This window comes from Lytechinus variegatus, chromosome 15 (assembly GCF_018143015.1).
Source record: "Lytechinus variegatus isolate NC3 chromosome 15, Lvar_3.0, whole genome shotgun sequence".
NCBI classification, from domain to species: Eukaryota; Metazoa; Echinodermata; class Echinoidea; order Temnopleuroida; family Toxopneustidae; genus Lytechinus; species Lytechinus variegatus.
The window spans coordinates 14,942,205-15,048,562 of record NC_054754.1 but is presented as its reverse complement, the minus strand read 5'-3'; the positions used below and the strand labels follow the sequence as shown (position 1 = coordinate 15,048,562).

At 37.5% G+C, this 106,358-nt stretch overlaps 5 protein-coding genes and 3 long non-coding RNA genes across 12 annotated transcripts; 2 read left to right on the top strand and 6 right to left on the bottom strand.

Annotated features, from left to right (window-relative positions):
* Positions 1–5,693: 5,693 nt before the first annotated feature.
* On the bottom strand, positions 5,694–46,944 carry LOC121428824. 5 transcript variants are annotated; one of them, XM_041625676.1, is made up of 23 exons: positions 46,547–46,944; positions 36,487–36,667; positions 35,956–36,086; positions 34,563–34,663; positions 33,771–33,865; positions 32,200–32,396; positions 30,614–30,692; positions 29,823–30,012; positions 28,254–28,403; positions 27,494–27,690; positions 26,706–26,772; positions 26,163–26,359; positions 25,525–25,594; positions 24,588–24,659; positions 23,917–23,981; positions 20,612–20,669; positions 19,901–19,992; positions 17,196–18,316; positions 16,109–16,207; positions 13,499–13,728; positions 11,875–11,928; positions 8,246–8,384; positions 5,694–7,239 (listed from the first exon to the last, which is right to left on the bottom strand). In XM_041625676.1, exons 1-23 carry the CDS (start codon positions 46,747–46,749, stop codon positions 7,170–7,172), a joined length of 3,858 nt encoding a protein of 1,285 aa, XP_041481610.1. In that variant the 5' UTR covers positions 46,750–46,944; the 3' UTR covers positions 5,694–7,169. The 5 variants fall into 5 exon arrangements, with proteins under 5 accessions (XP_041481610.1, XP_041481611.1, XP_041481612.1 ...); XM_041625677.1 differs by having other exon boundaries at positions 16,109–16,204; XM_041625679.1 differs by lacking the exon at positions 5,694–7,239 and adding an exon at positions 11,082–11,153 and having other exon boundaries at positions 8,297–8,384.
* A 6,094-nt stretch (positions 46,945–53,038) lies between these two features.
* LOC121428904 (queuine tRNA-ribosyltransferase catalytic subunit 1-like) lies at positions 53,039–64,302 on the top strand. The gene is made up of 8 exons (XM_041625785.1): positions 53,039–53,273; positions 57,506–57,574; positions 57,956–58,173; positions 58,629–58,744; positions 59,584–59,722; positions 60,856–60,931; positions 62,272–62,466; positions 63,474–64,302. The coding sequence occupies exons 1-8, from the start codon at positions 53,049–53,051 to the stop codon at positions 63,624–63,626; spliced, it is 1,191 nt and encodes a 396-aa protein (XP_041481719.1). The 5' UTR covers positions 53,039–53,048; the 3' UTR covers positions 63,627–64,302.
* Positions 64,303–73,041: 8,739 nt separating this feature from the next.
* On the bottom strand, positions 73,042–76,926 carry LOC121428850. The gene is made up of 2 exons (XR_005971842.1): positions 73,380–76,926; positions 73,042–73,197 (listed from the first exon to the last, which is right to left on the bottom strand). It is a non-coding gene; the product is annotated as an uncharacterized LOC121428850 (long non-coding RNA).
* Positions 76,927–78,000: 1,074 nt separating this feature from the next.
* Positions 78,001–80,414, bottom strand: LOC121429049 (the record flags this gene model as incomplete). The annotated part of the gene is made up of 2 exons (XM_041625953.1): positions 78,001–79,734; positions 80,055–80,414. Coding segments are annotated over 2 exons (471 nt in total), but the record flags the coding sequence as incomplete, so codon positions are not given.
* Positions 78,597–84,412, bottom strand: LOC121429048 (the record flags this gene model as incomplete). Its single annotated transcript, XM_041625952.1, has 5 exons — positions 78,597–81,206; positions 81,584–82,464; positions 82,856–83,113; positions 83,609–83,795; positions 84,089–84,412. Coding segments are annotated over 4 exons (945 nt in total), but the record flags the coding sequence as incomplete, so codon positions are not given.
* On the bottom strand, positions 84,413–85,908 carry LOC121428851. The gene is made up of 3 exons (XR_005971843.1): positions 85,410–85,908; positions 84,870–85,134; positions 84,413–84,650 (listed from the first exon to the last, which is right to left on the bottom strand). It is a non-coding gene; the product is annotated as an uncharacterized LOC121428851 (long non-coding RNA).
* A 9-nt stretch (positions 85,909–85,917) lies between these two features.
* LOC121429047 (THAP domain-containing protein 10-like) lies at positions 85,918–88,837 on the bottom strand. Its single transcript, XM_041625951.1, has 2 exons — positions 88,505–88,837; positions 85,918–86,091 (listed from the first exon to the last, which is right to left on the bottom strand). The coding sequence occupies exons 1-2, from the start codon at positions 88,835–88,837 to the stop codon at positions 85,918–85,920; spliced, it is 507 nt and encodes a 168-aa protein (XP_041481885.1).
* Positions 88,835–97,928, top strand: LOC121428852. The gene is made up of 2 exons (XR_005971844.1): positions 88,835–92,833; positions 94,558–97,928. It is a non-coding gene; the product is annotated as an uncharacterized LOC121428852 (long non-coding RNA).
* Positions 97,929–106,358: the final 8,430 nt, after the last annotated feature.

Below are 106,358 nucleotides of genomic sequence, written 5' to 3'. Positions count from 1 at the left end.
TATATGTATATATCTATTTAAATACATCTAGATAGTCTGTTGATAGAAAATGATGTGGTTATAAGTGTTTTATGTGATCATGGGAACAATGATTGTGATTATTGTCTGATCATTTATAGTGTTTACTGGTTGTCAGGGAATGGCGGGGAGGGGGGGGGATACTTCATATAAATGTATGTGCCGCGGTGGAGACCCCCATTTTCAGCCTAAATTTCCATTCCTGAGCATCACCAATATATAGAAAATAACAGAAATTCCTATTTTTCCCCATTCCAGACCCCTCAAATTTGAGATTTCTAGTTCCAGTGCCCGTTCATACTCAGCGCAGCACAGCACAGTTGCAAATTGCCATTGACTCTGCACTGACTGCATTCATGGACAGCCGGCCAAAGCTAGCTCTGCACACCGATTCGGAGACTGCTGATTGGTTATCGTACAGAAGCGTCACGTCCAATTTCATGCATATTCATGCAACGCTCTGAAACACAGAATTTGTGTGCCGTTCCAGAGCATTGCATTTTCAGCAATCAATGATCCTAGAGCAGTTCAGGAGATCCCAATTTTAAGACCAAAGTTTTTGGTGTGGCACATAGGGGGAATGTCCTCTGATACTGCAGGCCATTTAGTCGACTGTAACCAGTGCCAGGGCGTTTTGTTGTGGAGTATAATTACTTGGCCATATTTCTTTTCCCATGATCTTTCTTCTTTTCCTTTTTGGTCTTGCTCTTCTTATCTATTTCATGAAAAAAATGGGAGGGGGCAGTTGCCCCTCCCCTGTAGTAAGCCCCTGATTGGTCAAAGTATTGTTGTGGATGCTGTTTTTATTTAATAGCTAATTCAATCATATTTACATTGCAAAATGCTGTTTGAAATACATTTTGTGTGTTTTCTTTTTGTAATTTTATCAAGTCCGTGTAGTGGTAGACACACAAGAAATTCTTATGGTGGCGCATGTTTTTTTTATTGCTGTTATGCAAAATAAGGGTCAAATGAGTGAATGATAGTAATTACAATATTCCCATACAAAGCACGAGTAGTACAAAAAGAAAAAATATCAAATATTTTGAGCCATTTCTTCTTTCTCCTTTTACATAGTGGCTTGCAACTGCCACTTCACAAGGGCTAATGCACCACAAGTGGCACTTGGTCCACTGAGTTTTACGTTATTTTCTTCAAGTTAATGAGTATTGTATATCATGTACATGAATATAATTGTATATACACTGTAGTACATTTATTTGTGAGTGTATATTGAAGTAAATCACAGGAAATGAATATTGGGAGTATGACATTGATATTTTATCAGCTTTTTTTGTACTGTCATAAAGAGAGAGAGAAAGGGAAGGGAGAGAAGGGAAAGAAGTTAAAATTTAAGATTGCCTAACTCTTTGGAGAAGTTTACTGAAAAAAAATGTACCAAGTTTCATATGTGGGTTGTTTTACAATTAGGGTATTCTTGGCTGCCTCTTCTGACAAGGAGGGGGATTTTTATGTGTGTGTGTTTTAAGCAAGTGAAATTATATTTATTTCAAAATTATGAGGCGTGAGGTCACCAAATTTTCATAGGGGTTCAATCTTTTGATTATGTGTTCTGTCAATCACTTAAAGGGGAATGAAACCCATGGAACAAGTGGGTTTGTGTGGAAAGAATAAGATCAAAGAAAGTGAGAAAGATCGGACAAATAATGAGAAAGTTATGAGCATTTGAATATTGCGATCACTATAAATGCTATGGAGATCCACAGTTTGGCAATACGACAGATACGTGTGATGTCGCATGTGAACAACTTCCCCTTTGATGGACTATAAAATACCCCAAAATGTCTCTTTTTGCTTGCTCTTATGGTGATACAAACTCTTTATCGATAATATATTCTTTGAAAATCTGTATTACAGGCCCTCCTATAGAAAGAATTAATGATATAGGTGATAAAATAGGCATTTTTAGTGACCTAACCCTACTTCTTCGACGAAATTGAGCCCGGAGCAATACACACCGGAGCCCGGAGAAATACACACCGGAGAAATACACACCGGTCCTTCAGTGTTTGACCCTAGTATGGTAATTTCTCATCAATCTTCTAAAGGCGACCGCACACCTTACGATTGGTCTGCGACCCGATTTCAGAATAAAATGTAGTAAAATCTGATGCTAATATTGAGACTTGGAATATCTTACTGTGTTATGTTCTAAATCATCGTACATATTCCTATGTCAAATCTGTGACCATTCTGTCATCCTTCTTAGAATAAAAGCGAATTTAATATCTACACTCGAATGACGTCATATCAGTCGTACTATTGGGTACAATTTAAAACTAATATGGCCTTTACTCCAAAGTACAGGCTTGCAATCTTTCAAAATGGTTACATAAGTATTCTTTCAGTTAATTTCAACCTCGAATAAAATGATATGTTCCATTCACATTTTCAGAAAATGAGCAAAATGAGATTTGTTCCAAAATCGGATCGCGAACAGTCGTAAGGTGTGCGATGGCCTTAACACTCTCCTCATGCAGTCTCCTTCCTCCTATATTACTTCATCTTCTTCCCCTCCTTATATCTACTTTTCTTACGTTAATTTTTTGGGCTGCTCACACAAAACTTCTGGAAGCAGAAACAAAAAACAACTTCCATGCAATGAATGTAATACATATACTGTAATTCGACAGAATATTTGATGTAAAAAAATGCAACACATTGCTTTCTTAATGGAAAAAAAATCAATATCTTCACATACATGTAGATAGTGTACAAATCTACAAATAATGATACCACTCAAGGCTGAAGTCATTTGCATAAAATTTTACGATTGTAAATACTTCACAGTAAATCATAATTTTATGTGGCAACAAAACCTTGATTGGCTGTAAGAATTGTTGTCATAGTGCTTGTCATTAATGGTATAGGGTTATAGTGATGATCAATGTTTACATTTTGTGCAACCAACCCCTGTGAGATATTTTTTGAATACAGACAATAAGGAACAATTATATGATCACTTTATGAAAGGAATGTTGAAGACTTGCTGGGGAAGTTTTAATAATGTTGATACAGCTTCTGTCTTCTGTCTTGCACCCAGTAAACAAGATCATATGGATCTGACGATAAGTCAGAAAAATGATTACATTCCCTGTCTTAGAAAGAGTTGTGATTGATCCAATCAATCACAACTATGGAAAGCCACCAAAGTCAATATATCTAATGCAATTTTTTTTTATTCTAGATATGAATGTATAACCATAAATCAATTGATTTCTTGACAATTTGGTGTGATCTCCTTTTTTATAAAGTACATTTTGCAAATTTCCTGTAGAAAAAATTATGACACCGATGGATTTCCATAGAGTTATGATTGATTGGATCAGTCGTAACTCTTTGTAACACATGGCCCAGGAATCCATAACACAAATCCGTAACACAAACACTTTGTGTTACGGAGCCCAGGAATAGAAAAAGGAAGACTTTATACTAGCTCATACAAAACATACTGCAATGTAAAAACACATTACTTCAAAATAAAATGGCACTGTAAGAAACACTTGCAATCATTTGCGAGACAATCATATGCCCTAAAATCAATCATAAGTCTTGCAATTAATTCTAATTGCCAATTGCTTATCTGGGTTCTTGCAACAGGAAATATGAGTTCTCATACTAAGTTGAAATTGATCTATCAATTTGATATCTACTAGAAATCAATATAGATCTACATAAACATGGGAATGAGCACTGTATTTAATTAAATTCAATTTACACACTGCAATTACTATACAATTAACATTAAGTATGCCTCTAAATGAAAACAAGCCATCATTTCTGAATTTACAATTAGCTGCGAGACTTATGACTGATTTGGGGACCTATATTATAAACCCATCACACACTTCTGATAGTGAATGTTTGATATGCATGTACAATATAACCGGGGGATAAAGAAATGGCATTCATCCAAACACTAGCTTAACGCACAAACTGTAAATTGTCTGAATCTGAAATTGTGGATAGTTACTTTTCTTTTCATGCTGCTCTTGTTGTAAGTCACTTATACACTCAATTTGTGTAAAAAAAAATCTCCATTCCTCAGTTTTCCATGAACATAAAAAATGTCTTTACGATTGTAAGGGCTGCTTCATGAAGAAATTAATCTGTTTATTTTCATTGACAATTTCGCCCTCAACCAATCAGAAGAGAGGATTTCAGTAGCTTTGTAACAAAAATGGTATAATCAATATGCTTCATGAAATATTCCACTGAGGTAACATGATAAATCTGAAATTTAGGAAAGTGCATGCTTCCTTTAGAAAAGGATAAAAGCCAGTTGAAATTTTGATGTGTCGAAGTCTCTTTCATACCGTCTCAAATATTGGATTGTACATTACGGATCAAAGAATGTGTGATGGGCTCAGGCTTCAAGCCAGTTGCTAGACAGAATATCATCATTAATTGTAATAATTATAAAAATGACAAAAAATTATTTCACCCAAAAAAAATAGCCTTTCATCAAACCCAAAATTATGCACTTCAATAATTGCACCACAAATCAATGGACGGAACTGCTTAATTCTACATGAACATGCACCTGGTTTGACATTGAAAACAGATTATCAAGTTTTAGACAAACTAAATACTAAGTTTGGCATATATTACAAAACTTTATTGAAAGTAATAGGAACGTACAAAGAACAGAAGTGATCTCGTGAATTTCCTTTTTTTTTGTATTTTTATGAAGAACCTCCACACACCTAATTGGACATGAATGGGTTCATTATGGCCAAAGGTAGGGCTAAAAGGAAAACCGAATAGGCCCCCATTGAAATAATACGTGTAAATTGGCCTGGATCATAACTGTTTGGAACCCGGCAAATTGACATTGATTTCAATTGGGATTAGAAGGTACATAGACGGCCACATCTTGGGGGCCCCATGGACCGGTTCCCACCAAGTTTGGGCTGTGGATGTATTGTTTTTCCATGTTCCAACAAACTGTGCTCTCGGGCATGCAAAAAAAGAATACATCACAGGTATCTTTACATATGACAAATCGCATGTTATAGATAGGGGAGACCAGGGTTAGTTGGAACATGGGGCAAGTAGAAACATTGTAATTTTCTTTAAAGCCTGTAAAATAAATTTATGCAATACTGCCCTCAATTTATTGCTATTGATAATACAACAGTGTTGAATAATTATTGCAATAAATTGAGGGTAGTATTGCATAAATTTATTTTACAGGCATTAAAGAAAATTACAATGTTTCAACTTACCCCATGTTCCAACTAACCCCGGTCTCCCCTAAAGTTTAAGAGTAGAAAAATCTATTTTCTAAACCTTTTAGCCTTCAGTTTACCTTCATATAAAATATCAAATATGTACATGGATATGTATATCTGATACATTTATATATTTCATCTCTAATATGCTATGTGCACACCAGCTGCTTATAATGCACTTTCTAATCATATTACAAATAATGCATAAATGGCTGTAAGGATGATATATTGAATAACTTATTTATACACTGTACATAATTTACAAGAGGAGGTAAAAACTGGCCATATAAATAATATTTCATACTAATAATGATCGCGAGTGGTACTAAACCTATCAAATTTACATTAATAATATGTAGATGTACATATATTCTCTTGTGTGCTCTCTCTCCATCTCTCTCTTTTCTCCCACCCCCCCCCCCCCCTCCCCCTCCCCTTTATATACCCCCTACAAACACACACATTCACACTCTCTTGCCCTAAACCCCCTTCTCCCTTCTTGCTTCCCTCTGCTAGCTTCTTTCTCTATTTGTCACTTCTAACAGTGGCTATTACATGTAACTCTCGAAACCTAATTCTCAGAAGTGATGGGCAACAGGTAATAAAGATTTCATGATCAAATTGTTTTGCAAAATTTGCAAAGATTATGAAGCTTAAAGCAGCCATTTCCAATGTTTGGTGCATTTTGCTGCAAAAAAAAAATGTCTTTGCCATTTTTGGCACTGCGTTCTTGCAAAACCTTTTCAAAACGATTGAAGATCCTGTGAAAACCAGGATTAACTTGGAGCTACCGAAATGCCTCTACAACCGGAACGTTCTTATGTTAATAATACTTGGCTTTCCTGAGGTTTTAAGTTATGAGGATACCATATAATTCGAGCCTAATTCATGATAAAATAACGGTACAAAGTTTCTAACTCTATATAACACTAGCTGACAGGTGAAATTGACTTACAATAGGATTTGAAATGCATGATGGTATTTTTGAGAGACAAGTTATAACTTTCTCCAAATGAGTAGCTATACTACATATACCTTATTCTTATAGAACCTAACTGATAACAAATCCATGATAATAACAAAATATATGCTTAAATATCATTGATATGCAACTATAATAGTCACTATTCTATATGAATTATAGAAAATCAACAAAGAATTTGTCTCAAAATAACTGAAATCATTAAACACTTACTCAAGAATGAAAGCAACTGATTGGTTAAGCACAAAAACAGTTTGTGGATTCATATTTTACTACATGTATTTGATAATGTAAATTGACAACATAATCTAGAAATATACTTAAGTCTCAAACTTGTATTTTAAGGCCATCCAAGGGATCCACAAATGGTGACCACTGGAGACATATGGCTGCTACAATGGGTTTGATAGTATACAAATATATAATGTCTTTCAAGGATCTAGTATACAAATATATTTCTTTTGAGGATCTAGCAGAAATATGGGTAATGAAGTATAAAATAATAACTTTTTCCCACGGGGCAACTTTCTATTACTTTACTATACCCTGATAAGTATTTCAGAGTCCAATTTCATAAAGACTTGTTGCAATAAAAAAATTACAAATTTACAATCAGCTGATCAGAATGAAGAACTTCAGCAGCTTTTAACAGTTAAGGCAAATTCGTTACTAAAACCAATTTTATGAAACAGGCCCCAGATATCATTTCTTAAAATTCGTTCAATACTGCAAATTTACAACAAAAGTTTATGACAACAAAATTTCCACAGACAAACTAATGGAATTACTCCTTTTTTAATGGGAGGCAGGCAGAATAATTTTTGCTGATTGCATAATGTTAACAGTGGTCACCTGGATGGTGGTGCTCCTATGTAATGGGGCGTGGTCTGTGGATGGGGTGGGTGGATATAGTGTCACCTAGCAACAGGAGGGGACATCATCTCGGAGTGACCACTTCTTAATCTGGGACCGTGGAGGGCGTGTCTGAAAGTCAAAAAGGAAAATGAAAAGTGGGATAGGTGAAGAAGAACATTTGATATAATATTAAACAAAATAAAAAAAATGTCATTAAACGGAACACTTCCTCAATAGATTATATGTTGCTTTTAAACAAATTTAGTAATTGTGTCATTTGCTGAGATTTCCCAATGGAAAAGGAAAATTCAGGGGAATGTTTCATCAACATTTTTGTCAAACAAGTTGCCTGGGGAGTGTTTCATGAAAGTTGTCAGCACTGACTAAATTGTCGGTGCTGACAATTTCAGTGAAATCCTTGGTTTTAAGTGGCTGTGAGTGTGAGGGACTTGCCTCGGACTGTTACTATGGTAACTGTCGGAGAAAGCCAACTTGTCAAAGCTGACAACTTTCTTGAAACACTTCCCAGATCTGACATTTTTCCTTGATTTTGAGGGCTGAGAAGCACTGTCAATATGGTAACTGTAAGATAAAAATGGGTCTTGTCGGTTGTTTTATTTTTTTATCCATTCATGAAACGCTCATCCAGAATTTGCAGGGTCCCAAGCTTTTCAAGATAACAGAATTCCCTGATTTTCCCTAATGAAGTTTCAAAATTCCCTGATAATTATTCAAACCCATTCCCAGTTTCACATGTTTTTTTGCAGTGAATTACACGTATTTTCAGTATAAAATTTTGCAGTGCAGTCAAAGAGGCTACTCTAAAAAACTAAAGTTTGACTGAAAACCGTGCTTTCAACTTTTGGGCCAATCAAAATTTCCTGCCTTTTCCCTGATTTAAGGCATTATTTATCATATTTCCTGATTTTTCCCGGACTTGAAAAAAGTAAAATAATTTCCCCTGATTTCCCTGATGGGCTGGGAGCCCTGATTTGATTGAGCATAAGAAAAAAAAATCATTCATAACGTTGTGTGTAACATACAAGAAGGAAATGGTGGTGTCAATCGTCAACGCAAGGTTCTACGACACATCCAAGGTATCACTAAACTTGTGAAAGTGTGAAAGGATGCTTACGATTCCTGTTTGTGCGAATAGCGGAGGGATACCGGTCTGGGGTCTGGTTCTCTTCCACAATCATTGCAAAACGATACTGATTTGGCACCTTGAGATGAAGACATATGTGAAAGGGTCTGAAGTTTCCGTACAAAGGCACCTGGTAGAGAGAATAAAGGGTTAGTTCACATCTGTTGTACTGCATCATACTTAGTGTATGAAGAAGACATTAAATGACCTTGAGGTCGTTTTTAATTTAATATGAACAGCTTTATGAAACACCAACATGGAGAGATGAAAGTCAAATTATTACATCTTCCAATCTTTCCCTAACATGTACACAATACTATCACCTCCCCCTCCCCTAGCTCAAAAAAAAACACTCTCTATCTTTCTTGTGCTTTCATGTGTTTGTCTCTCACTCACATACACACACACATGCACACATTCTTCTCTCTATCTCTGTCTCCCTTGATTTCTCTTTAACTGTCTATCTCTTTTCTTGTCAAGACAATTTCATTGGTACTCTTCCAAAATAAATGTTATAAGGTCTCTAAACAATACTACAGTCGACTGTCTATGGAATTCAACATTTTGAATATTGTAATAGACAATAATAAATACTGATCATTGTATATTTCATATTCATAATCATTGGCCCTAGTTACATAAAAAATGTACAATTGTGTGATTAAGTGTTGCTCCCAGTCTATGGCAAACCATGTAAAAAAAAGTTACAATCAATTGTTACTATCAAGCCTATCTCTTGTTATATTTTCCAGGTAGGAACAATAAATGGTGAATCTTCCAACTGCAAAAGGCATATATGGCTGTGATTTTCATGGAATTGCTTGAACTCTTCATAAACTTCAAACTTGTGCATTTCAAATCTCAACACGATTTTGCGATATGGTGACCTTTACATATGATGTAACACATTTGCAAAGACCATATATACATGATCCACACACAAAGGTCATACTCATATCCTACAGTGAACATAACCAAAGTTTCTTCATGGGGGAAGAGGGGCAGACTTGTCATGCGATCGCCACAGTCACACTGACTAGACCACTCCAGGGGACCGTTTCATGAAAGTTGTCAGCACTGAGGCCAGTGTCAGCCAATCAAAACCAAGGAGATCACTCAAATTGTCAGCACTGACAATTTTAGTCAGTGCTGATAACTTTCATGAAACACCTCCAGGCTGACCAAAGCTATTACCTTATTTTTAATGATATACAATTAGTCAGTTTGGGATCAGTTTTATTGGTATGGCTGTAGAATGACTGATAAACAAAAGTGTTTGAAAACAAAGGTTCTTGGAATCTAACATAAAAGGCACAAAAAATGTGGCATACGAGTGTTGTGAAGTTCTATACAATGTGCACATTTGTGTAGGGGTGGACAGGCGGCCTACCCAAAGCTACGGCATCTAACACACAGTGCAGATCAATCCTGTCATTAAACCTAATGGCCCGTATTTTGAACTCGGGTTTGAATCAAACCCTGGCTTAAAGTTGTGGTAGAACTATGGAGAGCTAATTGGAACACAAAAATCTTTTCAATTTATTAACTCTTATGACACTTGAATCATTTATAACTGTTTCAAAATGACTACTGGAATATTTTCTTCATTATGAAAGCAAAGGGAAACAAAATAGTAAATATAAGAAGTATACAATATAAGCAGAATTTTTTAGTTTTTAGCTCCTCATAATTTTAGCACAGAGTTAGACCATGTTCTAAGTTAAACCTGACTTCAGAAAATGGGCTAATGAGTGTAAATTGCTTTCAGTATGATACACTAAGATAATGATATACAACATCTAACTTTATTCAACATTCTATTTAATATAACGTTGCTATATGCTGGATACTACTACCCCAAGGGGGTGTTTCACAAAGATTTAAGTATGACTTAGAGTCGCACTTAAATACCGAGTTGCATAAGGTATGAAAGGCTTGACCGCATTGGTCAGATAGTGTCATGAGGACGCGCACTAATGCGTATCTATTAATAAGATCGCGCATTGCATATCATGTACGTGTCGGCATTTAAGTGCGATTTAAGTCATACTTAAATCTTTGTGAAACACCCCCCAGGTTTAGCATGGCTACCATAATCATGTGCTCAAGCATCCAAATAACTCTTTCCTACCACAAAAATATTTACTATACCTGGGTGGAGAGAGGTAACTTAATAAAAACTTTGCCAAAGGATGTGAGTGCTGCAGGGGTATATGAACCCTAGACCTCATAGTTCAAAATCTAGGGACTTTATACCCACAGAACCTCAACATCTCCACGGAGCCGAGGTCATTCTTTTTTTTTCTGGGCATACATGTACATGTAGGATTCATGAGTATGTGTGTTAAGAATTTGTGACTTCAAAACAGGATGAAAGTGCAAATACAAAACTCAAGTAAATTGCAATTAAGTTGTTACAGGACATTACATGATTTTTTCCCACTGAGTTTATAAAAACACACATCTGTGAAACAGGGAGAAGGGGTGGGAGTCAATTAGAAAAGGGTTCTGATGGAGGGAGAGGGGCAGGGAAGGTGGAAAAGGTGGATTTTGCGATCAATAAAACCACATCAAACCCTAAAATGGCAAAAAGGAAGCATGTGACATCATATTTCCTGTTTTAATGAGCAAAACATAATGCATTTTTAATGCAATCCCTGGAAAGCGTTTCATGAAAGGACTTATCAGAAATTTCATCTGACAAAATGTGTTCTGACTGTTATGATAGTAACAATGCTTCTCAGAAAATCAAAGTCAAGGAAAGGTGTCACTTGCGTCCTTTTGTCCTTTTGGTGGGGAAATAACCATTCATACAATCATAACATACTTCCTACTACAAATGGAGCTGTGAGAGAAGAGCATTACTTGCTCATTGTACTGGTCCTTTTCATTTTCAAATCTGAGGACCAAATAGAACAAGTCAAATCATGATAAATGAATATATACTTATAAAATCTACGGATTGTTCAGGTAAAATTAGATCTATCTTCTCTTCTAGAAGTAGTTTGGCCATGACTGTCAAGTCAGTGGCATGTTTCGTGGAAGACTTTGATTCATAGCAAGAACCATGGAAACAGAACTTGGCATCCAATCACGAACAAGGTTTGAATGGTAGTTACCATCAAGGTAGAGTTATCTTGATAATTGTAAATCATTTTGCACAGGGCCCTAGGTTATAGCAATCTACTTAGTCATAGCAGTCTACTTTAAATCATTTGTTGTTAGGTCACTGTGTATAATGCAGCTTTTAAGCGAATATGATTTTTAAAAGAAATATTTCAATTCATCACTATGAATTCTTTGTTAGATTTCTTTAAAAAAATGGAAAAAAATATTTATGAATGAAAATTAGCCATCATTGTTATTGAACATTGTTATGTTCAAGGTAAAAAAAAAAGCTTTAGTGTTGTTGGTTAAATTAATAAAAAATTAGAACATCATAGCTTCTTTGTTAGCTCCAAACAAAGGAATGAATAACTGTTACAATTAGAAATAACTAGCACTTGTAACTGTTATCAAACTATTATCTTACTCTCTAAGTTTGTCAGAAAATTATTATTTAAAATTTGGGTGTTATAGCATTGAAAGGGAGTGGTAGTATTCATAGCAAACAGCCTTACGATCAATTTCTGGACTAGTGTAACAGCGAGCAAGCCTAAGATTGGCCGGTAGGACTAGGAAAATGGAACATGAAGAAAGAAAGAAGTACATATAATAATGATGTGATGAGAATAAATCTTATTACATGATAAAAGAGACAAATACAATGTAAACCCTGGAATACGTTCTGTATGAATTATTGTGTAAATGACATGAAAGTAGAGATATATACATGTACGTCATGTCCATGACAACAGGGCATTTTTGCAATCACTACACGGATACTTTCTATAATGCACAATATCTATTGTCAAAAGCCCTTCAATAACAAATCAGCCTTTGTCGAATAATGGTGAATCAAAACAGCAGTGTCATCCGGAACTCTGGACAAACTACATTCGCAATTTTTCATCCGGTTCAAATCTGTCAGCTGTCAATTGTGATTTGACTCGCATTTTGAAAGGAAGTGGTGCAATGAAGAAAACGTCTGTAAAGTGATTGCGAAACTATGCTAATCACATTGTAAAGTGCATCCCAAAAAAGGGAAAATGGAATTCCAATTTACTTTTTTCCCATATTGACAAAGATTTATGGTATATTTCATTTACATGATCGTAAAATCTAGATTTTTTTTCTGTATTTGACACTTACATGTAATATGAAAGCTAAGATGAGAAAAAGAAATATTGACGGCAAAACCAAGTTGTATGGAAAAATATGGGTCAAGATTTGTTGAGAATATCAAGGACAAGGAGCAAGAAAGGGACGCCTCGTGAGCAGTTCTTTTTTATTCTTTATTTTAAGTTTCTTCAGCTTCTGCCGTAATGAGAGTGGATTCGGATTCAAATGTTTCTGCACGAATCATTTCTTACATGCCTCATTACGTGTATTCTTTGTAATAAGCCACGCATGAACAACTCTCAAAGAATATAGTCTAAAACCAAAGAATCTCTCAACAAGGATTTCCTTCCTTTTTCATTGGATGCATTGTATTATGAAATGGCAATATTGAAATATTCCATATTCCCAATTGGAGGAAAGAGAAAATGACAAATGTAAACATGATTATAAATGTAAACAAATAAAAGGAGACTTAAAAATGCAGATAATATTAAGTGATAATGGGCAGTAAATATGAAGTGAATGACTACAAACAAATAAAATACAAATGATATGAGCGAGAGATAAAAAGAATAAAGGCAATTTGGCTTGACAACATGCAATATAACATTTTAAGCTCGGTATAAAGGTGTTAATAGTCCATTTATATACCAGGGAATAATATCAATTAATCAATGTATTGTAAATAACTTGAGAGTAAGAAATTTATTAATAGCACCTCTTTACCACATGAATAAGAATAACTATTCAACACATTTGCAAAATACATTGAGAGGAAGAAAGGTGTTAATAGTACTTACATACATGTACCGGGGAATAACTATAAAACATTCAATGAGTTAAAAAATACCTTGATAGTATAAAGAAGTGTATTAATAGTACTTTTATACCAGGGGAATAAGAATAACTAGTCAATGGATAATTTGCAAAATACATTGTAATACAGGGGTTAAGAGTGCAATGAAACCAGCGAATAATATCAACTATTCAATGCATTTGCAAAATAATACAAGGATTACTTACTTTTGTCTTGTAGGCTGGCAAGCGTGTTACCCCTGGGGAGGAGAGGGGTGGGGAGATTGACGGGCTGGGTGCGGAACTGGGTGGGGATGAACTGGTAGTTATTGGCCCCGCCCCCAGATTTCTTGCTGCTAGGGAAGTCAGGATCAAGAGTTGTCTGAGCGGTGGAGGGGGGCGGCATGTTGTAGGCACCGGGGGCTACTAGTCTTGCTAGATTCTTCTTCAGGGTAGGCCTATATTATGATATGATAAAAATATTTGGGTAAAGTTCAAAATAAAACAGTAAAAACTGTGTTAATGTCCGCCTGTCTATAGCAGCCATTTGTCTATAATGACCACGAGAACTTATTCTAATGGATTATGTGTGTAAGAACCTGTCTATGGTAGCCACCTGCCCATAGTGACCACTAAAACTAATTCACATGGAAGCAGATTAATATATAACTGGTGTGTTGGCTCAGTTGGTAGAGCATCTGTGTAACAACCAGGAGGTTGGGTTTTCAAAACCTGGCCACGTCAGACTAAAAAGAGGTTAAAAGATGGGAGTTGCTGTTCAAGAATTAAAGGGATAGAGCCTCATCGATCTGGCGCTGCATAGCGGCTGCTGGGCCCACAATCGATTGGGCAAAGCAAGTATTTCACTTCATGTCTATTTCCAACAATAAAATATGGATTTTTTTTTATCGTCTGTATAAGAATCTGTCTACATGTACATGTATAAAGGCCACGTTTTTTTTGTTTTCTTTGGGTGGTCACTATTGACAGGTTTCACTGTACTTGCGATCTATCACATTTTATATACGATACTTATGAAGAATATCATGAAAATATATTCCACTGCAAAGAACTGCCCTAAAGTAGAAGCCTTGTATTGGAAATTAAATAACAAGTGGAATGCCTCTGGCCGTCTCACATGCATCACGCGGTTCAATATAGCAGCAGTGCTGACTTTGAAAACTACTCTAACTCGCACAAGATGTTCAGTGATACATGGTTACTCTTATGTCCACTTTTTATGAACTAGACCAATAAACTTACAGAGATATGATGGTTATTCAACAAAAAAAACCAACATGGCCAAAGTTCATTGGCCTTACATGACCTTTGACCTTGATCATGTGACTTGAAACTCGCACAGGATGTTCAGTGATACTTGATTACTCTTATGTCCAAGATTCATGAATCAGATCCATAAACTTTCAAAGTTATGATGGTAATTCAACAGATACACCCAATTCGGCCAAAGTTCATTGACCTTTGACCTTGGTCATGTGACCTGAAATGCGCACAGGATTTTCAGTGATACTTGATTACTCTAATGTCCAAATTGAACGAACTAGACCAATAAACTTTCAAAGTTATGATGGTAATTCAACAGATACCCCCAAATCGGCCAAAGTTCATTGACCCTAAATGACCTTTGACCTTAATCATGAGACCTGAAACTTGCACAAAATGTCCAGTGATGCTTGATTACTATTATGTCCATGTTTCATGAATCAGATCCATAAACTTTCAAAGTTATGATGGGAATTCAACAGATACCCCCAATTCGGCCAAAGTTCATTGACCCTAAATGACCTTTGACCTTGGTCATGTGACATAAAACTCACGCAGGATGTTCAGTGATAATTGATTAATCTTATGTCCAAGTTTCATGAACTAGGTCCATATATTTTCTAAGTTATGATGACATTTCAAAAACTTAACCTCAGGTTAAGATTTCGATGTTGATTCCTCCAACATGGTCTAAGTTCATTGACCCTAAATGACCTTTGACCTTGGTCATGTGACATGAAACTCTAATAGGATGTTCAGTAATACTTGATTAACCTTATGGCCAAGTTTCATGAACTAGGTCCATATACTTTCTAAGTTATGATGTCATTTCAAAAACTTAACCTCAGGTTAAGATTTGATGTTGACGCCGCCGCCGCCGTCGGAAAAGCGGCGCCTATAGTCTCACTCTGCTATGCAGGTGAGACAAAAAGCAGCTGAAACATTGGCAGACAATATACGCATAGCCCTAAACATGTTTATTTGAGTGTGGTGAATGTGACCTTTGGGAGAATCGAGTCAATTTTCTTTTTTACCACTTTGGTGATTCCATTGCTTTTTCATTGAACACCCGTTCTTGGGTGCATAATAAACATCCTTTCGCAATCATTTTTGGAAGGTTTTCTCCAATATTTCAATTCACAACTTAAAGGTAATGTTTAACTTTGTGAGCAGCCGATTTTAAAAATTCTCAAACCAAGATGAAACATGTGAACAAGTGCATGTATTAGAACTAATAAATAAGCTATAACTACAAGGCAAACCCCGATTTTGTAAATAGGCGTCTTATAGACACCTAAGTAGTACACATAAGTGTATGGGATGAAATTAAGATGGTGTTTCCGGTCACTTTATATTTCAATTTTTGAAGCACTAAATAATTATTTTCGAACACAATTTTTTTCTGGGCTTTATTTTTGTAACATATCACAGACACAGGTGACAAATGTGACCTTCCAGCTCAGATTTTTTTAAAGTCGAACCGATGTTAACCAATCACTTTAATGTCATCTGTCTTGTTTGACATTTTTTCTCATGAATTCTTCTGTTTCTTACCGATGACTTGATATGAATGTATTGGTCCGCTGGTAGAATGATCCATGGTCAGCTAAGATGCTACGGGATGGCAAGGCATGTTCCTTCAGAGGGTTTCTACTAGGGTTGCAAACAAAATGACAATTTTTATCACGAAAAAGAAGAGTTACATGTACTTTATCGTTCTGAAATGTTTTGATCAACTTTCTAATACATTTTAAAACACATTTTTGAAACATTTTTATTGTGCCAACCCAACCTCTTGTACTAAGAATATTTCATCACTAATCTTTAATCAAACATTTTAGCATTATTTCATGAAGGATATTCAACCCCAGTGTAGCGCTTCTTCAGACCAGCCTAAATCTGGTTTACATTTATTGCGACATTATTTCATATAATGACATGCAACAAAACCTGTTAACTTTAAAACCAAATGAACTCTTTCATTTAACTGTGGGTAAGATTTTTTCATTCCATTGTATCTTTTCATGTTCTAAATAGTTCAACATCTTGTAGCAATGATTCTGCACAGATTTGCAACTTTTACAGCCAATTATTTAATTTCGAGTGGCAAATTAAAGTAACAAACTAACACAATGCATGGAGCAACCCTTTTTATGCCTTTCATACAGACTCTTATTGGTCTACACCCACTTCACCTACATTCAGTCTAGTCTCATCCAACATAGTCTAATCCTTATTCATCTACTAAACATTTTGTTTAATAGTAATTTAGCCTATTCATCATTTGGTGTACATTGTATGTTCCAATTAGGCTTCACCCGATTTGTCTAATAACCACTTGGTCCAAAACCAATTACACTATATCTTGAGATGAAGTGTTTATTAATCAATTATTCATGAGACAAAGTGATAATAATTGGTAGATGAAGTAGAAATTAAAATGACTTGGTATTTGACTAATGATAGACCAGACAGACTAACTGGGTATTAGACCATGTGTAGTGTAGACCAAATGGCAATTACACCAATTGATAACAGGTCAAACTGGTAGTAGATGAATTAGGTGTAGCCCATGTGGCATCAGACTAACTGAGAAGTAGACCAACTGCTAAGAGACTAAGTGAATCTGAAATACTCTAACCTGGTGAAGATATCCCGTTTGATACCCTTGTTGATTGCTGACAGGGATTTATCTCCTCTAGTGCTGCTATTGCTGTTGTTGTTATCATCAATAAAACTTGGTGCTCCACTGGCCATTCTACCAGCATCATCAAAGTCATCATTATCACTGTCACTGACTCCGAACCTGTCAACATCGTTCCATGAACCTCTGAGCGACCCCACTTCTCTAGGAGACCTCTCGGGGAGATGGTCAGGAAGTTTTTCCACATCATTGATGTCCTCTTGGACAGAAGACCTGTGACTTGGAAGTTCTTGTTGTTGCTCCCTTTTCTCTGCAGAGTTCGGTTTCTCTTGGTAGACGACATAGCCATTGGCCATCAAGGTGAAGTCTTTGCTCTCCCCTGCAACAGACAGGGAATTGTTTGGGGCATTGGAGTTCTCCTGCAATCTCAGGTCTTGCATGGCAAGAGAAGGGTTGAATGACAAGCGGCTGCTGTGGGCCAGAGACTCCAGCTGGCGCTTCTTAGAGTTCGACTCCTGCGTGGCAGCATGGTGCATCCTACCAGGCCGCGGAGGGACGTATGACATGACATCTCCTGGATACTTCAAACCTGCTTCCCGCTCCACTCCTAGAGCAGTTTGTTGTCTCTTCATGGACAGTGAGAGACGCATCAAGGCCCTCCTGTCTACGCTGTCCGCAGGGAAGTGCTCTAGAATTCCTTCACCGGGCAAACCTTCTCCATGTGCACCAACAGCATGCTGCTGCTGCTTCCTCCTGTCCCTAGAATGCACCGTCTCATCAAACGTAACGTCCTTCCGTGACATCTTATGTCGTCTCCTTGTCTCGTTTGATTCTGCCGAAGTAGATTTCTCATTACCGCCCTCCACTCTCTGAAGCACATCATCATCAGTGAAATCCTTGTATGATACGGTGACACTCAAGAATTCTGGGTCATCTTTTGTGTCTCTGTGCCTGCTTGGATTGACCGTGGTGTGGTTTGAACCGCTGACCTGCTGGCCTGTTTGCGCCTTCCATCTGTCGTCCTCAGACCACTCTGAGGAATCTTCTCCTGTAGATGACTTCTGACCTCTCTCCAGTTGCTTCAGGGCAGCAATGTGACGGTTCTTGCGGGCATCCTCCTGAGGATAGAGAAGCAAATTTTTAATTACTTTTTGAAAGAGAAACACTATGATGTATACATGGTGTTGAGTACATTGTTCTCGACCAAACTCACAGGATAAATGCGAAGGAGTGACTTCACAAAATGCACAAATTCCCAGTATGTACAATCAATAGTATTGACTGGGCCTACCATATTTTACAGCTTTTACATACCTCGTACTAAGATTTTTATCACTGATAGGTAAAACTACATCATGTGACGTGGTGCTATTCCGTCTATCATCTTCTCAGGGGTTGGACCTCCTGTCAATTTCTTCTATCAAACCCTCTAATAGTATAACACCTGAGCACTGGGCAACAAGTTGTGTTGCTAAGCGCGCATCTAACAGGCTCAAGCTTGGTGGCTGCTTTGGTACGCTGCTGCTTGGTCAAGTACGCCAACCAAACGGTGCGCTGGCCAGCTGGATGTATTGATCGCCCAGCAGCAATGCAGTGCAGCTCATTTGATTACACTGGGTATACTAAAATTGAAACCATTGGCCCGTATTCTGAAGTCGGGTTTAACTTAAACTCAGGTTTAAAGTTGTGGTTTAAGTATGGACAGCCAATTATTACATTATCACTTACAGTAGAGATATCATACTTTCAGCTCATTTGGCTCTCAAATCATTCATAATTGTGTAGGAAGTATAAATAGATGATTGTCTTCACCATAGATGAATCAGGAAAGAGCACAGTAAACATAAGAAACATACAACTTAATAAATTTGTTTTATACTTTTGGCTTCCCATACTTAAACCACAACTTTAAACCTGAGTTTAAGTTAAACCCGACTTCAGAATACAGGCCATTGAGTCTAAGGTTGTGTTATACGATGAGGTATACAAAACAAATATAGACTGCTTTAAATTCGGATGACAGTGGAAATCATCACTCCCTCTAGTCAGTGCTTTTCTTACCAGCCCTTCTATCACCCCGAAGCCTTGCTCGGGAACAATAATTTACACAGTCATCCTCATGCGAAGTCAAATTTTGTATAATAATACAGCAGGAATGCCACTTAGGTTGGATAAAAAAAGTTTGAAAATCATCTAGAATGACCCGTTCTGACATGAAAAGGCAAATTTCTATGGCAGAAGATACGTTGAAAAGGTCTGAATTTTGACTTTAGCCTGAAAAATGTCATCCTTGGTACAGGTGACAATGGCCCGTATTCTGAAGTCAGTTATAACTTAGACAATGGTCTAATTTTGTGCTAAATTATGGGAAGCCAAAAGTGTCAAAATTTTCATTCAGTTGTATGTTTCTTATATTTACTTGTGCTCTTTTCTGATTCTTCAATGGTGAAGACAATCATGTATTTATACTTCCAAGATAATTATGAATGATTTGAGAGCCAAATGAGCTGAAATATGATATATGAAATATGTGTATATATATATATCTCTACTGCTACTGATTTATGTAACAATTGGCTATCCATAAATAAACCACAACTTTAAACCCGAGTTTAAGTTAAACCCGAATTCAGAATACTGGCCAATAAATCTGAAAAATGGCATCCTTGGTACAGGTGACAATAATCCACTGGTCTCCTTACCGTGCTCGACTGCTGTGATTCCCTCTGTTTGCGTGCACTTCGAGCTCTAGATGACCTCTTTTTATGGTTCCCACTCCATGAGCTGGATGCAGCTATATGGAATGAACAATGAAAATTCAATGCATCTTGAGAAAATGATTGGTTTTCATGAATTCAGTGCAGAGAGACAATATAAACTTACTTCCATGACAGTATTCATAATTTCATTATAACTTCATGGAGCTTACAAAGACCAATTCGATCTATGGATGCTTAACTTTCAATTTCATTTTACACAAATAAATCATTTTAAGACAAATTTTATTGAAATTCGATGAAATTTTTAAAGAAAACTTTTCTTGTTATAAGGAAAAGTTTAATGACGGGCTTTCAGGACTAATACTACCAATACTACACAAAAAGAGTTCCAATGAACCTATTTTCTGAATATAAAAAATCATTAACTCTTCAATATCAGAAAAACAGATCCCTTTGAAAGGAGATAATTTGATTACAGCTATGTATTCATACTTTCTATATTTATTGAGAATAAGGGATAAACCAACTAAATCCCGAGGAGTAGTGTTTGTAATATTAACCTTTCGAAATCTTGAATTCTGAAAAATCTAAACAAAATTTTTTAAATTCTTCGGTTGCAAGTGACAAGGTACAGATACTGTTATCTTTGGATACAGTAATAGACATTATTTGAACAATTTGCTTCATTCTCACCTGACATAGGCCTGGAGACTGATGTATCAAAACTTGCTGGGGAACTCCCTGGTTTGGACTATTGTAAACAAAATTTTAATGTAAAAAGGAAGTATTGATAACAAATAAAAATATAGCATTTTAATGGAATATTTGTGAATCCCAAACAGATTAATAGTTCAAATAATAATAATATACGTATACTCATTTATATAGCGCAGAAACTATGTGCATATATTCTACTGCGCTGCAATTAAGAGCTAGTGAAATGCTTGAGAACAAATTTAGAAAAGGGGGTAAAGAAATGTATGGGAATTATTTGAACAGATAGGTTTTTAGATCTCATAATTTTATTCATCCATCCATCTATTCAACCAATCATTCATCCATCCACTCATTCATTCACTCAGCCATCCACCAATCCATCCAGTCATCTATCCAACTATCCATCAATCCATCCATCCATCCAACCAACCATTCATCCATTCACCTGTTCATTCGATCCGGCATTCAGTTGTTCATCCTTCCATCCACCTGTCCATCCATCCATTCAACCAATCATTCATTCATCCATCCATCCAGTCATTCATTCGGCCATCCACCAATCCATCCAGTCATTTATCCAACTATCCAACCATCCAACCAACCATTCATCCTTCTATTCACCCATTCATACGATCCATCATTCAGTTGTTCATCCTTCCATCCATCCATCCATCTACCTGTCCATTCATCCATAACTCAATCCATGATGTTACTGGTGCATAAGACCTTGTCAGCAGCACAAGACAAAAGGGTCAACAATTATTCAATACAACAATAAATCTCAATTTAACTAATCCATAATTTAACACAAACCCAAACTCAAATATCAACAAACCCTATAGATTGTCTATGAGGCACTGCAAAAAGAAATTCATCCATCACTGCCTCATCTAACATTTATCCTACATTATATGACACCTAGATAGATCCTTGTGATTTCATTGGTTGTTTGATATCATTAATTTCACCAATTTTGCAATGACGTCATTAACCGTGCAATTTTGGATCCATTCATCGTGCAATTTTGGATCCATACGATTATGTCCATTGCACGCGCACGCCAAGACTGCAGCTGCAATCACCAGCAGTGCACATGTTGTAATGATGTAACAATCAACAGACCAAACTCGCACTGCATGAGCATGTTTTGTATGGAAATTCATAAATTTCATATGAAAAAAAAATCAATTGTTAGGTGTCATATAAACCAAATAATGAATGTTTCTTCATTCGTGCAATGGACAGAATACTTCATACTATGCCTCACTGAATCAGAGATGCCAACCTCTTGACACAAAAAATCAGACTGAATATCCTCAAAAATCATATTTTTTAGTGAAAAATCAGATTTTCACGAAAACTCAATATGACCAGTGCAAGCCTTGAATTAAGCAGCTGCAGGCCGGGGGCAATTTTTTTTAAAAAAATTGCCCCCAGCTCGCGAGCTTTCTACAGGAACCGGGGGGGGCGATTTTCTGGAACAAGGGGCAATTAAAAAAAAAAGAATATAACTGTGAACCACACTCCAAATTTGTTCAATTAGTACAGAAATAGCATGCTAAGTAATATGCTTATTCAAACAACTAAGAAATCAGATTTAAATGTTTAAGTGTGTTTTGACACCCTCACTCCACATCCCCTTTACATGGGCTTATTTACTTTTCATCTTTAATGAACCACAAACAATGAACCCCCCCCCAAAAAAAAAAAAAATCTAAATAAATGAATAAAATAAACATATAAAAAAGAGAGAATTCAGATCAAATAATAAATTTACAAAAAAAAATTTTAAGGTTTTTTTTTCATGGTTAGAATCACGGGTGTGGGTGAGTGTTTGTGTATGATTGTGACTGTGAGGTGCACTTGGATTGCATATAAATTATGTTAAAGAAATGAAGAAATTAAATCAATATCTAACTCAGTCTATTCAAATTCCAGCACATAGCCACAGGCTACATGTAAATTTTTAAATGTACATGTATTGTAGGTTCATGTACCTTAAGTTTTTCACAAGTTATTTGAAAACGCAGATCTTCACAGAAAATGCCTTTCATTCTGGGAGAGTCTAAATTCTGTAAAAATGTATTCATTAATAACTTAAATATTCATCACAATGAAGAAATCATGAAGTTTTTTTTACAGTTTTCAAAAATTAACATGAAATCTAAACTCTATCTGAAACAGAAAATCACCATCACTTAGGCCATTACTGATAGAATTCTCACCCAGAGCTCTGGCAGAGAATATGAGCTCAAACTGGCTAGCTAACAGCATCCAAGTACCACACTCACGTGCACGGCGTCCTCCTATTTTTTTTTAGATGAAGCCTTGTTTGATGATTTATTGTCTGATATTTACCCCTCACCAAGAAAGAAATTAAAAAGCTATAATTCACAACTATTGACTTTGGATTAATAAGGCTCCGTTTTGACAAGCAAAGTCGGCGACTGTGAGGATACAAGACTCGCATATCCTGTGTTGTGAACGGGGATTTATCTCCTGTGCAATTCAAATTACTATATCACAGAATTGTGATATCCTGACTGGAAATGTGTGCATTAGAAATTGCACATGGTGAAGTAGGGAAAAACTGTTACCGCTATTGGAAGCACGCGCGTACATGTATTACAGGAAAAAAAAGACGGACGTAGCTCACTTTTTATGGTACTGAAAAAAACACGCACTTGGCAATTTGAAACTGTGCTTATTGTAAATTGAAAGTTACTTGATTTTGGCTTTTCAGATATTTAAATTACATGTATGATATGGCTTCACTGCTCACTCACGGGCGGGCGCATACATACACAACACACATATATGGGACAAAAACAGGACTATGACAGAAAGTCGGGAAATCGTATTTTTGATGGCCAAAATCGTACTGTCGTATTTTACTTGTTTTATCGTACTAAATACGATAAAATCGTACTGGTTGGCATCTCTGTTGAATGGATCATTTCATCTTTCACCTCATGAAGTATTCTGTCCATTGCACTTATAAGCATTCATTATTTGTATACTTAACTATTTTCACACACTTCAAATAGCAATTACGCATAAATTTTTATGGTAACTTAGCCATAAGTGTAACTTTTATGAGTAATTGTAACTATCATGGTAGCATTACTCAACAGCAAATCAAAATGAATTATATTTTGCAAGTCACTCTGGGGAGACAGTCACCACTATGGTAACTTTCATGCAACTGGGCCCTGATAATAGTCATGTCAATGTACATAGAGAAGCCAAAAAGTTTTCACAAATTTATTTTCTGCACTCACATGATGGTCTCTCTTCTTGCTGTGCCTGGAAGGAGAACGAGGATTGGATCTTTCTCTTGGTTTACCTGGAAAGAAGAAGGAAATCGCTCTAAAAATAAGCCCTAAGTAACAACACTAAAGATAATCACAGTGAAATGTAAATGTACAGGGTCCCCTCCCCCCGACTTGGATGGTTTATCTTAAAACATACTGAAAATAGCAGCTGAAAGGCAGAAGTATATTCAAATTACAATATACATACAGACATATTAACGAATACAACATACAAGAACAAAGGCAATTATTAAAAACAAAATGGTTAAATATGAGTGTACTGTTCAGAGATAAATAGGAGTAATTGTATAAAGAGGGATGGTGCTCTAAATTAGTTGTTTATGTCATATTACTGATCGGTATGGAGTTATTTTTTTGGGGGGGAGGAGCATGATGAAGAACGTTCAAAGTCCAAATCTGATAGTAATTGGTTAAATGGGGCCAAAGATATATAAATATCTAGAGTATTTAGCCCCATAATCTACTTCAATGGGGGCAACTAGGATTATCTCCAACCAATTGAACCGATTCCTCTCAAATTTTGGCTGCGAACATTTTTTATTTTGCTCCTGCAAAATATGAAATAAAGAAAGAATGAAATGAAAAAAAAAAATTTTAATTGTGATGTCATCACTTACTGCTCGGCTTTGTTTCCAAGTTTGTTTTCGTTGGATGAGAGAAGAAAACTGGTGCTGTAGACTGGACATTATCTAAAAATATAAACAAACAAAGAATATATCAATTTGTGCATTTCATAACACACAAGCCACCAACGTTCATTATTATGCAAGGCCCGTAGGTCAACCTCTCTCACCTAAGACATACAAAATAGCATAGGCTGGGAGGGAGAACAAAAAAATGAAAGAAACATGTAAAGAGTGATGAATCCCAAGTAAAGAGAAGAATATGGATCAATCAGTAGATCTACAAGTGAGATCTAGGAAATTGCACTGTTTAAATGGTGTTTTTTTATTTCTCTCTTTGGAGGAGAAACGTGGTGATTAATACATGGCGTTGAGAACTATTTTGTTGATCAATCTCTTAGGATAAACATGAAGGAGTGATGTCACAAATATAGCGCCAATTTGAGAGCATGTATTATGAAACATTTAGGCCAGAATTCACAAAGGTGGTTTTGAAAACCCACGGTTGAGTCCATGGTTTATGCAGATTTCCTATATAAATTATGCTTAATTTACCGCGTATCGGGCGCGTGTATGAAAAATGTCCAATCCTGATGCACGTTTTTGTCACAGTGCGTTAAATTGACGCCTGTTGCCATGGTTATCCACGCTATTTTATTAATGAGTCCAATCTTCAAACAGTGGACTCATGAATAAAATAGCATGGATAACCATGGTAACAGGCGTCAATTTAACGCACTGTGACAAAAACGTGCATCAGCATTGGACATTTTTATACACGCGCCCAATACGCGCTAAATTAGGCGTAATTTATATAGGAAATATGCATAAACCATGGACTCAACCGTGGGTTTTCAAAACCACATTTGGGAATTCGGGCCTTAAACACCAAGTAAATATACACCAGCAGAAAGAATAGATAACCACTTACATTCATCTTTTCCTGTTTTCTTCTTCACTGGATCACTCTCACATTTGCCTTCACTGGTCACAGCAATCACCTGCATGAAGTGAATGCAATATTATTAATTATAAAATAGGTGTATTATTTCAAGCATCGCGATTGGCCAATACACGTCACATGACATCCAACTTTTTTTAGTGCACTGCACGGCAGTGCAAAAGGTGTGAAATGAAAATTGATTAAGATCCACATCACCAATTTATCATAACAGTTCTTACATGAATAACACTGAATCAAAACAACAATGAAAGCAATGATATATATAGGGATCACATAGTCTCTTCAGGCATTTTATTTCACATTTAATCAGAGGCTTGTAAACCTAATTTTGATACTGTTTCCCTATCAAATAGTTCAGTTTATAGAATGAAAATTGATCAAATTCTAAGGGGAAGGAAACCTCTGTGAAAATAATGGATCTTTGAAAAATTATATCACTCATTAATAGAGTGTAATGGTTCTCACAATTGGCATTCATGTTTAATTGACAGCTACAATATATCATATTTTTAACTAATCTTCATTGATAAGTTTCTCTTCCTTGTCTGTTTTTTTTATCCATCTTGAACTTTCCCTTTAAACATAATACCAATAGTATGACTCACCGTGAAGGTATACTCTGTATTTGGGGTGAGTTGTTTAACGGTGAAGCTCAGATCCCGTCCAGAATAGACCACCTTACCATTCATGGTGACTTCAAATCGGTATATCCTCCCCAAAGGAAAATCAGGCGGGGCCCAAGTCACGTGAATTTGGCTCCGCCCACGCGCCGTCAGCGTTGGTTTGCTAGGCGCATGCTTGCCTGCATAAGATACGGTTAATAGGTAATCAAAATGTTACCAGCAATATATATGATAATAATAATAGTAACATATAATATTTATGAGGCTGAGATCTAGTTCGCTTCTGAATGGCTCACTTTGTACTCGGCTGTATCTCATATGATTCTGATCTATGTTTCTTAGTTATGTTATATTTAAGGACAATAAACATTTACACTTTTTTCTGGTCATTTCATAACCCGATGCCTTTCTGATAAGTATTCAAAATAAGAAAGCAATGTATACACCAATAAAAAAAATGTGCAAAATTGCTTTTACCCAAAAAGAATGTAAGAGGGATATTTCAAGCAAAAGCAAATTTCTTACCAAGTTCTTCTGTTGTTGCTGAAATTGAAGATTTTGGTCCTTTTCCTTTATGATTATATGCACATACCTGCAAATATGAATGAATAATATAATTATGATTAATCATGTGTAACATTATAGAAGATTTCAATAGATTTAAAGTGGCCCAAATAATAATTTCATGAATAACTTTGTACGCAGTGTTTGATTGTACAGTGGTGTATCAAGCAAAAGCTCTGAATTTGTGCCCCCTTTCAATTCCGTATGTTGAAATCACACCCATTTCAACTTTAATGCCAACAGATTCTTTGGTTGTTCCTCAAATTAATTCTTCATGGTCCTTTCACTTATAGTTTTTGTCTTTTTTTGCACACCATGACAGTAGTATAGCATCACAATGGGCTGGAACAATTCAATGCCACATGCTCAGGGAGGAATAAAAGTTTGTTTCACATCATACTGAGAAAAAAAAAAACATTGCATATATTTCACAAAAACAAACACAAGAAATAGTGAGTTGAAGATGTCATTGATTCCCTTATTTGCAACCAACCAAGACGTTTTTATGACTATTATGTAGAAATTAAGCAAAACTCGAAAATGACATAACCTTCCTATCGTAGTTTAAATCTATTTTCATAAAAAATTTTCGCTGTCTTGCCTTTATTTGATTTTTCTCCTTTTACTCAAATCAACTTTTTACTCAGGTGGACTTGACTGATAAATACCACTTATGAAACTGTCTAAAGAGGAAAGATTTTATGAGTGCAAATTTGAACATTTATAGGAAACAGATACATCAAACTCACATAGATCTCATAGGTAGTCTTTGGTGCAAGACCACTGATGATGGAGTTGAGTTCCGAGGTGGTTTCAACCTGGTGCTTGCCATTGTAAACCACATATCCCTTGAGACCACCATTGCTGTACTGAGGCGGGGCCCATCCTAGCCTGATCTGTGAGGTGGTGATTCCTAAGACACGCAATGCTTCCGGAGCATCGGGGGCTGATGGAACGAAGAGAGGAGATTGGAAGATGATATCAATAACAACAATGACATTCATATATATATATATATATATATATATACTGAACTGCCAAACCTAGATGAGAAAAATCATTTTTTAATTTTTTTTTATCCCAAAATTTGAGTATAAAATCCTATTATTGTTTCAAATTTTAAGAAACGTATATAGGAAAAACATTTCATAAAAAGATTCAAAAATCCTATTTCAAAGGGAAAAAAATCCCATTCAACATGACTACACCGCTTCTAAAAACTATATAGGAGGATAAAATCCTACTAATTGACATGTCTATACAATATATCATAGTAGCTATGAGATATTATTACCCTGCTTATATATAGCCCACAAGTATTCTACAGTGCATAGGCATTCCACGTAATTCATTCCTGCAAGGTGAACATTCAACTCAACAGGGTTGAGTGCAGCTCAGTTGCTTGCTGACGTTATGCAATGACCAGGATTCAAACAAATGAGCCTCTGTGTCAAAGTCCAGAGACTAATCCACCTGGCCACAACACTCAAATATACGATAAAAACTCACCTGCATCTTGCGTCTTGGCCGTAGAGTCGTTGCTATGTGGACTGTCATCACCCTCAGTATGTAACTGTAGCTTGAAGGTGTACTTGGTGAATGGTCTCAGACCAGAGATAAGCTGCACAGTCTCCGGACCGTGGTACACCTGCTTACCTTCTGTAAATTTAATCAAAATTTTATCTAAATGTAATCAAATTCTTCATGAAAAGCTTCAATCATTGGTATGGAAATGGCATTTATTATTTGGTGCCAGCCTTGACAAGCATGTTGCTATTATGTTAGCTCTAATTACCAGAATTGGCCTTTTTTATATGCAATGAAATGTTTGTTGTAAATACACCTGACTGTATACAGTATTAGGTAATAAATTCAACTTCAAAATGATCAGTTATTAACTCCGGAGAGCCATTTCACAAAGTGTGGCTTCAATTTCTGGTTGTGTGCAAGAAAGCCATTTGTAACCACAATAGTTATTTGTAACCACAATCACAGTGGTATCTACATTTATGCATGAAAGACGTATTTAACTCTTTGTGAAAAGTCTAGTTGTGATGGGGATTAGAAAATGAGTTCAAACAAAATTCAACAAAATAACAGTCAAATGAGATATGTCACTGCGATTGGATTGAATTATAATAATAATATAGAGTATTTATATTACACACATATCCACCTTGTTAGGTGCTCCTATATTACCCGGCTAAGCTAGGCGTTCATAGCGCACACAGCTTTTTGAGGAATTACTTCCTATAGGTACCCATTTACCTCACCTGGGTTGAGTGCAGCACATTGTGGATCAGTTTCTTGCTGAAGGAAATTAAGCCATTGCTGTACGAGTTGAATTTTGCCTTATTTAATCTTATTGTTTATTTCACACTTTGCTTTCCATACTTTTCTTTACTTCCCATTTCTATACCATTGTCACACACCTGTTTCTCTCATTCCTTAGTTTCTACATCACATCATTCCATTGCCATTCCAACTCCATGCATCTTCACATGTTTCTATTGTCATTTTCTCATTTACATTCAGAACATTCTTCTTCATTCATATCATCCTATCTCATCCTCATTGGTTCACCTTTCACCCTTGGTTCTTCCACTTTTCTGGGTTCTTCCATTCTCTGTTTCTCTATTGGTTGAATTTATCATGTGACATTATTTTTTAATATATTTGAATGTATAATTTGTAAAGGCAATGCCTTGTGAGGTCTAGATTGCAGACCAATAAATCAGAGCATCACTTGACTTCATTTAGTCGACATCTTTATTTTGAGTTTAGTTCAGCTTCAATTATATTTTAGGTTCTTCTTATTTGGTGCTTCTGGCTGTTTGATATGATTTGAGTTTGCTTGTTTTACGACTGATTTTGTGAGGTGTATCTTTGAACATTCGGCCACTCTACACTGGGATTTGAACCCACGACCCTCTGTTTCAAGTCCGAAGACTAATCCACTGGGCCACAACGCTCCACAATCCACAGATTACCTGTGAAAACTTCACCACTGTTTCTGACCATATGGCATAAATATCTGTGCATGAGATAAACAGCTTGTCAGCATGAACAGGAACTCACCGCAGAAGAGGGTGTATGTCACAGGTAATCCACTCTTCAGCTCGACGACTGGCCAGGTGACCTCTATCTCGTGGGGACCTTTGACCTCTAACCCTGGAGCTTCGGGTCTGGCAAGGTGCTTCAGGAGTTCAAGGGTCAGGTCGACTTCTTCCAAGAGGTCAGGGTTCAGACTAGGCTTCAAGGATATTTGCTGTGAGATAGTACATTAATAATACACATTAGAGAAGGCCAGGACGAGGGCAATAGTAAGAATTACACACACAAGGTAATAACAGGGCCCATCTTACAAAGACTTACGATTGATCAACTGTATGGAAATCCATCTATACCATAATTTTTTCTACAGGAAATTTGCACAACAATCTCCAAAGTAAATAAAGAGAATGATGAGTGTATGAGTAAACATCATATGTACAAAATATTTTGAACAAATTTGCATTTTATATGCTGCATTGCTGGCCGTCCATAGTTGTGAATGATCGGATCAATTGCAACTCTTTGTAAGACGGGGGTCAGTTCTGTCTTATAAAAGTGTGGGTTATTATTCTAATTCCCAAGCACTAGGATGTGCATTATATGTTTTTTTTTGTAAGATAGTGATATGGATCCTTGTTATTTGATAACTCATCCTCAATTCAAAACCATCATAGGTCATTAGAACTAGTCATTTAACCTGTTGGCTAAAATACAGTCTGGTCACATGACAGATTTCAGCCAATCAATTGATAAGGATCATTATCACCATTTTGTACACAATATTACTATCCTAATGATATTATCTTGGAACAAACCTTCAGGAGTGGTACAACATCAGTATGGTCTCTAAGCCTGAGGACGCCCTGTCTCTTTCCAGCTAATGTTCGAAGAGTCCTGCAGAATAAACAGAAACCAAAATGTTCTTCAAAAATATAGCCTTATCTTGATGGAACCACAATCCTATGTTTTTCCACCTCCTCTCCTGTTTTAAGTTTCATTTGTTAAAAGAAAGAGAACATTAGCATATTAATTACTTCCTCTGACAAAAAAAATGAAATATCTATAATAACAGTCCTGTTGATTCCATCTAATGCAGTGGCACCAGGGTCCAGTAACACAAAGGTTAGTGATTGATTGTACGCTTGATTTTTACTATTGAATATACATTGTATTCAATGTAATCAATCATAGAAAAATGCTCTATAATCATTGCTAAGTTTTGTGTTACGGGCCCCAGAACATCCTAAAATGACAAAAATTTGGAGGAGTCAACTAGTGGTGTACCCCTCCAAATTTTGTCTAGTCAAACTGTTCTGGCATTACAGGTCAGATCTGGGTCAAGGTCTTGACTAACAAACAAATATGCAAGCGTCGTGGTGTAGCGGTTCTGACTCTCGCCTTGTAATCAGAGGGTCGTGTGTTCGAATCCCACCATGGCCTAGTGTCCTTTGGCAAGGCATTAATCCACACTTTGCCACTCTCCACCCAGGGGTTAAATGGGAACCCGGTAGGATATATGTAGTATGCCTTATTGAGTCTTAGAACTCTTGTTGGAATGCTCCCCAAGGAGTGGAGAAGGTGCATACATTGTATGCGGGCATGCAAGGATCTGATGACCGGGGTAATAATATGTCCGTAAAGTACTAAGAGACATTGTTCCGATGTATTAAGCGCTATATAAATGCGGAATATTATTATCATTAAACAGCAATAACAAGTAATTGAGTTCCTGATAAAGAATGCGACTTAAATGTAGACTTCTGGGCCCCATCTTACAAAGAGTCATGATTGATCCGATCAATCGCGACTCTATGGAAATCCATCACTGTCATAATTTTTTTTTCTGGAAATTTGCTCAATGTCCTTTCTAAATAAAGAGAAGCACACTGAATTTTCAAGAAAAGGATGAGTGCATGGATATACAGCACATATCTGGAAAATATTTTGAACAAACATGCCCTTTACATGTTGATGTTGCTGGCTTTCCATAATTGCGATAGATTGGATTAATCTTTGTAAGATGCGGCCCAGATCATATTTCTTACAAAGATTATTGTTTCAAATATATTGGAAATATTACACAGGTTAAAAGTAATACTGGATTCTAGTTTACGATGTTTGGGAAATGTTAGATAAATGTAAATTTTTCTCTCTTTACTTAAAAGGTAATTATGTGGTTGAAATAAAAAAATATTTGTACAAGGGACAAAGCAAATGTCACACGAAATATTGCCAAAATCCTGTTGGTCAATAATGTTTTGAACCCACTTTACAGTCAATTACATATTTTTCAAGTATCGCAAAAAGAATGGTATAGTTGCCGTATTATCTATCATTTTTCCCACAACTCAACTCAAATTCCCCTTCTCGCAAGATGTGACTTTGTGAGAGGATTACTTACATAGCAGCAAACCATGCTGTCTCTCCATCCTCATTGCTGAGCTGCTGGGCCAGGAGGTGTAGCATCAGGTCAGAGTTCTTGTGCAGCAACAGTCGCTTGTGTCCTTGGTCGCTGCTTGCCAGGCAGCTTAGAGCGTAACAAGCGTTCTTGCCGCATCCAGAGTCTTTACTGGTCAGCATGCAACACAAGCTCTCCAGCTAGAGTGGTGGTAAAAGAGAGGATGAGGATGGTGGATTTACTAACTGATCTACTTCCATTTTACCTTATGATTTATTGAGACTCTTTCCAAATGACATAAGTCCGTGCCATAGTCCCATGCAATCAAATAACCACAAATGAATGTAGCTGGAAATGTCGCAGTGTACAGGTTCTGACTTTCATCTTTTAATCTGAGGGTCATGGGTTTGAATCCAACTCACATCCTTGTGCAAGGTAGCAATCCGCACTTTGCCACTATCCACCAAGGGAATTGAACACACACTCCATAGGATGGAAATATCAATGTGGTATGCCATATAATTGAGTTTGAACACTCTTGCTAGAATACTCCCTAGGGAGTTAGGAAAACTGCATGCATTTTGTGCGAGCAAGCCAGGATCAGATGACCGGGCTAAACCACTTGGATATGTTGTTCCAATGTTATCCCTATATAAAGCAGAATATAATAGTTCTGTTTTGCCTATTTTTTTAAAATTTCATGTCTGTGATTAGAGCTAGCCAGAAAGATCAATGCATAGCAAGCATTTTCCCACATCCTGCTGTAAGAAAGTTTTACTCAGAAACCATTTAATGTAACTTTCATGTGGCCTATATACCATTTTTTGTGATTATAGTAATACTACCTGTAAGTCCCACTGGGTCAACCAATACTTTCACTATTAAAGATACGCTCATTTGTAAACAAATTTTCGGCATTACTCCTATGTGTTTAAGATCGCATGCTCGATCTGTAATGAAAATCATAAGTCAGAAAAAATTAGAACCAGTGGGATTTGAACCTGCCATCTACTGCTTTCCGGGCAGCGACTTAACCACCTGGCTATTCTGGTTCATGGCTATTGAATCACGATGAACTGGAATTCAAATACCCTTGAAACTCTTCTTTCTGACTCAATAATATGCAAATGCAGTCTGCCGTGGACGATAGTAAATGAAAATGCTTTAATAGCCTCTTTAATATAAAAAGAGGCTTTAATTTTTTTTGCTGACTTATGATTTTCATTACCGATCGAGCATGCGATCTTTAACTCATAGGAGTAATGCCATAAATTTGTTTACAAATGATAATTTCCCCCTATTAAAGCCTCTTTATTTACTAAAGATACGCTGTTCGTAAATTTCCTGAACACGATCTGACCAATGTGATGATTTGTCTAAAACCACATGCAACTGGGAATTAAGTGTGACTTTCATTCAGTCTAATGTTTATTTCTGTGCAACAACTCCAGAACAAACGGAGTGTTTGTTGCACCATATATCAGAGGCAACTGAGAATTTAATTTTGACTTTTAGTCAGACTTAAATGTTTGTGAATCATCCACCCCCTCCCCCGATATTTACAATGAACTTACCATTTTTTCAGAATCTCTGTGATTAAGTAATCTCAGCCTTCCATCGTCAATGTCGCACAGACGGCCGATAGCAAACGCTGCATTCATCCCCCTCCCTATACAAAAACAATGCAAAATCCTAAGAATTAAGAGTATCAGTGGTTAATGGGTTAATATACAATTACAAATACGAGTCCATCTTGATAGCATGATAGTTTATATTTTCAGGCCTGTGGTAATGCAAAGAGATTCTTATTCGCACTACCCACTATGGTAAATCTGATCAATACTTTTTATATTATGGCAAGATCTGATGGATCTAATTTCAAAACAGTGGGTGTATCATTTCCTATGTGCACAATATGCGAGCATGAGCTAATTACCATGTATTTGCTCTCATCCCACAAGGTTTAATCCTAGTTCGTCTGCAACCACTTGATCTATGAAGCATGTGGTCTAATCATCTTTTCGTCCATTTAACATTTTGTCTAATTTCCAGTTAGGTTCTACCCATTTCTTCTAATACCCACTTGATCTAACACAAATTATGCATACATTACTTAAGACTATAAATGAACAAAACTTTGATTTGACACAGTGAAAAGCAATACATGTAAGTATATGAAAATGAAGTTAGACAATCTGGGCAGTGGGCTATATGATAATTAGGTTGGATGGAAATCTGTTCAAAATATTGTTGACCAAATGGTAATTAGACCAAAATGATAGTAGACCAAATGCATGTAGGCTTAACCCAAGGTGCCTCTGTGATATAGACCAACTGCTTGTAGACCAAGCGCTCTTTGGACCTACCGGCTTCATCCATTCCAAGCGATTCTACAAGCTTGGTCAGGATTTGAAGAGAGCTGTAGTGATTCAAGATTCGCTGACATCCCTCCTCCGATATCGAGAACCTGGTAAAAGAAAGGAAAATGAAAACAATACAATATAACCTAAACTGCCAATTGAAGCTCAGGGATGAGTGTACACTGTGGTAAAAGCAATGAATCATTGAAAAATTTTATAATCATTGGTTAACTTTCTCTTACGGGACCAAGATTGCATATGGAACATTGACTTCAACATGTAAATGAAAGTGAAGTATTTGGGGTTACAATGAAAGCTTATATGATGATTTGAAAATGTAAACTCTCAAGAACCCAATCGCAAATAGATTGAGATCAACCCTACTTACTTCCCTCATCATCAATAATTATTATCATCACCATCATCATCATTCTGACTTCCTACATCTGCTGCATTTTATTTTCATTTCTTTTATATTTCTACAATTTTTTTTTATTGCTTATACTGTGATTTGAATTCTTTTATTCCTTTGTTGTTGTATACTTGTATGTTTTTAAAGGATGTCAAATAAATGAATTGAAACAAAAACACCATCATCATCATAATCATCATCACCAACATCATCATCAATAATCATCATCATCATCATCACCATCATCATCATCCTCATCATCATCCTCATCATCATCATCACTATTATCATCATCATCATCAATAATCATCATCTTCATCATCACTATTATCACCATCATCATCATCATCAATAATCATCATCTTCATCATCATCATCATCACCATCATCAACATCATCATCATCATCATCAACATCATCATTGTCGTCATCCTCATCATCATCTTCATCATCATCACCATCATCATCATCCTCATCATCATCATCACCATCATCACCAACATCATCATAGCCATCACAACCACCATCAACATCATCACAATTATCACCATCTTCATCATAGTCACCACCACCATCATTGTCATCATCATCATCACCATCACTATCATCATCATCATCAATAATCATCATCATCATCATCTTCATCATCATCAGCATGACAACATCATCATCTTCACCAACATCATCATAGCCATCACCACTACCACCATCATCATCACTGCTCTTTATCATCCATACCATTCTCAACAAACACTGCCTAAAGAATTTTAAAACACTGATACAAAAACAAACAAAGTATAAAAATATTTGAATCCAAATGGAAAAAAAATAAAATGGAACATTTCATGAAGATTTTCCATTGATTTTCACCAACAAGTATGTTATAAGCTACTGAATATCCTAGCATCCCATTGGCTGAGAGCAAATTAGTAGGTGAATATTAACAAAACTCTTCATGAAATGCTCTTTCCAGATCCTGATATATACCTGGCTAGAACAAGTGCAGCATTGCTAGCAGTCCACATATTAGAAGAGGAGAGAAGACCGGTAACTTTTCTCAGTAGATCATCTAAGCATGATTCACCCAGCATCCAATCTCTACCAGACTTACTCTCAGCCTGTAAAAAGGATATCATGCAAGTGTAGGATATTATGTCAGGACACACGTTGAACATAACAAATACCTTGATGTACTGAAGGAATTCAAGCAAATGCTGAAAAAAGATCTATTTCTACATTTTCTTTTAAGAAATCAGTACGACTGACTATAATTCCTAGATTGATCTCTATATTGGCAAAACAGTGAAAATCACTTAACAATATAGGCCTATGTAATATAATATCATTTCATCAATTCTTTAGAAAAGATTATTCATTTTTAAACTATTCTATCTTTATCTTTTTTCTCAAACTATGCATGAGAGAAAAGGGTACTAACAGTTGTTGCCAATTCACAAAGCAGATTAATTAAATATCTTAGGAAAGTTCTGAAATTCAGGATACATGTAAATATCTTACCAATGTGCCCATGGTTCCCGCAGCATTCATAACACATTCTGTATCATCGTATGAGAGCATATCGGTAAGATCGGTCAGTATGTTATGAGGGGAGGAGCCATTGATGAGTGACATCACACGAACTTGACCTACATCATGCTCCGCCAAGGTTCCGAAGATATAGGCAGCATTCCCGGCAACTCTGTAAACAAGCAGTTGAATTGTCAAAGTTATTTCATTTCATTCACAGTAATTATTTATCATTTTTAAACAAGTTTTTTTTAGTAGTAAGTTTTTTTTTTACACACTCTGTAAAATTGGGAAAAGAAAGTATGACTATTTAATTAGTTAGAACATGTTAGGGAAGAAGCCATTGATAAGGCAACATCACATTAACTAGACCTACCTATTTTAGGGGAGTAAGGGTACTGAAGATTCAAACAGTATTCCTGACAAATTACTGATAAATTTCAAAGTGAGTTTCATTCCCTGTTTAGCTACATTATTTTATGACTCACTCTGTACAATAGGCAACTCTGTACATACATTGTACATGTACACAACCTACATGTATCTGTCGATTTTCAAAGTTAATACAACTGATTCACGATAAACAAATATTACACAATTTGATGGCATACTCTGTAAGATAGGGAAATCTGTAATCAATCACTGGATTGTCGGATTTCAATTTATTCTAATCCTGACAATTTAAAACAAAACAGAGGCCTTGAATTTGTCACATTCTCAGGCAAACCAAAATTAAATTTATGGACTTTACCTTATTTGTCAGTGACTTCAATTTTTGTTTTTAATTTGTTCAAGATGGGCTTCAAACATTCAAACATGAATGCTATACACTTTTTGGGGTATGGATGTAAAAAATGGTGTAGGCCTACACACAATATTATATAAGAGAGATTGTATGGGTGCACCAGGATCTTTTCATAGGTGGTGAGGGTGATTTTAAAATAACAGCACAATATTTTTTTCTTCAAAATAACTTTTTTATTATTGGTTCTTTTTTCACTACTTGAATAATTGTGGGGAGCAGTCACCCTCCCGACTTTGCCCCTCCCCCACCCCTTGTTTTTACCACTCCTGGCTGTAGCCATACATAATGCACTGTTTCTTTTTTTGTATGGACTACAGTGTACTGTACATGAAAATATTCCAAGATGGCAAGCTATTCCACTACCCCTACAGATGTTAAATAAATTATGTATTTTTAGCAACAATGTAACCCTTATGAAAAAAAGTACTACCTAATTGATGATTGCAATCTCTACATTCATCATGATAACAGTATAGGCCTACACAAAAACAACCAGATGACTTGTTCTAGTTATTAGAGTTATACTAAGAATACAAGTCTTTCCCACACCCTGACTGAATGGCAGATCATTGTTAATACATGTAGTTCCTCCTACATGTTTTGTTCTAATAATCAATACAGACTATAAAAACCCTCCTTTGTAAATGTTCACTTCTTGTAATCAGAAGAGTAAAAGACCCAGAAATCCGCCCCAATTCACAGGAGATGGATCAATAATTAGGTCAAATAGTGCAAGAGCAGAACAATGACTTAATAAGAGGTATTTTGCAGATTCCAGTTGGGAATGATATATGTTCAGTAGTATACCGGTACTCAAATCCTTTTGTGTTATACCACTTGAGATAAGATATTAATAAGAATCATAATAATAATGAAATCAAATATGTTTGCCTCAATGCAGTATCACAATATCATTTTATTGTTTTGAATTAAAGGTTAAGTCTACCTCAGCAAAAATTCATTAGAATGATTTTTAAAAAAGTATAAAATGGACATTAAATCCCAAGGGATGGGAAAAGACGACTACAGCCAGGTAAGGTGAAGTGGAAGCGAATTTTAATTCCTAGTTAATAGTTTCATAGCCACTTGTATTCCAATACTGACTTCATGTTGTTGTTTTTTCCTTTCTCCCTTGTTTACTTTTGTAAGATACTGTACAATGAAAGTATAAAAACAACAAGTTGACTTTTTGTCATTCAACTTTCATTCCAGTATTGTTTACGAATACAAAGTATCTTTACTTTTCAATCATGCACAAGTGTACATGCATTCATCCCCGCCAAACATTCATGCAGGATCTTACATTAATTCCCATATAGTCACAATGGGTGATTTCAAGTTCGGTGTTGACCTTTTGGTGTTGGTGTTAAGGCAATTTTCGCATGATTATATTATAACACAAAACATAGAATGAAGTTGGTCCCGAAAAGACACTCACTACATTGGCGGATCCAGGGGGGAGCCCGAGGGGCCCGGGCCCCCCCTATTGGCGGAGCAAAAAAAGAAAAAAAGGGGAAAAGAAAGGAAAAAAGAAAGGGAAAAGAGAGGAGAAAAGAAGGTATACAAGCATAAGAGGAGGAAGATGAGTGAATAAAATACAATGAGGGGAAGACTTTGAAAAAAAATTTAAACAAAATCTTTCATGTTGGGTGATATCTTGCTCAATATGGACCTTAAAATATCAAATTTTGAAGTCAATATACAAAACATATTTCAGCTGGGAAATTGAACTTTCATTATTCTGTTTTATTTACAAATTGATTTTTTAAAAGTGTAAAAATTCTGTTTTATGGTCTGAATATGAACAATTTCTGCTTGGGCTGCGCGCTCGCAAAATTTGATTTGTCAGGTACCTATTATTTTCCTGTATTTCATAAAGTTCTCAAAATATCCCTATTTAGGTCAGATTTTCAAAACGTATCAGCTAGCGCTGCACGCTCGCATTTTGATTAGTGAGTTATGTATATCTCAATATTAATTCTAAAACAAACTACTTAAAATCACCATTTGATGACAATTAATCATAAATTTCTGCTCGCGATTTGCGCTCGCATTGATAGATATTAAACTCATGCATCTTATGCATATTACAAAAGTGCTTTAAATGTCCAGTTTTCAGGCCATAATACTGATAGATTTCGCGCTGTCATGCTTAGGAAGATATTCATCATTTTCTTATGATGACATAATGTCCTTATAGAATATCCCGGTCCTATGTCATAAACTCGAAGTAACAATAATGAAAAATATCAGCTCTGTTTTAACTGTGATCCTTTTTCACCTCACAATTTTTCCACAAAGTGCTTGCAATACAGAGCTTAAAGTGACCCCTTTTCAGATCGGAATATCATATATTTTTAGCTCTCGCTTTGCACTCGCTTTATTGATTTTCATGAAAAGGGTATTTAAAATACCCAAATTCTAGGTCGAAATCTGAAGCACACGTTTATTCAGATACGCAGCTTGTTCTCCATTTCAATAATTATCAAGTTTTAGATCACAATATAAAAAAATTGTCTGCTCGCGCTTTTTGCTCGCATTATTAATGTATGAAAATTTCCAATAACTTAACCTTTTCATGATTTACAAAACATGAATAGAGTGTCCAGAATTTTTCCGCTCGCGCTTCGTTCTTGCATCAGTAATGTTAAGTTTTTGTCTTATCCTTTCCACGATTACAAAAAGTGCTTAAAATTTCCATTATTCAGGTTGAAATGTCAAAAATTTTCAGCTCGCGCTTCGCGCTCGCAATATTTGAATGTTGAAATATGTAACGTCTTTCATGGCTAAGTTCAAGCAGTCCATAACAGGTACGTTTTCGATCAGCTCAAAACGTATATAAAAATTTTCCGCTCGCGCTCTGCGCTCGCATTAATAATGTAAGGAAGATCCCCACTTCCTCATCCTTTTCATGATTTACAAAACTTGAATAGAGTGTCTCGTTCAGTAGGTCTAAATCTCGAAATTTTTTGCTCACGCTTCGCGCTCGCACCAATCGTTTAATTATATACCTATTCTGTTAAGTTACAAAAAAGTGCTTAGAATTTCCATTCCTTAGGTAAAAATGTCAAAAAATTTCAGCTCGCGCTTCGCGCTCGCATTATATGAATTTTTAAAATATGTAGCGTCTTCATCATGGCTAACTGCAAGCAAGTCCTTTAACAATAACTTTTCCATCAGTCAATTTCTGCTCGTGCTTCACGTTCGTAATAATTATTCACTTGCATACACATCTTTTTTCAGGATAACAAACATTGCCCAGAATGTTCAAAACTTTAGGAAAAAGTACATAAGATTCCCCCCAAAAAAAAAAAAAAATGGCTCGCGCTTCGCGCTCGCATTATATAAATAAGGATTATGGTATTATATATGTTTATTCATAAGATTAAAGCTAAGAAGTGACTATTAGGACTACCCATTTAAAACCAAAAATCCCGGCAAATATCATATTCGAGTGGCCGATCAGGGAAAATATGGCTGAAAAAAAAATTCCGGGCCCCCCCTATTGGCGAAGGCTGGATCCGCCCCTGCACTAGTTGTTGAGATGTCAATAATATGATCTGGATCAGTTTTACATACTCTGAGTAAGTTTTGGAGCAAGGGGAAGCAATCAAAATTTCAACAACACCAAGGCCAACACCGGACTTGAAAGCATGAGGGATTTTAAAAAAAAACGCTATTTGCATTCTTTATTCAAGACTCTCTTCATCATGACACAAATAAAACCCGAACAAATAGCTCTGCTTTATATTATTCTTTCTTCTGCACCATCCCCCCCCCCCCCCCCGTTTTTTTTTTCATAAAGTTTCTGAGGGATATGCTATATACTTCTTTTGTTCACCACATTAAAACTTTTGAGGGGGGTAAAGCTATCTTCATTTTTATCATTTTCATTGTATCATGTAATAATATTGAAAAGGGGCAAATGACCCGGAGGGGCCACTTCCATTGACGAGTGGATACCATGCGCGACCAGGGGATCTTGAATAGCACCCTAAACACATATTTTCCATAACCCTACCCTTAACAAATATTGGAAACAAATACTATTGGCAGGTTTTCCCAGAATTGAGGCCCTAAACAAGAACAGTGATGTATTTTCCATATTATGAAAATGCACCCCTTAACAATTGGAAACAAAACAATACTCTCGGCAAGTATTCCCTGAAATGAACCCCTAAACAAATACAGCGATATTTTATTGTTATGTCACGGGTCTGTTGGTCGTCGGTTTTTACCTTTACACACCATTATTTTGGTTTAGTACGGCCCGACCTTCCACACCTCGCGCAAATCGAACTCTAAACACGTAGTGTTGGGGCAAAAAGGACATCCTTTATAAAACGTTTTGATTTTGTTTTATCATCCCCGCGTATAATTTGACCGTAAACACATATATTTTTCTGCACGAAATCATTTTTTCAATATTTTTGAGTCTTTGACACCCTTATTATCTTACATACATAACGTGCCTTATCTTGAAAATGACGTCTTTTACATTTGTTTGTTTTGGTCGTTTATGGTATCCACTCGCCAATGTAAGTCCCCCCCCCCCCTTCCTGGGCCAAATGAATGAGTGGTGTGCAGTGCTTGTTATTGTACATATTGATGGTGTCTTTGAGGCTTCTGACTTTCTGCTACACATCACACACACACAAAAAGGGTTTAATAATGAGGCACTCCAGTGATGGAAACTCAAATCCCGAAACCCTAGCAAAATCTATTTAGATCTAAAAAATCATAAATAATAAAATTATTTTGGATTCAATTTTGACAACACTTGAAATTTCCATTTTCAGGTCAATAGATTTCTAATGGATTTGTTTTTTTTTCTGTCTACATCTCTGGAATGTTAATGAGATATTTTTTCTTAAAGTAGAGGTGCTCCACATTTCCATTCTATTTCATGGGGTTTCTCTGACAGAACAGACAAATAGCTTGCACACTGCCACTGTTTGTAGAAAGGCTTTGACATGCCTATGATACCATCAACAATACAATGTTTACAGAGCTATGACTCTCAGCTCTACACAATAAGTCACTTTCATCCTTCAACAATTTCATTGTACAGATTTTTGTCAGTTTCTGTGGATACATTTTTCCTCAGACAGAGAATAAGAAAGCAATTGTGTCTACAAATTATACAGTTTGAATAAAAGAATACAATGCAATTTGGAATAGGGTAAACTGTGTGATCTCTGAAATTACACTGTCTGAATTACATGTAGCTTAGATTCCAAAACACAGCTTGGCATTCTAGAGATTCTACAACAGATCATTCATGAATGAACATGAATGAAAAGTGTACTATTCAGAGAAAATATTTGAAAATTGGGATAAAACAAACTTTGCTAAATTTCCTTTTAAATTAAGTCTTCATCAAAATGTTCACACTCACAAAATTTTTTGTCATCCACTTCATTTAATCGAACCCCATTTCTTATGTGATATTGTGAAATTTTATTCACATGAAAAATAAGATTTAATAATGAAGTTTTGATAACAACAACATAATAATCAGTGGCGGATCCAGGGGACACATCTGGCCTGTGCCCCCCCCCCCCTTGAGAGCCATATTAATTTTTTTTAAATGTAAATATGCCATTTTGACACAAGTGTGCGCTCTCCCTTTTTAAAAGCAAGTTACATCATATATTTTTACTAGCAAGATGTAGTTCAGACACAAGTGATTACCTTTTTTATTTTTTTTGCTTGTCAAATTTCTTCATGACAAAATAATCCTCAATTTAGTGAAGACCTTTTTTTCTTTTTTTCAATTTATTTCTTAAAACACTATTCTTTATACCAAAAAATTCAACTTCAAGTAAAACTCTATAATGGTAAGTTTATATGCATTGGTTTATCATGTCTCCAAAGTTTAGTAGAATATTAATTGGTTATTGGACATTTATTTTAAAAATATTTGTTTACTTTCTCTGTTGTTGTGGTTATGAATTACATCAAATATTTCACTGCTTACACATGTATGTTTATGTTTTTACTTTGTAAATCTTTCTCAATTCAGTCACTGGCTGCAATGAAATGATAATAAAACCTTCAATTCAATTCTTTTCTATTTTGCTTCTCAAATTTTCCTTAGGAAAATGTGCCCTCCTTTGGAAAATCCTGGATCTGCCCCTGATAATAATTGATAAAGAAGAGAATGGCAATCATAAACTTGATAAAGAGAGTATACATGTAATCATGTAGACAATGATGATGATGAGGATGGCGAAGGATTTCAATCACAGATTTTGTGATTTGATATAAGTTGTTCTTAAAGGAAATAATAACTCTCTGGGCTTTGACATGTCCTTTTTGTGTAAGGCAATTGACAGATTTTTTGGATGTCATGGCATCCACAATGTAGAGCCGGCAGTGATTCTCAATGGAGAGCTTTATGATCTACATTGTAAGTTAATTCTTAAAGGATAAGTCCACCCCAACAAAAACTTGATTAAAAAAAATAGAAAAATCCATCAAGCATAACGGTGAAAATTTCATCGAAATCGGATGTAAAATAACAAATTTCTTTTGTATTTTATTATATTAAATACAAAATATTCTAATTTTCTCCCCATTGTCCTGTGAAACAAAGTTTTATTTTCCCTGAACATGTGGAATTACCATTGTTTAACATTTTATGATTCAGTCAAGTTTGTCCTTATTGTAAAATCTGTAGAAAATCAAAATATTGCATATACCGGTAATTCAAACAATAAACAAAGAAATAACGAGTAAGTGACATTATCAACTCATGTAACTGACTCGTTCATCTAACTATTTTGTGAAAAATAAGCAAAACTTTAAAATTTCCTAACATTCTTATTTTACATCCGATTTTGATGAAATTTTCAGCATTATGCTTGTCTGATTTTTCTCTATTGATTCAAATCAACATTTTTCTGAGATGGACTTGACCTTCAACTTGACAAGAAATCTCATCCTTGTAAAACTTACAGCACAAAAAAAATAGAAAAGACATCATGCATACATCATGTAATAGTGAAAATACAAAAACAAAATTTCAATGATTAAATACTGTATAAGTACATGTAATTGCCCTGAGACCATGTCTCGGGTAATTCAACATCGGTAGAAATTTGACAAGTTTAAAAAGAGAATATAGGTTTGAGTTAATGAAAATAGGATGTGATCAATTAAGTGTAAATAATGAATGACATCTAATTTGTAGGATCTGACCAAGGAGATAAAATATCTCCTTGATCTGACCACCCAAGGGCTCATTACCTTCCTGCCTGTAGGGAAACTACAGGTAGGACTATGGTATGCCAATACTGTACACAGCACACAATTTAAAAAATCATTAAAATATCACTTTTGTGACTAAAAATACTTATTTCCTTACAGTTGCAATTTATTTTTCATTAGTATCTTGGGGGTAATTTTTGTATTCATCAGAGCGCTTGAAAACTTGGATTTTGGGCATACATGTATTTTTGTGTATGCCCTCTATTGGTGGCAAAACAATTGTAGTATTTCAATCTCTATTTTTAATTAAGAAAAATTAATTCAAAGAATCAAATTTACTTAAGAGGCAAGTTATATGATGAATAGCTGTAATAGAACATGACAGTGTCAAAAAATAAAGCATTTGTCCAAAAGAAAAAGAAAAAATTAGCCAAACATTGCCAACCTTATTTCACCACACAGGGAGGAGTAACAGAGAACAAGGTTATCACAACGTTGTTCATAGAATGAGTGGGATCTGACATACTTTACAAGCACAAAATCAATCTAGGTCATTGAATGAATTTCTTGTCTCGATCTTATCTCTTGACATATTAATTGTAATATAATTGCTACAGTAGGCCTACCTACTGTAGAGTAACTGTATTACTCAGTGGCAGTCGGCAATCTTTGAGCATAGTTTACACTGAATTAGAGTGACCAAGCCAGAATAGGAGAACAATAGATTCACTGGACCATTTCCTTTGTTCTTGCTCGAGTGTAAAATCAAGTGTAAACTTAGACCAAAAGCTTCGGTCTCTGTTTTGTTGGTTGTTCAGCTGAACTTCGTTGGCTTCACTCACCAAATACAGAGACCGAAGTTCTAGCGCGATATGTACAGGGGACTCAATGGCCATATATTTATGTACTTAAGATCGGATAAAACGGGGAAGTGAATTTGCGCGACAGCCGAGGTAAGTCACTGTTTTTGTTCCTTTTAACTTCATTTTCTCCGTTTTTTGGCAACTGATGCCAAGAGGGAATATAAGTTTGCACTCTGGTCACTATAATTTTCGAAATTTTTATTCATTAAAGACAAAAATTGAAAAGCCCCGACGGGGGGATTTTGCATTGCAAGTCCCCTAATGGTGGCTGCACGATAGCGAGCTGTCTGTGTACGAGGAGGAGAATAAAAAAAAATGTTAAAAAACTCCTCGAAACAGGCGGCTGCCAGCTGTCTAGTGTAAACTATGCTCAAAGATTGCTGACTGGGTCACACTTTATGTGTCACACTTTCAGTCTGAGTCAAACTCAAAATATAATTTCAGCTGCTTTGAAGTTTTCAACATACTTTGTTACAAAGACAATTTAAATAAAAGGGAAGTACACCCTGACCAAAATTGGCAAACAAAAAAGATGAAACAAATATTGGTTAAGGTTTGAGGAAAGTCCATTAAAGACAAAAAAAAATTATCAAAATTTAATTTTTCTTATTTGTCATATGTGAGCAACTTCCCCCCCCCCAAAAAAAAAGCAATGAAATATATAATGTAATTTCTCAAAAATTACAATTAAACAAAGCAACTTTTAATATTCATGGTATATTTAAAGAATTATTTACCTTAATATGCAGCTCAAAAGTTTCCGCTCATGCTCGCGGCTCGGCGCTCTCGCATTTCATAATTTTTGTTCCTAATTTTCATAGAGGGCATGAACATAATTGATGTCAAATCCCTGGCCTTGGCTTGCCTTGGAGTCTAAGACCAAATTTAAGCTCAATGTATTATTTCCCAATCTTCGTTAAAATCAAACTTATACATTTCAGGAAATGCCTATGAATTTCGGGAAATTTGGGATTCAGTTTTCAGGAAATTTGTTTTGGATCTGTGGAAACACTGCATAATTGCCAGTGCCACTGCCACTGCAGTGGCACTGCGCCACTGCAGTGGCACTGCGCCAGCTGCCCCCTTTCTTTTTAAATTTTCAATATGGCATTAGCCTTAGGCTTAAGTTAAAATACCAAGTTGATTAACAGATTAATGACTCAATATTTACCTTGCATTCTTTTCAGCAAGTAGCCGGACAATACCCCAGAGAAAGTCTTCAGATCCATAATGAGAGATGAAGGCATTGATAGTTTTCTCCTTGTCTTTGTGGATGTCATCCACCAGCAGTTCCAGCGCCCTGTGCGCCTCCGGGTCCTCCGGCTGCGCGAGCAGCGACTCGAAGTATTCATCCTGCCGCCAATTCAGGGTCATTTCCAATTGATTTTGTTCTGCAGTTTACTTCATTGTGGTTGAATCTCATGCAGAAATCGAGTCGATGTGAAATTAAAAGTAGGAAAATAGAATATTCATGGTGTTTAAAGATGTTGCTAAGACCTTTCGCTTCCGTACACAACCACCGTCGTTACGCGGCTGGTTGCATGTTTTACAATTTACGAAATACGTTTATGGCGCTATAGGTGCTAGCGCAGCGTACATGTATAAAATTCGGCAAACCAGCTGACGAACGTAGAGGGCGGCGGACTCGATCTAGATCACGTAATAAGGATTGGGGATTTTACCGTTAAACTTTGACTGATATAATGGCTCAGGGCCTACGTCGGTTTTACCTTATAAAAGTCAAGTCCACCCAGAAAAATGTTCATTTGAATAAATAAAGAAAAATAGAACTAGCGTAAAGCTTAAATTTTCATCAAAATCGGATGTTAAATGAGAAAGTTATTACATTTTAAAGTTTCGCTTATTTTTCACAAAACAGCTGTTATAAGGACAACTTATAACAGTGACATGCAAATGAGCCAGTCGATGATGTCCTTTACTCTCTATTTCTTTTGTTTTTTTTTAATTATTTCAATTATAAAATGTTTCACATTTTACAGAATTAACAATAAAGATCAGCCTGACTGAACCATATAGTATTGAAAAGGGATTAAAACAATCCTAATTCCACAATGTGCAGGAAGAAATTCGATTATTTCATATGAAATAAAAAAGAAATAGTGAGTGGATGACACCATCAGTCTCCTCATTTGCATACCGACAAGGATGTGCATATAACTGTTTTGTGAAATTAAGCGAAAATGACATAGCTTTCTTATTTTATCCGATCTTTTTTTTTCAGTTAGTTGCTTGTTATTTTTTTCTCTTTTTATAGGCCTATATTCGAATCAACTTAGTTGGGGTGGACTTGTCCTTCAAAGGTATTTCCTAAATCATTAACTCCATAATTTACAAACGATGGTTTTTCGAACTCATGCCACAATCAGAATATGGCAGTCAGTAAGCTGATCATCAAAATCCTATATAAAATCAAAAGTAATTTGTATGTCATAAAATATAATTTGGATTTTACTAGGTCAATCATCTTATCCAAAATGTACATAGAAAAAAAATCGAACTATAGATCATATCAATTTGTTGTGTACAAAAAACGCTCCTCTTATAAGGCATAGAAATGGGACGTTTGACGCACAGTCACTAATACGCGCCGCTGTCTTCGCGTCGTGCAGGCAGTCTACGTGTATAGTGGCGGGCTGCTACATTGCGGTGCAGGGGTGTTACATATCGCGAGCACACTCAGCAGCGTGTTTTCACTTCTTCTCCTTTCTCTCCTTTTCTTGTCATTTTTCCTCGCATTACTTATTTTCATAAATTTCCCTCTCACTTTCCTTGTTTTCTCACTCCCTTCAGTTTTGTAACTCTTCTTGATCACTTGCATTCATTGGCACACCCCCGGTCAAAAATAGTACGGTCTATTCTATTCTATTCTGTTTTGATAGATCACCTTGTTGACGCGTTTGGGAGATATCTTAGCAAATCCCTCAAAAACGGCGTATTTTCCATATTTTCTCCATAGGGAAATAATTTAACACGCTACGCACTGCAAAAAAGGAGCGCAAACAAATTGATATGAGTTGTCATCGATGTACAACTAAAAATAACATTGAATTATGGCATCACAATGATTTAGTTGGGTTTTTTTTTCAATCTTCTTTCAACAAGCTTTAAGTCCCCCCTGACGAAAATTGTTTTAATAAAAGAAGAAAACACAGAAAACACATCGGTAGATTAAGTTTTGATGAAAATCCATCACAAAATAAGAAAGCCCAGGATCTGATTTTAATTCCGTAATACAAGCAGCTTCCCCATCCAGACATAAGCGGATCCAGGGGGGGGGGGGGCCTAGGCCTCCCCCCAAAAAAAAGAAAAAAAAATCAAAATTAATCATGACAAAATGTCCTTAGAATATCCCAGTCCTAGGTCAAAATATCAGCTCGCGTTCGCACCACCTATATTAAAGGGGAATGAAACCTTTGGAACAAATAGGCTTGTGTAGAAACAGAAAAATCAAAGGATAAGAATAAAGAAAGTTTGAGAAAAATCGGACAACTAATGAGAAATTTATGAGCATTTAAATATTGCAATCACTAATGCTATGGAGATTCTCCCATTGGCAATGCGACAAGGATGAGTGATGTCACTGATGAACAACTTTCCCTTTCGTGGACTATAAAATACCCTCAAAATGTCTCTTTTTGCTTTTTCTTATGATGATACAATTTTTTTATCCATGATGTATTCTTAAAAAATATGTATTACATGCCCTCATGTAGAAAGAACACATGATCTATGGATAGATGTGATAAAAGAGGCAATTCAAGTGAAATATATACTAAAGTAATGGGGAGAGTTGTTCACAAGTGACATCACATATCTTTGTCGCATTGCCAATTTGCTATCTCCATAGCATTAGTGATCTCAATATTCAAATGCTCATAACTTTCTCATTATTTGTCCGATTTTTCTCAAACTTTTTTGATCTGTTTCTTTGATTTTTCTGTTTTCACACAAGCTATCTTGGTCCAATGGATTCATTCTCCTTTAAGTGCCATCCATATCCACTATACAATTTTCTTACACATAAAAATTGACCCTTTTTTCAGATCGGAATATTAAATATTTTCAGCTAACGCTTCACGCTCCAATTATTGATTTTCATGATAAGAATGTATTTAGAATGCCTAGATTTTATGTCTAAATCTCAAACACACGCACACATGTTTATTGAGATACGTAGCTTGTTCTTTTGCAGCTTCAGGTCAGAATACCAAACATTTTCTGCTCGCGATTCGCACTAGCATGATACTCATCCTAATCATGATTTACACAACATGAATAGTGTCCCATTTTTAGGTCCAAATCTCCTTTTTTCCGCTCGCACTTAGCGCTCGCATTGTTTAGTTATTTACCTATCCTGTTCATGATCACAAAAGTGCTTAGAATGTCAATTTGTTAAGGTCGGAATGTCAAACAATTTCAGCTTGCGCTTCGTGCTCGCATTATTTTTTTGATTGTTGAAAAATATTTATGGCTTTTTTATTATGCTTAAAGGCTTTTCAGTCTATTTATTTAAGCCTAACTGCAAACAGTTCCTTTCCGATCAGACCAGAAAGTTTATTAAAAATTTCTGCTCGCGCTCGCCGTAGTTACATATACGCATTTTCTTCAGGATCACAAATATATTACCCAGAACGCTCAATATTCTATACCAATCTCTCATTTTTCTGCTGTTCTTATCGGACAGGCTGAACTTCCGCGGCTTCCCCTTTCGATGTATCTGACTGATCTCTGAATATTCAGATCATGTTGACTATCAGTGATGTATCAAGAGTACAATAATTGCTTATAGGCATGCAAATTTCTTATTTGGCTGAGATTGCGGTTATTACTTTACACAGTGCACATTAATTGCTTTTACCTGCACCCTTCTGAAAAGGTGCGTGTGTGTGTGTGTGGGGGGGGGGGTCCCTATAGGACTTAATAGCCAGTGATAATCATAACCATAGGGTCCATGTCATAACCATCCTATCATGGTGGTGATGATGATCAGGCATTTACTGGCAATTGTTATCTTATCTTAACACTACAGCAGCCAAAAGCGGAAAATTGTTGATTATTTCCTCATCTATAATCCCCCGCCCCCATTCGCGGGCCCCCATCTGCCACCTCCGATTTATACTTTTGCCGTATGCATAAGGCCTTCCAACTTTTCCGATTCTGCACAACGGCTGTACTTCTGATTGATGATTAGCAGATTTGATTCGCATTTATTGTATTTGTTGAGAGGTTTTTATTTTCGAGCTAGGAACATTGTAAACAAAGAACAGAATTTGATAAAATCATCTAATGGTCAGAAGTTCATTAAGTATTTAAACCAAATAAATACCATTATGGCGAGCGCATGGTATATCTGAATCCACCAAAGAACAATAATTTTCCATGATTTAGAAATTATAAATTGAATTGCTTTATGGAAAATTCATATCACTTGCAAGATGATTGCCTGAACAATGGGTATGTATTTTGTTTTGTTTTATTTTGCATTTTATGTTATCATATCTTGTAATATTTATGATAATAATTTTTCTTTATCTCGATAATCTCAACATGATGATTTTAGCGACCGTCAGAGGAACTTCACTGCATATTATGGTTAAATTAACACAAAGCAAAATGCTGAGAATTCCATCAAAATCGGATAACAAATAACGAAGTTATTGAATTTTAAAGTTTATCAATATTTTGTGGAAACAGTTATATTATACACATCGTCAATATTCATTTGGTGTGCTCATATATAATGTCACATCGCCACTTTTCTTATTCTTGTATTATTACATGAAATCATGTTTCATTTTTTCATACATGTGTAAATGATGTGTGTCCATTTAGTGAAATAAGTTGCGGCAGTATATAACTAATGCACTTAATCAGTTGTCAATCCAGTTGTTTTAGTTCTTGGTAGAAATTTTAATTAAACCTAATATCATACAATAAAATGCAAAATAACAAGTTGGGATATGACATCATCAGCCTATGAATATTCCTAAAAACATGCCTAGAACTGTTTCACAGGAATAATGCAAATCTTTAAAGATTCAATAACTGTTATTTGTTATCCGATTTGAATGAAATTCTCAGCATTTTGTAAACGTTACTCTCCATTTGAGATATAATTATCTCCAGCCTGTATACTATATAAGTGCGGGGAATTAACTTTTGTTAATATATATAAATATATATATATTAACAAAAGTTATAAATATATATATATTAACAAAAGTTATCACCCAAAATCGAACTCTATGTCTTGTAAATCAGGAAAATGTAGGTAACTGCATGGGTATCTTCCTACGGAGCGCGAAGTGCGAGCCGGAAAACTTGTTGATATTCTGATCAGAAACTTTATACGCATTATAAACAAACTTCAATAGCTTCAATAGCTTCAATAGAGCACTTAAAAAAATCTAACCAATAACTATAACACTCACATCATTCATCATACTTAGGATATCTTAAGGATCTTCTGTTCCCCCCCCCCACCTCCTGCCTTTATTTCGTTTCTTTTCCTGTCTCCTTTCATTCGCTCTACCTGTGCAGATCTGTTTTTTTTTTGTTTTTCTTTTACTCGTTCTTGTCCTTTGTTGTTGCTGTCTTTTTTTTATTTTTGTCTGTTCTTGTGATATTTCGTCTGTCTTGTTTTGGTATAACTTTTTGTCATGTCTTGTTCTTTTACCGTTCTGTCACGTCCTGTTTTCGCAACGTTTTTGTCTTGTGTGTCCTTTTCACTTTTCTTCATATCTTGTAATATAATCCAGCCTTGTTTATCTTCTACTTGAAAGAATATGTAAAAAATATACATATTTAACAAGGATTTACATATAATTTTTACAAGAAAGATATGATGACTTGTATATTATATATATTTTGAACTTCAACAAGAACGATATGATTTGTATATTATATATAGACATATATTGTTTTTTTCATTAATATGTCTTATTTATTGAAGGAAACCTTCGATAACAAGCTTTGCTTTTCAGAAGGTTCTTACTTCATTTCAAAATGTTATATTATATTTTGCTTTACTTTGTAACTTTGTTAAAATTTTGGAATGAATAAATTTGTTATCAATCAATCAATCAATCAAACAAAAACTTAACAAGCTGCGTTTCTGAATAACCATGCTCTATACCTAGGATATCTGATCGAGCATTTCAAATACATTTTTTTATTATGAAAATCAATAATGCGAGCGCGAAGCGTGAAATGAAAATATTTGATATTCTGAATGGATATGAAACGGGTGAATTTATATAAGCAGTGTTATAAGCACTGAGCAGGAAAATTCTGCAGGGGGGGGGGGGGCTAGCTCCTTCAAAACGTCGTTCATTAATTTTTTTCTACATTTCTGTCATTCATCATAGATTTCCAGGGGTGCGGCCTATGACAAATAACACATGCAGTGTGCTCACCCACAAGAAAAACGTAGGCTACTAGCCTACGTACGATCAATATAATGCATCACCATCACCATCGGATCACCATCTCATATCATCATCACGGCACATCATCACCGACCATCACCATCCTCCTCCCCCTCCTCATCATTATCACCCTCATCATCATCCTCATCATCATCCTCACCTCATCCTCGTCTGATCGCAACATTTGCCACGCATGCGTTGTTACTTGTCGATTCATAGAGGAAAATGGCAGCGCCCACGAAGCACGCGCTCTCTCTTCAAATCCTCGCCGAATGTGGCACAACGAAAGCAAGAGTCTGTAAAATGCGGCTTCCCCATCAAGTTGTAGATACGCCAGTATTCATGCCAGTTGGAACTCAAGGAACTATGAAAGGGGTGACTTGTGAGCAACTGAAGGAGTTAAATTGCCAACTTATTTTAGGAAACACATATCACTTGGGGATGAGACCCGTAAGTTTCCACGACGCTCCCTCTACGCGGGCCGGCGCCCAGGAGCTCATGACATGTATTGACCCATACTCACGGGACGGGTAGATTATGGTCAAAATATCTAGCAAGATAAATTATGAAAACAGAAATTATGCACTTGTCTAATTAGGCCTACCACGATTTATATGGATGATGGTCTAACGAGTGGCAGTTTTTCTGACATCTGGGCAGACTGGAACCTCACAAAACGAAAAGTTTTCTCCTTCTACCCCCGTTATGAATTGTAACAAAATGGCCGATCGAAACGGGGGTAGTAGGAGAGAACTTTTCGTTTTTTGAGCTGAGGTTCCAGTCTGTGCCCAGAATCAGATGTCAGGAAAACTGCCACTCGTTAGACCTTCATCCATATAATCGTGGTAAGTGCATAATTTCTGTTTTCATAATTTATCTTGCTAGATATTTTGACCATAATCTACCCTTGTCCCGTGAGTATATGGGTCAATACATGAGCTCCTGGGCTACCCCGCTCCCTGGCGTGCCTCTGTCTGGCCGTGGCGCGGCCGCTGCATTGGCCATTGCTTTATAGTGCTACGGCTTAGCCTTATCTCTTACTCAGCACTTTGTTGCACGGAGTCAGAGAAACGTACCGTACGTCGTAGGCTTACTACTGGGCACTAATGCTGTTTTGCACAGGCCGACTTCGAGCAAATTTCTCCACCTATAATTTTTAGCAAAACTAAGCAATGCATCAGCAGCATGGCAAATCGCTCAGTCTCAGAGTCATAGGGCCTACTCCTAATATTATATCGGGAACGGCTGTATTTTGGCTTCGATCACAACGTCGTTCGTTCGAATCTTCAGACATCGCTTGGCTTTGCCGTGTGCCGTAATATTGATATGGACTGAAGTTAGCAGCCGAATCATGCAAACACGCGGCATGCTTCACAAGCAAATATTTTGGTTACTAACTTCATGGTGAAGCCAAGCGAAGCAATGTCTGATCCCGTGTCTGACTAAGGATTTGAGTGGTCGATGTCCTCGAGATCGCAGTCGAAATACAGCCATTAGCGTTTGTGTTATTTGAAAAAGTGATGGTTGTATTGACCTCAAAATGCAACTGAGAGACTTGCTATGACATTTGTGAAATATTTACTGCCGTGGTGAGGCATGCTGGTAGTTGGCCGGTGCGAATCTACAGCAAAGCAGACTGGGAAGGGTTCAAGGACAGCATGTCAAAAGTAGCTGATGAAATATCATCCAAGCTCGAGGGAGCCTCCACTAGTGAATTGTGGGACATATTTCAAGCAGGAATCAAGAATGGTATAGAGGCACACATTCCTCATGCAATGTTGAAGCCCAGAGCCAACCTACCTTGGGTGACTGCAAGAATTAGAAAGCTCATCAAGAAAAGGAGTAGGGTTGTCAAGAAATGTAAAAACATCTTGAAATCCAGAGGACTTCTTCCATATAACCTTGAAGAGTATAGTAACAGTCTTAAGAAGATCATCCAGTCAGAGATCAGGAAAGAATACTGGAAATATCTTGAGTCTATCTTTGATGGATCTGATGATGAAGACAATCAATTCATGGCCATGAAACGATTTTGGAGCTTCATTAAGTTCAACCGAAGTGACAGTGGAGGAATTTCCCATCTTAAATCAGCTGGAAAGAAGCTTACTGACCCCACTGATAAGGCCAATGCACTCAACCATCAATTCCAATCAGTATTCACTGAAGAGACTCCAGTGCCTCCTGACTTGCTTCCCCCTTCTTCGCCTTATGAAACCATGCCAGATGTCATCATCACAACGAATGGTATCAAGAAACTGCTTGACAACCTGAAGCCAAGGAAAGCACCCGGTCCTGATGGCATCACTCCTCGAGTACTCAAGGAGCTATCAGGTGTTATCGCACCGTCCCTGAGGGATATCTTCAGGAAGTCCTATAGCACCGGGGAGATACCAGAGGACTGGAGAAATGCCAACGTAGTGCCTGTCTACAAGAAGGGAGATAGAGCGGAACCAAGCAACTACAGACCCATCTCACTAACTTGCATCGCATGTAAGTTGATGGAGCATATCCTTGCAAGTAACATCATGAAGCATGGAAACCACCAGGATATTTTGTACCCTCTTCAGCATGGCTTTAGACAACACAGGTCATGTGAGCTACAATTGTTAGGACTGGTAAGCGATCTGACCAACAACCTTCAAGGTGGAAAGCAGACAGACATCTTAGTGCTGGACTTTAGCAAGGCTTTTGACAAGGTCGGTCACCAGCGCCTTCTCCGGAAACTTGAGTTCTATGGAGTTAGAGGACATAACAACCGCTGGATTGCTAACTTTCTTCATAACAGGAAACAGCAGGTGCTCCTGGATGGTCGTAGTTCATCTCAAGTCGACGTAACTTCAGGCGTGCCACAGGGCTCTGTCCTCGGCCCCTGTCTCTTTCTCTACTACATCAATGACCTGCCTGATCAACTCAAGTCAAGAGTTCGACTGTTTGCTGATGATGCTATCATCTACCTCACAGTTCAGTCAGATGCTGATGCTGACCAGTTACAACAAGACCTCAACAGACTATGTGAGTGGACCAGTAGGTGGATGATGGAATTGAACACCAATAAGTGTGAAGTCATCACAGTCACCAGGAAGCGAAACAGGATTGTACACCAGTATAAACTCAAAGATGCTATCCTTACTCCTGTAGAAGCAACAAAGTATCTTGGTGTCACTATCACATCAGACCTGAAGTGGAACAGTCACATCAGCAATGTTTGTCAAAAGGCTAACAACACCCTTGCCTTCCTACGAAGAAACCTGCGAGTAAACTCTCCCAAGTTGAAAGCTACAGCATACCAATCACTCGTCAGACCTTTGGTGGAATATGCATCTACTGTCTGGGATCCATCAACCTCCAAGAACATCTACAAGCTTGAAATGATCCAACGCAGAGCAGCTAGATTCACGCTGAATCGATATCACAACACATCAAGTGTGTCATCGATGCTGCAGGAGCTAGGATGGACATCCCTTCAACAACGACGGGAAATCTCTCGCCTTGTGATGTTCTACAAGATCCACAACGAGCTTGTCCCATTCAACTCTGATGCATACATCACCAAATGTACCAGATCAACAAGAGCTGTTCACACTCAAGGATATCTGATACCTCAATCAAGGACCCAACAACATCAATGCTCCTTCCCCAGAACCATCAAGATGTGGAACACTCTCCCAGTAAATGTTGTGACAGCACCATCAACCGAAGCCTTTCGTCTGCAACTGACGAAAGGCAACAACAGCTAGATCAATACCTGTTTTTACTTGCACCATGTATATATTTGGCACATGCACTTTATCCTTGTGACACACACCTCACCAAGTTCTGCAAGAATCTTCAGGATTGAAGGAAGCAGACTACACAGAAGAAGAAGAAGAAACTTTCTGCATTAGCACCCCGACCTCGTCAACAAATTCTCAGACGGACATTGTTTCTCTTTATCATATGTGGACTGAAATAGCGACCAAAAGATTTGCCTGCAGCAGCTCACCCGTTTATCGGTAGAGGCGCTGGTCCAATATTTGGGATTGTCGCAGAAAACAAGGATATCCTCATAATCCAAGACAAATCATGTCTTGATGAATTGAGATTTTCCTTGTAAGTTGTTTATTGGGATAATTTTTTAATGGATTTTTCTCAAATTAAACCCTTACCTTAAAATTTATTTTATTTTTTTTTTCTGGTATTTTTACAATAAACTCTTCGCATGGGTGAACTTCCCCTATAAAGCCTTTGACTTCAAATGAGCAATTTTTTTGCTCTTAAATGTCTTTACTAAAGGCCTAAATGAATTGGCATCAATGTTAATTGCAATGTTTATTTTCAATTCCAGCTCAATATTTCATAAAAATACTGAATGTATCGGCATGTTTCGTGGCTGTGATTCGAAAGCTCCTGCTCTTTGTTCGACATATCTTATCACATGCTCAAAGTCGGCATCTTTCTTACATGTATATCTTCAGACTTCAGAGCATTTATGCATGTAAAATAAAGCCTGTTGCATTCTTCTCTAAATGTTGCTGTTCTGTAGTGTTTATGTTTGAGCTCAGTTTCCTCCTCATTTCAAATGTTTGATTCATTTTAGTTTGTTTTATTGATAATCATTTTTAAATTGCTAATGTTGATCTCGGTGTTGGTATTGTATTTCATTTGATTTGATGAATGCTCCGCTTTTTCTAAATTTCTCACAGGGTCCTGATACGTTGGATAAGGCGAAAGGGCTACATCACTTCATGGACTGGGATAGAGCATTGCTAACAGTGAGTGGAGAGGTTTATATTCACTTTGTCTAGACTTGAAGCAGTTGGTGAATAGACCAGTTCAGAGTTACCTCATGAGCAATTTTGGTCAAATGACCTTTCATTTCTCGGATTGTCGACCCTGAAGTTGGAAATATGGTCTGTTTGCTGCAACCGATAGATGGCGCACCATATTGTAAATTCACCAAAGTGCAGGCATCCCTTTCAGAATAAGAGTGAATCGATTTTAAAATCGTCATGGCAGCATGACAATGATGCCATTGGCAATTTCATTATGTCCACTTAAAAAATTCATAGATTAATGAACGATCTCATTGACACCTCCATATGTAGACCAATGCATTTCATATTTAACCTGGTTACATGTCATCCTTTTTGCAGGACAGTGGTGGGTTTCAGATGGTGTCCCTTTTGAAGCTTGCCGAGATCACAGAGCAAGGTGTCAAGTTTGAGTCCCCTTACAATCAGAAGGAGATGCTACTCACACCAGAAAGGTCCATCGAGATACAGAACAGCATCGGTGCGGACATCATCATGCAGCTCGATGACGTGGTGCACAGTCTGACGACAGGGCCTAGGGTGGAGGAGGCAATGCATAGGTAAGTACACTTGTTGGTGATAGCGATGATGATGATGATGATGATGATATGATGACGATGATGATGGTGGTGATGAGATGATGATGGTGGTCGTGGTGGTGGTGATGATGATGATGATGGAGGTGATGATGGTGATGAGATGATGATGATGGTGATGATGATGATTTTGATGATGATGATTATGTTGATGATGATTATGATGGTGGTGGTGATGGTAATGATGGGAATGATTAAGATTATGATGAAGGATGACTTTGATGGTGATGATGGTGATGATAGTGAGGATCGTGATGATGATGGTGATATGAAGAGCGTTGTGGTGATGAGTAGGAGGATGTAGGTGAGGATGGGCATGGGGAGAAAGAGGTACAGAAGGATTGCGATCGTGACAATGAACACAAGGATATCTTTTTGCTCTGCTATTGATAAACTTATACTTTTTATATTATGATCAGATCAGTTCGTTGGCTAGACCGGTGTATAAAGGCCCATGGAAGACCTCATGATCAGAATCTGTTTGCTATCATTCAAGGTGGATTAGATCAGGACCTCCGAATACAGTGTGTCAAAGGTGATATAAAATTCTGTTCCAAGAATTCCTAATGACAGCATTCACTTTTATGACAATAGCAGGGTTCCCACAGTCATGGAAAATCCTGGAAAAATTTGTGGTCAGGGAAAGTCAGGGAATTTGGAAAATTTGTGGAAAGTCATGGAATTGCATTTACCTCTTGGCTGTGGTAGCTTTCCAGTTTGTTGTGTCTCGCAGCTCTCATACTCTGTGATCATAATTGGTGTTCATGATTTCCATTTTTCCCAGTTTTGTGATTCATCCCAAATTCTACATAACTCCCGGGAAGTCATAGAAAGCATCCATTTAGTCATGGAATTCAGTTTTCAAATTTCTGTGGGAACCCTGAATAATTGGTGATGGAGTAAGTTGTGCCAATGCCTGTAGTTTAACACTGATAAATTGTGTGGTGTGAATGTGTTATTTTGATGGCATTTTGGCTAATTATAAATATTCAAAAAGCTTGAATTCAAGTGGACTCTGCCCCCCCCCCTTAACCCCTGCATGGGCACTAACCATGCTCCTTGCTTATTTTAGAAAGACTTGTTATTACAAATGTACTACATGTATTTATATAACATATCACTGTTACTGTTAGCCAATCAGATCGAATGATTTCAGTCGCTTTAAACAGTTATTGCGAATTTGTTATTATGACAACTTTTAGTGAAATAGGCCCCTGTAGACATCCATGAATTCAGTTTTGATACATTGCAGACAACAGTTGATAGACTGTGTTTGGAGGGAAGGGGGCATGGCGCTTGTAAGCCAGGATACTTTGTGGATAATTGAATTTCATTGGCTAACCATATTCTTCTCTTTTCTCGCCCTGTTTACAGAGATGGTCAAACGCGATACACCAGGGTATGCTATAGGAGGCCTGAGTGGTGGGGAGGAGAAGGATAAATTTTGGAGAATGGTATCATTATCAACCGACCACTTGCCCAAAAATAAACCTAGATATTGCATGGGTGTCGGGTGAGTATTCAACAGGCCTAGTAGCCCAAGTCACAAGTGACCTGTACTGACCGCACAGAAACGTTAGCGCTAACAGTGCACTAACAGAAGCCCTGTTACAACCAGTAATGTGGCGGCGATGCCTAATGTTACAACAATGCATTGCTTATAAACATTGAAATAAATGTTTTGAATCTTAAAGATGTGACTGAGCTTACTGTGACCGCTCTGTTAGGCTAACAACGTCTGTGCGGTCGGCACTGTAAAATTCACAGATACTTTAAAACATGGTGAATCCTTTTTGTGCTCTTAGATCAGACACTCACAAAATAATAGAGGTGGCACTTGAATAGATTTCAGTTCTATTTTGAAAAGTGAATACCTCGGTGTGGACGTCATAGAATACACCATGAGTTAACAATAGACTGCTCCTCGAGGGCATTCAAATTTAGCTTGTACCTTTTGAACACCTGGATCCTGTTGTACAAAGAGTTACGATTGATCCGATCAATCGCAACTATGGACGGCCAGCAACGTCAACATCTATTATGCATGTATGTTCAAAATATTTTCTAGCTGTGATGAATATTCATGCATTCATAGTTTTCTTGAAAACTCACTGCGCTTCTCTTTGCATAAAAAGGACATTGTGCAAATTTTTCGTAGAAAAAATTATGACACTAATGGATTTCCATAGAGTTACGTTTGATTGGATCAATCGTAACTCTTTGTACAACAGGGCCCTGGAGACATGCCATTCTATTCACCCTCCTCATTTATAATTAGTGAGGCTAGGTCTGTAGAATCCAGTCAACAGAGATTGAAAATTAGCACAGTATGTAAGGCAATCTACTAGTTTATGTCAGTGTTTTTCTTTTTTTTTGTTATTTTGAATGGCTCAGAAGCACTGCTACCATGGCAGCTCTCAGAACAGACTTTGAGGGATAAAGCAATGAAATGTCAGACAAGTCATGTCATGAAACACTCCCAGGATTTGTTTTAAAGAGACAGAGCAATGTTAATGTCTTTATCATTCATTGTGTTCCATCGTGTATGGGACTAAGAAGATAAATGATTATTGATCATGTGAGGAATGAATGTTGATGCTGCTGTACACCTCAAGTAAACTGTAAACTTGTCATGTTTGATTTCAGCTATGCTGTAGACCTTGTTGTCTGCTGTGCACTAGGGGTGGATATGTATGACTGTGTCTTTCCAACACGAACAGCAGTAAGAACATATTTGATTTTATTTCATTGATAAACTGACTAGTCTTAAGCTTGCATTGATCTATGGTTGGGTCCAAGAAAATAAATCGGGCTAAGGCTTTTTTTTAACACTCTTCCTGCAAATAAATTTGAAAGATAATGGTGACAGATATCAGACATAGGTGGATGTGTTGGAAACTGACTAAATTCAGATTTATTTGTTACTTATTTGAGTTTATTTTCACTTCGTCTATAATAATCTACTTCTCAGATAGCCTATCCATTTGGTAAATTATCAATTTGTCTATGGTCAATGCTACAGTTGATCTACAGTGTAATACCACTTAGAAATTTTGATTTATTTAAATGTCCAGGTGTTTCACAAAGATTTAAGTTTGACTTAGAGTCGCACTTAAATACCGAGTTGCGTATGGTATGAAAGGCTTGACCGCATTGGTCAGATCGTGCCATGAGGACACGCACTACTGTGTATCTATCAATATATCATATACGCGTCGGCATTTAAGTGCGAATTAAGTCATAACTTAAATCTTTGTGAAACACCCCCTGATTGTCTAATTTCCACTCCATGTACTGATTATTTCTGATTTGAATTTGATTAATTGCTAGTTTATCATAGAAAAGTGGTGTTAGACAAATTTGATAAAGCATAACATTTGATATAGTATAACATGAAATAAGGCAAAATTGGAAATGGGCTAAGTGGCAAAAAATAATGACCAAATGATTAGAAGATAAAGCGGTTTTTAGACTACCTAGGATTAGACCATGTTATTATTTTTGGTGTCACCTGTGCCTGGGAGGCGTAAAAGGAACTGAATTACTATGACCCGAAGGTCTCCCTGCTTGATGTAATAATTGATTCAGGGAGTGCAGATGGACCACTACACCTGGCGCCCGTTGGATAAAACTTTTTACCTGAAAAAACTCAGGTTGTTTTTACCGGAGTTTTTGGCCTGTGGTAAAGTCAATGGCAGAAATAAGACTAACCTTAGTTTTCAGCTTTTACCAGAGTTTTCTCAGGTAAAAAGTTTTAGGCAACAGGCCCCTGGTGGGTGTTTTATAAAGCTTTTCGTAAAGTTATGCACAACTTTACGAACGACTGGAACATGTTCTTATCAATAAGTCAGCTACATGGGATATATCATATAGCACAAGAAAGGGTCACCATTCAGGCGTAAAGTCATTCGTAACTTATGAACAGCTTTATGAAACAGACCCCGGGTTTCCCAGAATACCCCCGGGATGTGGGAATAGACCATGTGGGATGAAACTGATGTAAAGTGTAGACCAAGTGGTAATTTACCCTCCAATCATGTCATTTTATTGGTCGTTCTTCAGAGGTTTGGGTGTGCCCTTCTAATGGATGGTCAACTTCAACTGAAAAACAAGCAGTTTGCCAATGACTTCCAACCAATTGACAAAGATTGCAAGTGTTTTACCTGTCAGCGCCACACCAGAGCCTACATACACTCTATATGGAGTTACAGTACTGTGGCTTGTCAGCTACTTAGCATTCATAACATAGCTTTTCAGGTCAGTGTATTAATGATGATAATTATAACAATGGTAATATTGATAGAATTCAGCTGTAATCTCTCATTACCGTTTGTTTTATTCAAACTCAAATTAAATGTTGATATTTTTATATGTGCATGATTGGGGAAAATTAGAAAGGGCCCAAACTACCCATTGTCATAAGGTGCATTGAGGCCGATTAAGAGGACATCCAACAAAGGCCTTAGATAGCCTTGGATTAATACAACCTTACATTATTGTTTTTGTTTATTCCATTTCATAAATGTAGCAGACTGTTCCAGGAATTTTGATGAGTTTTGGAGACAGTGTCATTAGTAGTCAATCATTGATACATTTGCCACATATTTGTTTGCTTTTGTTCTGTGGTCATTGCTGCATGTACTATACATCCTTCTTAAAAGGAAAGTTTAGTATTAAAGCACTGTCACACTCAGCGATGTGTGATATGACTGATAAGATTATCCAGGAAAAACAGCAAACAATGGTTTTATGAGAAAAGTCATGACAGCGAAGGCCGATTGTCACCAAATCATTGTCGATCTAGACTCATTTTATGTGCGTACACCTGAATGAAATCATGAAGTTGAAGTTAAGAAGTCAGCACATTGAAGATTGGCAACACAACGTGGGACTGTTTTCTTGGGATCAGGCCCATCTCCCGGCAGAAATGCAAATTTTGCTAATTTCTGAGCAATTACTCATTCTCCACCTGAACCGCTTTTACATATTTTTTATATCGTTAGGGTTCCCACAAGTAGCCATGTTGGAGGACAAACAATAAAAACTGTATCAAACCATGATCAGTCATTGTTTATGTGGTCTAATGCACAGGTTATTTGTTGTGTCCTCCATGGTGACATCTTGTAGGAACACTCAATACATACAAACACTATGGTGGTGATTTTATTGGATGTTGTTCCAGCTAATTTTGAGATTGGTACCATAACTGGCATATATCTTTATAGTTCTGTCAAGTCAATCTCTTCCCTTGTTTTTTTTTCCAGATGAGACTAATGAAGAATATACGAGAGAGCATCATGGAGGGAAGGTTCCCGGAATTCATCAGATCCTACTTTAAGACAGTTTATCCAGACAAGAACTACCCAACCTGGGTCCTTGAATCACTCGCCTCGGTCAATGTAGAATTGGAGAGATGACAGCGTTGTGAGGCCAGGGTTTGTTACTTACATCAGTACTAGGCAGGGCCCTGTTTCATAAACCTACATGCTCAGGGCAAGCTGCATTGATATTGTTGTAAGCTACTGAAATAATATCACTCTATTGGCTGAGACCAATTTTAAGAACGTATTGAACCGTGCCAGTGAAACTAGGGTCTAAGTTGTCTCAGTTTGGTTCTCCAACAATGGAGAACAATTAAGCCGGGGACTCGGCAAGATGTCTTTCATAGAGTTGACATCCAAGGGAGTGTTTTACAAAACAAATAGTAAGTGATTTTTACTGATGAATTTGCCCGACCCGATCGGTTGCAAGGATTTGGTGGCTTATAACAATAGTCAGTAGAATCATTTGAATTTTATTTGTTTTATGAAATGCTCTCTACAAAAGGTATCCTTAGTGATGAGATATCCTCAGGGGATAATTCCTCTGAAGCAGCCAGTGCTAAATATATTTAGCAGAGATACATGTCATATCGCTATTCTCCTATTTGAGAACAAAATAATGACTACTACCAGTATTGAACCAGATGCAACTTATTTAGGATTCAAAATGAAGATCAGAAAGCCAAATTTGAAGACTATATCTATGCTATCGCAGAAGTGGTTTACGGTACACCATGTGGATTGTTATAGAAACAGTGGATAGAAGAAGAAATGGATAGGCGAGAAAGTGGAAATTTGAGAGTAGAGTAATCTTTCTTTTCTTCTTCTATCCACTGTTTCTATGACACTCCACATGGTGTACCGTAAACCACATCTGCGATTGTACATGCCACCATGCAAATCTTCAAACAACATCTATATCTATGCTGTTTTGGAGAAGGCTTTGATGGTGGAGAATATTATTTGACATTCTGTGGCAATAATTAATTGTTTGAATCTTGGTAATAGAATGTTTGTTGAATTGAACATCTACTATGAAAGATTTATGCCATATAGCTAAGTAGAATTAAAATGCGTCATGGTTTATCATGGTGACCCTTTCTGAATATGGACCAGATTCACAGCCATTTTCACTCCATTTCCTCATTTTATCCCCCTTGTAATATTAAGTCCGTATCTGATCTCGAGTCATATTCCATCACTATTTGTATATCACGTGTAAACCTATGATTTGTTTTCCAATGTCAATTTGATTGAGCATTTCACCAGTGGGCAAAATAATTTACTTTAATTTTTGTTGTTGCTCAAACATGCTTTTAATAGTGACCAAATGAAAAGAAGAATCACCTGTTTCTGAAGACCCCTAAGTGTGGCTCCCTTGAACTGTCCCCCCTTAAAAGCATTTATTACCAGGAATCTGCCCTCATGCTGCTGTTTTTCTAGTCGTGCATGGGTGGTCTTATTTTATTTGATTTCACTTAGTTTCCACATTTCAGTGACAAAAAGTGTGCAAGTAAAATCATTTTTTCTACACAACACATCAATGAGCAAATATTTTCCATCGTTATGATAAAAATACATAGCATTCTTATTCAAATGAAAATTTTGCTCATAATTTTTCAAATTGTACATGCATATGAAGTAAGAAAAAAGTACACATATGTGTCAGTCAATATAAATGATGAAGATATCAGGGGTGGCTCCATCGTGTTCTTCATGTCTTCCTTGCACAGCCTGTTCATGGAATAACAGTGTAAATAGTGCAGGCTGAATTTGGAGTGAAAGAAGTAGCAGCAGAACACATCGGGTATAGATACCAAATGCGATAATAGAATAGTAATTAGTTTTAATACACTGATAAAATCTGAAGGAATCCAGTAGCGTTTTGCATACCATGCTTCAAATTAAGCCTGAGTCGAATCGATTTTAAAATCGGTGTTCGATCGATGTCATCGAACACCGGTGCAGATTTTGCAAAATCGGTGCATCGAAAAAAAAAAAAAAATACGTCGGCCGTAAGTAGTCGGCCGGCCGATTCGTTTGGATCACACAATCAATCATCAAAATATCAGTAATGTCCAACTTGACTACTACTTACTTGATTTCTATTGCCCCCCAAATGAAACCGATTGTGTAATTATGATGCCTATTCACCATTAATTTGAAGTTTATTTCGATCATACTTCGAGTCTTACTCGTCTGCTCGTGCTGAGATAATTTATGCACGATGAATTCATGAATGGAAGTCATGGCCATCGATCGTGCATGCGCAGTACTGTTCTTTAATCAAACCAGAAAATGGCCGGAGATTGACGCGATCAACGTAAAATAAATCTTGCTTTCATGAACAATATTAATATCATGACCACAGAAGTGACAGAACATTATTTAATCGTAATATTTAACAATAATTTGCATTTGATAATCATTAATATGAATTTAGAGCTTGATGTGAAACGTTTGTATTTCGTTTCAATTTTCAATGGCGGACATCTCATGACGATCGACTTGAGTCGAGAGAGTGCACTTGTCTAAAAAAAATAATTATCACATCAGGATTGATTCTCGAACATTGCCTACATTCAAAAACTCTTTTCAAGATCGTAATATAACCATATAATAACATTTTACATGACAAAACAGAGAAAATTGCGTTTGATATTTTTTTCCCATCAATTTGAAGCTAGTTTGTGCCCAACTTTGGGCTCTGATTTCATGAATGGAAAATATGTCATACGTCATCGAACACGCATGCGCATTGTGCTTCTTTTCTCGGAGCTCGGAGAAGACGTCCAGAGATGGAATAACTTATAACAAAAGAAATAATGCCAGTATTAATTCTTCCATATGAACATAACATACTTTGATGACATCGTCAATATTCTTAGTATGACCATAAAATCTTGCTAAATCGTAATAATTTATATGAATTTATGGCTCGATTCGAAACATTCGTATTTATTTCGATTGCATGCTCAATATTATTGTAAAAAAATGGATTATCAGGATTAATTCTCAAACATCGTCATAACTCATATTCCACAATCTTTCCTCACAATCGTTATATCAGCATTGAATAGCAATTCAAATGACCATCCAGAGAAAATTACGTATTTATTCGCATAAATTTATTTGGAACTCATTTTGGAGCCAACTACACAATCTCAGGCAAGTTATAGCGATCTCCGTTGGTTGCACTTGTTTGCTGGCGCTGACAAGCACGCCTGTCGTTTCGGGAGAGTGAGTGTACGGGGCTGCGGACGGGGCTGGTGAATGCGAGTCTGGACTGCGAATGCTAGTTGACCGAAAATCATTCGGATCGACTCTGCGTGATTCATGTCTTTATTATTGTTTCACTTTAAACTTATATGTTGTCATCTGCAAATATCATTGTTGAAGATATTTTGGGAAGAATTCTGCATTGGTCCCCGGCCTTTTTTTGTGTGTGTGTTTTGTGGTCATGGAAAATACAAACGAACTTTGCTCTGTCATCTGCTTGTGCAACGCTCACCCGGCCGGCTAACGCGTACGCCAGCGCATACCGTCAGTGCGTAGTGCATGCATAGCGCATCGACGCGATGGCCGGAGCAAATTTTTTCCCGCCTTCAATATTCGATGCATCGATGTTCGATCGAATTAAAGCTGTCGAACACCGGTTTTCAAAATAATCGATATGACTCAGGCTTACTTCAAATGGTATGTGAACTTTCAAATCCAACATTTTCTCCACATTAATAATTATTCCTGTTTCTTTTCGACATGAGCTCGCTTCTTCTCTTTCTGCAGACTTGCCACTAGATCTCTCCATTCTTTAGCATATTGCTGCAGACTAGAAAGACTTGTAATTCTTCAAGATCACACTTTGTTTGGTGCTCTTAAAAAAAAGACAGTTCCTGGTCTCTCTCTTCAGCTCCTCCAATTACTCTTCTGCTTTATTGAGGATCAGATCCAGGGAGGATCTCATCTCACGATCCTTCACGGCTTATATTAAGGATCTCTTCTCCTCCCTTCCTGTTTGTAAGAAGCTCAAGCCACTTCTGCTCCGTTTCCTACTCATCAATGGGGCACACTCATGGAATTTCTCTTTTGAATTTTAGGAGTGAACGTCAACCAGATGATGTGCCATTGACTGCTGCATCTCAGCCAACATTTCTGGATCTTCTTTGCAATTCTGGCTTGACCACCAAATGTGGTTTGAGATATGTTTTATCCACGGAGCAAGATCCTGGCAATCTCTTGTCTTTGCCTTGTTGGTTAGTCTCTTCACAACTGATTTGGCAAAATGCCATACATCAAACTGATGATCTATCCATTCGTAATCCTCTCGCAGCATCTTTCTTATTCCACTGTGCCGACCAGTGGCGAAAATCTTAACTTCGACCCCAGCAGCTAGCATGTTGTCCGAGGATATCTTGCACCCTAACTTTTCCATAGCGACAGAACTATTCGCTTGAGATTCCTGAACTTAAGCCATGGCAAGGGCTTTATGGGTTGAAGAATCCATACAAGTATAAAGCCATGGCAAGGGCTTTATGGCCCGTATTCTGAAGTCGGGTTTAACTTAAAATCAGGTTTAAAGTTGTGGTGTAAGTATGAGAAGCCAAAAGTATCAAAATTTTTACTAAGTTGTATGTTTCTTATGTTTGTTGTGCTATTTCGTGATTCATCGATAGTGAAGACAATCATCTATTTATACTTCCTTCACAATTATGAATGATTTGAGAGCCGAATGAACTGAAGTATGATATATCTACTGTTAGTGATTGTGTAACAATTGGCTGTCCATACTCAAACCACAACCTTTAACCCGAGTTTAAGTTAAACCCGACTTCAGAATAGGGGCTCTATGGGTTGAAGAATCCATACAAGTATAAGTGCTCTTAAAAAAATTCCCTTGTGGCAGTACGAGAGGACAGTCCCTGGTCTCTTTGTCTTCAGCAGCTCCTCCAACCACTCTTCTGCTTTATTTAAGGTTGATCAGATCCTCAAAGGATCCCATCTCATGGACTGCTCGCTTAACCTGCCTGGCATGCTGCTTCACGACTTATATAAAGGTTTCTTCTCTCCCCTTCATGTTTGTAAGAAGCTCGAGCCACTTCTGCTCTGTTTCCTACTCGTCAATGGACACACTCATGGAATTTTTCTTCTGAATTCTAGGAGTGAACGTCAACCAGATGATGCGCCATTGACTGCAGCATCTCAGCCAACATTTCTGGATCTTCTTTGCAATTCCGGCTTGACCACCAAATGTGGTTTTAGATATGTTTTATCCAAGGAGCAAGATCCTGACAATCTCTTGTCTTGGCTTTGATGGTTAGTCTCTTCACAACTGATTTGGCAAAATGCCACACATCAAACTGATGATCTATCCATTCCTAATCCTCTCGCAGCATCTTTCTTATTCCACTGTGCCGATCAGTGGCGAAAATCTTAACTTCGACCCCAGCAGCTAGCATGTCGTTCAAGGATATCTTGCACCCTGGCTTTTCCATAGCGACAGAACTAGTCGCTTGAGATTCCTGAACTAAAGCCATGGCAAGGACTTTATGGATTGAAGAATCCATACAAGTATAAACTAATATTTAGCGTTGTATCTTGGGGAGTCACAAGGGTCATCTGTGATTATGGTTACAGGTTTTCCCCTTTATACCCGAGAAGAGCATTGACTCCTGCATGAAATTGAAGGTTGTGTTGGTTTGCAAAGAATGCTGCCATTCTCGCAAGATATCTCTTCCCAGGTCATTCTGATGAAGTTCATCAATTAAAGTCCTTCGCTCAATAACAGGAATCCACTTACGATCTATGTAGAGTTTCCTCACTTCTTATCGAGAGAAGTGAACCGTGGAACTGGGGTTTCCTGTCATCTCTAATCATCTTCAGCAGATCATCAGTTATCACCATTCTTGTGCCTTTCAGAAACTTCAAAGATTTATTTAGTTTGTGTTAACATTGATTTAGCTGTGTGTAGAACATGCTTTGATATGACTAACTTGTTTGGTAAGTTAGCAACTGTAAAGATGTCTTCTCTTTGCACCCCAATGACTTGCAATTAATTAATTCATTAATTCATTCATTTTAATAGAGTTTCCACATTTCTTATCGAGAGAAGTACATGTAATCCCTGGAACTGGGATTTCCTTGTATCTTTAACCATCTTCAGCAGATCATCAGTTATCACCATTCTTGTGCCTTTCAGAAACTTCCAAGATTTATTTAGTTTGTGTTAACATTGATTTAGCTGTGTGTAGAACATGCTTTGATATGACTAACTTGTTTGGTAAGTTAGCAACTGTAAAGATGTCTTCTCTTTGCACCCCAATGACTTGCAATTAATTAATTCATTCATTTTAATAGAGTTTCCACATTTCTTATCGAGAGAAGTACATGTAATCCCTGGAACTGGGATTTCCTTGTATCTTTAACCATCTTCAGCAGATCATTAGTTATCACCATTCTTGTGCCTTGTAGAAACTTAATTGAATTTCCTAGAGATTCATTTAGTTTGTGTCAACATTAATTTAGCTGTGTGTAGAACATGCTTTGATATGACTTACCTGTTTGATAAGTTTGCAACTTCAGGGATGTCATCTTTGTTTAACCCAATGGCTTGCAATGACTCCTTCATCATACATGTATCTGCTGTACAAATAGCTTAGCATACAAGCGTTGAGACATGTAGTAATGCGATTATTCTCCTAATCGTTTTAAATTGTTGCCGAAAGTCCTCAGTTTCCCTAAGTATTCAAAGAAAATTATGTAAGTTAGCAACTGTAAAGATATCTTCTTTGTTTACCCCAATGATTTGCAATGACACCTTCATCATACATGTATCTGCTGTACAAGTAGCTTAGCATACAAGCGTTGAGACCTGTAGTAATGCGATTATTCTTCGAATCGATTTAAATTGTGGCCGAAAGTCCTCAGTTTCCCTAAGTATTCAAAGAAAATTATGTAAGTTAGCAACTGTAAAGATATCTTCTTTGTTTACCCCAATGATTTGCAATGACACCTTCATCATACATGTATCTGCTGTACAAGTAGCTTAGCATACAAGCGTTGAGACCTGTAGTAATGCGATTATTCTCCTAATTGTTTTAAATTGGAAAGTGGGTATTACTTCTCAGTAGGAATGGATGGAAGTGATTAGCCAGCCAAGAGAAAAACAGCTCAGCATTCATCCATCCACTCTCACTGAAGCCGTAGAACCAACTTTCTGGTGCTCCTTCCATTGGCCTCCAATTGCGGGAGACCCTCCTCCCAGGGTAAATTACAAATGGGGGACAGAAAGTACCACTTGCTGATGCCGCCTCCAAAGTACTCAGGTTCGTCTTGGTAGTGGACGAAAATGAATACACAAACTTGGCACCTCTCATGCCAATGACCCTGTCACCGCTGGGAGAAAGAGCAAAGCCACTTTCATCTGCGTTCCAGATCCTGTCTGGAGAATCCAGGATGCTGACGGCATTCTTCTCCCGAAGGTAAGAGTGGAGACCCTCGAACCACTTGTCTAGCTTCTGGGGGGTAAGGACTGCCCTCTCTTTTCCAAGATCTTGGGGGGTCCGCAGAGAAAGGGTAGGATTTCTCTTCATGAATCTGGCGAACCAGTTTTTACCTGGCTTATTGTCTTTAAAGGGAGTGGATCTCCCATCCTCCCGGATGATCTGCTGGGCCATCTGCACGAGGTGAAGAAAAGAAAGGGAAAAAAAAATAACAGTCATAGTATGAATGATGTAATGAATGTGAATAGGATATATTCATTTCATTAAATTGAAATGATTTAAATCTATCACTTTATCCTCTCCAAAGTAATGATTTTAAAAAAGGTGGTGGAATTTTATTTTGATTTTTATCATTAAGTGAAACATAAGAATAGTGTATTTTGATATATTATATTACCTTCATTACTTGGGACTGTGTCCTCCCATACCCAATTCTGGACATATATATTGCCCAGGAGGCAAGTCTTGCTTCCTCAGCCATCGTTAAATATTCGAAACTACACCCCATAGTGCGCCAGATGATTTATCCGAGCATGCTCCATGAGAGTGAGAGAACTTACGCGCCGAGCTGAGGCGACAAGTTCTCCCACCTCCCCGATGTATGCAGGGGTCATAAATTTGACCCCCCCTACAGGGAGATATGGAGAATCCGTCTCCAGCAATAGCCTAGGAAAAGGAACCTTCCTGAATGCGTCCGAATGCTCCCCAGTGAAATACTTCACCTTGCAGCCGAAGCTCAAGTAGGTGTTGTGGAAAACTTTTCCCCAGGCCTCGACCTCTATAGGTCCAAGGGTGCAACAGTGGATATGAATCCGCTGATGTCTGTTGACCCTCTTTCTGGTCGCTTCTCTAACGATCCTAGAGGGGACACCGGAAGTGTTTCCGTCTTGTCCCCGCAGATGCAGTACGAGGACTTTGCCAGTAACCCCCATCTGCTCTAAGATGGTTGTATAGACAAGCAACTGCTTCGACCACGTGGAGGATGGGAGAGAGTAGTCCAAACCAATCTCCCCAAGCGCGCTGGTCTTAGGGTCACAAGCCAATCGGCCCATAGCGGGGGAGTACCCCCCACAGAGACCTTCCAGTCATGACCCTCCGGGAACACGATATTCTTATACCTGCGGGGATCACAGAAATTCGCGACACCCCGACCAGACGGACTAGGACCCAAGGCTCCCTGCCCGACGTCAACTCAGCACACTTCCAGCCCTTCTTTCCCAGACGACCCTCCAGGAAGTCTAGGTGGAAGTGGCTGTCAACGGCCAGGGGTACGGGGGGCTTTGCCTCCGGGGTAGATCCCGGGGTTCGTTTCCAAACCCGGGTCTGAACCGAGCCCTTTGGTGCCGCAGGGGTAGCTGATACTCCCCCTTTAGCAGCTGGTGGCGCACCCGCTGCAGCCGGAGCCGAATGAGCTGGGACATAGTGGGCCTGCGGATTGCATAGGCCAAAGCCCATGCGCACGAATTCATATAATCTGTACTTGGTGGTGAATGCAGTCTTCTTGCGATCTTCCGCTTTGATTTTCACCTGGTAGTAAGCCAAATTCGCAACCAGCTTCGAGAACCAGGCATTACCCGCTAGTGTGTCGAAACATTCCTTGATGTTCGGGAGTGTGTACACATCTTTATGGGTGACCGCATTCAATGCCCGATAGTCTATGCACCACCGAACGCCCCCATCCTATATACCAAGTTGTCGTACTTGTCTGTTTTCAACTGTTGCACATACTCTCTCACTCACAGTGTGTTGCTTTTTGACCTGCTCATGGGTGCACAGACGATGCCTATATACCAAGTTGTTGTACTTGTCTGTTTTCTACTATTGCACATACTCTCTCACTCGCAGTGTGTTGCTTTCTGACCTGCTCATTGAAGCACAGACGATGCCTAGTATATGCCAAGTTGTCGTACTTGTCTGTTTTCAACTGTTGCACATACTCTCTCACTCACAGTGTGTTGCTTTTTGACCTGCTCATGGGTGCACAGACGATGCCTATATACCAAGTTGTTGTACTTGTCTGTTTTCTACTATTGCACATACTCTCTCACAGTATGTTGCTTTTTGACCTGCTCATGGGTGCACAGACGATGCCTATATACCAAGTTGTCATGCTTGTCTGTTTCAACTATTGCAAATACTATCTCATTCACAGTATGTTGCTTTTTGACCTGCTCATGGGTGCACAGACATTGTACTTGTCTGTTTTCTACTATTGCACATACTCTCTCTCACTGTATGTTGCTTTCTGACCTGCTCATGGGTGCACAGACAATGCCTATATACCAAGTAGTACTTGTCTGTTTTCTACTATTGCACATACTCTCTCACTCACAGTATGTTGCTTTTTGACCTGCTCATGGGTGCACAGACGATGCCTATATACCAAGTTGTCGTATTTGTCTGTTTTGTTTACTAATCTCTCTTCCAAGCTGTCTGTGTGACTCTATTTTGAATCTCTTTCCTCGGCCTTAGTCTGTCTTTCCTTCACTCTGGGCCATCGGAAGTAGTTTGTGTCCTATTGTAGAAGGAAAAAAGATACCACTTTCACAAAAAATCTCTGCTTTGGGGGAATTTTTTTTCATAATAAACAAGGTTCTCCTTTTACCAACATTAATTCCATCATATAACATGCACCATGAAAACAGCTTCATATCTCATTTGTGCAGTGATGTCATCAGTCAACTGTTTATAAGCGAAGAAAATATCACCTTCTTGTAGTCTTTAAAAGGTGCAATGTCCATCTTGGTGTAGCATCACCAGCAAAAGAAAATCAATGAAAAGGTGTTGCCTGAAAGTATATATTGTATCCAAAGCATAGACTTTGATTACCACGAGATTGTATCTGTTGGTCCCTGATATGCTGTAACATCTCATTCACACTCTCTGTACTTTATTAAATATACATCCTGTTTGTGACACAAATGAGTGGAATAAGACGTCATTACTGACTTAACTAAGTTGATATAATGGTTTTCATGGTTATTTCCTAAATATAAGGTTGGCCTCATCTTGAACATTTTCACCGAGTACTGGTTCATTTTCACTGCTTCTGCATCTTCAGAGCTTGTAATAATTTTCACTGGCACGTTGGAAGCTTGCACGGTAGCGATAATTTCAGGCTCTCCACCCCATGAAGCATGTTTGCTCATCTTGACTACATAGCCTGGTGTGACTATTTCATGAGATGGATCACTGTGGCTACAACATAAATGTGCCAAGTAATGCGTCGGTATTCACTAAAATTTCATCATTGCGCACAACTTTTCGAGTTTCCATTATCTGTCCACTTCTTGTTTGTTTTATTGACCTTTCATTTCTGCTGATTGAAATGGGGGCATCTTGGTAAAAGCCCTGTTTTAACAAAAATACAAAGTTCACTTATTGGAATGTTTTAGTACTGTATTATACTTACTGGAGATTAAAAACATTTTTTTAGTATACATGTTATTGTAGAGCAGATGATGGAATTCAGCAGTAACAATAGAGAGGGAAGTAAATGTGGACCCCCCCCCTTTCCAAACTCCATATTTGAATTTATTATATAAGCCGTTCTACCAAGTTAGGCAGGCCAAAAGAAGACAAAGATAATGAAAGATTTTGGCAGGAAACAAAAGCATGTTAAGACGTTTTTTTTTTAAATATCAGTTATGAGGAAATAACCATACCTTGAAATCTACAAGATTCCCTCTGCATGTTTTGGAGCAGTACCAAAAATGCCTGATGATATGTTTCACCCAATACAGTAGGCTTCTTGTTGATGCTTTTGATGATGCCTATAGATTAGAACATGTAAATAGATGATCATAATAAGACAAAACAGACATTTGTGTGAAATAAAATTTGCATTTGTTAAAAACCAAAAACCAATTTGAACTAACATTGAAAATCCAGTCGTGACTGGCTATATGCCATGTATCTCTGGAGAAGTGGGAGGGAATTTTGAAATAAAAGAGATCATAAATGGTGAACAACCACTCCCTATGTAGTCTCTGTCATGAAATACGTCACATCATTATTTCCCACATACGAGGAGATTCCTTGCAAAACTTTTAAAACCTTAAAACCTTACAAAATTTTCATTCAATTTACCTTTGCAAGTTTCTTAGCAAGGTTCTTGGCACCGTGCCAGACATCCCAAGAGTGCTTCACTTCAGGCTTCGATTCTCCTTTGTGAAGGAAAAAAAGTCGGGAAAAGAAAATATAAGTTCATTTAGGTACAAAATTAACAACAGGTTAATTCATATAATTTTATACAAGAACGACAAAAGAAAACAAAGGACACAAAAGGCACAAAGAGGAGGCGAATCAGCTGGTCTCCTATCGTACAGAAAGAACATGTAAAATCCTACACGCACCAACCTAACCCAATAATACAAAGGGAATCGGAATCCCTTCGTAAAAAGTTGAGGATGAAGCTCATCCATTCTCCTTTACTACCCTCACTACACCCCATAGAGCGCTAGATGATTAATCCGAGCACGCTCCATGAGGGTGAGAAAACTTACGCGCCGAGCTGAGGCGACAATTTCTCCAATCTCCCCGATGTATGCAGGGGTCATAAATTTGACCCTACAGGGAGATATGGAGAATCCGTCTCCAGCAATAGCCTAGGAAAAGGAACCTTCCTGAATGCGTCCAACTGCTCCCCAGTGAAATACTTCACCTTGCAGCCGAAGCTAAAGTAGGTGTTGGGGAAAACTTTTCCCCCAAGCCTTGACCTCTAAAGGTCCAAGGGTGCAACAGTGGATATGAATCCGCTGATGTCTGTTGACCCTCTTTCTGGTCGCTTCTCTAACGATCCTAGAGGGGACACCGGAAGTGTTTCCGTCTTGTCCCCGCAGATGCAGTACGAGGACTTTGCCAGTAACTCCCATCTGCTCTAAGATGGTTGTATAGACAAGCAACTGCTTCGACCACGTGGAGGATGGGAGAGAGTAGTCCAAACCGATCTCCACAAGCGCGCTGGTCTTAGGGTCACAAGCCAATCGGCCCATGGCGTCTAAGTCGGCTTCTTCGAAACTGGAAGCAAAGCGGGTGAGTACCCCCACAGAGACCTTCCAGTCATGACCCTCCGGGAACACGATATTCTTATACCTGCGGGGATCACAGAAATTCGCGACACCCCGACCAGACGGACTAGGACCCAAGGCTCCCTGCCCGACGTCAACTCAGCACACTTCCAGCCCTTCTTTCCCAGACGACCCTCGAGGAAGTCTAGGTGGAAGTGGCTGTCAACGGCCAGGGGTACGGGGGGCTTTGCCTCCGGGGTAGATTCCGGGGTTCGTTTCCAAACCCGGGTCTGAACCGAGCCCTTTGGTGCCGCAGGGGTAGCTGATACTCCCCCTTTAGCAGCTGGTGGCGCGCCCGCTGCAGCCGGAGCCGAATGAGCTGGGACATAGTGGGCCTGCGGATTGCATAGGCCAAAGCCCATGCGCACGAATTCATATAATCTGTACTTGGTGGTGAATGCAGTCTTCTTGCGATCTTCCGCTTTGATTTTCACCTGGTAGTAAGCCGAATTCGCATCCAGCTTCGAGAACCAGGCATTACCTGCTAGTGTGTCGAAACATTCCTCGATGTTCGGGAGTGGGTACACATCTTTACGGGTGACCGCATTCAATGCCCGGTAGTCTATGCACCACCGAACGCCCCCATCCTATATACCAAGTTGTTGTACTTGTCTGTTTTCTACTATTGCACATACTCTCTCACTCGCAGTGTGTTGCTTTCTGACCTGCTCATGGAAGCACAGTCGATGCCTAGTATATGCCAAGTTGTTGTACTTGTCTGTTTTCAACTGTTGCACATACTCTCTCACTCACAGTGTGTTGCTTTTTGACCTGCTCATGGGTGCACAGACGATGCCTATACAGTGCTTCCCAGAAAAAACAAAACCGAGATTTAGCGATCATTTATCATAACTTAATCATAAATAAAATAGACAAATGACCTACCAATTTAAAGCTTAGAATCTCCTCTTTCATCTGACATTACTTAGATTATTTCTCATTCACGCATGAGTGAGCAAATACAATTTGAAGAAAGGATATCAAAAACTCATTTGGCGGGGGTTATCTAGGTTTCAAAAAGAAAACCACATTTTTGAAAAGTTCAATATCTCTTTAATTTCATACCTAAATTACAGAAAATGGTCAAGAAATAACAAAGTTCTGGTCATTTGAAATAAGGCTTGAATTTCAATAATTTCATAAAATGAAGAGGTTCTCCAGGCTGGCTTTCAAACTCACTCAGCACTCCGTTTTGTTGACGATCAGCCATGCATTAAATCTTTTGTTCACCATGCGAAAGCTTCTGTGGGAAACCGGTGAAAACATGTTTATCTCATGAAATTATGGAAATACAAGCCTTATTTCAAATGACCAGAACTTTTTTATTTCTTGACCATTTTCTGTAATTGAGGTACCAAATTAAAGAGCAGATATTGAACTTTTCAGAAATGTGGTTTTCTTTTTGAAACCCAGATACCCCTCGCCAAATGAGTTTTTGGTATCCTTTCTTCAAATTGTTTTTGCTCACTCATGTGTGAATAAGAAATAAGCTAAGTAATATCAGATGAAAGAGGAGATTCTAAGCTTTAAATTGGTAGGTCATTTATCTATTCTATTTATGATTAAGTTATGATAAATGATCGCTAAATCTCGGTTTCGTTTATTCTGGGACGCACTGTATACCAAGTTGTTGTACTTGTCTGTTTCAACTACATGTATTAGACATACTCTCTCACTCGCAGTGTGTTGCTTTTTGACCTGCTCATGGGTGCACAGACGATGCCTATATACCAAGTTGTTGTACTTGTCTGTTTTCTACTATTGCACATACTCTCTCACTCACAGTATGTTGCTTTTTGACCTGCTCATGGGTGCACAGACGATGCCTATATACCAAGTTGTCGTATTTGTCTGTTTTGTTTACTAATCTCTCTTCCAAGCTGTCTGTGTGACTCTCTTTTGAATCTCTTTCCTCGGCCTTAGTCGGTCTTTCCTTTACTCTGGGCCATCGGAAATAGTTTGTGTCCTATTGTAGAAGGAAAAAAGATACCACTTTCACAAAAAATCTCTGCTTTGGGGGAATTTTTTTTCATAATAAACAAGGTTCTCCTTTTACCAACATTAATTCCATCATATAACATTATGCACCATGAAAACAGCTTCATATCTCATTTGTGCAGTGATGTCATCAGTCAACTGTTTATAAGCGAAGAAAATATCACCTTCTTGTAGTCTTTAAAAGGTGCAATGTCCATCTTGGTGTAGCATCACCAGCAAAAGAAAATCAATGAAAAGGTGTTGCCTGAAAGTATATATTGTATCCAAAGCATAGACTTTGATTACCACGAGATTGTATCTGTTGGTCCCTGATATGCTGTAACATAACACTCTCTGTACTTTATTTAATATACATCCTGTTTGTGACACAAATGAGTGGAATAAGACGTCATTACTGACTTAACTAAGTTGATATAATGGTTTTCATGGTTATTTCCTAAATATAAGGTTGGCCTCATCTTGAACATTTTCACCGAGTACTGGTTCATTTTCACTGCTTCTGCATCTTCAGAGCTTGTAATAATTTTCACTGGCACGTTGGAAGCTTGCACGGTAGCGATAATTTCAGGCTCTCCACCCCATGAAGCATGTTTGCTCATCTTGACTACATAGCCTGGTGTGACTATTTCATGAGATGGATCACTGTGGCTACAACATAAATGTGCCAAGTAATGCGTCGGTATTCACTAAAATTTCATCATTGCGCACAACTTTTCGAGTTTCCATTATCTGTCCACTTCTTGTTTGTTTTATTGACCTTTCATTTCTGCTGATTGAAATGGGGGCATCTTGGTAAAAGCCCTGTTTTAACAAAAATACAAAGTTCACTTATTGGAATCTTTTAGTACTGTATTATACTTACTGGAGATTAAAAACATTTTTTTTAGTATACATGTTATTGTAGAGCAGATGATGGAATTCAGCAGTAACAATAGAGAGGGAAGTAAATGTGGACCCCCCCCCTTTCCAAACTCCATATTTGAATTATATAAGCCGTTCTACCAAGTTAGGCAGGCCAAAAGAAGACAAAGATAATGAAAGATTTTGGCAGGAAACAAAAGCATGTTAAGACGTTTTTTTTTTAAATATCAGTTATGAGGAAATAACCATACCTTGAAATCTACAAGATTCCCTCTGCATGTTTTGGAGCAGTACCAAAAATGCCTGATGATATGTTTCCCCCAATACAGTAGGCTTCTTGTTGATGCTTTTGATGATGCCTATAGATTAGAACATGTAAATAGATGATCATAATAAGACAAAACAGACATTTGTGTGAAATAAAATTTGCATTTGTTAAAAACCAAAAACCAATTTGAACTAACATTGAAAATCCAGTCGTGACTGGCTATATGCCATGTATCTCTGGAGAAGTGGGAGGGAATTTTGAAATAAAAGAGATCATAAATGGTGAACAACCACTCCCTATGTAGTCTCTGTCATGAAATACGTCACATCATTATTTCCCACATACGAGGAGATTCCTTGCAAAACTTTTAAAACCTTAAAACCTTACAAAATTTTAATTCAATTTACCTTTGCAAGTTTCTTAGCAAGGTTCTTGGCACCGTGCCAGACATCCCAAGAGTGCTTCACTTCAGGCTTCGATTCTCCTTTGTGAAGGAAAAAAAGTAGGGAAAAGAAAATATAAGTTCATTTAGGTACAAACTTAACAACAGGTTAATTCATATAATTTTATACCTCTAAAACAATTTGATCCATGAGAAAAGAACAGACATTTTTGTGCGTGCTAAGTTTTTTCAAACGCACGATGGTAACAATCACATGCCCCTCTCCCTAGTTTTTATAGGTGTTATCATAGCACAGTCTTTTAAGGGTTCAAAAGACAAAATTAGGTCAATTCAGCATGTCCATGAAAATCTCTTGGTTCTAAAAATGGGACTCAGCTGCAAAGCTGCATTGTTAAGTAATTTTGTGACTCTGCATATAGTTTATACTGCATATAGTTTATAGGAAACAAAAAAAAAAGACAAAAAAGATAAAAAGATAATATAAAGTAGTGTGAAGGATGGCAATAACATTGAAAAAAAAATACTCATGTATTTCCCGATTGAGGGATGGGCATCCGTTACCACCTCCTTGACTTGCAGACCTCTCTCCTCCATTATGGATAGCCCTTCCTTGAAGGCTTTTGCCTCCATGACATTACTTTTCATGCCGACCTCCCTCTTATCGACGAAACCGACATGGAGCACATCGTTTGTTTCATGTTCCATAAAGGTATATGTACAATATTGTGCACAGGTGGTGGGAACGTCGTCTGATAATTCTGATAATGCTCTTAAATCTTTAACATTTTATACAATTATTGCAGTAACTAATATTCCGAAATTGTATAGACCATGAAAGCTTTTTTTTGGAATAGTTGTTGGAGCTAGTGGTCGTAAACGTCCAGCATGAGAGATTTTGAACCACAACTCATGATAATAACTGACCACCGTTATAAATGAATAATGTTTCTGACAAAACTCCTTGCAAAGAATTGTGCATGTGTTACTGTTGAACAAATCTTTTCCAACAGTATTTCCTTAAAATTATGTTACTGATCACTCACAATTATGTGGAAGACTTTACTGTTGAACAAAACTCAAACAAATATAAATCCATAATAGATATGATTCTTTTTGTTTAATAATTTTGAAGCAAAGGTACCAAATTGCTCAGTCATCTGATTTGCCGTCACAATGTTATTTGTACAACTACATGTACATCAGAGATGTATGTCTTCATATCAAATTTGCTAAAAAAAAGTATAGATACATTTCATCAGATGAAAAATGGCATGTTTAATCATAAGGAATTTGATCGTTTCTGGTTCAAAAGAGTAACTAAATTTTCTCTTAAATGAACTTATGTGTTCAATCTTTCATTAGTTCCAATTTATCATGAAGCTGTATACGATATTAGCATGATAGGATTTACAGTTCACTTATTTTAATTAAAACGACTTCGGTGATCCTGAACAAGTTCCTCCTTGGAAGGAAAGGTATATTCACTGCATAAAGATGGCGGGGCATCCTTCCTCTCTGGCAGTTGAGATGATCCTGTGCACAATCGTCCGACCTCATCCATCAGATCATCAACAAATTCTGAGATACAAAATGGTCAAAAAGTGAGGTTCAACATGTACAGGTCAGCTACACCAGCTAATGGATATTCAAATATGTTGGATAGTATAGTTTTTACCAGTGTTTTTCTTATGCCATGTTAGTATGCTATAAAATGTACCACCAATGGGCATCAAGGGAAAAAAATGCTCCCTAATTTCTTCTCGAGTAATCAAAAGCCCAATAGATTATATTGTTCAGAACAGTTATAGTGATCAACACAACACATGAGAAAAGTATGATTTAACTGATGTTACTCTAGTAATGAATCATTGCCATGGAATCATCCTTTTTCACAATATGTTACTGATATGATGATGAAACTATAGTCGATAACACACAGAACAAAATAAACTCACTGAATGTTTTTGCTTCCTTAACAGCTTTCACTGATGCCTTCCCTGGCTTGTACTTTGGTTTGCTGACCATGTACCGCTTGTCCCCTTTCAACGTTTTTGCCTTCTGTCGGTTTCCATTTTCATTGAAGTCCATAGCGGCAAGTCTGAGCCTGAATGATAACCAGAAAATAAATGCATGGAGTAAAATCATGTCTAATACAGTGCGTCCCAGAAACAGAGAATTATCAAAGACTTATCGCAGCATAAACACAATGCAACATGCAATTGCTTTATATTTTTCACCTGGTTTAACTAAGATATTTCATCCTTGCAAAAGAAAAACAGTTCAAAAAAAGGATACCAAAAAGTCACTTATCAGGGCTATCTGAATTTTAAAAATAGAAATGTCTGCTCTTTAATTAGATTTCCAAACTACATGGAATAGTCACGAAATACCAAAGTTAAGTTTATTCAAACTCATGCTTGAATTTCAATTCTATAAAATGAATGTGGCCTCTTACTATCTGTCAGACTTTTTGGGGGGAGGGAGGGGGGGGGATTATAAAACCCTTTGCATCATTCCATATGGGTTTAATCCAAACATTTGATCTACTTTTTTTAATAAGAGTCCTACATATATCCACTTTTGCTTGGAATTATTTTTTGTGTATGCTAAATAAAGAAACATGCTCCAATGTAACTCTTCTCAAAGAATATATAGTGCATTTACCTGCTAGTCATTCCTTCATACGAATAAGGCTTCAGCTTAGGCGCATACCGGTTCACCAGACTGTGATATGACTCCAGGGAGGATGTCTGTTGGTCTCCAGACAGCTTTTTCACATCGTTCAACAACATGGTGCTTTGCACGATACCTGTTAGTTTTTCACAGACTTTTGTGCCTGAAAAATTGATAAAAAAGGAACCGAATCATTAATAACAATAATAATAATGCAGTTCTTATATAGCATATTTCAGACCTGAAAGGACTCTCAGTGCACTTTAATTAAACAATTGTTGCCTTGGGTAACCAGTGTATCATGCCTAAAGAGCAGATGACGTCATAATTACAGTTTTCAAAATGGAAAAATGCAATAAAATAGAATCAACATACTTTATGAGAATAATGGTAAAAAATTATAATGAATGGTATTGGTAGGCTTGCTGCACACATAATGCTGAATTGCATACTAAGTTCAGGAAAAAAAATACAATATTCATAAGGTTTGATTTTTCTTGTTTCATATGATACAGATCTAACATTAAACAAATGAATCTTATTCCTGAATTTACCTGGTGTGAGCCATTTTTTCTTGCGACCTTGAGCTTCCAAGTCACCATGAAGACACTTGGGAAAGACTTCAGAATGACCTTCATGGATCCCTTGGATGTGGTTCATAAGAGACTTCCACTTGGCCACCCTCAGATCGTCTTCATCCTCTTCACAAGTTGCAGCCACCCAATACATATGGTTGGTGATGCTTGGTTCCCATTGCACAAGTTCTTCACAATCCTTTTGCTTTGCCAAGGCATGCACCTTCTTTCCAACACCTAATATAGGTAATAAAAAATATACCAAAACTAAAAACAAAAACAACAAAAATACCTGAATTGATGACATCATGCGAAATTTTTGTCATAGATAACTGCCTCACATTTTATTTATACGAAAAACCAAATGCAAGCATGATGCAAAAGAGAAACAAGGATATGGAATGTGAAATAGAAGCATTAATTTCTGGACTAAATCACTACTTGCTTCACGTGAAATGACATCACAGAATTCAGGCCTTTGACAAGTGAGATACTGCTGTTTTTTGAAGCTTGCTAATTTGAGTGCCTGTAAAGCAAAAAACTCGCTTGGCAAGCAGTTGAATTAGATAAAACTCCCATTGTTTTCTGAGTATTTGCAGCTTTCCAAGAGTGTATTGTTGCTTTTGCTTAGGACCAGGAGTTTAAGCACTAAATATTTAATAATAAACAAGTCAAATTAATATTTAATTTTAAATAGATTTTGAATGACACAAATGCATGATAATTACTCACCTTTGGATACATGCCAGACATCATACACATGAATAATGTGTGGAAGTGTGATTCTGATGTATTTGGCAAGTTGTCTATGTCGGTCCGTTACCACCTTCCTGATTACTAGTCCCTTGTCATCAAGAAAGTTGACAACTCTCTTGAAACCTTCCAACTCCATATGGTATGAACCCTTCACCTCATTACTCTATGAAAAAACAAAAAACAAAGTATGAATTAACATTGCATAACACACAGGAGTGATAACATGAAATACCAGTTAGGGGCTTGAACATCTAAATAGCCTTTAAATTTAATCAATTTAAACTGACAGACATGAATACAAAAAGTAACCAAGACAAGAGGAATTATGCTTCAACTTAACCCATCTTAGAAAAATGCAGATTATTTTTATTTACTTTCTATTTCATGAAATAAAACTAGGCACTTGTGTCATATGTATCATGGGAACATGAACTAAGGACAGCAAATCAGACCCACCTGAACCAGCTGAAAATCGACAATCTTGTTGATATTCAATTCCAGAGCAGTGTATACCCCAAATTTTGCGGAATGTCCTGGGCTATCCGCTCTTCCATCGCCCCCAATGGTGAGTGGCAGACCCAGTTCACACAGTTCAGTGAGCAGATGGTTCTGTTGCTTCTGCCATTGGTTGGTGATAGCTGGATGCAGAACCTTCTTCTGGTGTCTAAAGAAAGTCCTGCGTGAGTGCGTTGCTACGTTGAAATGTTTCAGCACTCGCAGCGACTCACTGGGGCTCCCGCCAGCAAACAGGATTGCTGCTGACAGCTGGAGGTTGCCTATCCATGGCTGGCTCTCCCATGTTGTCGACTTCTGGTCACAAGATAGGCACTCCCTTGTCACAGAAAGGAGGCATCCAACTTCTCTCTTTACAAGGGACACATTTGAAGACTTGCAGGATGGACAAAACTGCAACAGCTCCAAAAGCTTAGACTCAAAAACAATGTATTTTTTTTCCTTGTGTGGAGGAATACCTTTGGCTGGGGCTTCCCATGGGGCCTTTTTGCTTGGTCGCCTTTTCCTGTATTTGAAATAAAAGACAACAAATGAAATTGTTTAGAAATACAAAAATAAAATCCTTAAAGACGATGTAAGAATTTCATCAGCCTGCTGTCGCTGTAACAAAAGAAAAGTTATCTAAAATGCATTATTTATTGAATTACTATATGTGTCTGAGGTTTTTCTCAAAAGGATTTACAGCACTAGTATTGATTTCGAACAGGATAATAAAAGAACGAACCGTTTTCTCCGTCTTTTTTGTGGCTTGGCAATTACACGCTCATCTGATGATGAAGATGAAGATGATGGTGGTTTGTATCCAGGTGAGGAGGGTTCTGCAGCGTCACTTTCTGGTGATGATAACCTTTCTTCCTCCACTTCCTTTGAATCAACTTTCTCTTCTGGTATATCCCCTTTGTCAAAAGAGGTCCCTCTTGAAATAAAGGCTGGAATATCGGGTGGTATCTGTGAGCCTGTGTTCTGCAGAAGTACAACCCTTTGTGACCCTGAAAATGTACATTTATATTTTACTTTTACTTTGGTTGTGAAACAAATTTTCAGACATAGGGGAACACAACATATCTGCAATCCAGGGTTTAAGTTATCTATGGCCCGGAATATACTGCGTAGGACTTATTCTTTAAGTGGATTTGCAACATTTACACCTTCAAATAAATCCATTATCTAGGGCATATGTTTACAAAAACTTTCCACAACTTACCAGCACCAGCCTCAAAAGGAAAATTGACAATATAGATAAACAAATGAAAAATAAACTTACGTTTTACTCTTGTTGCTACAGAGACCTGTATCCCAACAGAGGTTGTAAGGCCATGCTGCTGAAATTCGATTGCTGGATCTTTGAACGGCTGTTAATTGGATATCAATACAGTAGCCAAGATATGCTGAATACATTTACACACTGGTCAGTGACATGCAAAAAATATATACATAAATAAAGTATGGTTTCCAGCACAAATACGAATCAAAACTACACCTGAATCAATGTTTGGATAAACTGTAATTTCAGTCACAGCCAGGTATGTTAAGACTTGAAGAGACAAGTATTATGAGTTTTTCATTAACCATATGTCTTGTTTGAATCACATGCATTGTTTTCTTTGGAAAGAAAAAAATGTCAATTTACATGTATCTTACATTCTACTGAATTCATTGCCATTGATAATTTACTCAATACTATCCTTTATTTGCTGCTAAATTAAACATACCTTTATGTTTGTGTGCTTTCATGTTTTTTTACGGGGAGGGGGTGCACAATTTGAAAACATTCATACCTGTTCATCAAAGGATTCTTCAGACTCAGATGAATGTTCATCTGTCCATTGGCTGCATCCTGGCTCATCAGTGTCTGATTGACTTTCCATTGATGCGGGCTCCACTGCTGACCCTTGTTCCTCAGCATCCCTAGCCTCAACAGATGTTGACAGCAATTCATCCAGCATCTGTGAGAATAATTTGAATAAAAAATGAGAGAAAATATACACAATAGCCATGTGTTCATACTTCTAAAATAATAAACTTAAGGAATTAATAACGTATAAACATGCTAATTTTAGCCTTTGGGCTGTGTAACATGTATTTTTTAAATACGAAATAAACCATGATTGAATTGAATGAAATTAGAAATCATCTTCCTTCAGATGTATTTTTCATTCAGACCTCGGTTAGATTTCACTACCTACTTATAATGTATGATGTACGGCAGTGAGTACAAACTGTTACAAAGTCACCCACACAATTTCATCCATGCATTGTATGGAGTAATCATTGGTGGGATAAGAAAGTCCAAATATTACATTTTAAATTTTCAATACGAGAAATTAGATGTATGCATATTTATTCTAATTTGGGGCATCTAATTTGCTGAATTGGTAAAATGAGCATTAAGTATTACAATTATTAAAAATCATAAAAAATAGAAAAAGTGAGAAATTAATTATTGGTGGGACATGGTACCTCTAACGTTCTAATATTTTATTACTCTGAGGGCTATGTATAATAATATGCAAATTAAGTCATGTCAAAAGACAAAATGATCTATTATATTTTGGGGACATTTTAAAACTTATTTCGCAGAGTACAAAAATTGCATCATAGCATCTTTAGGCAGACTTTCTGACTCATCAAGTATAAAAATGTAATACCACGAAAAAATAAAAAATACATGTACAATAACAAATTAGTTTTTTTAATATCATTGTCAATTCATTCATTCTACTGTATAGATCTGCAAACTGCAACCATAATGACAATTGAGATGTTTCATTGTATTTATATCTCATTCAACCACTTAACTTCATTTGATTTTATTCTGCACATTGTATACATTAATCCCTGTATTGTAATTATTAAATCCATTCAGTTATGTTGTATTTGCTATCATAATTTTCATGCCTTATTATATATCTAAATCACTTCTTATAGAGCCCAATAGTTCATACCATTTTCATTATTTCTGTACACTATTAAAAGATTATATTTCTATCAATTTTTTTTTCATCTAAAATTTTATAGATCTACATGTTATAGCTCCATGGCATAAACTATTTATACAATCATAATTGTGAATATTTTAACTCTGTAAATTATTGCATGAACAACTTTGTACAAACATAAAAACATAAAACATATAATACCATGTTATTGAGAAGGTTCCTTTCATGCAGATTTGTTTACCCTTCTCATGACTTTGTGTAAAACAAACACTGAATTGAATTAATATAAAATATGACAATAGGCCTGGAATCTGGATCTAGAACATAAAATTTTTTTTTTTGTCTTTTTAAAAATAAGGTAAAAATACTCCGTTTTAATTACCAGGGTAGCCACTTCAGTTAGGAAACTGGTCTACCACCAGGCCCAGCATAACATAATAATACCTGAATGTAATTGTAATTATTATCCTTCTCCAAATCTAAATGTCGAGTGCCTAGAAACTAGTATTTTAGTAAGGCAGGAGGTCCCACTTTTTATGACTCGGTCGGGGATCGAACCCAAGACCCCCGTTCATACGTCGGGAGCTTTACCACTAGAGCCATCATACCCAAAAAAAAGGTTTGTATATTTCCTTACTTAAAAAATGAACCACAATGGCACAAACAAGAAAACTTTTAGACATTTGTAGACTTTGTAGACCTGTTGCCAATGTCATGAATATGGAGCCTGGACTCTTGAGGAAAGTTTGAGGATCACTTTAATTTCCTTTTTCATTTTTTTTAATTTTGAAGGCATATCCTATGGTTTGTTCCCCCAAGTCTGCGCACATGCATATCTACGCAATTCTAGTAAAAGAAGATACGCAACGGGCACTAGCTCTACACATGCAATACATTTGACAGGTATTAAAAAAATATGACTCAAAATGGTGGGAAAATAATGAATTTAGGGCATTACATGTGACAGCATAAAAATGTAGCCTCATCAAAATCCTCGAATCGTGTGAAAAGATCGAGTGCGCAGACATGGGGTAGGCCCTATCATTTTTTTTTCAATCTGAAAATGACAGCCCGAGGCTTTTTCAAGAAAATCCTATAATTATCTTTCCTTTTTTAACGTTTAATGAGAAATTTAGTATTACCATTTACCATTACTAAAATACTAATAATAATATAAGGAACATTATTAACTGAAAGACTTTGTAAAATAAAAGGAAATTCATGTTAACTCTTAACTCAAATTGTTTAATTCGCAGACTGTCTTGGGTTGGGGCCCACCATCATAAAGTGATAAACACCTTCTTCAAAATAAAAAGAAATAAAATAAAATAAGGAAATTGACGTGATCCTCACACTTTTCGTCGTTGAACTTGAATGTTTAACTGACTGACCACAACAATAGCAAAGATATTATGCTCACCCTCATTTTCTTTCGTTTGTCCGCCGCTGTCCGAGATCCACTCCTCTTTACTTGCATCGATGTCTCGCTCCTTATTTTGGGCACAGCTTCAGGCTTCAGCCGCCGGGTCCTCTTCATGCCAAAAGCAGCATGCAACCCGTCATCAAAATCTGCATCTTCGAAGTGGCTACTGCACACCACGCTCCAGTCACTGGGGCCGCTCCAATTTGCTCGGGTCAACTTCACTTTCGAGACCCATATTCTGCGTAAATTTGCATCTTTGGGAAACAAATGTAAGCTGGCACCATCCTTCGTAGTGTTGCTGCAGCCTCCGACGATGCATCTCGCCTGCATCTTGATATTATCGCAAATATCACAAATGTACAAAACTTTTCCAAAAAGAACTCGGTAAACTTTCTTAACAATACAGCGCTACAATACGTAAACACAATAGACGAACACTTTTTACGTGGGCGATCAATTGCGTTTGCTTAGCTGCCGGATTCCCTTGATGACGTATAGTCACGTGACTCGCGAGCTCAAGAGTTTTCGATCTTTTTCTGGAGGCGGGGCTTATGAGCGTGAGAAACTAAGAAATTAACTTCTAAAACCAGTAATATCTTATTAATCCGAGATAAATAAATCAAATTAATATTGTTAAAATTCTTAGAAAAACAACTGAAAACTAATAAGAGCAAAGTATAGTTGCATGACTCAGAACCTTTAAACCTTCAGGGATATCAATATTACAATTACTATTGTTATCTGAACTGTGTGTCAAACAATGAGGGTGCTTTTTCTTGTTTTTTTTCGACCACCCGTCCGCCCACTGACGGGTCTTTACTCGTTTGGGGGACTCCTAACAGTTTTTGGCTTGTTAATTGCCTCCCATGCCTTAATAATTTTGTCTCTTTTGGCCATGTTCCTATTCTTGAGCTCTTCGTTTGGTGGGTTTTCGCAATCATCTTGATAGTGGTCAAACTCGCCATACTTGAAGCACACAATTACCCTAACTGGGCATCGAGGGGAAGATTTGGGACAAGATGTGGAGGGATGATATTTGGGTTTATTTGAAGGAGATGCTCATTCATTTGGGCTTTTCTGGGGTTTGTTGTGTTTTGGTTGGGTCTCTTTTTGTTGCTCAGTGTGATACAAGCTCATGTTCTCAAATTGTACATAGCTATGGGCTGTTTTGGGGTTGGGTTTGTATTGGGCCATCTTGGCAGCTCTGGTTGCCTCTGCCTCTCTTATAATACTAATCAATTTAGGAAATGGGGGTGCAATGATCTGGTTATGGAGATTCGTTACAGTTAATATATATTCGTCGTGACATCCGAGCTTGAATTTGTCCAGCAACTTTGGATTGCTGCTTGATGGGAGAACTCCCCCACCTCAACCAATCTACTAACCTTCAATTGGAGTCGCTTCAGGAAATCTGATGGTTTTTCATCCTTACCCTGGACAAGACCCATGAATTCCTGAAGCAACAAGTTATTGTTTTGAACAGCACCATAGATGCTGTCCAAATAGGCCAGTAGACGAGTGAGGTGGTACCTGCCGCGACTTGTTTAGCAAAGACTTTAGCAGGCATAAGGAAGCGAGTCACTTTCTCACGACGTTCCGATTGCTCGGTCAGGCCAGCCATAGTAGCTATTTCCCTTGTAACATCGTGAAAAGTCTCCCAGTCCACTTCACCTTGCTAAACTGGTTCCCTTCCAGAGAAGAGGCCAAGCCCTGGCCAGCTGATATGGGATGACTCTGGGGTAGAGTTACCGCCTTGAGAGTTATTAGAACTCCCTCTAACTAACTGGTCCAACTCCTCAAGAGTTATCCCTGCCCCTGTAAGGAAATCGCTCAGTGTATCTGAGGGAGGGGGAGAAGGCAAATCCTCCTTCAGGCTCCTTGACCTCCAAAGGGATGGGGGTACCAACAAATTAATTACCTTCAGCCATGATTAACTAATCAAACAATATAGGGAGTATAACTAACAAAATATATACTTATAAAAATAAACTATAAAAGACCCAAGATATTTGCCCGAAAATTAACAGTCTTAAATAAAATGACAAAATATCAAACACCAAAATAATGCAAACAGTATCAAAATATAATACAGAGAAGAAAAAAAACACACTATCAACTACCAAAGAGTGCAAAACAAATGTCCTATCAAACTGAGTAGATGACAGATTGATGGAACAAGAACCTGATCAGGAATAGTTTTAAACCTAAACCCTGAATATTCACTCAGGTGAATGTACCGAAAGCGAGCACGCTCGTACAGGAAAACCTCTTTATGCAGCACTCCTACGTATCTCCTCACTCAAATAACAGAGCTACAATGGTGTAGAGATAGGATTTTCAAAACAAACAAATGCAACAAAATGAACTACAGTCACATACTTGTTCCTAAAGATGTTTTCACATAATACAAACATGTATACTTATACCTTCTCTCCCTTAATACCATTTATTCAAACGATACCCAGAAGGATTATACTTTAGCCAATTTCCTGACCTTGTGTAAGCTTAGGCATTTTTATCGTTGTCTTCTCCTGCATTACTGCAGTGGAAATATTGGTGAAGTTTCTTATACCTATTCTTCCACAATGTCTCCATTGATAAAGTTGAGTTCTTTTATTTGACACTCATCATTGGCGATCAAGGACTACAAATCGGCTGATATCACTTTGGTGTTGGGTAAATCTGCCCTCATTCCAAACTTAACCCATGAAGAATTCAATTTACTGAGCAATCTCCATCCTTTATTTTTCTTTATGTTGTCAAAAGTCAACTAAATCCCCTCATGTTCTCTATAATTGTCCATGTAATTTTTCTTCGTGGGGCTTTCGCACCTCTCTGGCCTACTAGACGTTTCTTGTTTTACTTTCAAAAAGGTATCAATGTGTTCTGTAAACAGTCCGTTTAGCCCCAACTCGTCCAAATCGGAGTGGCCCATAGATTTATTGTATTGATTCCCTACATTGAAATGCCACACTGCTTGATGTACAAGTACCTTGTACCCCTATCAATAGCCTTTTCCAACTTGAGGGATGCCCAGGTACCAATAAGCACCCCCTCTTCTTGTTCAATATGCGTACATGGGTCTGTTTGCATGTTTCAACACAGGCAGAACAAAGGAGAAATATAAGTTTGCCTTTGACTATGAACGGGTAAGGAGAAACCACTTTGCATTTTAATAGTCAAACCAAAATAATCCAATATGTTGTCTGAGAGATTGTCTCTAATGACTATGACCTGAATTAGTTGATAAACAGATATTAAAGGGAAGTTAATTGCTCATATTTCATGTGTTCTCCCCGCATTTATAAAAAAGACAGCCTGCTTTGGTCTGTCCCTTGTAAAATGTATCCTGAGCATCTTGATTCAAAATAGGGGTCCCTTCAGTTAATGAAGGAGGTGAAGTATTTTTTTTTTGGCACTGTTGAAGGGTGGTGTCAGGGAATACTAATTTCTTTCAGCTGAATTACTTTTGAATCATTTACTGGTTGTGCTGTTTCGTAAGGTGTACCGTCATCAGGAATTTCCAGATCATCTTCAGTGTCAATTATTTCAAGGTAGCTTCTGAGGAGTGACATGAGATGCACATTTTACCTAAGAATAACTCAGCATGTTCAAAACAACGCAATACTGTTGTTTTTTTTAAAACCATATCAGGACTATTTTTCAATTCTAACCCGCCGGTTCCCCTGTCTTCCACGGCCAAAGCTGTGGATTTGGGGGGTTTCAAGGTGGAACAATGATTTTGTGGTCCGATAGCTTAGGTTCTACATGTACCTTTGATAAGGGGGGTTAGTCATAAGACCCCGTAACTAATAATAAATGCAAAAGAAACACAAGCGCTTGGACACACTGAAAATTATGGTGTTATGTACTTTTTAATTAAACTCTAGATCTGCACTATTACTCATCAATTACAACACATTTCCAAAAATACTAATAATCTCCAAGATCAAAATATATATATTACACTTCAACCTAAATCCTAATGGGGAAGGGGTTTGATGGGATTAGTGGGGAAATGGAAGTTAGTTTTCTTGGCCACTTTCATGCAATCGCAGATGTTGGTCAAAACAGTGCTCTTGCTCTTGATGCTGGGGTCTTGAATCTTTAGGTTGCAGAATTGCTCGAAGTAATATCATGTCTCAGATGATTCATTCTTACCTTTTTTCCCTTTTCTTCTTCTTGCGAGCCCTCTCCCCCCCCCCTTCCTGGTAAAATATGCACTTCGGACAGAAGGCAACCTGACTGTACATGTTGGCTCAGGGCGATGCTCCTCTGCCAATACCTTGTATGGAATAATCACGTTGTTGGAGTATTCAGGCACATGTCTTTGGGGAGGAAGCTTTGGTTTTGGAGTGGGTTTCCATGATATCTTTGGTGTCCGGAATCCATCCAGAAACACCACCACAGCATTAGGAGTCCATTTCTCCTGTCTTACATGTATTCATGTAGACTTACAAGTATGTGATCTTTCTTTCTTGCAGGGATTTTCTTTTTTGAGGTGGCAGTGTCAATAACTTTTTAACTTCTGGAGGAATCCAGTGAGATTATTCGTCTTGCTGAAACTCTGCTCAATCAATTGATGCAGACGATGTACAAAAATAGAAGAAACATGTTCTGCTCCTTGCAAACTTAAATGTACATGTAAAAGATCATTTCGGTACAAAGAGAAATCGCAAAGAAATTGCTTGTCCGTTTCAATAAAGTTGCATTTATTCTGTAAACAAAATTGTTCCAAATTGTTGTTATATGTCAAGCTATGCTGGTGTAAAAATTCACAATCCCATCAGGAAAGAATACTTGAAAACACAATTCTTGCAGTCCGGAACCTTTCCCTCACGCTACACAAAAGACGAAAATATGCATCAACATCCTTGCTCCAAAAACTTTTCTCTAAATTATTGGTTCCAACGTGGATGATGACAAAGGAAGTTTAAAAATCTATAAGGCCGTAAAATTTCTCGATGACTTTGCTCCGCAAAGATTGCAGAGTCGCTCCTGGAAAACGGTGAATATCAAACTGTGATGTGGAACAGTTGCATATGATGGAGTCTCCAATGGAGGGTATGCATTTGTAACTGTCTCCTTGATGATGACTCCTCCCTCCTCCAATGTGGTGAGTCCTTCATTAAAGGCCTTAGCCTCCATATTACGGTGCTTCATATGTCCACCTCTTGCTTATCGAAGAAGCCAATGTGGATAACATCGTTAGTTGTGTGCTCCGTGAATGTGTAGGTGCAATACTGAGCACAGTGCCTAGGGCTGTAGAAAATTAAGAAAAAAAAATGTTCATCAGTCGTCATAGGTGTATAGCCCAGTCTTTTAAGGATGTTCAAAACAATGCTATTCTGTTTGTTTTTTTTTAACCATATCAGGACTAGTTTTTCAATTCTAACCCCTCCTGTTCCCCTTTCTTCCACAGCAGAAGCTGTGGATTTGGGGGGTTTCAAGGTGGAACAATGATTTTGTGGTCTGTTAGCTTAGGTTCTACATGTACCTCTGATAAGGGGGTTAGTCATAAGACCCCGTAACTAATATTAAATGCAAAAGAAACACAAGCGCTTGGACACACTGAAAATTATGGTGTTATGTACTTTTTAATTAAACTCTAGATCTGCACTATTACTCGTCAGTTACAACACATTTCGAAAAATACAAATACTCAATCACCAAGATCAAAATATATATATTACACTTCAACCTAAATCCTAATGAGGAAGGGGTTTAATGGGATTAGTGGGGAAATGGAAGTTAGTTTTCTTGGCCACTTTCATGCAATCGCGGATGTTGGTCAAAACAGTGCTCTTGCTCTTGATGCTGGGGTCTTGAATGTTTAGGTTGCAGAATTGCTCGAAGTAATATCATGTGTCAGATGATTCACTCTTACCTTTTTTCCTTTTCTTCTTCTTGCGAGCCCTCTTCCCCCCCCCCTTCCTGGTAACATACGCACTTCGGACAGAAGGCAACCTGACTGTACATGTTGGCTTTAATAGGGCGATGCTCCTCTGTCAATACTTTGTATGGAATAATCGCATTGTTGGAGTATTCAGGCTTTGGGGAGGAAGCTTTGGTTTTGGAGGGGGTTTCCATGATATCTTTGGTGTCCTAAATCCATCTGGAAACACCACCACAGCATTCGGAGTCCATTTCTCCTGTCTTACATGTATTCATGTAGACTTACAAGTATGTGATCTTTCTTTCTTGCAGGGATTTTCTTTTTTGAGGCGGCAGTGTCCATAACTTTTTAAGTTCTGGAGGAATCCAGTGAGATTTATTTGTCTTGCTGAAACTCTGCTCAATCAATTGATGAAGACGATGTACAAAAAAGAAGAAACATGTTCTGCTGCTTGCAAATTTAAATGTAAAATTTCATTCTGTTACAAAGAGAAATCTCAAAGAAATTGCTCGTCCATTTCAATAAAGTTGCAGTTATTCTTTAAACAAAATTGTTCCAAATTATTGTTATATGTCAAGCTATGCTGGTGTAAAAATTCACAATCCCATCAGGAAAGAATACTTGAAAACACAATTCTTGCAGTCCGGAACCTTTCCCTCATGCTACACAAAAGACGAAGTCACGAAAATATGCATCAACATCCTTGCTCCAAAAACTTCTCTAAATTATTGGTTCCAACGTGGATGATGACAAAAGCAGTTTAAAAGTCTTTAAGGCCATCAAATTTCTTGATGACTTTTTTCCGCAAAGATTGCAGAGTCGCTCCTGGAAAACTGAATTTCGAATTCTACTTTGAAATCTATATAATTCTTGTTTTGCATGATTTGGTTTAAAACTTTGCTTCAACTTATGATAAAACGTTGACTGATGCCATGTTTATCTGTTTTAGTGCAGTGCTGCTAAGTTGCGATGTTCCAACAGTGTCAGGACAGGAGGAATGCACTCCTATGCTTGCATTTTCAGCATACATTTAGAGTCATTGGCCTGTAATCTGAAGTCTGGCTTACTTTGTCGTCATAGGAATCCGAAAACCAAATTGATGTTCTTAGTGCTATAGACATATAGAATGTTTTAAATATGTATACAAAAACCCACTGTTGGGTTTAAAATATTACGTAAGTCTATGTTAAATACATGTTCAACAGAAGAAAGGAATAAGCTCAACCACGCATCAAAACAGAACGGCAAACAGAGATGAAGAAGTACCAACTCAGAAGACACAACATAATAGAACTGAACTCTATGAAGTCTGGTAGTGCACTGGTTTATTAAATGGTTGCTTTGCCTCAGTAAAACTCAAGTCATATTACAGAATTAACATATATTCAAATTAAGTAATATAGACCAAAATAAAAAGAATGGAGGAGCCAACAAAAAGTGCAGGAGTCTAATTTATGATACTAACCAATAAGAGATAGTGAATGGAGATCAATAACATGTTTGGTTGATTACATAGTAAGAATCAGATGTGGGAATGTAATGAATGAACACATCTGAATAGGAAAGGAATGACAGGAGAAGTAGGTTGAAAGTCAAATGTGAATGGATGACAACAGAAGCATCAAGAATGTAAACAAAGCTGAACTAAATACCAAAGCTGGACCTGTAAATAACTAAACTATGAAAGGATACCAAATGTCAAAACAACAGTCCTACAGTACACTCGCTTAATAAGAAAAAGAATGTGATTTCCACTCATTTGTGACCCTTTCCCTTTTGATGATTCTGTGCCCACTGGTGAAATGCTGTATAGTCTAGACCTACATAATTCTGCTATTGATCGTCAACTAACAAATTACTCCAGGTGGGTGTTTCATTTAGCTGTTTGGAAGTTAATAACGACTGGTGATCCTTTCTTAATTATGCCCTAAAACAATCACCAATGAGCATTTAATTGTGAATATCATTTACCACAAAAAAGGATCATCAGTTATTAACGTAGCTCTCAATTCATGAACAGCTTCATGAAATGGCCCCCGGAATAGTTGCTTTTCTCAGTCTTTTAAACATATTGAGTGTAAAATTACGCAAAACCCCTAGCAATCATTGGTTTTATGTACACTTGTGCTCAAATGTTAGTGAACCCCAACACAAAATGCACTGCTTCATGCTGAGTGTTGAATGTAGACAACAACTCTACAATGTTTGGCGAGCCCAGAGAAACAAAGTTTATGAATTTGATATTTTGTCACCTGACTTCAGAATTGTCTATAGATGGCAGCAATTGGACACTTTAAATATGTTTATTTTTCTGGTAGGGTTCACTTGGTTTTGAGCACCACTGTGTACTATGTGTACTCTATGTGTAATGAAATGGTATTCTGTCATCAGAAACACTGTCGTACAACTCGTACCGTTTTGTGCTTTCCTCACAGAAATGTTGTGAGCCTAACAGAGTGCTAACAGTAAGCCAAGTCACATATTCCAGATTGTGAAGTCAAAACATATCAATGTGTAGGTAATCGGTCGTAACTGGGCCTCAGTGCATTTGTAATGCGGTCAGTACTGGTTATGGCTGAAACATTCAAGTATTAGATTCACTCTGTTAACTACAGTCACACCCAGATAACCAACTCCAGACTGACCAGTTGGTAGCATTGTAAGTTGTCAGCACTGACAAGTTGGCTTTCTCTGACAGTTACCATAGTAACAGTCAGAGGCAAGTGCCTCGCAGCCAATCAAAACCAAGGATTTCACTGATATTATCAGCACCGATAATTTTGTCAGTGCTGACAACTTTCATGAAACACCCCTCTGAGCATTGCTACTTATGCTGTAATACGATGGCCCATATTTTGAACACTGCTTTGAATCAATTCCTCTCTTAAGTTGATCTCTGACAGTAGGCTATAGGTAAGATTCATTAGCTCAATTTGTAACCGAGGTCATTTGTAAATGTCTGGAAATAACAAATAAAATGTTTTTTTGCCATTATAACATAAGGAAAGAGCACAGTAAACATAGGAAAATACAGAGTTACCAAAATGTTGAAATGTTTAGACTTCCATTATTTTCAATACAGAGTTAGACTGTTGCCTATTAAATTTAAAGTAGACTTCATAATATGTACCAATCTGTTTGCCACATAAAGTTCATTGATAACATTTGGTTCTAAACCACAGAATTCCAAGAACTTTAAGTTCTGAATCAATTTTCTAGAATTCGACAAATATTGATTAATCCATGGAATAATATTATATTAAAGACTCATAAGACAAAGCAATGGGGAATGTAAAGCAGTCTTTGAATCACACTATTTTTTTCCATAGTCATATGTGAAGAGTAGTGATGCAAAGCTGCTTGCCGGGTACTGTGTTCCTGGGTGAAAGGCATGGCTCGTACTTCTCATTAGGTGCCTTATTCAGTTTTTGCAAAGTTCAAAGTCATGTCTAATATTTGTGTTAGCTGTAGAAAGTTAAAATGAAATTTGTATGTATAGTTTGAATATTAAAAATTTATGATATACGAACTGTCTTCTAATATCTTATAATCTTTGGTTGTATTTGTTGTAGTGTTGAGAACAGTGAGGAGTTGGGGGGGGGATACCTATCGGATTTACTATTTTACATGTGATCTTGAATCCTGAATATTTGGCATGTATCATGAAGGGAGGGGAGAAAGGGAATTGGAAGGAGGAGGGGGTGGGGAGAATTGATTCTTGGTTGCATCTCGTGAAAGAAGAAGAGTAAGAGGAAGAAGAGTAAGAGGAAGAAGAAGAAAAAGAAGGAAGGGGATTGAATGAGGGAGAGAGAGAGAGGAAAATAGAGACGAAGAAGAGAGAGAGGGACTGGAATGAAATCGGAGGGTGTGTGGGAGGGGGGTGGGAGAGAGAGATAGACGAGAGGATGATAAAGAGACAGACAAGGAGGGGTGGAGAGCAAGAAGAGTAAGAACATGAAAAGGGGAGATGGGGAGGGGTTGAATGGAATGAGAGGGAGACCCGGGGGGGGGGGGCACTTCCATTCACGAGTGGATACCATGCGCGACCATGGGGTCTCGAAAAGCACCCTAAACACGTAATTTCCATATTCTGAAAATGCACCACTTAACAAGTACCGGTATTGGCGTGTGAAACCCTACCCTTAACAAGTATTGGAAACAAAACGATACTCTTGGCAAATGTTCCCTGAAATGAACCCCTAAACAAGTAAAGGAATGTTTTATTGTTACGGGTCCTTCGGTCGTCGGCTTTACCTTATTTGGTTTAGTACGACCCCACCTTCTACACCTCGCGCAAATCGGACTGGGGCAAAAAGGACATCCTTTAGAAAACATTTTAATTTTGTTTTATCATCAGTGGCGGATCCAGAGGGGCGCGCCCCCCCCCCCCCTATTTTCGCCGGATTTTTTTTTTTGGGGGGGGGATGGTTATATTTACTAGATTGGTACAATGTAGTCAATTTCAAGGGCTAGATCTAGTCAAAACTATATTTTAACTTACGCTCATGGCCTTTAATTGTGTTGGCACAAATGCACCTCTGTCATACTGTATTGCAATATGTAAATTCCGGAATTCCAGGGCGCGCAAGTCGATTGGTTGGAAAGTTGCACCACTTGTAATCGGGAGTTGCAGTGCAGTGACCAGTGTGAAGATGTTGGATTGGATATCATTTTTTCCCGAAATTTTGTGTTTTTTGTAACTTTGCGTTTGTCCGTCTTTATGGCAAATACATGTAAATTGTAAGTAACAGATCGCGAGAGAAAGTGTCAACGATGCGAATGATACCACCTTAGTTTCAGACCGCCTCGAAGTTCGTCAATTCCAGGTCTATCCCCGAGATTATTCTTCACTCAAACTGTCAAAGATGAAGCCCTATATCGGGCGCCACGTGCGCAGCATTATCATTCTGCCTTGGTCATGTACGTTTTCACTGATATGTATAGGTCAGACATATTTGTATTTAATGTAAACTAACTTTTACACTTTCTGGTAGATTCAGAGGCATATTATCCAGGGCGCCCCAACTACGTTTCGCCGAAGCAATCATTCCGATTAACGAATTATCAAGGAGCAAAGTTGTATATTCTCAATCACCAGTCGACCCCACTCCGCGTTTGCTGTGTATAGGCAGCTACAGTCGTCCTCAAAATTATTCATACCCTTGTTGATATTTGTGATTTTTCATGTTTGTGATGAAATGAGTGCATTTTATCAAGTTTCTCTATGATTTATGTGTGACCTACTAGTGAAAGAATAACAACAATGCACAATTCAAGAAATTTCTCTTTTCAGGGGTATTTTATTCATAGATATTCAAACAATGTCATGTTCAAAATTATTCATACCCTAGGTTTTTTTAGTCCAATGTCTTTCATTAATAGTCAATAGCATAGCCTTTGTTCTTTACGACTGCTTCTAGACGATTCCTGTAAGTGTCCACAAGCTTCCTGCACGTCTCCTGCGGGATGTTGGCCCATTCTTCCTTGGCGTAGGCCTCAAGCTGGGTCAGGTTGGTCGGGTTCCTAGCCATCACTCTGACTTTCAGGTCTCGCCACAAGTTCTCGATCGGATTCAGGTCAGGACTCTGACTTGGCCATTCTAGGACGTTGACATCATGGTCCTTGAACCATTTCTTCACCAGCTTGGCGGTATGCTTTGGGTCATTGTCTTGTTGGTACTTCCAGTTGGGGCCAAGCTGGAGTTTTTCGGCAGATTCCTTCAAGTTCTCCTCAAGGATCTGGATGTAATCCTCCTTTTTCATGATTCCTTTGACTCTAACGAGGTTCCCTGTGCCACTGGAAGAGAAACATCCCCATAGCATTATGTGCCCACCACTATGCTTGACGGTTGGCACAGTGTTCTTTGGATTGTATGCTTCCCCTTTCTTCCTCCAGACGTATTCAACATCCATATGGCCAAATAACTCCAACTTCGTCTCATCAGACCACAGGATGGTTGACCAAAAGCTTGGATTTTGCTTCAGATGACCTCTAGCAAAGGCCAGTCGAGCCTTCAGGTGTTTCTTCCTGAGCAATGGTGTCTTCCGAGGCCTGCGTCCATGGAGACCTCCTTTGTGCAAGACTTGCTCGATGGTGGACCGGGACACCTTCGTCCCTGACCGGTCAAGCGTTTCAAGTAGGGCCTTGGTTGTGGTCCGGGGGTTGTTGTTGACCTCTCTGCAGATTTTCCTGGCAAGTTTAGGGGACACCTTGCACTTCCTGCCACGCCCACTAAGGTTCTTCAGTGTTGTACCTCTTGTGCTTCTTGATTACGCTCTGGACTGTTGCCACAGGGACGTCATACTGCTTTGAAATGGCCTTGTAACCCCCCCCCCCCTTCAATGTGGGCATTCACAAGACGTTGCCGTAGGTCCTCACTGAGCTCCTTCTTCTTGGCCATGATTATCAGAGACTGAGAATAACCAGAATGCTTTCCTCTATTTATACCCTTTTAGAAAGATGCTATTTTCCATCATTGTTTAATGGCTTGTTTAACAAAGAGGGTATTTAATTGGAACATCTTGAAATAACTATAGAACAAAGAATAGCACATTCCCAGACAGTGAAAATAATGCGCATTGTCATAAAAGGACATTTTTGTTGAGGTATTGGCAAGGGTATGAATAATTCTGAACAAGTGCAAAAAATAACTTTCGACCCTATCTATTATTATGCTAATGAAGACTTGCCAGCTCATATGTCAAATCATGCATAGCAACAAGCAGACAAAAGATACAAAGAAAGTTACATCACAATAGCTTTTACAAGTAAAGAATCTACCAAAGAATGTTTTTCCACAAGGGGTATGAATAATTTTGAGGACAACTGTATATGTCAGCGTAAGGAGCGAAGATTTTATGTGACGGGGGGGGGGAGAATAAAAATACTTTCGTGCTGGGGAAAAACGTCCCGAGGACACATTGTGTATTGTTAATAAGTAGAAATTGTGACATTAACCCCCCCCCCCCAACCCCATTTTTAATGTTTGATAATCTATAGGTTTGCTGATTACAATATATCTTTAAAAAAAATTGCCAGCAAAATCGAAAAAAAAAATAGTTTTTAAAATCTAGGGGGGACGACCTCCCCCGAAATATTTGAGGGAGAACACGTCCCCCCCCCCGATCGCTGCCGATGATATGCGCGTAAACCCAAATCCATCTGACCAAGGAGGTTGGTGGAAGACAGATTTCCCCGGCCCTCCCTGATGTGTTCCTCCGTGCAGCACCCGTCCGATCGGACGTGATTTGAGGCAACTTTGTGGTATAGTTTTAACAAGTGCTTCGTAAAAATTGATTATCTTATGTTAAAATAAATATAAATACAATTTCATCCTGGCTGGTCATAAGTTAAGATGGCAACGCGATGAGAGACTTTGAACGTAAACAATAAAAATGATGAGAATCCCCTTAAGAAGCATTATATTACTTTGAGGTTGTGCAGAATGACTGGATTATTGAAGATGATTTGAAAATAATACAAGGGAAAAGGTTGATTACCAGAAGATGATGTCGTTTTTTTTTCTGTAGTTTGTAACAATTTACTGTGCATTTTGGGGAAAAAAGAACCAAATTTTATGCATGTTGCCATACGACTAAACAATTCTCGTTTGAAACACACAATTAGTCCAGGATAGGCCCCATAGGAAATTGACCAAACCTTGTTTTTTTATATATACAATATTTTTTGATGGTTTCTTGTCAATTCGAGGGTGCTGATTACGAATCTGAATGATGCCACTCGTGTAACCTTGAGCATTTTCCGCAAATTGGCAAAATCCAATATGGCCGCCAAAATATGCAAATTACTCATGAAATTCATAAAATTGTCCGCACATTGGCTGTGAAATGCATGAAATTGTGTGGCAGGAGTGAAATACAATCTTAAAAAATAATTTTTGACAAAATATTTATCTTCCTGATATTCAAAATGGCCGCCATAGGCCATGGTATACACTATCATGTACAATATGAATAGGGAAAACTAATTTTCACAAAAATGAGCACTAAATTGCAAAAATCGCGATGTATGAACGAAGTAATATATGCAAATCATCATTACTAATGAGATATATTACTTATTATGTCAAATATGGGAACATTGCTGTATTTCGATATCTAAAATAGCCGCCACTGGCCCAAAGAGTATTATGTACAATGGCAATGACCGAGGCCAAAGAAATGAGAAGATTGAACATTAAAATGCATATTATTAAGATAAACGAGTGGAATACTGACTAAAAACATGGTTGTAAATATGCCATTTATGTGGTAAATGCTGTATTTTGAAATTCAAAATGGCCGCCATAGCCCCTATCTTCATCATGTACAATGCGAATAGAGAAACTAATTTTCACACGAGTAAGAAACATAAAATGCATGTAATTGTGATCTATGAGTAAAATATTGTCTGACAACATGTTTTATAGCAAGACATATCATTTCTTTTGTCATGCATGAGATAAATACTGTATTATGAAATTCAAAATGGCCCCTATAGGCCCTAACAGTATTATCTACAATCTGAATTGGGACATATAATTTTGTACGAATTTGGATTTGCTTGACTATGACATCCATATAATCCTGTTGTATGAGTAAAGCGTTGTTTGAAAACATTTTTTTAATCATCGCATTTCTTCTTTCATATAAGTGATAAATACTGTATTTTGACATTCAAAATAACCTCTACAAGCCCTAACTAAATCATGTAACATGCGAACAGGGAAACTAATTTTCACAAGAGTGAGAATCATAAAATGCATATAACTGTGATGTACGAGTAACGATATTGTCTTAAACATTATTTCTAACTAAATACATCACATGGGTCGTGGACATGGTGGAGGTAATAAATGGTGTACTTTGAAATCCAAAATGGCTGCCATAGGTCCTAAAAGTATTGTGTACATTGTAACATGGGACATATAATTTTGACAGAATTTGGCTTTGCTTGACTCTAAATATTGCATATAATTGTGAATTGTGATGTAAAGGTGAATAATTGTCTAAAACCATGGTTTCTAACTAGATATATCATAATGTTGTGTAATTAAGGTGATAAATGCTGCATTTTTAAATTGAAAATGGCCACCATAGGCACTTATCGTATAATATACATTTTGGGTGGAGACAAATCATGTTCACAAAAAGGGCATATGGCAGCCATTTTGAATGTTGAAATACAGTATTTATCACCTAAATTACATAAGATATGATATATTTTGTTATAAATAATGTTTTCAGACAACGTTCCACTCATACATCACCATTTGACCAAGCAAAGCCAAATTCTGTTCAAATGATTTGTTCCCATTCATATTGTGTATAATACCGTAAGGGACTGTAGCGGCCATTTTAACTTAAAAATAACCGTATTTATCACCTAACTGGCAGAATAAATGATATATCTTAATAGAAATTATGCTTTCAGACAATATTTTACTCATAGATCACTATTACGTGCATTTATGGTGCTCACTCCTGTGAATATTAGTTTCCCACTTTACATTGTACATAATACGGTTAATGTCGATGGCGGCCATTTTGAAAGTCGAAATACAATATTTAACACAAACTTAAAACCTGAATGATATATTTCGTAAGAAAATAAGTTTTTAGACAGTATCCAATTAATTTATCACATATATATGCATTTTAGCGCTCACTCTTGTGATTTCTTTTCTCCCATTTCTCATTTCTGTATAATACTTTTAGGGCCTTTGGCAGCCATTTTGAATATCAGAATACAACATTCACCACATACATGGCATATTAGTAATATATTCCGTTAATAATTATGTTTATAGTCAGTATTTCAACTGTTTAATCTTCATAATAAGCATTTTAGTGATCACTCTTGAGAATTTTTTGGCCCCCATTGCCATTGTACGCAATACTGTTTGGGCCAGTGGCGGCTATTTTAGATATCAAAATACTGCAATTTTCCCATATATGACATTACAAATGCTATATCTCGTTAGTAATGGTGATTTGCATATATTACTTCGTTCATACGTCGCGATTTTTTGCAGTTTAGTGCTCATTTTTGTGAAAATTAGTTTTCCCTATTCATATTGTACATGATAGTGTATACAATGGCCTATGGCGGCCATTTTGAATATCAGAAAAATATTTTTTTGTCAAAAATTATTTTTTAAGATTGTATTTCACTCCTGCCACACAATTTCACGCATTTCACAGCCAATGTGCGGACAATTTTATGATTTTCATGGGAAATTTGCATATTTTGGCGGCCATATTGGATTTTGCCAATTTGCGGAAAATGCTCAAGGTTACACGAGTGGCATCATTCAGATTCGTAATCAGCACCCTCGAATTGACAAGAAACCATCAAAAAATATTGTATATATAAAAAACAAGGTTATGCCTCTTCTATCCTGGACTAAATGTAAATACACAAATGACAATAAACAGAATGGATTATTCGGAACTTATCGATTACAAGTCTCAGTTTCGTATCATTTAAATTTGACGTTTCAATCACACGAAGCAAGCAAGCTTAAGTGAAGAGCCTTTGCCAAATGCATGTTTTGAATGACCGCTTATACGGTGTGTGACTGGAAACCAGCTCCTAAATGAGTCAGTATGTGTCTTTTATTCATGAAGTCACAGTGATCGATTTAAGTGTGCATTTTTCTTCTAAAGGTGCTCTCAAAATACGACTTTATTTGGACATGATTTTTTGAAAAAGTCCTTGCCGTGGGAGGGGGGTATCCCCCCTCCCACACCCTCCCCCGCTCGGTCGCTTCGCTCCCTCGCCGCTGGCGCCCCCCTATTTCAAAATCCTGGATCCGCGCCCCTGATCATCCCCGCAAATTCGACCCTTAACACGTAATTTTCCTAGCGAAATAGATACCATTTTTTCATTATTTTTGTGTTTTTGACACCCTTATCACGTTACGTACGTAACGTGCCCTATCGTGAAAAAAGACATCCTTTTTACGTGTTTTTTTGGTCGCGCATGGTACCCACTCGTCAATGTAAGTGCCCCCCCCCCCCGGGGGAGGAGAGTGGTAAGATGGTGGAGTGGAGGAAAGGAAAGAGAAGATTGGGTGGAATGGAATCAGAGGAAGGTATATACAAAGGCCTATAATATAGAAAGGAGTGAAAATGACTAGAAGAAAGATACAAGAGCAGAATTTCATGAAAGATAGTGGAGACAACAGAGAGGGATATGGGTGGGGCAAAGAAAGAAACATGATTTGTTGTCAGAAGCAGGGGCCGGGGAATGGTTTTCAAAGTGTGGGGCTGACTGCTAAATACACAGTCAGGTGGTCTGTATTTGTTTTATTTAGTGATAGTATTAAAACATTTTTGTACACGTTTATTGGAAGAATAACCATACGGTGCTGAAAGGTGCTATTTGTCAAGCTTGCCCTCTCATATTCTTCACTGTTTCCTTTGTCCCGCCTGCATGTTTGGCAGAGTGAGACTTTTTTTACTATACTTAAAAAGTATGTGGACCCAGTTTATTAAATTTGGAAATAAGGGTATATCCAGCCTGAGTTTCAGGTCACATGACCATGATCAATTGTTATTTAAGGTCAGTGAACTTAAGTACCATGTTTGGAGACTCAACATCGAAATCTTAAAAAATTAAGGTTAACTTATTTGAAATGGACGTCATAACTTTGAAGGTTTGTGGAACTTGAACATAAGGGTAAGGTGTATGAACATTCTGCCCGAGTTTTGGGTCATATGGTTGAGGTCAAATGTCATTTAGGGTCACGAACTTTGGCCATTGGGGTGTTGAATTGCCATAATAACTAAAGTTTATAGATCAAGTTCATGAAACTTGGACATAATTTTTTTAAGAGCAATGACGAGTATCACGTCCTGTTTGAGTGAGGTCAATCAAGTATCACAGTGTTTTACTCTATTAAGTCTTCACATTCATGATCAACGTCAAAGGTAGACTTAGGTTAATGAAGTA

What these genes read in the sequence shown, in the direction of transcription:
- LOC121429047 (XM_041625951.1), bottom strand. Translation starts at nt 88,837, where the DNA reads ATGCAGGCGAGATGCATCGTCGGAGGCTGCAGCAACACTACGAAGGAT. An exon ending in ACAAACGAAAGAAAATGAGG is followed by an intron (nt 86,092 to 88,504) that starts GTGAGCATAATA and finishes TTATTCTCACAG; the next exon opens with ATGCTGGATGAATTGCTGTC.
- LOC121428824 (XM_041625676.1), bottom strand. Translation starts at nt 46,749, where the DNA reads ATGACCCTGAATTGGCGGCAGGATGAATACTTCGAGTCGCTGCTCGCG. An exon ending in GCTGCACTTGTTCTAGCCAG is followed by an intron (nt 34,664 to 35,955) that starts GTATATATCAGG and finishes TTCTTTTACCAG; the next exon opens with GTTCTCGATATCGGAGGAGG. An exon ending in ATACAGAGTATACCTTCACG is followed by an intron (nt 25,595 to 26,162) that starts GTGAGTCATACT and finishes CACTTCATGCAG; the next exon opens with GTGATTGCTGTGACCAGTGA.
- LOC121428904 (XM_041625785.1), top strand. Translation starts at nt 53,049, where the DNA reads ATGGCAGCGCCCACGAAGCACGCGCTCTCTCTTCAAATCCTCGCCGAA. An exon ending in CCGAATACAGTGTGTCAAAG is followed by an intron (nt 58,745 to 59,583) that starts GTGATATAAAAT and finishes CCCTGTTTACAG; the next exon opens with AGATGGTCAAACGCGATACA. An exon ending in AGATATTGCATGGGTGTCGG is followed by an intron (nt 59,723 to 60,855) that starts GTGAGTATTCAA and finishes GTTTGATTTCAG; the next exon opens with CTATGCTGTAGACCTTGTTG.